We start from the raw sequence: 144,179 nt of genomic DNA, 5'->3' as shown, positions 1-144,179 counted from the left end.
GACCTATTGACCTATTTAAAATCAATGCAGAACAATCGGGTATTTTAATTGCATTCCTGTGTATTTGAAAAACCTTTTTTAAAAATATATATATATTATCGACAAACGTGCAGTATTGGTGATGGGCAAAACCCTTGATGATCGGGTTTGGCTGCACGGTTAATTAAGAAAAAAAAAAGTTTGGTTCAGGTACCTGAACCGCATTCAGATGTATGGGGGGCCGGGGGGCACGAACATCCGTTGTTTGCCATGCTGTTATCTGCATGACAATGCAGTGTAAACTGCCTCTGATCGGTGGTAAGATCATTACCGCCAGTAGGAGAGCTGCGTTTACCACGTTGTCAGATGACCGTGTAAGCCAGCACCTGTGACCGGTGGTAGAAAAAGATTTACAACTCATCAGCCCACGCTTGCTGCTGATAACAGCGAGAGATGATGCGTATGATGGGAGTATTCATCAGCTGGCGCCTGCGCTCTAAAAAAAAAATTAAGAAAAAGACGTGACGTGGTATCTTCCTATTTTTTGATGACCAGCATGGCAAAACTGTCAGCTGCAGGCTGCAACCCTCAGCCGTCAGCTTTATTATGGCTGGTTATCAGCAATAGAGGAGTTCCCATGCCGTTTTTCTTTTAAATTAAATAAGTTTAGAAAATGACGTGGTCCCCCCTACTTTTTTTTTTTTTTTTTTTTTAACAACCATCCATGCCAAAGCAGACAGCTGGTGGCTTGTATTCTCAGGCTGGTAGATAGAGGTGAGCGCTTTGGTTCCCTGCTAATTCAGCAAGCTATAGTGCTTGCTGAATAATATATGGCTGAACCCAGTTTCCTGGATTGTGCCGGCTAAACAGCTGATCGCCGCCGCAGCTGCATGTGTTGCAGTTGAGTCACAGCAAGCACATGTATGGAGAGCCCAACACACAGGCTCTCCACGCATGTGTTGCGACTCATGCAGCTGCGTCAACGATAAGCTGGAGCTATCCAGAAAGCCGGGTTCCCACTGTAACTTATTCGGCAAGCGCTATAGCTTGCCGAATAAGCGGGGAACCGAAGACATTTGCTCATCTTTACTGGTAAGGAGCCATGCATATTTCCCCATCCCCTCAAGCCTAAAAATAGCGTCTCGCAGCTGCCCTGGAAAAGGCACATCTATTAGATGCACCAATTCTGGCGCTTTGCCTGGCTCTTCCCACTTGCCCTGTGGCGGTGGCGAGTGGGGTTCATATTTGTGGGGTTGATGTCACCTTTGTATTGTCCGGTGACATCAAGCCCAGCGGTTAACAATGCAGAGGTGTCTATAAGACACCTATCCATTACTAATCCTGTAGTTGTATTGTAAATGAAAAACACCCAGGATAAAGTCCTTAATTTGAAATAAAAATACACACCATTTTACAAGTTTATTTAAAAATAACAAAGCAGTTATACTCGCCTAATGCCCATTTCATTGCAGCCCTGGTCTCCTGTAAAAAAATAAAAAACAAACATCCCGCACCTGTCCAAGCACAGTGAGATCGCTTAGAAAAGGACCAGCACCTCTAAGATAATGTGAATAGGTGTCAACCAAAAAAAAGCATAGAAGTAAAAAACGGTAAGGTTGCACCATAATATACCAGGAATGATTACTCTAGATCATTTTCTATTTGTATCAAAGCCTTTTGGACATGTGCACTCCCACTCCCATTAGCCACAGGTGATTCTATGCTGATTAGCTGGTCCATTCCTGCCCCATAAATTGTAGGCTTTTTTTTTTTGCCCAGGACAGCTGACATATCAGGATAGGGACCCAATTATCGAGAGATACCATGATGTGCCAATTGGGCACATATATATTGGCCAATCTATGCGCTAAGGCTAGTTTCACACTACCGTTTGGAGGCGCAGGGCCGCTGCTAAGCTCCGCCCCCGGCCGCGTCTCTTCCGGTCAGCTCCTCCTATGGGCTCATGATGCTGCATGCGACCAGAGTACCCTACTGTATATTTAGCGTTGGATACGCTGGCCGTGCGCTGGTATGGTTTTGCCGGAGCATGCGCCCTTTTTGCACTGCACCGACGTGCGCCAAATGCACCATGTCGCATTTTTGTGCGCTCGGCGCAGCGCAAAAAGGGCGCATGCGCCGGCAAAACCATACCAGCGCACGGTCAGCGTACCCAACGCTAAATATAGGGTACTCTGGTCTCATGCAGCGTCATGCACCCATAGGAGGAGCTGACCGGAGGAGGCGCGGCCGGCGGAGCTTAGTGGCGGCCCTGCACTGCGCCTCCTAACGCTAGTGTGAAACTAGCCTAAGACCTTCCTTTTTCATAGCAATTTTTGCAGATGCAGATTTCATACTTACATCATATGGCGCTTTTTCCATTTTTTTTTATTTTCTATGGCAGCAATGCAGTTTCAATGTTCTAGAGTAATGATTCCTGGTATATTATGCTGCAACATTACTGTTTTTTTACAGTGAGATCACTGCTAGCACTGTGAGAGTCTCACGGTGCAGCGTTGAGCTCAGTGAATTCACTGAGAAATTTCTTAGTGAACTCTCTCTGATCTCAGCGCTGCACAATAGACTTTTTCTCACGGAGGTCAAAGCAGTTCATCGGCCCGACTCACACTGAAGTGATATGGGAATGTAGCCTTACGCTACTTTCACACTAGCGTCGTGTGACGTACGTCGCAATGCGTCGCTTTGGAGAAAAAACGCATCCTGCAAAGTTGCCGCAGGATGCGTTTTTTCTCCATACACTTGCATTAGCGACGCATTAAGACGTATGGCCACACGTCGCATCCATCGTGCGACGGATGCATCGTGTTTTGGAAGCCGCGATGCACACAAAAACGTTACATGTAACTTTTTTTGTGTGTCATGTCCGCCATTTTCGACCGTGCATGCGCGGCCGAAACTCCGCGCCCCTCCTCCCTGGACATTACAATGGGGCAGCGGATGCGTTGAAAAACTGCATCCGCTGACCCCGTTGTGCAAATATTTCACAACGTGCGTCGGTACGTCGGCCCGACGCATTGCGACGTACGTCACACGACGCTAGTGTGAAAGTATCCTTAGTGACCTGCAGTAACCTCCTATGTTGTCACCGTTAGTCACTGAGGCTGTGCTCGCAGCAGCTCATTCTCCCGTGTTTTTCAGCCTGGACGGTCTCATCTTGGCACCTTCCAAGTTGAAAACCAAATATCGCAGACATGGATTACGGCGAGGCACAGTATGTTGGACAGGTAAGGGGATAAAAAAAATTTTTTTTTATACAGGAGACCAGAGCTTAAATTGGAATGTGCATGAGATGAGTATAATAGTATTTGTTATTTTTAAATACATTTGTAAAAAGGTGTTTTTTTTTCAAATAAAGGACTTATTCTGGGTGTTTTTATTGACAATATGACTGGGCTTAGTAATGGAAAGGAGTCTAATAGATGCATCTCAATTACTAACGTCATGGTTTGATGTCACCTGACAATACAAAGGTGACATCAACCCCACAAATATGAACCCCACTTGCCACTGCAACGTGCCAGAATTGGTTCATCTAATAGATGCACGTTTTCTGTGGCGGCTGTGGGCTCCTGATTTTAGGCTGGGGACGGGAGTAATATCCATGGCCACATACCAGCCTGAGAATAGCAGCCCCCCAGGTGTCTGCTTTAGATTGACATGTAAAAAATGGGGGGGGGGATTCCACTGCATTTTTTTTAAATTAAATAATTTAAAAAAACAGCATCAGGACCCCTCTATTTTTGATAAACAGCCATGATAAAGCTAACAGCTGAAGTTTGCAGCAGCTTGCAGCAGTCAGTTTTGCCATGCTGGCTATCAAAAATAGAAAGACCCCACAGCGTTTTTATAGTGCAGGCGCCAGCTGATGAATACGCTCATTAGCCGCACCTTCTCTCGATGTTATTAGCAGCAGCAGGCATAGGCTGATGGGAGTAGTACTCATATCAGCTGACGCCTCTGTGAACGAAGGTAAATTTTTTACTGCCGGTCACAGCTGCTGGTTCTCTGATCAGTGGTAATAATCTTGTCACCAATGACAACGTGGGAAACACCCGATGTTCGGGGTGCTGAACCCGAACAGAAACACAGACTTCTTGGAGATGTCAGTGTTTGGGGTACGGACCCTGAACTTTACTGTTTGGGTTCACCCATCTCTATTCAGTATAAATACATTGTGTTATTTCTAAAGTTTCTAAAGGCTGTAGAATCTTGCCTTTGGGAGAAAGGTGTTCTCTGCTGTCATACCACCCTAGGAGTCTCTTCTATTTCTTCCTCTCATGTGTGGTGCTGTCAATGGGAAGGGAAAAAATGATAATTACTTACCGGTAATTTCATTTTCCAGAATCATGACAGCAGGGCTGCCACTATAAATTTCGGGGCCCCATACTGGCAAAATTTTCGGGGCCCCCTTTAGACTCCGCCCAGGCTCCTCCCCTGCCCCACCTCCACTCCTCAAACTGTCCACAGTCCCACTGCTCTCTTGGAAAAACTCCACTTCTCACCAATCACACATTAACAGCTCCCATCACCGGATCACAAATATAGCCGGCAGCTCTTGTTTTGGCCAAAAGATTTTTTAAGCCGCCATCACAAAACTGTAGACTCTTTTGGCCGAGCCCTACTCTACTGTAACCTATTAAATATTTGTTAAAATATGCAATACAATTTAGGTACAGTATATTTTTATTTATTTTTCAATTTTAAAAATGACCAATAATATCACATACAAGGGACAAATACCATCGCACCATGACCAGACCACATATTACCACCACATAGTGACCTATAATACCACATACAAGGAACAAATACCGCCACACCATGACCAGACCACATATTACTACCATAGTGACCGAATAATATCACATACAAGGAACAAATACCACCGCACCATGACCAGACCACATATTACTACCATAGTGACCGAATAATATCACATCCAAGGAACAAATACCACCGCACCATGACCAGACCACATATTACCACCACAAAGTGACCAAATAATAGCACATACAAGGGACAAATACCACAACACCATGTCCAGACCACATATTAAGACCACGTAGTGACTGAATACTACAATGCTGATCAGTAATAAAAAAAACACTATCATCACCATAAGTGCCATTATACACAGGAGATCTGTACTTAGTATGCAGTGTCTGTGTACAGGTAATAGTGATCAATGACATTATACACAGGAGCTCTGTATATAATGTACAGGTAATACAGTGATCACTGGTGACATTATACACAGGACCTCTGTATATAGTATACAGTATATAGTGTCAGTGTATAGGTAACACACTAACTCACCAGTGATGTATCTAGGTGAAGTCCTTCATCTTTGCTTTTCATCTTTCATCCAGCACAGACCGCCATCACGTCTTCCAGCCAGGACTCGTCTCTGCAGGAAATAACACAGTTATCTAGAGCTCCGCTTGCAGAACACATTACTTATTTTTTTCCCAACTTCTACATTACATCACATGAAGAATAAAAGGCGACATAGTGTCACTCTACACAGTAACAGGACCATCCCCCATTTAAAACAGTATGCTCAAAAAATAAGACATCACTGCAGTAATAATATCCCTTAATTAACCCCTATGGTAATAATATTCTCCATCCTGGCTCCTGTGTGTCTCATTCCTGGCTTCAGCCATATGTTCCTCTCATCCCACCCTCATGAGAATCCATTGTGCCCCATATGATTTCCCCATCTGTCTCCATCATATCCATCCTGCCTCATGATCCTGCACCCTTCCTGTGTCTTACTGCCACATTCTGCCCCAGTGCCTCACATTCTGCCACCTCCTGTGCCTCACTGACACATTCTGCCCCCATCATGTCTTGCATTCTGCCCCTATTATGTCCAGCATTCTGCCCCCATCATGTCCAGCATTCTTCCCCCATCATGTCCAGCATTCTGCCCCCATCATGTCCAGCATTCTGCCCCCATCATGTCCAGCATTCTGCCCCCATCATGTCCAGCATTCTGCCCCCATCATGTCCAGCATTCTGCCCCCATCATGTCCAGCAATCTGCCCCCATCATGTCCAGCAATCTGCCCCCATCATGTCCAGCATTCTGCCCCATCATGTCCAGCATTCTGCCCCAGTCTCCAGCATTCTGCCCCATGTCCAACATTCTGCCCCAGTCTCCAGCATTCTGCCCCAGTCTCCAGCATTCTCCCTCATGTCTAGCATTCTGCCCCCGGGCCCCCCGGGTTGTTGCTGTCAAAAAAAACAAAAAACAAGTTCTAATAATTACCTGGTCGCGCTCCAGCGAAGGGCGACGCTCGCGCACCCTCCACGCTGCAGCGTGCTCTGCCGGCAACTGACACTGACGTCAGACGAGGTGCGCGCTGCGGCTGAAGTCAGCTGCCAGTCTCCGATTGGCTGGCGGCTGCCGTGGCTGTTAACTATTGACGTGCGGGCCGCCGGGCCCACATGTCAATAGCGTTTAACTGCCGCAGCGCCGAGGGCCCGGTTTAGCTGCCGGTAGGGGCCGGTGAGCAGAGGAGACCAGGCCCAATGCGGGCCCCATACGCCAGTCAGGGCAGTAAGTCCTGATGGCGGCCCTGCATGACAGCACCGCATTGATTCCTGCCCTATCTTGGTGATGGTTGTGTGATGCACAAAATATATGTATATATGAAAAAATATATATATAATATATAAAAAAAAGGTGGAAAAGAGTGACACAAGTAAATAAACATGTGAACTAATGAGGCAGTTAAACCTTGAATACTCTGAAACAAACTGAGGAGAGAAGTGCCGCCCCCTTCTTTTATCTCTGCTACAGGTTTCCAGTTCCTGGGGGCGGATACCATCTCTCATGTGGCTGTGCTGTCATGGCTCTGGAAAATCAAATTACCGGTAAGTAATTATTATTTTTTTCAAATTATCAATTGTCTTCCTATGTTCTTGTCATGTCGAACGCTATTCACACCACAGCGTCCGGCAGGCAGCGGTAGTTCCATCTCCGTCCACTATAGCCTCAGTGGCGCCGGCTTGATTTTACTCAGGTTATCGGGGGTTAATCTAGCTGGAAATCAGGTGGGATGTTTGGTCACGCCCACGGTCTTTAAATAGTCGTGCTGGTCTATGGGCGTCGCCGATTATAGCTTGTGTTTTATGCCAAGTGGTTCCGGTCTGGAGAGGAGGTGTTGGAGAGAGAAATTTGTATCTGGTGGCGTATGATCCGTTGTTACCTTTTCGCCTTCCTATATTTGTGTTTTGTTTGGCCCTGTTCACATTACGGTATTGTCCTGTGTGTATGCGGCGTGGTGCGGTTTAAGTTCTCCCTGTCTGTCATTACTGTGTGGGCTTTGGTGGTTTGACGACTCACTGGGTGGAGGGTTCAGCTTAGGGCTGAGCAGGAGATAAGGAAAGGTTGGAGGCTCAGGCATTTGCACCATTAGCAAAAACCCTGGGTTGAGGGTCAGACAGGGTTTTTCCTAGTTGGAGGGACTCCGCAGGGGCCCCGGGTATTTCAGCCTCCTCTGACCTAAGCCCCGCGTAACATTATAATCGGCCTACAACATTTTGGTAGTCCATGGATTCCATGACTTCCATAAACTGCCAGTTGGCGGCGCTGTCCTTACAGGTCACCGAGTTGAAGGGGGCAGTTCAGCAGCAGGGCCTGGTTGTAGCTAATGTGCAAGCGGCTTCTGCAGGTGCAGGTGCAGAGCCGAAGATTCCGCTGCCTGAACGATTTTCTGGGGAACGCAGCAAATTTGTCATCTTTCGGGAGGCCTGCAAGTTATACTTTCGCATGCGCCCTGTTTCCTCAGGTAATGAGGCTCAGCGGGTGGGTCTGGTGTTATCATTACTGAGTGGGGACCCCCAAGCATGGGCGTTTTCCTTACCAGCCAACTCTGCTACGTTTCATTCGGTTGAGAATGTTTTTTCAGCACTCGGGCTCATTTATGATGATCCCGACAGATTGGCTCTGGCGGAATCTAAAATCCGCGCCCTCCGTCAGGAGGAATGTATGGCGGAAGACTATTGTTCAGAATTTCGCCGTTGGGCAGTAGACACACAGTGGAACGACCCAGCGCTGCGGAGTCAGTTTATTCATGGGGTTTCAGGAAGAGTTAAACAGGCCCTCCTGATGTATGAGACTCCTGCATCGTTAGAGTCTGCCATGAGTTTGGTTATTCGTATTGATCGCCATTTGCGTCAAGGGGCGCAGGAGACGCTGCCTCTGGGGGAAAGCAGGGGTGCAAGTGTGGTTGCTGCAGGTGAGCCCACGGAACCTATGCAAATCGCTGGGGTATCACATGTTAAGCGTCGTGTTCCTGGGTTCAGGAAGCAAGGAGCATGTTTTTACTGTGGTAAAAGAGATCATTATGTAAATGCTTGTCCTGAGCTACCTAAGAAAGTCGCACTGGTGGAAAACTGGTAAGCTCAGAGGGTATGGAGGAGGCCCAACTGAGCGTATGCATATCCTCCATGATGGTATCTCAATGTATGCTCCCTGCCAGGGTTATTATTGCGGGCAGAGAGCTACCAATATCAGTGTTTGTGGATAGCGGTTCCACCACCAATCTCATGGATGAGGAGTTTGCACGCACGGCCGGTTTTAAGATCGAAAAACTCCCTCATCCTATTCGCGTGGTTACCATTAATGCCGCTCCCCTCCCACAGGGGGAGATTACTGAGTTTGTAGCTGAGGTTAAACTCCACATTGGGGTCCTACATTCTGAGTCGGTTACATGTAGGGTACTCAATAATCTCCCAGCACAAATGGTCCTGGGTTTCCCATGGTTGTCCAAGCACAACCCGTTGATTGACTGGAGAACCCAGGACATAGTCCAGTGGAGTGGATTCTGCCAGGAAAATTGCTTGGCCACATGTGTGTCCGCCGTGAAGTCCAGCCTTCCGGAGGCATTGCTGGATTTGCGGACGTATTCCCTGAGAGGGGTTGCTCAGAACTACCGCCACATCGAACCTATGACTGTGTGATTAGGTTAAAACCCGGGGCCAAATTGCCAAAGGCGAGGATGTTTAGTATTTCTGGTCCGGAGAGACAAGCTTTTAAAGACTACATCGCGGAGAGTCTAAGTAAAGGGCACATCCGGCCTTCATCCTCACCTGTAGCAGCGGGGTTTTTCTTCATTAAGAAAAAAGATGGGGGGTTACGCCCATGTCTGGATTTCCGGGAGTTAAACCAGATTACGGTCCGTGATCCCTACCCGATGCCTCTGATCCCTGATTTGTTCAACCAGGTGGCTGGTGCGAAGTGGTTTTCCAAACTTGACCTCAGGGGGGCATATAACCTCATAAGTGTCCGTCAGGGGGATGAGTGGAAGACGGCGTTTAATACCCCTGAGGGTCATTTTGAAAGCCTAATTATGCCATTTGGGTTGACAACCGCGCCTGCTGTTTTCCAACATTTCATAAATGATGTATTCGCTCATGTGCTGGGGAAATTTGTGATTGTGTACCTGGATGATATCCTCATTTATTCGAGCGACCGGGACACTCATTTAGAGCATGTCAGGCAGGTGTTACAGTTGCTCCGTGAGAATAAGCTCTATGCTAAGCTTGAAAAATGCGTATTTTTTGTTCAGGAGTTGCCTTTTTTGGGATATATTGTGTCCGCCGCAGGGTTTAAAATGCAAAACAGAAGCCGCAGAAACACCATCACATGTTTCTCAACGCAAGCAATGACTAGCCAGGTCTTTCACCGGGAAGGAACAACCACGGGAAGGGCAGTCTCCAATGAAGGAAGCCACCTATGCCAAAACATGGTATCCATCCACAGACAGCTGTTTCGGGGTATTTGCCCCTCATCAGTGTGGAGTAGGAAACTGGCTAATAGGAGCAATGCCTAGTGGAAGACTATGAAAAATGAGGATGATTGACCTCATGGAGATCAACATCCAACACTGCGGAGGCACCATCACGTGTTTCTCAACGCAGTGATTCTAGAGCACTACCCCCATCCCTTATGGGAAATATGTAAAACATGCAAAACAGAGGACGCGGAGACACCATCACATGTTTCTCAACGCAAGCAATGACTAGCCAGGTCTTTCACCGGGAAGGAACAACCACGGGAAGGGCAGTCTCCAATGAAGGAAGCCACCTATGCCAAAACATGGTATCCATCCACAGACAGCTGTTTCGGGGTATTTGCCCCTCATCAGTGTGGAGTAGGAAACTGGCTAGTAGGAGCAATGCCTAGTGGAAGACTATGAAAAATGAGGATGATTGACCTCATGGAGATCAACATCCAACACTGCGGAGACACCATCACGTGTTTCTCAACGCAGTGATTCTAGGTTTAAAACGGACGTCGAGAAGGTGCAAGTGGTGCTGCGAAGGGAACAGCCTGATAATCTAAAAGCGCTCCAGCGGTTCCTTGGGTTTGCCAACTATTATAGGAAGTTTATTAAGAATTTTCCTACTATAGCCAAACCGTTCACGGACATGACGAAAAAAGGTACCAATCTCGCTATCTGGTCTGAGGATGCGGTGCGTGCATTTGAGCTTCTGAAAAACCATTTTGCTTCAGCCCCCATTCTGGTGCAACCGGACGTATCTAAACCTTTTACGGTGGAGGTCGATGCGTCTGAGGTGGGAGTGGGGGCAGTACTGTCACAGGGCTCGTCCTTGAGCAATATGCGTCCATGCGCCTACTTCTCCAAGAAGCTGTCGCCTGCCGAACAGAATTACGACATCGGGAACAGGGAGTTGTTGGCCATCAAATTGGCTTTTGAGGAATGGCGACACTTCTTGGAGGGGGCAACCCACCAGGTCACAGTCATCACCGACCATAAAAACCTGCTCTATCTGGAGTCGGCCAAGCGTCTGTCTCCCAGGCAGGCTCGCTGGGCATTGTTTTTTACACGTTTTAACTTTCTGGTGACTTACCGTCCTGGGACTAAAAACACCAAGGCGGATGCCTTGTCCAGGTGTTTTCCAGGGGGAGAACCTCGGGAAGATCTGGTACCCATCCTCCAGGAAGGTGTAGTGGTTTCGGCTCTCACGACTGAGGTAGAGACGGAGATTGCCGAGGCCCAGGAGGAGGTACCGCCAGGACTTCCCGCTAATAAGTCATTCGTACCCCTTCATCTTCGTCTTAAGGTGTTGGGGGAACACCACGACTCTGTCCTGGCCGGTCATCCAGGGGTTAGGGGCACCTTGGAGCTGGTATCGCGCCGCTTCTGGTGGCCAAAAATCCGGCAGGACGTGGTCTCGTACGTGGCAACTTGCATCACGTGCGCCAGGGCCAAGTCGCCCAGATCCCGTCCTGCTGGCACTCTACAGCCTCTGGGGGTACCTAATAGGCCATGGACAGAAATCTCAATGGACTTTATCACGGACTTGACTGCCTCGGCGGGGAACACGGTCATCCTGGTGGTGGTTGATCGATTTTCGAAGATGGCGCATTTTGTGTCGTTGCCTTCCTTGCCCAACGCGAAGACGTTGGCTCAGGTTTTTGTGCAGGAGGTGGTCAGACTACACGGAGTTCCGTCGGACATAGTGTCTGATAGGGGTACCCAGTTTGTGGCGAAGTTTTGGAAAGCTTTTTGCTCACGATTGGGGATCAAGTTGTCTCATTCGTCGGCGTTTCATCCGCAGTCAAATGGTCAAACTGAGTGCATGAACCAAAATCTGGAGCAGAATTTGTGATGTTTTGTGTCTGACAACCAAGAGGAGTGGTCGACATTCCTTCCCTTGGCCGAGTTCGCGTTAAATAATCACCGCCAAGAATCATCGGGAGAGTCTCCGCTCTTTTGTGGTTATGGGCACCATCCTCAATTTTGTACCTTGCGTCAGGGTTGCTCTGGGGGCGTCCCGGAGGAGGACCGGCTAGGAGTTCAACTATCATCGGTCTGGAGGAGTGTGAAACAGCGATTGCTGAGCATGAGTGCAAGGTACAAACGTGTGGCTGACGCTAGACGCGTGCCAGGTCCGGACCTGTGTGTGGGTGATTGGGTGTGGTTAGCTACTAAAAACTCAAAATTCCATCATTGAAATTGGGTCCAAGGTTTATTGGCCCTTATAAGATTGCTGCCATCATTAACCCGGTTGCTTATCGGTTGGAACTTCCTGCGGTATACAAGATACACAACGTGTTTCACAGGGCTTTATTGAAAAAGGTGGTAGGCTCTGTGGACACGACGCCGATGCCACCTCCAGTCATGGTGGATGGCGAGTTAGAGTTTGAAGTCTCCAAGGTGGTGGACTCTTGAGTACTGCGCCGTACTCTTCAGTATTTGGTACACTGGCGGGGGTATGGTCCGGAGGAGAGGTCTTGGGTACCAGCCTCGGACATACATGCGGATCGGCTGGTCAGTTCATTTCACCACCGTCATCCGGACAAGTCGGGTCCTATGAGTCTTGAGGGCCCTGGGGTCCCTCGTAGAAGACGGGGTACTGTCATGTCGGACGCTATTCACACCACAGCGTCCGGCAGGCAGCGGTAGTTCCATCTCCGTCCACTATAGACTCAGTGGTGCCGGCTTGATTTTACTCAGGTTATCGGGGGTTAATCTAGCTGGAAATAAGGTGGGATGTTTGGTCACGCCCACGGTCTTTAAATAGTCGTGCTGGCCTATGGGCGTCGCCGATTATAGCTTGTGTTTTATGCCAAGTGGTTCCGGTCTGGAGAGAAGGTGTTGGAGAGAGAAATTCGTATCTGGTGGCGTATGATCCGTTGTTACCTTTTCGCCTTCCTATATTTGTGTTTTGTTTGGCCCTGTTCACATTACGGTATTGTCCTGTGTGTATGCGGCGTGGTGCGGTTTAAGTTCTCCCTGTCTGTCATTACTGTGTGGGCTTTGGTGGTTTGACGACTCACTGGGTGGAGGGTGGAGGGTTCAGCTTAGGGCTGAGCAGGAGATAAGGAAAGGTTGGAGGCTCAGTCATTTGCACCATTAGCAAAAACCCTGGGTTGAGGGTCAGACAGGGTTTTTCCTAGTTGGAGGGACTCCGCAGGGGCCCCGGGTATTTCAGCCTCCTCTGACCTAAGCCCCGCGTAACAGTTCTAAATTCAAATTTTGGTGCATTATCTTCCTTGGTATCTTATTGAATTCTTCTGAGACCAATTTCACAAAAAATCTCTACATCAGGAAACCTACTGAGCGGTGGAAATTTTTTAGATTTCTGTTGATAACTGACCATTTTCTTACCTGTATTAGTGCCTGAGTTTTCAATATCCGCTAGTAGTTCTTTCAAAGTGTTGATGCCGTGTAGTTCCTCTTGACTCCATTTTTCGTTCTGTGTCCTCAATATTTTTAAAATTTTGAAGGTCAATTTTCTAGCGAAAAGGCGAAGGTCGTTTATCGCATTAAAAACATTGAAGGTAGATGAAAGACGAAAAGTCGACCCCATACTAAACTTCCAATTTTGGGGTAGTAAGGACAATATTAGAAAATTTAATTACCTGTAATCTATTCGTTATCTGGTCCTGTCGTAAGTTTTTCTTATTGTCACCAAAAATACCATCTTGGTATCCTCCTTTACATTTGTATCTGGTAGACTAAGTGTGTTGAACATCCATTGTTTAAGCATTGCTTGTATTAGACGAAATTGGGAACATTTATGTACGAGTATATCCCAAAAAGGTTTCTACAAATGTGGCAAAAAATACATGCAAAATTTGTCACTATGTAACAAAAAATAAAACTGTCAAAATGCCACACAAAAAGGAGCATAATATCAATAGTTTTACGAATTGTGATACTGACCAGATAGTTTATTGTATTGAATGCACCGGCTGTAATATGAAGTATATAGGATGCACGGTAAGAAAATTAATAAAACGTATCTCAGAACACGTATACAACATAGATAAAGGCAAAACGATGTGTAAAAATATATAAGAAATCTTGTACGTTATGGAATAGAGGAAGTAACTAGTCCAGAAAGAGGAGGTAATTGGCAAAAAAAAAAAAAAAAGCTTTTGGTCTGAGAAATGTATTGGTTTTTATTATTAAATAGTAAACAACCCAACGGTTAAATCTTTAGAAATGAAACAACGTATTTTTCTCCTTCCCCCATGACAGCACCATGGAGAGAGGGGATCCGCCCCACGGCGACAGGAAATCTACCGATAAAAAGGCGGTACCTCTCTCCCGCATCAGTTGGTTTCCTGTCCCCATAGGGAACCTACAGACTTACCAGATGCCGGGGCCAACCAGTCTGGAAGATGGCAGCGGGAGCCCCCTGTCCCAGCTGGAGCGGTTACGTGAGGCGCCACCGCTGGGGTCAGCGGGCCTCCAGGGTGTGCGGGGGGAGAGGCGGCAGCAGGCCTTTGAGCCTTTGCAGGAAGCACCGCTAAAATTAATATCTCTCAAGACCTCCCTCTTGGTAGCCCTCACATCGGCCCGTAGAATTAACGACATCCAGGCAAGGGAGAAGAGACCTTGCACACATTAGATGTCAGGAGATGCCTAATGCAGGCTCGGTCTGGCCTGGCGGGGTACCGGGTAAATGCCCGGTGGGCCCCAAGGGCCCATTAATTTTCCTGCCCCTTTAAATGTTGTGGGCGGCGGGCCCTTTAAGAGCGCGTGCACATACCTTTTATTTGTGCCGCGTGTGGTCGGGCGGCGCCCCTCTGGCTGGATGGCTCTGGCGGCTCCTGTCCTGAGCGTGTGATGAGAGGCATTGAGAGCGATGAGCAGGTGCCCCATAATACTGTGTGGAGGAGGATTATATGGGGCACATAATACTGTATGGCGGACTATGAGGTGCCCATAATACTGTATGGCGGACTATGTGGTTGCACATAATACTGTATGGCAGACAATGTGGGTGCTTATAATACTGTATGGAAGACTATGTGGTTCCCATAATACTGTATACTGGACTATGAGGTGCCCATAATACTGTATGGTGGACTATGAGGTGCCCATAATGTATGGCAGACTATGTGGGTGCTCATAATACTGTATGGAAGACTATATGGTTTCCCATAATACTGTATAGTGGACTATGTGGTGCCCATAATACTGTATGGCAGACAATGTGGGTGCTTATAATACTGTATAGAAGACTATGTGGTTGCCCATAATTCTGTATGGCGGACTATGTGGTTCCCATAATACTGTATACTGGACTATGAGGTGCCCATAATACTGTATGGCGGACTATGGTTGCACATAATACTATATGGCCGACAATTTGGTTGCCCATAATACTGTATGGCGGACTATGTGGTTGCCCATAATACTGTATGGCGGACTATGAGGTGCCCATAATACTGTATGGCGGACTATGAGGTGCCCATAATACTGTATGGCAGACTATGTGGGTGCTCATAATACTGTATGGAAGACTATGTGGTTTCCCATAATACTGTATGGTGGACTATGTGGTGCCCATAATATTGTATGGTGGACTATGTGGTGCTCATAATACTGTATACTGGACTATGAGGTGCCCATAATACTGTATGGCGGACTATGGTTGCACATAACACTATATGGCGGACAATGTGGTTGCCCATAATACTGTATGGCGGACTATGTGGTTGCCCATAATACTGTATGGCGGACTATGAGGTGCCCATAATACTGTATGGCGGACTATGAGGTGCCCATAATACTGTATGGCAGACTATGTGGTTTCCCATAATACTGTATGGTGGACTATGTGGTGCCCATAATACTGTATGGTGGACAATGTGGTTGCCCATAATACTGTATGGCAGACTATGTGGTGCCCATAATACTGTATTCTGGACTGAGGTGCCCATAATAATGTATGGTGGACTATGTGGGTGCCCATAATACTGTATGGCGGACTATGTGGTGCCCATAATACTGTATTCTGGACTGAGGTGCCCATAATACTGTATGGCGGACTATGTGGGTGCTCATAATACTGTATGGAAGACTATATGGTTTCCTATAATACTGTATAGTGGACTATGTGGTGCCCATAATACTGTATGGCAGACAATGTGGGTGCTTATAATACTGTATAGAAGACTATGTGGTTGCCCATAATACTGTATGGCGGACTATGAGGTGCCCATAATACTGTATGGCGGACTATGAGGTGCCCATAATACTGTATGGCAGACTATGTGGGTGCTCATAATACTGTATGGAAGACTATGTGGTTTCCCATAATACTGTATGGTGGACTATGAGGTGCCCATAATACTGTATGGTGGACAATGTGGGTGCTCATAATACTGTATGGAGGACTATGTGGTTGCCCATAATATTGTATGGTGGACTATGTGGTGCTCATAATACTGTATACTGGACTATGAGGTGCCCATAATACTGTATGGCGGACTATGGTTGCACATAATACTATATGGCAGACAATGTGGTTGCCCATAATACTGTATGGCGGACTATGTGGTTGCCCATAATACTGTATGGCGGACTATGAGGTGCCCATAATACTGTATGGCGGACTATGAGGTGCCCATAATACTGTATGGCAGACTATGTGGTTTCCCATAATACTGTATGGTGGACTATGTGGTGCCCATAATACTGTATGGTGAACAATGTGGTTGCCCATAATACTGTATGGCATTCTATGTGGTGCCCATAATACTGTATTCTGGACTGAGGTGCCCATAATACTGTATGGCGGACTATGTGGGTGCCCATAATACTGTATGGCGGACTATGTGGTGCCCATAATACTGTATTCTGGACTGAGGTGCCCATAATACTGTATGGTGGACTATGTGGGTGCGCATAATACTGTATGGCGGACTATGTGGATGCTCAAAATACTATATGGCGGACTATGTGGTTTCCCATAATACTGTATGGTGGACTATGTGGGAGCTCATAATACTGTATGGAGGACTATGTGGTGCCCATAATACTGTATTCTGGACTGAGGTGCCCATAATACTGTATGACGGACTATGTGGGTGCTCATAATACTGTATGGCGGACTATGTGGTGACCTTAATACTGTATTCTGGACTGAGGTGCCCATAATACTGTATGGAGGACTATGTGGTTGCCCATAATACTGTATGGTGGACTATGTGGTGCCCATAATACTGTATGGTGGACAATGTGGTTGCCTATAATACTGTATGGCGGACTATGTGGTGCCCGTAAAACTGTATTCTGGACTGAGGTGCCCATAATACTGTATGGAGGACTATGTGGTTGCCCATAATACTGTATGGTGGACTATGTGGTGTCCATAATACTGTATTCTGGACTAAGGTGCCCATAATACTGTATGGCAGACTATGTGGGTGCGCATAATACTGTATGGCAGACTATGTGGATGCTCAAAATACTATTTGGTGAACTATGTGGTTTCCCATAATACTGTATGATGGACTATGTGGGTGCTCATAATACTGTATGGAGGACTATGTGGTTGCCCATAATACTGTATGGTGGACAATGTGGTTTCCCATAACACTGTATGGCGAACTATGTGGTGCCCTTAATACTCTATGGCGGACTATGTGGTGACCATAATACTGTATGGCGGACTATGTGGTGCCCATAATACTGTATAGCAGACTATGCGGTTGCCCATAATATTGTATGGTGGACTATGTGGTTGCCTATAATATTGTATGGCGGACTATGTGGTTGCCCATAATACTGTATGGCGGACTATGTGGTTGCCCATAATACTGCATGGCGGACTATGTGGTTGCCCATAATATTGTATGGCGGACCATGTGGTGCCCATAATATTGTATGGCGGACCATGTGGTGCCCATAATACTGTATGGCGGACTATGAAGTGCCCATAATACTGTATGGCGGACTATGTGGTGCCCATAATACTGTATTCTGGACTAAGGTGCCCATAATACTGTATGGCGGACTATGTGGGTGCGCATAATACTGTATGGCGGACTATGTGGATGCTCAAAATACTATTTGGCGGACTATGTGGTTTCCTATAATACTGTATGGTGGACTATGTGGGTGCTCATAATACTGTATGGAGGACTATGTGGTTGCCTATAATACTGTATGGTGGACAATGTGGTTTCCCATAACACTGTATGGCGGACTATGTGGTTGCCCATAATACTGTATGGCGAACTATGTGGTGCCCTTAATACTGTATGGCGGACTATGTGGTGACCATAATACTGTATGGCGGACTATGTGGTGCCCATAATACTGCATGGCAGACTATGCGGTTGCCCATAATATTGTATGGTGGACTATGTGGTTGCCCATAATACTGTATGGCGGACTATGTGGTTGCCCATAATACTGTATGGCGGACTATGTGGTTGCCCATAATATTGTATGGCGGACTATGTGGTTGCCCATAATACTGTATGGCGGACTATGTGGTTGCCCATAATATTGTATGGCGGACTATGTGGTGCCCATAATACTGTATGGCGGACTATGAAGTGCCCATAATACTGTATGGCGGACTATGTGGTTGCCCATAATATTGTATGGCGGACTATGTGGACTCAATCGGCTGAATGTGGAGCTTTTATCCCCATTAGACTGGAGTGGCATGTCTGACTTGATCACTGATCCATTCATTCCCTCAGTGGATGAACTTGTTTTTTTATAGAAAAAAGAATGAATGGGAGCTTCGGTCAGATATCCCACCTGCCACTCCATTTTAAAATGGGGATAAGTGTCCTATCAGGGATAAAACTTCCTCATTCTTCCAATCGGTGCAGTTTCTAATGGTCGGACCTAAGCGATCACCTATCCTGTGGAGCCCATGGATTGGTGATAACTTGTTTTAACCAAAGAACCCCATTAATGTAAGCCACTGTAATTATACATCCCAGGGGCTCACAGTAGATGTGCAGGAGCCGCCTGTGTTTTACAGCCGATGCTCCACTATAATGGGGATAACGACTGACAGATATTTGCATATAACTGTAGGGTGGGCCTCTAGAGTCCATTGCCCTGGTGGGCCCCAGACACCCCAGTCCGACACTGGCCTAATGGAATACTTAGCGGCAACCAGGGAGTGTAGGAAGGATAGGTCTCTTTTTGTCTGCTTCCAAGAGCCAAAGAAAGGGCGAAAGGCATCAAAGAGCACGCTGGCGAGGTGGATAAGGGACACCATCACCTTGTCGTACTCGTCAGAAGGCGCGGACATCCCAGGCAGAATAACGTCCCATTCCACAAAAGCGGTGTCAACTTCCTAAGCAGAGAGAGCAGGCGTCTCGATTGAGCAGATATGTAGAGCCGCTACTTGGTCCTCTCCTTCAACTTTCTTCAACCACTATCGGCTGGACCTAGCCACCTCCTCAGATCTAACCTTTGGTAGAAGGGTGCTGGAGGCAGTGGTCCCCCCCTAATAGTCTCTGCAATTCTCTCCGTGGTGCTGTCATTGGGGAAAGAGAAAATCGTAGTTACTTACCGTTAACGGTATTTCTCTGATCCCATGACGGCACCCATATATTTCCACCCTACACGCGTGGGGTGTCCACTTATTGTAAATACAGTTTAGTCAAAAAGTCACGTGGTGTCTCCTCTACGCAGTTTAATGATTATAGAAATTCCTTTTTCTTAAAGTGTTGTGTTAGTATTAGGTTGAAGTTCCGTTAATGCTCTGTAAAGCAACTGATGCGGGAGAGAGGTACCGCCTTTTTATCGGTAGGTTTCCTGTCCCCGTGGGGCGGATCCCCTCTCTCCGTGGTGCCGTCATGGGATCAGAGAAATACCGTTAACGGTAAGTAACTACGATTATGTATTTTATAATGAATATCTGTCCATATGTTGTTCATACAATTAAAAATGTTTTTCAAATACACACAGGAATACAATTAAAACAATACACATGATTGTTCCGCATTTATTTTATATAGGTGACAAATTAGTGGCAGAACATCTCTATGATAAATGGTGTGGAGCAATGCTGGAAACGCGTTGGAGGTCTTAAGGGCACAATGCAGGGCATTGGGGTTGTAGTAAAGAAAACTAAGTTTTATTTTATTATGGAAATCCCAAGTTTCAGTATCCCGTTTTTCTTGAAATACTGATGGCCACCTGCTTGTACGAGCCTTGGAGAGACTGAACTATATGTGATGAGTCCAGGAAAAAAAAAACTCTTATTCCACTAAAATAATGACTCCTGACTCACGGATCAGCTGGTAAGCTCCGTGCAGGGTATGTGACATGTTAAAGTACCAGCAAAGCTCCTCTCTGCGTGTACAATCTCTGCTCATCCATTGCCCATAGTGTGCTTTCGAGACTCCACAAATTTACAATAGCCATCCTAGGGCCACGTTCACATGTTCAGTATTTGGTCAGTATTTTACATTAGTAATGCGCCAAAATCAAAAGTGTAAGAAAATGTCATACCTCTTCACTGGATCATTTCTCTAACACCCCGTAAGTAACAAATACTATTCAGTTTTTTAGGATCTGTCCAATAAATGTCATATGTAACCCTTTGGGAAACGTTCACGTGAACATTTCTTTTGCTGTTTTTGTGCACATTGGTGCAAAACAAAAAAAGAGCCTCAGAATCGGGGGAGCGCAGGGATTTTTATAAGGCTTTTGACTCAAGTTTTTTAAGCACGAGACCACTCCTGTTTAGGCTATGCTCATATGTGCAAATTTTGCAACTTGAAAAATCTGTCCCATACATGTGAATGGGTTATTTCTGCAGTGGGTGTGGGTGACTGCTCCAAACGTCACGCAGATGTATAGTACAAACTTTTCCAGTGGCCGAAATGTTGACTGTGAACACACCCCGAGCCTGATCGTGACCACATTTAGACATCACCCATATGTGAGATTTTCACTGTCCTTTTAATCCACTATTTTAATAGGCAGTGAAAGTGAACGTTAGATGGAAATGACTAGTTGCTGTGGGCGAGGGCAGGCCGCGCTCCGTATAATTACCTAATCAGTAATATGTTATGGATGCAAACCTGGATCCTCCCAGATCCTAAAATACCCAGCTTACCTTCACTCACGTGTTGACTATAAATAGCAGGTTAGCACACCACAACCCGGATATCTGCGTGACCGCATCTCCGAGAAGAGTATACCAAATAACGTGGAGATGTAACACACCTCAGGGTCAACCAGATCTGAAATTGGAGCATCCTATATAAGAATATAGTTCCTATTATTGTTAGTATTTTATTGACTAGAACACTACAGAAAACCACGAAAAAAAAACACTGATTTATAGAGGCGATATAAAGTGGTGGAGTACAATAAGAAAAACGAAGTTGGGTGAGGGTTTGGCAGACGAAGGCCTCATTCAGACGTCTGTTTTTGACAGATAGAAATCATACCCAGTATAGTGTATGATGCTGTTCACATGTCTGGGTTTTATTTTGTGTGGACTGTATGATGATCAAAATCGCCTAAAGACGGCTATGGGTCCAAGAAAATCAAGGAAAGCACATGGAGCTGTGTGTATTGAATAGGAGAAGCTTTGATTTTATTTTTTTTCCATGCAAGAAAATCACTAATGAAACAATGATAGTAAAAAATGGACAATGACCAAACACTGATGAAAATCTTCTCCAAAACACTGATTAAAAATCTGTCAGTTTTTTTTCACATGCTTGAAGAACGTGGACACCTGAATATGGCCTAAGGCTGTGTGCCCACGTTGCGTTTTTTAAGCGTTTCCGCAGCGCTTTTAGACGTATGTTTCTGCTGCGGAAACGCTTAAGAAAAGCATCCAATGTAATCGTAATGGAATCCGCTCATGTGCTAATGGTGCGTTTTTTTCCGCTGCGGAAACGCTAAGCATAAAAAAAAGCGGCATGTTCATTCAATTGTATTGCAAAAACGCATAGGAAAACGCATGCGAAAGTGCTTAACAAAAGCGTCAAAAGCGCATGTGTTTTCCCGGGAAGAGGGCGTGCATTTCCTCTCAGGAATATTCTGCATGAAAAACGCTATGTGGGGACATAACCTGAGGCTGTTTTCACACATCCAACACTTGTGCTCCAAGTATGGACCATCTTTATATAGCGCTAACATATTCCGCACCGCAGCGCTTTACAGTGTGCACATATTATCATCACTGTCCCCGATGGGGCTCACAATCTAAATTCCCTAGCAGTATGTCTTTAGAATGTGGGAGGAAACCGGAGTACCCGGAGAAAACCCACGCAAACACGGGGAGAACATACAAACTCCTTGCAGATGTTGTCCTTGGTGGGATTTGAACCCAGGACCTCAGCGCTGCAAGGCTTCAGCGCTAACCATTGAGCCACCGTGCTGCCATGATTGTGGATGGCCGTGGGTCCTCCTGACCTGAACTCAACTCAGTCAACTGCCTCATATATGCTTATTGAGATTGGGTTAGGACACCTGGGGCCAGGCCGGACTCAGACCGTGAATTTCAGAAGCAAAACCCACCCAACACCACAATATTCCATGTTTTTGTGATGTTATGTGTTTCATTGAGGTATTTTGGTGCTTCACACACATGGAATCGGTAGCTTTGAGCCTAAATAACCACAGGCTGAATATCAGGGTTTCTCAGATATGAGAGGGACTCGGGTTGAATTTTGTGCCCCGGTTTAAGGACTAACTAGGGTAACGATGAAGGTTGGTCAGGGTGGACCAGTGGTTTCTTTGGAGGGGTCAGTGGGGTTGACCACACTGATGGCATTTGGTTGATGGGATGGTCACCTGATCCATCATATGAGGCACCACAATCAGTTGGGTTCTTTTAACTGAGCCAAAGGTTGCAAATAGAAGAGGGTCTAGTGGCCACAATTTCTGACAACAATAATGTTTTGCCTTCCATTCCTGTTTAGGATGATGATTGGCATGGGTCCTTATTTAGACCAATACTTGTCTTATTTTCCAAAAATGATTTTCCATAAATGGATTCAACACAGCCTCTGTCACGACTCAGTTGTTGTGTGTCCCTGGACCAGCGGCTCCTTACCTGTTCCTAATGCTAGGGGGTGCCCTAGTGCACCTTGTTCCCTAGGTTACTTCTGGAGGTGAAGATGCCAGGGCCACATACCTTGCCTTAGCTCCTGAATCTGCCCTCAGTCTGTACCCTTCGCCCACCCAGGAAAGAGGGGCGTAGTAGTGCACCATATATTTTCGATCCGTGTGCACAACGGACAACACACGAACCAATGTTATCCTATGTGCTGGTGCACACAGGGGATTTTCCACAGGGACCAGACTAGTGCATGGAAGTAGCAAGCATCTCCTGCACCCGTCCACTATGCAGATGAGCACACAGAGCCCCACATTGAGTCAGTCATGTCTGCGGTATGTGGGTGTGAGTGGTCTGAGAAGGTCAATGACCTTTTGAGCTTATCATTAGGACTCATTCAGTCTCTGGTGTGTACATATGTACCATTGGTGCAAGTTGGGCGTCTGCACAGGAGTATGGGGACCACTACCGCCTCTAAAGCAAGGGGAATTGTGCATTATATGAGTTACTGGACTATAAAGGGCCCATATATTGTTCTTGCACAGGGGCTCTTCTGTCTGTGTCTGACAGTGTTCAGACTAGCGTATTATATGGACATGTGTCAATATAGGATATCTTGAGGACCAATATTATTCATTAGTACTGTTCAGATGACAGTCTATTCACAAGGTCCTCATGTCCACGTGAGAAAAAATCGCAGCATACCCAACTTTGTTGGGTATTTCGGATGAGACTCGCCAATGGGTGCACAAAAAAGAAAATCGTCTACCATAGGGATCATCCATATAACTACTGATATTTACAAATACATTGTAATTATTAACACAGGAAACTGTTCTTGGTCTTGTGAATTTTATTATCTTTTGATGTATAAAAATGGATGTCACACGGATGTAATAAACAGACACACAGATGAAAATCGTGCATTTATTTCTGGATGTAAATCAGGCGATTTTTCATATGTTCCTCTTAACCCGGCATTAAATGGATTGCCCGATTACAAAATATCTTGGTCCATGGCGCAGCTGTGTCTCTGGTGTCGCTTCCAGTATTTGGCCTTGGCTGCGGAACTGACGTCACGTCTACAGCGTCAGCGAATCACTGAGCTCAGCAGCTCTGCCCCTGTAGATGTTGCGCCCCCTTACTCCCACTGAGCTCATTTAGTGGTTGTAAGGCTAGTTTCACATTAGCGTTTTTCAGCGCTGCATTTTGTGCACAATAGAAACGCATGCAAAAAACGCATCATGCATTTTGTATGTGTTTGCGTTTTTTAGGCGCATGCGTTTTAACTGCTTTCTAGCCATGTTAACTCTTAGAACGCATGCAATTTAAACGCAGGCGTGCGCATGGAGATGGATGGATGAAGGAAGTGCTGCAGCAGGCCACAGTGACCTGGGTCTGCTGGCACAGGAAAGAGACATAGAAAGGAAACCTGATTGTTCCATAGAAAGGATTAGTACGGAACGTGAGGAGTAAAGGAGAACAGAGGACGTGGGTTAGAGGAGAACCCTTCCTAGAAGTTCTAAGCAAGGCCGGGGCCCGGTCCCCGAGGTTGTATGGATACTAATGATCCTGCAGCAGACACCGGAGGAGTAGAAGTTAATAATACTTTATTCCCACATCAGACTTGGGGGCACAACAGCATCAGAGAAGTGAGCCGGGACTAGGAAGCAAGGAGTCCCCGAAGCAGGCTAAAGCTGTCTGCCGTACAAGGAAAGTTCATAAGAACATTGAACAGGAGGAACTCCAGTGTAACTCAGTACTAGGAGTACTTCATATATAGGCGCTATAAGAGGAGACGTTCAGAAAGGCACATGTTGGCGGAGTGTGGGAAAGGAGTATTCCATCTGGCCTGGAGGTTGACTGAGTCCCTGACCCGGAGGACACGGCACAGAAGCGGGCACCTGTTTGCACAACAGACTGTGAGTAAAGCTTTGGAACTACATGCTCTGGTGTCCTCCACTTATTCCTGCGCCAACACACCCGGCACTGCTACATCTTGGTGCCCGACACTGCCTCACCTACGCCTTCCCTTTGCCTCTACATCTACACTGCCCTGGGACTACAGCTCCACCTGTGGGGAGCCATAACATCTTTGCTGCGCCATACCATCAGTCCCAGAGGATCTGCATGCAGCGTCGGCTTAGCACCTCCCTTGCCGAACACCACAGGTGGCGTCACAAACTATTCATTTAATCAACTACATTCCACCATTCAATCCCCCTTTTACTTGGGCGTCCAGGGCCACGGACCGGGTCACCGCTACTGTGACATTCCCATCTGAGAGACCGGCCCGGTACCGAGTACCCCACAGCCCTGGGAGGGCGACCCATGTCCACGTGCCATCAGTGTTGCACTCAATACCGGACACTGGGAGCAGTGGTGGTGAATCAGTGCTGGACCTGGGGATGGTGAGTTAACAATTTTAGAACAAACTGTGACTGAGGACCAAGATTTTTTTTAAAGGGATTCCAAACTCAATAGCCAGGGGTGTATCAATCAGGATAGCAGAGGTTGCGACCATGGGAGGGAATGTGCGAGAGGGAGTCCCGCCAGCTTCTACTTCAGCTTGATGTGCGTCCAAGGAAGCGCATTCCGTTGAAATGTATATGGTGCAGAGACCCACCAGCTCCCTGCACCAGAATACAAGCCAACGGCCAGTCAGAGGACGGCAGCATGCCAGTCACAGGTGGCGTGTGGCAGTTCCATCATGCGTTGCCCATAGCAGCCATGCCAATGTCAGCTGCCGGAATCTGCGCCAGCTGTAGAAGAATACGCCTTGTGTCATGGGAGTGAAGGAAGGTGAGAAGAATCTTTAACAAAAAAAAATGTGGTGAAGTACAGCGGCAGAATGGGGAACATCATTACAGGATGCGCCAGGAGAGAGGACGTTATATCAGGATGGGGGACATTATTACTGGAAGGAAAACAGGAAGGGGGACATTATACCAGGAAGGGGCCAGAATGGAATACATTATACAAGGATGGGGGACATTATTAATTGAAGGGTCCCAGGATGAGGAATATCACTGGAAAGACGATAGGATGGGAGACATTATTACTGGAAGGAAAACAGGATGGGGGACATTATACCAGGAAGGGGCCAGGATGGAATACATTATACAAGGATGGGGGACATTATTAATTGAAGGGTCCCAGGATGACGAATATCACTGGAAAGAAGACAGGATGGGGGACATTATACCAGGAAGGGGCCAGGATGGGGGACATTATACTAGGAAGGGGCTAGGATGGAATACATTATACCAGGATGGGGGACATTATACCAGGAAGGGCCAGGATGGAATACATATACTAGTATAGGGGACATTATTAATTGAAGGGTCCCAGGATGAGGAATATCACTGGGAGGAGAACAGGGTGGGGGACATTATACCAGGAAGGGGCCAGGATGGATTACATTATACTAGGAAGGGGCTAGGATGGAATACATTATACCAGGATGGGGGACATTATACCAGGAAGGGCCAGGATGGAATACATATACTAGGATGGGGGACATTATTAATTGCAGGGTCTCAGGATGAGGAATATTACTGGAAAGAGAACAGGGTGTGGGATATTGTACTAGGAAGGGGCCAGGATGGAATACATATACTAGGATGGGGGACATTAATTGAAGGGTCCCAGAATGAGGAATATCACTGGAAAGAGAACAGGCTGGGGGACATTATACCAGGAAGGGGCCAGGATGGAATATATATACCAGGATGGGGCCATTATTACATTCTGGGAGGGAGTACATGCGTGTCTTTACAGAGTGCTACAAGGGCCCACACATCTGACCAACATGCAGGTGGGGGCACAGGTCCAAATTTGGCAGTAGGGCCCATCGGACTGTTGTTGCGCCATCGCCAGTACCGACAAGCGATGGACTGTGAGATAAGGAGTAAGTAGAGGACCATAATGGACGAGGGTTGAGCAGCTTTCTTGGGTGCAATTCTCATTGTTGTGACTCTGCTCCATCTCTAATGACATTGCGCCCTCGTTATTACAGACAGTGACCATTGCCAGCAATGTCCTCACTTTCTATCAACAAAAACATTTTTGAGACCAGTCAGGAGAAGTTTTCCAAGTGGCGACTAGTGGGAGACATTCTATGCACCTGTCACATGGCGGAGACACAGACCTCTCCTCCCTTCGTGTCACCAGCTGCAGTCTGTTCTTCCTGTGACTTGTACAGTGTCACAGAACCGCCGCACAACTTTCACTGAGCGGGGATAATCGCTTCCTCCAAGCGCCCGGTCTAGAATGATCCAGCACTGCACGGGTTAACAACACCCGAGCATGTGGGCGGGGCCGCTGTCACCGCCCCGTCCTGAGGCCACGCCCTCTGTGTGCACTTGCTGGATCCGGGAGCAGGTCTGGTAACAGCAGCAGGTGCAGCGCTCAGGTGAGTGCACGGGGGGCTCATTGTATTGGGGGGGCTCTGTGCAGGTGACTGGGGGAGAAGCTTCAGATCTAAATGAATTATGACTGATACCCCAGTGACTGGAGTTGGGATCTGTTGGCTTTCCTGTTATATGTGCACCAAGGGTGGGCGCATGGTTTGGGGGGCTCCTGCAAGGTGTACTGGCTGCAGAATCCACATGTTTTCTTCCTTTGCCCCATTGCGTCCTGGTTTTAAAGGAGAGTAAGAGACCCTGCAGGATCAGTGGCACTCTGGACCCCACTGACCCCGACTGACCTATAATGGGGTCTGCCATCATGCTTGTTGGGAGGAATAGTGCTACGCGCGTCGCCGTTCTTTCTGCCAAATATCAGTGTCACAGATGTTCCCTTATCTGCGGATTATGATGCAGAATTGCTGCAGCTTTCACCCAGAGCAAATACTTATCCAAAGCAGATAACCCGCGCCATTTCTTGATCCTATCCCCTGTGGGGTATGTGTGACTGCGGACCCTCCATGTAACCGTCTCTTTCGTTGTTGCCGTGTGCACTGGATTCCGACTCTGAGTGTCATAACGTATTCCAGTAAAGTGTCTGGAGATGGCGCTCACGTGTGACTCGGTGATCTGTGAGATCCCAGCGCCAGTCTTAGGGGCATTGCATGGCGCTAGTCTCATATTATTACACCCAGTGTGATTGTCATCGCCCTCTTAGGCACGCTCCACACTCGCACTGTGACCTCATCAGTTCCAATTTTAGGAACAGACAGTCCAGAATTTGTCAAAAACATATCTGATGGAAGCAGAGGGGCCCCATTGATTATTCTGGGGTCTGTCTCTTTTCCATTGTGTGTCTGTAATCGCCTTAAATCTTCACCTTAAACATGAACAAACATTTCCTCCTAAAGTAACAATAAAATAAAGTGCCAAGTTCTGGAAATCCTTCACTAGCCAAGTATTTTAAATCTTTTAGAAGTTCCTCAGTCAGATTTTATTTTTTATTTTTTTTAAGTTTTTTTAAATATAATATTCCTGCCTTTCAGATTTTAGGGGGGACAGACTGGAAAACCCAACTACTTTAGCAGAAGTGCAGGATCACTAGTGATGAGCAAACGTGCTGGTATAAGGTGTTATCTGAGCATGCTCGGGTCCTAACCGAGTGTATGTTCCAGTCCCTGCGGAAGCATGTCAGAAATTATTTAAAAGTTTTGTTACATTTGAAATAAGTTTCTTCTGAAAAATATTGGTTTTTTTTTTTTTTTTGGTTTTTTTTTGCACTTGATCATTGATCCATACAGATATTTTACATGTGCTGTACAGGTGCACTAGTCACATTTTCAACCGTTGTGAAATACGTGATATTTATTGGATATCCTTTGTAATCCAACAACATAGTTTGAAACGTGTTTAGTGGGGGTCTCGGCAGTGGCGGCCCCCTTTGATCGTTCCCTGACAACGCATCTACATGATTAATGTAAGCGATATTTACTTTTTAGTCAAAATACTGTAGATGTTATTAAATAGACAAAACTTTGTAAAAACAACTGTGAAAAATAGTGTGCGCCTCTTCAGGACTGGAGCAAGGTAAGGGCCTGGTGCAGGGAGAGGCGCACCAGTCATTACGTCTGCCTGGGTGATGTGGGGATGTAAGCTGTGGACAATTATAGGGTTAATGAGTTAAAAGGGCGCAGTCTACGGCTGTAGAAATCGGACTGCTGTGCTCGGACTGGCCGACGGCTCTACCAACCTGAGCGCGACAGCCGCATAGAAATACATGAAGCCGTCACACTTGGGTCGGGACAGCTGCCGGCCAGTCCGAGCACGGCGGTCCGATTTTTATGGCCATACGACTGCGCCCTTTTATCTGAGTCATATATTAAACAATGAGATCCATGTGTCATCCAAGTGCTTTTTTTTTTCTTTTTCTCTCTCATGGCATTTTTTTTTTTTTTTTTTTGAGAAGAAAGGAATAGTATAGTTTTCCATTCATTTGGAGCCTCCGTTGTAGATCCGTCCAAAAATGCTGCACAATTGTCTTGTAAAATGCTGGACGCTATGACTGAAACCAGACGGACCCTTAATAACGGCTTCAATTGTTTTTACATCTCTGTTTTTATCAGTCCCGGTTCACACTAGCGCATAAAAATATGGTAATCGTCAGTGTTTTATCCAGAAAATTCGGACAATTTTTTGTCTCACTCGCCCTCTGTGCAGTCCATGTATATCTTTTTTTTTTCCAACATCGTTTACAGGACCATTTACAGTTTCCTAGGTTACAGAATTGTGAAGTCTCCATAAAAGTCAGACGCTGGACTGTGGCTCCGTATGGCATCCAATTTTTTTTTTTGTTTATTGGTGCCCTCATAGACTTGAATGGGCGAGTCTCATCCGATTTATGGAAGAAACTCATGCACGCTGTGATTTATTTATTTTTTTTTTTTCTTCTTCGTACCCAGATTCATCCAGTAAAAAACCCCCCTCATCTGCACTGCCCCCATTAAATAACATTGGTCCCAGTGTTGTCAGTTAAGTTTTGCGGACAGCACTCTGGCTGAATATGCGGTCATGAGAATGAGCTTTCACGGAAAGAAATACAGAAATAACAGTGCAGATGGGAACGAAGCCTATTATAAAACAAAGACCTAAAGGACGCCTATTGCTTTATTCTTTTATATATTACCTAGTCCCATCCCAATAAGAGCAGTGGATCACTGAGGGGGAGTCTGGATCCTGTGACATCCCCCCCCCCCACATCTCTCCACAGTCACCAGTTGTGCCAAGAACTGCTTTGCGACACAATGTCTGCGGCTGGAATCGATGAGCTCAGAACACAGGCAATTTGCATGCAGCCCTGTTGTTACAATGCAAGCTGCTGATTACTGCAGCCTATATCCTGCCTATGTTTCAGCAGATCCAGGGTGCTGTCTTAGATTTTAAAAAACATTGAATATTTTGGGTAAGGTACTATTATTGATCACCTCAAGCTCTGGTGACTCTTGAGTACACAGGAAAGTATTCATCATCACTCTGTATAGAGGTACAAAGACTTTCTATGGATCCGATCTGTGAGCTCCCATGCAGGAGCTCATCGCTTCTGCCTCCTGAGCGTTTTTTGGTCCTCTCTGTTATTCTATAGGTGGGTCAGAAATGCGAATTCAGCTCTACATCATGCATGCTTTACTTTTCTTTTGGGTGTTCATCAGCGCAACCGGTTCTTACATGACGTGGCACATGAGTAGATAACGTCACTTGTTAGAACATCGTGCCTCTTTGATCTTTGTTTGGTAGAGATGGTATTGACCTTAAAATCTGTGTCCTGACATGTTCTCTCACGAGTGAAGCCAAGAAACACTTATGGAGAGTAAAGGGGCACTTAAAAGAGCTGTTAGTTATAGCGATTTGTAGAGGGCTAAGTACTGATATGTCAGAAGGTAGATGTACAGACAGTTTTGCATGCAGCCTTGTTAGTAACGTTGCAAGCTGCTTATTGCGGCACCCTGAATCCTGCCTAGATTGTAGCAGGATATTACCATACATTCTGGAAAGCATTGAATAGTTTGGTAGATGTACTAATATTGATCAAACAAGCTCTGGTGACTCCTGATAAATGAAGTACAGCTGTGTTAAGATGAGCCACATTACAATAAAAAGAGAAAAAAATAGACTCAAAAATAAGTCTTTTGAAAAAGTTTTTCTCCTTTTTAAGTACTTTTTCAAGTTGTAGCTGTAATTTTATTTTTTTGTTTAATTTTTTTATGGTGCACCTCAGGTAACCTCGGCCAAAGGAGAGTTAAGCGATTACAGCATTTTGTCAACAGGCTTTAGATCTTGAATGGGTAAGTACATTGCCTGCTGACTTCTAAGACTCTATGACATGTAAAGCTGATGAATGACTCCGGCTTTAATCCCCTTGTTGTTCTCCATTACCGTTAATGTTGTCAAGAGGAGGTATTAAGATCATGTGACGGCCCCCCTGGACGCGTACGACTACTGTATGTGGTGGCGGAGAGTATATACGTGTGCGCAGGGCAGATGTAGAGATGTGTACAGGGTAAAATTATTGACGTGATTTACAGCATTTAGTCAGACTATCAAATATTCTGGACTACTAGGTGGAAAAGCCAAATGTACATGTAAAGGTGAATCTGAGTGTATCTTCGTGATCCTTAATAGTGCAAGTATGTTGCTACTCTTTGTGAAGGCCCCCATACACCTTAGCCGAAAGTCAGACGAATTTGGCAATTTCAGTAGGACTGCCCGACCATCGAATGTGAGTGGGGTTCTCCTGACGGATGATGCTGGGGAAGCCATTACCAGACGTGACTTGCAGACTGTTTCTCCTCTCTCCCCGTTGGAAACGCATGAACCCTTGGCTGAACGATCATGTGTATTGCGGAGTTGGGGAGATTGCGGTTTCTTCTGCAGCCATCTGATGAATGTGACCCGCTTTAGAAACAAATAGTTGGAATTTCCAGATTTGGCGATGGATTGGTGACCATTTATTCTGTGTGTGTGTGTGTGTGTGTGTGTGTGTGTGTATCTATTCAAGGGTCATTTCAGTTCATAAAGGAAATTTGAATTTTTTTTTTTTTTTTTTTGGGGGGTGTCCCTCCATTCACAAGTCCCCTCCGCTCACCGGGCTTTTAGTCACTTTCACAAGTTACCCACAAGATACATAAAATGAAATGGTTGTCTGGTGAAAATAACTTTTCACCGGTGTGATTGGTAGAGATCCAACCTCTGTGCGCTGCACCGATCAGTACAGTGGGGAACTTTTATCCCCATTAGGGCTCATTTAGACATCTGTGCCCATTTGTCCAAGATCAGATCACAATGCCTGGACTGGTCGCAGGTCTCCTGACTATGAGGCTGTCATGCTTAGGTTGGTCCATACATTAGCTGTCCGTGTCTGGACCGATTTACACGGACCTCTGAATGACCCCGTGGAATGGAGAGGAAAGGCATTTGCTCGGCCGTTGCTCCATTCTCCCTCACCCATGACAGCACCACGGAGAGAGGGGGTCCGCCCATCAAGGACAGGAACCTACAGACAAAAGAGCGGCACCTCTCCTCCGCCCCCAGTTGGGTTCCTATCCTTGACGGGTGAACCACGGCAGCAGGAGCTCAGCGCTTACCGGAAGGTGAAGATCCGGGACCGTCCCGTCCACGGTCAGACAGCGGGGAGGCCCCTGTCGCGGCGGGGTCGGTTGCCGAAGCCGCCACCGCTGCAGCTGAGGGGCTGTCCAGGGTGAGCGGGCGGGGAGGACCGGGCCGCCGCTCCGGGAGGAGTAGGGGCCGGGGGACGCCGGTATAGGGGCAGCACCGGGTACAGAGGTGTACCAAGATGGCGCTGCCCCGGAAGTAGAAGGAAGGGGTTCCCAGAGATAAAATCCTGGAATCCATGCCAATGATAAGAGGGTCGGCAGCCTTCCTGCCGACTCTTCGGCTGATTCGATAAGATTGTCATCTAAAACGGCAGCCTTGTCGAATGCAGCTAGAAGAGCTTTATGGTTAAAATGTTGGCCTGGGGATCTCCAGACAAAAATGAAGTTATGCGCCATTCCCTGTGAAGGAAAATTCCTCTTCGGGGAAACCTTGGATGACATCCTCGAAAAGGCAGGCGACAAAAAGAAAGGCTTCCCAAACCTAGGACCAGTGAGCGCCACAGGCTTTAAACGGTCCTTTCGGAACAAAAAGTTCTTTCAGAGGAGACCCCCGAGAGACCAAAAATGTGAAGACAGAAGAAGGGACAGGGGGTTCATCTTCGGTAACTCGTCCCGGGATAAAAAACCCGCCAAGTGACTGTGGGCCCAGGGTGGGAGGGAGACTAAGTTTTTTCCTCCCAGCTTGGGAGAAATTATACAACAATCCCTGGCTGATAAATCTTGTAAGATCAGGATTAAGGATAAACTTTTATTCTCTCCCGCCGCAAAAATATATAATTACCCCGATAAGGTCGTCAAAAAACGAACAGGACGCCCTCGAAAAGGAGGTCCTGAGTATGTTGGACAAAAAAAGTCCTACAGGAGGTTCCCCCACAGGAGAGAGGCAGGGGGTTCTACTCGCCTCTCTTCCTGGTAACCAAACCAGACGGCACCTTCCGCACCATCATAAATTTAAAAAGACTGAATTGCTATATCAAGAACGAAAAATTCAAGATGGAATCGATCAAATCGACCATCAAAATTCTCTTTCCGCAATGCTTTATGGTGGTCTTAGACCACAGCGATGCCTACTACCATGTCCCCATTCACAAAGAATCCAGGCAATACCTCAGGCTAGCAGTCTCGATAGCAGGAGAAATAAGAGAATTCCAATACAAGGCCCTGCCATTTGGGATCTCAGTGGCTCCACGGGTCTTTACGAAATTGGTGGCGAGCAACTCAGGCCAGAAATGCACAGAACAGATGGACAGAGTGATAAGCACTCTAAAAAACCTCGGGTGGCTTCTGAACCTGAAAAAGTCAAGGCTGGAACCAAGGAGAGTCCAGGAGTTCCTAGGCCTGACACTGGATTCAAACATCCAAGTGTGTTACTTGCCAGATCACAAAAAGGACAGAATTATTCATATGGTACAAAAAGCGAGGCAAAACCCTTCTATGACACTAAGACGAGCAATGTCCCTGTTAGGGTCCCTCTCTGCATGCTTGCCGGCGGTCCAGTGGGCACAAATACACATGAGGGATCTGCAGTGGGATATCCTGACCAACCAGCGGGCCTTAGGAGACCACTTGGAACATCATATTACGCTAGTTTCAAAAACTATTCATTCCCTAGCCTGGTGGGAGGACAAAAACAACTTGTCCAAAGGGATCCCCTGGGAGGCCAAGATCACACATGTAATTACCACCGACGCCAGCCCTGTGGGATGGGGAGCACACATGGGCATCCGTGTGGCTCAAGGGGGATGGAGAAGTCAAGAACTAAAAGCCTCCTCGAATCAAAAAGAACTGCTAGCAGTAAATTATGCCTTGAGTCACTTTTTGCCAGCATTAATGGGCCATCATGTCCGGATATTCTCGGACAACCGAGTAACAGTGGCCTATATAAACCACCAGGGGGGAACCAGGTCCAGAACGCTAATGGAGGCATCCTCCGAGATATTCAGGTTAGCCGAGGGAAAACTTACTGTCCCTATCGGCGCTACACATACGGGGAGTAGAGAACCAGACAGCAGACTTTCTGAGCCGTACCCAACTACATCAAGGGGAGTGGGCTCTAAATCAGTCCGTTTTTCAGAAGATTGTGGAAATGTGGGGAACCCCAGACATAGACTTATTTGCAGACCACAAAAACAAAAAAGTGGAAGCATTCTGTTCTCTAAATCCCAAGGGGAATCCTCAGACCCTGGACGCATTTATGCTCCCATGGACACGGGGACTACTGTATGCCTTCCCACCAACCATTCTCCTCCCGGCGGTGATAAGGAAAGTCAGGGAAGAGGGGGCTCGGGTAATACTTATAGCCCCTTTCTGGCCAAAAAGAACATGGTTTTCATGGCTCAGAATGTCAGTAACCGACCCCTGGGTTCTACCAGATCTCCCCGACCTTCTATCGCAGGGTCCTGTGCTACACCCCCAAGCAGTGAACCTCCATTTAACAGCATGGAATTTGAAAGGTCACTGCTGAGGGGGAAAGGATTTTCAGAAAATCTAATTTCCACGTTACAAAAAAGTAGAAAACCAATTACAATCAAAGCCTTTGGTAGAACCTGGAGGAAATTCCTATCCAGTTCGGGGGCAAAGGTTCAGGATGGAATACAAATGGATAAAATCCTGGAATTCCTCCAAAGGGGGTTAGAACAGGGACTAGCGACTAACACACTGAGGGTACAGGTAGCGGCCCTAGGCGCCCTCTATAATCAGGAGGTGGCGAGCGACCCTTGGGTATCACGGTTTATGAGGGCTGCAGCCAGGTCTAGACCAATAGCTACCCAGAAAGTACCATCATGGGATCTGAACTTAGAGTTGTCAGCCCTAACAGGACCCCCATTCGAGCCTATTCAGTCAGCTCCACTAAAGACCCTATCATTAAAAACGATACTGCTAGTGGCCCTAACATCGGCTCGCAGAGTGAGTGACATACAAGCCTTATTGGCATTACCCCCATTCATTAAAATTATGGAGGATAGAATTATATTGAAACCTGACCCTGCATATTTGCCCAAGGTAGCAACACACTTCCATAGATCACAGGAGGTAGTCCTTCCTTCCTTCTGCCCAAACCCTACGAATAGAGGAGAGGAGAAATTTCACACATTAGATGTGAAGAGGTGCTTTGTGCACTACCTAGAGGCCACCAAGGGATGTAGGAAGGAAGGATCTCTCTTTGTGTGTTTCCAGGGACCTCGTAAGGGGCTCGGGGCGTCCAAAAGTACCCTGGCAAGATGGATAAGGGATGCGATTGCCCTGGCATACTCATGCAGCGGGAATACCATCCCGGAGAGTCTAAAAGCCCACTCTACGAGAGCAATGGCGACCTCATGGGCGGAAAGATCAGAGGTATCAATAGAACAGATCTGTAAGGCGGCCACCTGGTCAACACCTTCTACCTTTTTCAAACACTATCGCCTAGATCTAGCCTCTGCGTCTGACCTGACCTTCGGGAGAAGGGTCCTTCAGGCGGTGGTCCCTCCCTAAGCTACCAATCTCTGAAATTCTCTCCGTGGTGCTGTCATGGGTGAGGGAGAATAGCTTAGTTACTCACCGATAACGGTGTTTCTCGGAACCCATGACAGCACCCGCTTAATTCCCCCCCCTTTTTTCACGTGTGCGGTGAGCACGATTTAATATGTGTAGAGTGTGTTCTTAGACACGAGACTTCTCTATAAGTAGACAAATTATAATGTTATGTATATACTTTTGTTGTTAACTAACCGGGAGACCCTCTGATGCTCTGTAACCAACTGGGGGCGGAGGAGAGGTGCCGCTCTTTTGTCTGGAGGTTCCTGTCCTTGATGGGCGGACCCCCTCTCTCCGTGGTGCTGTCATGGGTTCCGAGAAACACCGTTATCGGTGAGTAACTAAGCTATTCCTTCCCTATGGGGCTGCCGAGTGCTGCACTTTTTCGAATAACCCCATAGAGGAGGAATGGAGCAGTGTTTGGGCGTCCTACCGGCCTCTCCATTTTGTATCAGGAATAAAAGTTCACCATCAGAGAGATAAATTCCTCATTCTGCCGATCAGTGCGGATCCCAGAAGTCGGACCCCGCAATCAGTAAATAGGTGATGTCTCTACAAATACTGATCCCTCTTCATTATCCGCTCCAAGTGACAGTCACAGCATTTTATCACTGTATGACACAGTACCCAGGCTCGGACTGGCCAACTGGAGAACGGGGAATCCACCGGTAGGCCCCTATGAAGAAGTGCTAATTAGCAGTGCAGGAAAAACTCTCATTTTATTGTTCATTAATCAAGTTAACCAAATTAATATTACATAGAAGCAAAAGTAAATTTGTTTACTACGTTCAGTTATTTTTGCTTGTAGCTGAACAGTGGTCTCCAAGAATCCCTGTTACTCGGGGGCCTTTGCCTATCCGGTGTGACACTGTCAGTGCTTACTTTATCATTACAGTAATACGTGGCGGTATTTTGCAGTATTTTTTTGGTGCCCGTATCGTAGTATTTGTGTCCTCTATGGCAGTCGTGTTCTGGTATAAAACCAGCACCATAAAGTGGACTGCGGTATTATTTAGGCACTAGCTGGCATTATTATTTTAACTGTGTGTGAGGTTGAACTTAATGGGGTTTATGAAAAAAAATTGCCATGACTTTATTACATTTGGTAACCACTGCAATACAACATGACTCCCTCTGCTGACAATGGAAAATCCTTCTAACCAGTCTTGGAAAATTGGGGTCTGCACATCTGATGGGTCCCATAAGAGAGTGCTGGTGCGAGTAGTTTTATAATTTTCTAAGGCTCTATTCACATTTAAAGTTTTGCTCCTACATAGACCCCCAATGTATGTCACGGTAATGGCTACATTACCATTGTGTAAAAAGGCTATTTCTATTAGTGATGAGCGAGCGTGATGGGATAAGGTGTTATCTGAGCATGCTCGAGTGCTAACGGAGTGTCTTCGGCGTGCTGCACGAGTCGTCACGGCTGCTTGAGTTATGACTGTCAAACTAGATGTCTAATTGGATGCAGACATCACAGCCCATATACCCCATGTGATGTTTGCACCCAATCACTTTCCTGAGTGGTATATGGCAAGTGCCGCTGAGCCGATAGCGCACAAGAGATCTGCAGCCAGTCACTATTGGGGGTGTGGCATCTGCATCCAATCTCTGGCCTTCGCTGCTTTATACACCTCGTACCGCTGAGCTCAGTGATTGTTTGCAGATTTCTTCTACACTATGAAGGCTGTGATCTCTGCAGCCAATGCAAACCAAATAATTTCAGCAAGAAGCGTTGGGGACACAACGCTAGAACAGAGGGTTATATACACTATTTAATTTTTTTTTTTAAAGAGATTGTTTTTCATTTACCTTGCCCCTTAAAGGGAGTCTATTACCTGGATTTTACTACCCCATTTGAGAGCAGTATGATGTTGAGGCAGAGACCCCAATTCCATTGATGTATCACTTACTGGGCTGCTCACTGCAGTTTTGAAAAAAATAACTGTTTTTTTTCTGCTGCAGATCTAGCAATTCTCTGAATGCTGAGTACTGTATAACTCCGCCCACTTCACTGATTGGCAGCTTTTTGCCTGTGCACAGTGTACACAGAAAGCTGCCGATCAGTGGTGGGGTTATACAGAGCCCATGAATATCGAGCACTGCATGGCAGCAGGTTTACTAGTCTTCTAGTGTCAATATCATGCTGAAAAGAAAATTTGTGATTTTATCAAAACTACAGGAAGCAGCCCAATAAGTTACACATCACTGGAATCAGGGTCTCTGTCTCTACATTATGCTGCTCTCAGATTAGGTGGCAAAAACCTGGTGACAGATTCCCTTTAAAGAGTTCCCACATAAATCAATTTAAATGTGTTTTGTTTATTGATGGAGATATGATCCTGAAAAGACTGAAAAGTAGCTTTCATTCCAGGTAATGAGTCCTTATGTCATGTCCTGACCTCATTATTTAGAAGTAATAGTCATGGCTTATGTGAGCTTAACATGAACTAAAGAAAATCACCACCTCGTAATTAACCCTAAAGTAGTGCTTTTTGCATTGATGACGCGCTCTGCTGAATGCTCCAGGCCCCGTCTGTAGCGCATCCAAATTTATGAAAAGCAGTTTAAAGGTAAATCACAACGCTTCCTCCCTGTAGGTAAATCAGGATCCGAACTGCGTAAATCCAATGCAAACAAGTGAATAAATCCCATGCACCGAGGGCTGCGGTAATGTCTGCACAGGTCTGCACCATACCTACGTGTGATCCATATGGCAGCTTATCAGGGAGGTGTTACCAAACAATCAGTTAATCCAATGGTGCAGGTATTTATGACTCTCATTATAACAGATGCCCCAGTGTTTAGAGAGCAGCTGCATGTACTGGAGAGAGAGGATTACGTAACTGCTGAACAATCTCCCCTCTGCCCCGAACCATGTGATACTATGTGCAGTCGATAATTGTATGTGTGTGTACATATATATTTTTCCCCAGAATAATCAATATCATTGAAGGAGTATTCCTACCTGCATGATCCTGTCCCAATATGTAGTAGGTATAATAATAGTAGCAAATACATCTAAATAGAAATGTAGTATAGTTCTTCTGATTAGCTATCTTGCTTACCCCATGTGCAGGGCATTGCGGTAGCTTAGGTATTCATGGTTACACCAGCTAACAACTGTCACTATATGAGTGGTCGTAACCATAGATGTCTAAGCTATTGACAATTGTGCATTATGATGAGCTTTTGGACTGCAAAGGGTCCATATATTGGGTGGGGTCCTCTTCTGTAGCCAATTGTTTTACTTAACCTAATTATGATCTAAGTGCCATAAAATTATGGTGCTTTAACCGTGCTCCACTGTAAATGTTTATCACTCGGTTAAAGCTAGCAGTAGCGGGTCAGGTCACCAGCGTGGATTCTGGGGAGAAGACTGAAGTAGTTTATTACCGCTTCTGTCTCCTCCTGTTGCAGTTTAGTGAGCGCTATGCAGTAGAAGCATGGCAATGCTGATGCTTGTTTGTGACCGAGCTTGCTTATAATTGCAGAGTGTCTGTCCAGCATAGCAGAGCTACTATGTCCTAGCAGGCCCAGATCAGCTCTGCCATTCACTTGTGTCACTCCATTGGGCTGTTCTCTCTGTAACTGAGTCACATAAGTAAGCCCCAGTTACAGTGGGAAAAAATGCATAAAAAGTCCCCACCCCCCCAAAAAAAAAAATCAGATATGGATTTATATTGTACCCTTCTGCTTGCAGAATGAAGTAACTTGGATTATGAGAGTTTACAACCCTAATCTTCCTTCTTCTGAGCTCCTCTCAGCTAATTATTGGACCATAGGAAGGTTGCGTCAATTTTGTGGCCATATTATGTTGAGGAAAACTTAGAAGGAAGATAAAAGAAAAAACAAACAAACATTCAGAACTAGCTCACTGATGGATCCTCAGGTAGCTCATTCTGCAACCAGTAACACAGAAGCTATATAGAAGGTAAACAATGCAAAATTTTTAATAAAACCCAATTGCAAAAAAAATCCCCTGTACCAGTTAGTGCTTTCTGCCTTTTTAGGGGGCTGAGTGATTGAACGCCCTTTTTATATTATCACTGTCATTTTATCTAACCTCTGACACCTCCCCGATACTCTAGAGGTTGTACGTTATACCGTCGTACACAGCATCGTACTACGCAGGCATGTCCTATAGGATTGCATTGGAAAGCACAAGATTTGGCATTTAAAGCCATTCATTAAGGATTGAGTGTAGCAGGACCAGTAACGTCCTCTGGCAACCGCCCCGGGACGGGCAGTAATTTTGTATTTTTGAGTTGGCAATAAATGAGGTAATTGGGTGTCCAGCTGCAAACTGGACAATCAAGTTATATAGACGGACCTTCCCTAATTGATAATATTCATGAAATCTGTTTGACCATCAATATCCAGCTGTGGTAATCCGATGAAAAATTATACATATAAGATCTGACAGATTTTAGACGAGGGGCAATAGTTTTCAGAGTAAAAAAAAAAAATCCAAAAGTAGACATATCTAGGCAAAGTCTTCATTTAAAAAAAAAAAACCTAGCATATTGCTACTGCTGCAGAGAGTTTAATGTTTGTAAGTCCTTGATCTAGCTCCGTGTATTTGCAAAAAAAGATCTGATACAAATTCATCAGAACTTCTGCTCAGTTCTGACAGCTTTCTCTATTCTCCCACTCTTCTCTAAAGAACTGTGCACAAAGCCCTCCATAAGCAGTGAGAGGAAAGGTGACTGATTGTTCTCAGGCATCCAGTGGAGAGGGGAGAAAGCATGAACAGTCTCGGGGAGGGCAGAGAAAACAGGCTGCAGGTAAGGTGGAAAGCAGGTGAAGAGAGAATAAGTTCAGGATAGAAGTTGTGCTGATATATAGGCAATGAAGCACCATGGATACACACAGACATCATGTCTAGCCTGCATTATAAGGACAGACACTACCACAAGAGAGAAATCTGAATCTTAGGCTGCAATCTGCATATTAGGGGGTCATAAAAAAAGAATAAAAATTGGAGACTGATTCTTTGTACAGTTTTATTAAGTAGAAATAACTACTAACATGTATAGCAATATATTTTTGCTATATCAGATGATGTATAGCTGTTGAGTTTTTCTGTACTGGGCATTTTTTTAATTTTAGGGCAGATTAATCCTACAAGTAATGTTCTGCAGTTTTCTTATTGCAGTTCAGTGTCCAGACTTTCCATTGCTGTCCGTATCCCGGAGATCCTTTTCTGTGTATGTTCACACTACTGATGGAGTCAATAGTTACAGTGTGTACAGTATAAATGACAGCTTCTATATTGTACCTGCCTTGTTTGCTGTTCTCATCATATATTTTGGTGGCCAGTGACAAGGACATGTCCGGGATTGTTCTCCAAGAAAATATGAAAACCATGGCAAAAGCTGCAGTCACTGAACAAGTGACATTCAGCATAAGGTCAGACTCTGAAAGGAGTCCCGCACTCTATGAAGGGGCAGCGCACTCTGATTTTAACCTCTAGTAAATCTCAGGGGTTAAATTGTTTTTATACCACACTAACTACCAGTGACGTATATTTTTGGCTCAGATCACTAAAGGCTGTATGGAGATGGCTCAGGAGCTGAGCCTGCTACATGCAAGGCAGGTGTCGCCTGTGTTACTTAGCCGACATCTGCAGCAGCCAGAGCTAAGCTCAGATGGGTGCTGATAACCATTTAGATTGGCACAATTACTAGTGTGACCGCATTGCAGGACGACAAAGGCCTTCTGAAGCCAAAATGTATTTGTCCGAAAAAACATTTGTGCAGTAAACACAGCGGGGACTCAAATGTATTTTTCGAGGACTCCGAAGTCATTCAGTTAGCACCCGAGCATGCTCAGATAACACCTTATCCCAGCACAAAAACTGAAATACCAGAATTGCTGATTTTTGGTCACTCTACTTCCCTTAAAAGAAATTCAAAATTTTTTTTTAAAGGGAATCTGTCACCAGGCTTTTGCTACTCCATCTGAGAGCAGCATGATATTGGGGAAGAGGCCCTGGCTCCAGTGATGTTCACTTACTGGGCTGCTTTAATCGCTTTTATCTGCAGCAGCCGTAGCACTGCTCTGAATGCTGAGCTCTCTGTGTGTGTGTGTGTGTGTGTGTGTGTGTGTGTGTGTGTGTGTGTGTGTGTGTGTGTATATATATACACTCACTGGCCACTTTATTAGGTACACCATGCTAGTAAGGGGTTGGACCCCCTTTTGCCTTCAGAACTGCCTCAATTCTTCGTGGCAGAGATTCAACAAGGTGCTGGAAGCATTCCTCAGAGATTTTGGACCATATTGACATGATGGCATCACACAGTTGGCGCAGATTTGTCGGCTGCACATCCCTGATGCGAATCTCCCGTTCCACCACATCCCAAAGATGCTCTATTGGATTGAGATCTGGTGACTGAGGAGGCCATTTGAGTACAGTGAACTCATTGTCATGTTCAAGAAACCAATCTGAGATGATTCGAGCTTTATGACATGGCGCATTATCCTGCTGAAAGTAGCCATCAGATGTTGGGTACATTGTGGTCATAAAGGGATGGACATGGTCAGCAACAATACTCAGGTAGGCTGTGGCGTTGCAACGATGCTCAATTGGTACCAAGGGGCCCAAAGAGTGCCCAGAAAAAATTCCCCACACCATGACACCACCACCACCAGCCTGAACCGTTGATACAAGGCAGGATGGATCCATGCTTTCATGTTGTTTACGCCAAATTCTGACCCTACCATCCGAATGTTGCAGCAGAAATCGAGACTCATCAGACCAGGCAACGTTTTTCCAATCTTCTACTGTCCAATTTCGATGAGCTTGTGCAAATTGTAGCCTCAGTTTCCTGTTCTTAGCTGAGAGGAGTGGTACCCGGTGTGGTCTTCTGCTGCTGTAGCCCATCTGCCTCAAAGTTCGACGCACTGTGCGTTCAGAGATGCTCTTCTGCCTACCTTGGTTGTAACGGGTGGCAATTTGAGTCACTGTTGCCTTTCTATCAGCTCGAACCAGTCTGCCCATTCTCCTCTGACCTCTGGCATCAACATGGCATTTCCGGCCACAGAACTGCCGCTCACTGGATTTTTTTTCTTTTTCGGACCATTCTCTGTAAACCCTAGAGATGGTTGTGCGTGAAAATCCCAGTAGATCAGCAGTTTCTGAAATTCTCAGACCAGCCCTTCTGGCACCAACAATCCTGCCACGTTCAAAGGCACTCAAATCACCTTTCTTCCCCATACTGATGCTCGGTTTGAACTGCAGGAGATTGTCTTGACCATGTCTACATGCCTAAATGCACTGAGTTGCCGCCATGTGATTGGCTGATTAGAAATTAAGTCTTAACACACAGTTGGACAGGTGTACCTAATAAAGTGGCCAGTGAGTGTGTGTATATATATATATAATATTACATTTTATTTCAATAACGCCGACATATTCCGCAGCACTTTACATTTCAGAGGGGACTTGTACAGACAATAGACATTACAGCATAACAATAATCACATAGATCATAACAGATACCAAGAGGAATGAGGGCCCTGCTCGCAAGCTTACAATCTATGAGGAAAGAGGTAGACACGAAAGGTGGGTGGTAACAGTTGCCCTGATTGTATGGACCAGCCATAATGTTATGTGTGTAACAGTACAGACACAGAGGGCTAATGGATGCATAAAGCATGTGGGAACATGATATGGTTATGGTAAAACTTTTGACTGGGCCACCCAGGGATAGTTAGGTTAATGTGTTGGGGCGATAGGTCAGTCTGAATAAATGCGTTTTCAGGGCACGCTTAAAATTGTGACGATTGGCGAGGAATATGATCCTGGCTGCAGCATTCAAGACAGATTGCAGGGGGGAGAGTTTGGTAAGAGGGAGACCGATTAGAAGAGAGTTACAATAGTCCAGACGAGAATGAATAAGAGAAATAGTAAGTTTTTTGCGGAATCATAAGTAAGAAAAGGTCGAATTCTAGAAATGTTTTTGAGGTGCAGATGACAAGAGCGAGCCAGTGATCGGATGTGGGGGGCAAAGGAAAGCTCGGAGTCAAGTATGACCCCAAGACAACGGGCATGTTGCTGGGGAGTAATAGTGGAACCACACACGGAAATGGCAATGTCAGGTATAGGTACATTACTAGAGGGAGGAAACACCAGGAGTTCAGTCTTTGACAGGTTCAGTTTCAGATACAGTATAGTGAGGACATGATGTTAGACACAGCGTTTAGACAATCGCCGGTGTTTTCTAGAAAGGCTGGCGTGATGTCAGGAGAAGAAGCGTATAATTGTGTGTCATCAGCATAGAGATGGTACTGGAAACCAAATCTACTGATTGTTTGACCAATAGGGGCAGTGTACAAAGAGAAGAGGAGGGGGCCTAGGACTGATCCTTGAGGAACCCCAACAGTAAGGCTGGGTTCACACGTAGCGGAACTCTCGTGGAAATTACCACGAGAATTCCGGAATTCCATTCCGCGGGAAAATCGCATTTTAAATTCCCACGATTTTCCCACGGAAAAACTAGCATTTTGCAAGCGTAATTAGCTTGCACTTGCAGAATACTAGCGTTTCGCAAGCGATCTGTAGCATCGCTTGGAGAACTGATTGACAGGTTGGGTTGGTCACACTCGTCAAACATAGTGTTTGACGAGTGTGACCAACTTTTTACTATTGAGGCCGCCTATGCGGCATCAATAGTAAAAGATAGAATGTAAAAAATAATAATACAAATATATAGTTATTCTCACCTTCTGACGTCCCGCGCAGCCTTCCCACCTCTCTCCACGCTCCCGGTCCCAGTAATCCTTTGCGACAATTACCGCGATGACGTCTGTTCTCGCGGGATCGCGACGTCTCGCGGTCATTCGCGATGACGTTGCGCAAATGACCGCGAGAACGGACGTAATCGCTCGCAAAGGATTACTGGGACCGGGAGCGTGGAGAGAGGCGGGAAGGCTGCACTGGACGTCGGAAGGTGAGAATAACAATATTTTTTTATTTTAAATTCTATTTTTTACAGGGATATGGTACCCAAAGCCCGGAGGACAGTCTCCTCTCCTCTGGACAGTGGTTACCATCCGCAAATGTTCTGCTTACTTTTCGCATGGTGTGCACAGCCACATGCGGAAAGTAAGCAGATCAATGCATTCCTATGGGTGCGGGATCGCCGCGATTCCGCAAAATTAATGAGCATGCTGCGTTTTTTTACCGCGAAGCGATTCCGCCGCGGTAAAAACCGCAGCGTTAGCACAGCATTGCGGAATCCCATAGGAATGCATGGGATGCTTATTTTTCGCGGCAAAATCTGCCGTGGAAACGCGAAAAAAAGCCACGTGTGAACTCCGCTTAAGGGGAAGATGAGAGGAGGAGGAGCCAGCAAAAGATACAGTAAAGGAGCGGTCAGAGAGATAGGAGGAAAACCAGGAGAGAACGGTGTCCTTGATGCCGATGGAGCCGATCATAGTGAGGAGGAGCTGATGATCCACAGTGTCGAATGCTGCAGAGAGATCCAAGAGAATTAGCATGGAGTAATGACCATTTGATTTAGCTGTTAGTAGATCATTAGAGGCTTTAGTGAGGGCAGTTTCAGTAGAGTGTAACGAGCGGAAACCGGATTGGAGAGGGTCGAGAAGAGAGTTATCAGAGAGATAGCGGATAAGACAGGCGTTCCAGGAGTTTAGAGATGAAGGGAAGATTAGAGACAGGTCTATAGTTAGCGGAACAGTTTTTTTTTTTTTATATAATATTATTATAATTTGCTATTGCTGTAATTGTACTGACCTGGTGAATCCTATTGAAGTCAGGAAAAAACAAACACCCCCCCCTAAAAAAAAAAAAAAGTGGTGGATTTTTCACTATTTCACTCCACTTGAATTGTTTTTCAGTACATTAATAGTGTAATTCAAAACAAGTTGTCCCGCCCCCCCAAAAAAGCTGTTATGTAACTATGTCAGCAGAAAAATAAAAAGTTTTGGTTCTTAGAAGAAGGGGAGGAAAAAACAAAAACTCAAAAATGAAAAAGATCTGGAGGGTTAAAACCTTTTGGAGGGGTTATGTTCTGTTAGGATTAGGTGGTCATACACGAGTAGTTTGGGGCTTTAACAAGAATTTAATTATTAACTATTGTCTTTAAAAGAGTGCTGCACCAATCTAGTTACACACGTCAGTCCATATCTTCCGGTATAACAGTCACAATATGTGTTGTCCATAACAGAATGGATCCAAAAGTTCTTTAAAAATCAAGAAAACTTGGGCAGAAATGTTTCCCTAAATATTTATGGAACCTAGGAAAGAAACAAAATGAGCACATACCCTGCAGTAAGTAAATAGGGTCAGTACATGTAAATATCATAGGGTCCTTATTACTATTTTGATTTAAAAAAAAAAAAAAAGCATAAAAACCACTGCACCGTGATGAGGTGTGCCCAATCAGGATGGACCCTAACTCTTGTAGTTCACCTCACTATGTGTCAGCAGACCTCAAAATAGACGAGGGTAGAACTGGACTGAGGCCTGACTGTTTTGCTGATGCCCATGGATAGCTATAAAGACGAGATGCACAGATTCAAAAGGGTGAGCCTTGTTCCTGTATGTACAACGTACAAAAAAAAAAACAAAACCAAAAAAAAAAGAGCTGGAACATTTGTTGGTATAAGTACAATGGGTAGGTGCACATTCACACTGTGGTCATTCAACAGACAGAACCTAAATATATATATAGTTAACAACGAAGTCCAGTTTTTGTAGCATTGCTGATTTCACAGTTTTCTGCAGCTCCAACGCACGGACTGCTTAGCTTTCCTAGCTGACCCATGCATTGTTCTTTCAGAGAGAGACCCTGGCATATCTCTCTTCAGCTACAGCTCACATTTTGACTGGTCATTCACCAGCAACACACTCGACTCTGCTCAGCATCCAGCAGACTGACCCACCTACTGAACACAGGCCCTGGTTCTTAGTCAAAGTTAATCAGGTGTATCTAATCAATACGTACAGTGCTAGGATTTAGCCCAGTCCTACGTGGCTTTGCTTCAGGATATAAAATTGTCTAAAAATCTGCAACAAATTTTGCTAATTAAATCTGCATACTTAACATGCACATTTTGTTTGTGGATTTAGCCTTACTTAAACCCATTCACTGACCTTGTACTGTGCCGCGTTATAAACTTTTGGTGTTGAAACTGTAATTGAAAGTGTAATAAATACGTGATCTGTACCCAAATGACACTGATTTATACTCAGAAGCAGAAATTAAGGGCATGAAATGGTCGCCTCCTCTGTGGATAAGCACCACTTTGTATTGGAACTACTCTGTGGTGATCACTAAGGGCAATGTCCATGCTGAGTGTTGGATCCGATTACGGTTCTTTACCTAATCGTTCCACTGTAGCGCTGCCTTGTGTACAATCTTAAATTGTTTTCCCTGACATCTAACACTTAAAATTGTAGCCAAAGTACATGAAAGATTGACATTGGCACAGCATTCCAGACACTGGCATGGCATGCCACTCCGGATACTGGCACAGGCACACCACTCCTGACTACACACAAAACATCTTCTAGCTACAACAACATACTGTGCACACAAAACAATACAACAAATAAATCATGGGTGTGTGTGGTGCCGGTACACTGCACAATAGGGCAATCAAATAAATAGGAATTAAGTCACTAATTGACTATTAGAGATGAGCGAATATGTTCGGAAACGGTCACCAAATCCGAATTTTGCCATATTGCCACCAGACTACTACCACTAATATCCCACATCATCCCGTCAGCCAGAGCCACCGGACTACTACCCCTAATATCCCCCATCATCCCATCAGCCAGAGCCACCGGACTACTACCCCTAATATCCCACATCATCCCATCAGCCAGAGCCACCGGACTACTACCCCTAATATCCCACATCATCCCATCAGCCAGAGCCACCGGACTACTACCCCTAATATCCCACATCATCCCATCAGCCAGAGCCACCGGACTACTACCCCTAATATCCCACATCATCCCATCAGCCAGAGCCACCGGACTACTACCCCTAATATCCCACATCATCCCATCAGCCAGAGCCACCGGACTACTACCCCTAATATCCCACATCATCCCATCAGCCTGAGCCACCGGACTACTACCCCTAATATCCCACATCATCCCATCAGCCTGAGCCACCAGACTACTACCCCTAATATCCCACATCATCCCATCAGCCTGGGGTCAGAACCAGAGCGCTGAGTGGAACCGTCCTAACTTCCATACCGGGAATTCCTTTAAGAGAGGCCTGGGGTCAGAACCAGAGCGCTGAGTAGATTTGCCCTGACTTCTATACCAATGATCCCTTTAATAGAAGCCTGGGGTGAGAATCAGAGCGCAGAGTGGATTTGCCCTCACTTCCATATCAGAGATCCCTTTAAGAGACCCTGGGGTCAGAACCACAGTGCTGAGTGGAACGGTCCTAACTTCCATACCGGGGATCCCTTTAAGAGAGGCCTGGGGGCAAAACCAAAGCGCTGGATGGCTTTGCCCTGGCTTCCATACCAATGACCCCTTTAATAGAAGCCTGGGGTCAGAATCGGAGCGCTGAGGGATTTGCCCTAACTTCCATACCGGAGATCCCTTTTAAGAGGGAAGATGTGCCTATGGAATGGAGGATGTGTGATGGGTATATGGGCAGGGAGGGGGTGATTCATTTCTATCATGTGCGCTCTGCTCCTTTCTGGGGGGCAGACAATGGCTAGGTGTTCCCGGGGAAGGCTAGATTTCTCCCACCCGGTCAGTGTCTGCTGAGGTGTTGTCGAGTGGGAAAACTGTTGCTCATAGCAACCAATCACAGCTCAGCTTCCTTAAAACAGCTCTGGTGAAATGAAAGATGATTCGTGATTGGTTGGTGATACATATATATATATATATATATATATATATATATATATATATATATATATATATATATATATATATATATATATATATATATATATATATATATATATATATATGCAAATTCCATGTCTGGCCTTGATCGCCATGTGTTTCACTGTGAAACAACATATGTTCAGACTGTCCCTGCTCCGTGCACAATGTATTCACTAAACCTCTTGCACAAAATATGTCAATCAAGTTTATACTTAGCGATGCACCAGCAATCCTGACCAGCGATATGACGCGTTCAGGATCGCTGGTACATCGCTAAGTGGTCGCTAGTGAGCTGCCACACAGGCAGATCTCACCAGCGACATCACAGGGGACGGGGATCGCTACTTACCTGTCACACCAGGCGATCCTGCGTCCTCCCGCCCGCATCCACACGTCGCTCGTCGTCACAGCAGGAAGCACCCGACAAGAAACAGTCCAGCCTGTTCTCGCGCGATCAGCGATAAGCATCGGGGGGTGCGGGTTGTAGATAAGTATCACACATAGCGATATCGCTAGCAATATCGCTATAACGTCACAAGTTATAGCGATATTGCTAGCGATATCTCTTAGTGTGACAGGCCCTATAGGATAGGTCATCAATGTCTGATCGGCCAGGGTCTGATACCCCCGCTGCTCTATTGTTCTCTGTGTAGGCTGGAGCAGACACCGGCAGGAGCTGCTCAATTGCGGAGCTGCTCCATCTTCTGATAGTGGCCACGGAAGGGTACTGCACATCCTCACCCCTATTGATTTGCCTTGGCCACTATCAGAAGATGGAGCAGCACCACCATTGATTGGTTGCAGCCGCCGACACCAAGAACAGCTGATAGCGAGGGTGTCGGACTGATCAGACATTGATGACTTATCCTAAAATCTGTGAGGTGGAGATGAGGACGTTCCAGCGTCAATGCAGTAGACATCTGCTGATGAACACCGGCTACTGTGGTGGTCCATGGTCTTCTATTGTGTCGAAGATCAAAAAAAGCTCCAGAGGGAGCAAATTGGGGCTGAAGATTGTGTGGGCTACGTTAAAATTTGAGCCATCGTAAATCATGGGGAGGTGAGAAAACTTTTGCTCCCCTGTTTTTTGTTGTGTTTTGCAGATTATTGCTGGCCTGTACTTGGAGCTCAGAGATCACATTTCTGCTTTGTTTAGAGTCCTTGCCGTATCCTCTAGAGATACAATGTATTCTGACCTCTGCTGTATTCTGACTCCATAACTAGGCTGCAAATGTAGGGTTCTTGAGACACCGTTTCTGTGGATGTCTGTATGTACCAGTACTCACACCGAGAACTTCATCAGATAGCTTGACTCGACTGCAGAGGCATGTATGAAGATGCCAGAAGAAGATTATTCTCAGGTTGAATTCTTGTATTATGTACATTAGTAACAACTGCAAGTAGGTATAAAGACAATTCTGAACCAAGATTTACAGAGACAAGCCTAGAAAGATGGCCGACAAACACTAACTCGAGTAGAAGGGAGGGATTGCTTACATCAGAGCTGGGCTACAGGTAGAGAGACAGGACAAACTTCTAAAAGGCAAACCTGATTCCATAGCAGTGTAAGAGCAACAAAATAATAATACAATACTATATAATTTCCTAGTCGTGGGACATGACCGAATTAATCCTCGATTGCCCCTGAACAGTTTGCAAATGAGTCAATAATATCGCCCACCTGAGATCTCTGCAGCCAGAGGATATTATAGTAATGCTGATTTCACATTTGTACTTCTGCAGATGTATGACGTATATGTAGGGTGTAAAAAAAAAATAAATAAATAAATAAAAAAGCCACGCGTCAAACTACCTTAGGCTGAATTTCCACTTATACAGTATGTGCAACCAAAGTAGATTTTTGTTGTTGTTTTTTTTTTTATTTCACCTAGCTTTTAATGGCATAGACATAAATTGTATAAATGTCAGCTGTATTGACATGTGCTGCAATAAATCTCCCATTGAGAACAGCAGTTGGAAAATAAAACGGACACTTTTTTTTTTTTTTTTTTTAACGGGAGTAAAGAAACCAGAGGCGACTACCGTACGTTTTTGTACGTCCAAAAAAGAAAAAGCTGTCAATTTTTTTTTTTTTCAATAATACAACATCTTGCCCTCTTTAGGCTATGGGTAGTCATATAGGGCCAAATGCAGTTTTTTACAGTTTATATATTCATATACATACAGGCAATGACGTGCACAGTGTGAACACAGCCTTATTATCATTTTGTGAACACAGCTCTATAGTTGGAGGCAGGGCTGTGCAGTTGGTAAGCCAAACCTGTGACTCCGACTCCTCAATTTTCCTTACTCCGACTCCACGACTCCAACTCCCACATATATTGCTTATATTTAAGTGAACAACTTATTGTAGTACAATGTGAACATTAGACATTTAATCATTTTTATGTTGCAATAATCAAGATATTTAGATAGAACATTTATTTATTGGAATACAACTTTAGAACACAAAAAACTGCAATAAATTGTAAATATGTAATACCCTATGTAATATCGATTACATATATACAGTACAGACCAAAAGTTTGGACACACCTTCTCATTCAAAGAGTTTTTTTTATTTTCATGACTATGAAAATTGTAGATGCACTCTGAAGGCATCAAAACTATGAATTAACACATGTGGAATTATATAATTAACAAAAAAGTGTGAAACAACTGAAAATATGTCTTATATTCTAGGTTCTTCAAAGTAGCCACCTTTTGCTTTGATTACTGCTTTGCACACTCTTGGCATTCTCTTGATGAGCTTCAAGAGGTAGTTACCAGAAGTGGTCTTCCAACAGTCTTGAAGGAGTTTCCAGAGATGCTTAGCACTTGTTGGCCCTTTTGCCTTCACTCTGCGGTCCAGCTCACCCCAAACCATCTCGATTGGGTTCAGGTCTGGTGACTGTGGAGGCCAGGTCATCTGGCGTAGCACCCCATCACTCTCCTTCTTGGTCAAATAGCCCTTACACAGCCTGGAGGTGTGTTTGGGGTCATTGTCCTGTTGAAAAATAAATGATGGTCCAACTAAACGCAAACCGGATGGAATAGCATGCCGCTGCAAGATGCTGTGGTAGCCATGTTGGTTCAGTATGCCTTCAATTTTGAATAAATCCCCAATAGTGCCACCAGCAAAGCACCCCCACACCATCACACCTCCTCCATGCTTCACGGTGGGAACCAGGCATGTAGAGTCCATCCGTTCACCTTTTCTGGTTGGAACCAAAGATCTCAAATTTGGACTCATCAGACCAAAGCACAGATTTCCACTGGTCTAATGTCCATTCCTTGTGTTCTTTAGCCCAAACAAGTCTCTTCTGCTTGTTGCCAGTCCTTAGCAGTGGTTTCCTAGCAGCTATTTTACCATGAAGGCCTGCTGCACAAAGTCTCCTCTTAACAGTTGTTGTAGAGATGGTAGAGATGTCTGCTGCTAGAACTCTGTGTGGCATTGACCTGGTCTCTAATCTGAGCTGCTGTTAACCTGCGATTTCTGAGGCTGGTGACTCGGATGAACTTATCCTCCGCAGCAGAGGTGACTCTTGGTCTTCCTTTCCTGGGGCGGTCCTCATGTGAGCCAGTTTATTTGTAGTGCTTGATGGTTACAAATTCTAACAGTCTATTCAGTAGGACTATCAGCTGTGTATCCACCAGACTTCTGCACAACACAACTGATGGTCCAAACCCCATTTATAAGGCAAGAAATCCCACTTATTAAACCTGACAGGGCACACCTGTGAAGTGAAAACCATTTTCGGTGACTACCTCTTGAAGCTCATCAAGAGAATGCCAAGAGTGTGCAAAGCAGTAATCAAAGCAAAAGGTGGCTACTTTGAAGAACCTAGAATACAAGACATACAGTATTTTCAGTTGTGTCACACTTTTTTGCTAATCATATAATTCCACATGTGTTAATTCATAGTTTTGATGCCTTCAGAGTGAATCTACAATTTTCATAGTCATGAAAATAAAGAAAACTCTTTGAATGAGAAGGTGTGTCCAAACTTTTGGTCTGTATTGTGTGTGTCTATAGATAAGTCATAGTGTGTGTGTGTGTGTGTGTGTGTGTGTGTGTATATATATATATATATATATATATATATATATATATATATATATATATATATATATATATATATATATATATATATATTTATCCCAGCTAAGACAAACCCTAGATCCTCAGGCTACATTCACATCATGGGTGTAGCCAGGATCAAACCTGGGGGGGCAGAATCTCAATCTGCACACCTCAGCTGCTGCAGAACCTCATACTGCACACCCCTACACTTGAAAATAAAGCCTGCACCTTAAGAAGATGTGGTGATGGATGCAGTCTATTTATTCCAACTATCAATTGATGTTGATGTGTTACTGAAGACGAGCAATGCCTGTCCTGGGCGTCCTTTTGGGCAGCTATGAAGTGTACCTGACTGATGCTAAAAAAGAAAAAAAAAAAAAAAGGGAGTGCTAGTCTGTGTGCTATCCGGCTTTCATTCTTTTTGGTACAGATAAGATATGGATAGACAGGTATGGATAAATGAATAGAGCCGATTTCTAATCTGCTTTTGCTATTGAAAACATTATCTATGAGCTCAAAAACCTTTCAGATGATGCGGTTTTTTAAAAAGCTGATCTGCTTTTGCAGCTAAAAAAACGCAGGAAAAACACTGTGTGTGAAGATAGCCTTAGATCAGGAATATAACAGCCATTTGTAGGACATGTCATAACTTTCCCAAATTCCTATGAAAAAATATTCAGCACATTCTGCATTGAATTACTGTACCCAATTTATTATATATTTTAGTAGTCGGTTCATTTTATACCGACTCCAACTACACGACTCTGACTCCACAGCCCTGGTTGGAGGAGCTCAGCTCTAATACATCACCAAGCGTTCCTGATATTTATCATAGAATCGTAGAGTTGGAAGGGACCTCCTGGGCCATCTAGTCCAACCCCCTGCTGAAAGCAGGATTCGCTAAATCATCCCAGTCAGATGTCTGTCCAGCCTCTGTTTGAAGACTTCCATTGAAGGAGAACTCACCACTTCTCGTGGCAGCCTGTTCCACTCATTGATCACTCTAAATGTCAAAAAGTTTTTTCTAATATCTAATCTGTGTCTCCTCCCATTCAGTTTCATCCCATTGCTTCTAGTCTTTCCTTGTGCAAATGAGAATAAAGTTGATCCTTCTACAATGTGACAGCCCTTTAGATATTTGTAGACAGCTATTAAGTCTCCTCTCAGTCTTCTCTTTTGCAAACTAAACATTCCCAAATCCTGCAACCTTTCCTCATAAGACAGGGTTTGCAGACCGTTCACCATTCTGGTCGCTCTTTTCTGAACTTGCTCCAGTTTGTTGATGTCTTTTTTAAAATGTGGTGCCCAAAACTGGACACAATATTCCAGATGAGGTCTGACCAAAGAGGAGTAGAGGGAAATAATGACTTCACGTGATCTAGTCTGTATGCTTCTGTTAATACATCTTAGAATTGCATTTGCCTTTTTTGCTGCTGCATCACACTGTTGACTCATATTCAGTCTGTGATCTATTAGTATACCCAAGTCTTTTTCACATGTGCTGTCACTTAGCCCTATTCCTCCCATTCTATATATGCTTTTTTCATTTTTATTGCCCAGATGTAGTACTTTGCATTTCTCCCTGTTAAAAACCATTCTGTTAGTTGCTGCCCACTTCTCCAGTTTATTTATATCTTTTTGAATCCTCTCTCTCTCTTCTCTAGTATTAGCTATCCCTCCTAGCTTTGTGTCATCAGCAAATTTAATCAGTTTACCCTCAATTCCTTCATCTAAATCGTTGATAAAGATGTTGAACAATACAGGGCCCAGGACAGAGCCCTGTGGTACCCCACTTGAGACATTCTTCCAACTGGATGTGCAGCCATTTACGACCACTCTTTGGGTCCGATCACTAAGCCAGTTATGAATCCACTATATCAATATCAGTAGTAAGTTTGATTAGTATACTGCAATTATAGCAGAAAATGCTTCTCCATTATTTATGCCCTGTGTCCAAAAGCTTAACTTTCTATATATATAAAAGTTCAAATCGCCTCCCTTTCGCCCCATTCAAAATAAAGCAAACAAAAAAAGTCAAAGATCCCGAAAAATGGAGACACTACGGGTATTGGAAAATGGCAACTTTTTTTTCTTTTCTTAACAAACTTTGGATTTTTTCTTCATCACTTAGATAAAATAGAACCTAGGCATGTTTGGTGTCTATGAACTCGCAATATTTTTTTTTTTTTTTTAACATTTTTAAAAACTTTCTTTTTACTTTTTTCTTTCAATGTTCTTTTTATTGAACAGAGTCAAATGACACAAACAATGAAGTGAGATATGACTGATAGCAATAACAGTATCTATTAACAAATATTACCAGTCAAGATATACTTAAGTCTTGTATGCGAAACTCAATCACTTCAACTATAGAAAATATAGAAAAATTCAATATTCATTATAACGAGGGAGAGAAATGAACAATCAAAATGGAAAAGTGGAAGGAAGGAGGGGAGGGAGAGAAGGGAGTGAAGCTGGAGAATGAGGGGGGGTAACACCTTGGGATATGCGTATAGATTAAAACTATGGCGTAATTGTTGAGTAGAAGGATGATTGAGTCCTAAAGTGGATCCAGTGTTTCCAAAAGTCTTGAAAGTTAATAGTATTGTGATTTACCTTTGCTGCTAATTCTTCTATGTAGAAAATTTGGTCTATTTTAGTATAGAGTTGCTGAGTAGAGGGTAGAGTTGAAGAATTCCAATTAATAGGGATCAGGGATTTCCTAGCTGCAAGGATCTATTGTGCTAGTTTTGTATCCTCTTTATTGTTCTGCCATAGTGGAAGGTTTAGTAATATATTTTATGGTTTTAAGTTAACGCGTTTGCCCAACACCTGTTTTATAACTGTGGATATTTTCTCCCAAAAAGGTTGAAGGATCTGACAGGACCACCAAATGTGAATATAATTGACCTCGTTTTTTCCACACCTCCAACAAATATTCGTTGAAGCGTGGTGCCACCTATGGATCTCGTTGGGAGTAACTTACCATCTAGTGATAATTTTGAATGAATTCTCATGAATTTGTACGCAAAGTGAGGGGCCATGAGTGCTTCTATAGATTTGTTTAACTTGTTTTTCAGACTGGAGACTATAAGCTGTGATCATCCGATCGCCTCTGCTACATAGAGCAGGGCTGCAGTCCTGCTCTGTGTAGCAGATATGCTCACTTGCTATGAGCGTCGACCACCAGGCGGCGCTCACAGCAATCCAGCGATGACAACCACAAGGGTCTTCTCCTGACCCCGGGTTGTCATGCCAACCCGTCAGCGACCTACGGTCATGTGACACGGGCGCCGATGGGAGGAGGTAACGACACACTTCCTGCGCGTGCATGTTAAATGCTGTCAAAGTTTGACAGCAGCATTTAACATGTTAACAGTCGCAGGTGAATCGCGATTTCACTCGCGGCTGTTCCAGGCACATGTTAGCTGATCAGATCAGCTGTCGTGTCCCTGAAAAGATGCGGGCTCATCGCCAGAGCCCGTACCAAACAGAGGGAGGCGTCCAATGACAGACTATGTCCGTCACTGGATGTTAAGGGGTTAAAAGGGAATCTGTCATCAGGTTTTTGCTATGTAATCTGATAGCATGATTTCGGGGCAAAGACCCTGATTCCAATGATGTCACTTGCTGCTCTGCATACTGTCATTCTGATACAACCATTGTTTTCTTGGCTGTAGGTCTAACTGAGCTCTGTATAACCCCGCCCACACCACTGATTGGCAGCTTTCTGTGTACACTGTGCATAGGCAGAGAAGCTGCCAATCAGTGGTGGGGGCTGGGTTAGGCAACAGTTGACCAGGAGGCACAAGACACCTAGTCCTTTAGTGATAATTTCCTGCTGATAAAACACTGATTTTATTGAAAACAGCAATACACAGCCTAGAAAGTGATACATCGCTGGAATCAGGGTCTCTATCCCTACATTATGCTGTTCTCAGATGCGGTGAGAAACCTTGCTCACAGGAACAGGTCAGAAATACCCTGTTGTATCACCATCCTGATGTAAGTTTGAAACTCTTGTTTTTCCTACTGTGACTATTTGTAATTGCTATTTTTGTGTTTTACTTCCATGTGTGTCTGAAGCTGGTAGATCTGTATACACTACCGTTTAAAAGTTTGGGGTCACCCAGACAATTTTGTGTTTTCCATGAAAAATCATACTTTTATTAATCAAATGAGTTGCTAAATGAATTTAAAATCCAGTCCAGACATTGACAATGTTCGAAAAGAAGATTTTTATTTGAAATAATTTTCTCCTTTAAACTTTACTTTCGTCAAAGAATGCTCCCTCTACAGCAACTACAGCATTGGAGACCTTTGGCATTCTAGCAGTTAATTTGCTGAAGTAATCTGGAGAAATTTCACCCCATGCTTCCAGAAGCCCCTCTCACAAGGTTTGGCTTGTTGGGCACTTTTTGCACCCCATACGGTCAAGCTGCTCCCACAACAGCTCAATGGGGTTGAGATCTGGTGACTGCACTGGCCACTCCATTACAGATAGAATGCCAGCTGCCTGCTTCTTCCCTAAATAATTCTTGCATAATTTGGAGGTGTGCTTTGGGTCATTGTCCTGTTGGAGGATGAAATTGGCTCCAGTCAAGCGCTGTCCACAGGGTATGGCATGGCATTGCAAAATGGAGTGATAGCCTTCCTTATTCAAAATTTCTTTTACCTTGTACAAATCTCCCTCTTTACCAGCACCAAAGCAACCCCAGATCATCACATTACCTCCACCATGCTTGACAGATGGCGTCAGGCACTCTTCCAGCATATTTTCAGTTGTTCTGCGTCTCACAAATGTTTTTCTGTGATCCAAATACCTCAAACTTGGATTTGTCTGTCCATAACACTTTTTTCCAGTCTTCCTCTGTCCAATGTCTGTGTTCTTTTGCCCATATTAATCTTTTCCTTCTATTAGCCAGTCTCAGATATGGCTTTTTCTTTGCCACTCTGCCCTGAAGGCCAGCATCCCGGAGTCGCCTCTTCACTGCAGACGTTGACACTGGCATTTTGCGTGTACTATTTAATGAAGCTGCCAGTTGAGGACCTATGAGGCGTCGATTTCTCGAACTACAGACTCTAATGTACCTGTCTTGTTGCTCAGTTGTGCAGCGGGGCCTCCCACTTCTCTTTCTACTCTAGTTAGAGCCTGTTTGTGCTCTCCTCTGAAGGGAGTAGTACACACCGTTGTAGGAAATCTTCAGTTTCTTGGCAATTTCTCACATGGAATAGCCTTCATTTCTAAGAACAAGAATTTGACTGTCGAGTTTCACATGAAAGTTCTTTTTTTTTTCTGGCCATTTTGAGAGTTTAATGGAACCAACAAATGTAATGCTCCAGATTCTCAACTAGCTCAAAGGAAGGTCAGGTTTATAGCTTCTCTAATCAGCCAAACTGTTTTCAGCTGTGCTAACATACTTGCACAAGGGTTTTCAAGGGTATTGTAACCATCCATTAGCCTTCTTACACAGTTAGCAAACACAAAGTGCCATAAGAACAATGGAGTGATGGTTGTTGGAAATGGGCCTCTATACACCTATGAAAATATTGCATTACAAACCAGACGTTTGCAGCTAGAATAGTCATTTACCTAATTAACAATGTATAGAGTGTATTTCTGAATCATTTAATGTTAGCTTCATTGGAAAAAACTCCTGCTTTTCTTTCATAAATAAGGAAATTTCTAGGTAACCCTAAGCTTTTGAACGGTAGTGTACTTTCCATGAATATTCTCCCCTAGATATCATTCTTAGTATGGAAACAACACATAGAAAGCTGTGTTCCTGCCATAATTGAGGTATAAATAATGATTTGGGTTTTAATGGCAAGCCACCTGCTCTATTAAATATACTGCCAATTTACTACGGGTGCAATTGTATACACACACCCTTGTTAATCCCATGTAAAAGTGTAAAGGACATGCACTTTGCCGCACCACCTAACATACAGCTCTGGCAAAAATTAAGAGATCACTGCACAGTTTTATAAAAATCAGCTTCTCTCCATGTCTGACAGCCTTTCCATTCCAGTGCCAGTTGAATTCCAACCAGAGTACACCTCATTCTACTTAATGTGCTTCTGATTAGGTGATCACCTGAACCAAATCTTATTTAACGAAGGAAAGTATAAAAAAAACCTGGTGTGATGTTCACAATCTTCTTGCAATAGGACAAGCTGGATGGCAAAACAAGTGCTAGAAATATCCCAAAAGTAATAGGAATGAAAAAATAACCATGTCAAAGGAGTTGAAAAGATAAGTCTTGAGTGAGGAAAAGTAGGGCTCTATTCTGGCTTTACTACCAGAGGGATACAGTGAGCGTCATGTTACCTCCATCCTTAAAATTTCTAAGACTGCAGTCCATGACAACAAAGCTACAGACCTGCAGAGGACGAAAACGACTCTCCGCTGACCGGGGTGGCCGTCATCTTATTTGAATGTCACTCAGCAACCGCAGGATGACATCAAGTGACCTATAAAAGGATGGCAGTTGGGGTGAAGTGCATGGCAAGAAGAGTTCCTAACAGGCCCCTAGAGTCAGGGCTCAAGTCATGTAAAGGTAGAAAAAAGCCTTTCATCAATGAGAAGCAAAGGAGAGCCAAAGACCATAAGGATTGGACCATAGAGGACTGGAGTAAGGTAATCTTCTCTGATGAGTCTAATTTTCAGCTTTGCCCAACACCTGGTCATCTAATGGATAGACGGAGACCTGGAGAGGTGTACAAGCCACAGTGTCTTGCACACACTGTGAAATTTGGTGATGATCTGGGGATACTTCAGCAAGGCTGGAATAGGTTAATCTTTGCGAAGGACGTATGAATCAAGCCGCATACAAGGTTATCCTGGAAAAACAGTTGGTTCCTTCTGCTCAGGCAATGATCCCCAACTCTGAGGATTGTTTTTTTCCAGCAGGACAATGCCCCATGCCACACAGCTAGGTCAATCAATGTGTGGATGAAGGACCACCACATCAAATCCCTGCCATGGCCAGCCCAATCTCCAGACCTGAACCCCATTGAAAACCTCTGGAATGTAATCAACAGGAAAATGGACAGTAACAAGCCATCAAACAGAGAACTGCTTAAATTTTGTACCAGGAGTGGCATAAGGTCCCAAAAGCAGTGTGGAAGACTGGTGGAAAGCGTGACAAGATGCAAGAAAGCTGTGATTAAAAATCATGGTTATTCCACAAAATATTGATTTCTGAACTCTTCCTTAGTTAAAACATTAGTATTGTTGTTTCTAAATAATGATGAACTTGTTTTCTTAGCATTATTTGAGGTCTGCAAGCCCTGCATTTTTTTGAACATTTCTCATTTTCTGAAAATAAATACAAAATTTAGTGCTTGGAATTGAAATTTGAAGACATGTTGTCAGTAGTTTATAGAATAAAAGAGCAATTTAGAATTTAACTCAAAAATATACCTATAAAGAGAAAATCAGACAAACTGAAAATTTTGCCGTGGTCTCTTAATTTTTGCCGTAGCTGTATGTATGTATATGTGTGTGTGTGTGTATGTGTATGTGTATATATATATATATATATATGTATGTATGTATGTATGTATGTATATATGTGTGTGTGTATATATATATATATATATATATATATATATATATATATTCTCTGAAATTAACCTTTAACTTCCTATTTAATGTAAAAGGGGAAATCTGCCTTCTTGACACTGACAGCCATACTATTTCGAAAGATCTATTTGCTTATCTCTTCTTTAAATACACCTAGTTGGAGCACATGGCTTCAAGGGCACCACAGATATGAGATATGGGCCCTTCACAGCCATTAACCCGTTTCCTGCCACGTTTCTAAATTCTATGCTGTGAAAATTCCTGTAGCTACTATGAACTACCCAGAAATTTATGGACAACTTGTTAAAATACTTGACACTAGATGACCGGTAATAAAATGAAAGGAGTTGTCTGAATAAAAAAATGTTTAGAACAAATGGATTATAAAAACGTAATAAAAGAATGTACACTCAAACCCAGTGGCTACATTGGGACCGGAAGCAATGACCTCTTATTCGATCACCTACCCGTAGAGGTCTGTGACTGTGCAGCGGTCAGGTGACTGGAAAGTCAACAGAGACACTTCCCATGATGTCCTATTTCAGACACCTGACCACTGCAGCCAGTCACAGGCCTTAGTGGTTGGGCGACTGAACAACGGGACTCATAGATTCCCTTCCCACTGGTGGCTGGTTTTACGTTTACATTATTTTATTATCTCTTCTGCACATGTTTTTTTTAAATCTAGTTGTGGGTATAAACAGGTCACTTCTCTGTGTGGCCGATTGATCTCAAATGCGAGCAGAAAAGCATAACTGTTCACTTTCTCAGTGAGTGCACCCGCTCGATGGTCACACACTGGATGGTGGGATAGATCTTGATAGTTACACATTATTAATGATACAGATTGTGGTGTTTACACTTCAACACTGAGGCGGGCCCGGAGCGTGGCGCTGCACAACACTGAGGCGGGCCCGGAGCGTGGCGCTGCACAACACTGAGGCGGGCCCGGAGCGTGGCGCTGCACAACACTGAGGCGGGCCCGGAGCGTGGCGCTGCACAACACTGAGGCGGGCCCGGAGCGTGGCGCTGCACAACACTGAGGTGGCCCACAACAGTACCGTGTTCCTGTTATAATATAACTCTGTGCAGTAAACTATAATCGATTAATACCATGGCTGATGCTGCCTTCAACAAACAGAGTCCTACAGTTTTGTACATTGCACAAGGTACAACGTCCATTACATCTCGCGCTGAACAGTCCATGGTTTCTTGTATAGGAATGGTCTAAGGTTACGCCCAGGTGCAGAACACAACAAAATTTCTAATCTTGCTCCCAACCAATCTCCTGGTGCAGGTCGCAGTCTTACTCGCTCTCTCAGGCCACAGCAGATTACTGGAGCAGATGATACTGTAGAAGGGAAGACCGGGCTGCCAGAGATGCTGAAGCGCTGGGTCCGGAACTGCTGGGGCCGAACCTCCTGCTCCTGGGGGGAACGAGATTGCAGCTGGAGTGAGCCAGTAACCAGGGTGAAAGGGGCGTGGCCAGTCAGTGTGAGGTAAAATAGGTTGCGTGGTAACGGAAGCGGTCTTGCCGCCAGAACGCTGATTAGGTCCAGACCGCAAGCGCTGAGAAGGGAACGACAGGTCGCGGCATGAAGAGAAAGGGCGGCATAATGAGTGACTCACCGAAACTGGCGGGTGCACAGTGGAGCGTGCGACCGATGGAGCGTCGCAGCTCTGACATCCAGAGAGGCGTACGTTGGGCAGAGCATTGCAGTGCAGCCCTTCAGGTGACGGCGACTGCTCAAAGAGATGCGCCGAGAGGAATCCCGCGGAGAGCTCTATTCTTTTTCTCCGCAGATATATGGACTAGGCGCTCAGCAGGCAAAACCGGAGACCGTCCGCTCCCGCCAGAAGTAGGACCGTGTGCTGGGCGATGGCGCCAGCAAACACCACACCGACCGCCGCCAACATCCTGCTACCCACGGGATCTTCAGTGAGTGATAGGCCTCGGAGCCATGATAAGTGAACTGTTAACCAGAGACTATTAGTTAACCCCTTCACAAATTTTGGACGTACTATACCGTCCACATGCCCTGGGCCTTAATGCCCATGGACGGTATATTATGTCACGAGTTCATCCCTTTAGTGAACACCATTTAAAAAAAAAAGGCAAAAAACAACGCTTTATCATACCGTCGAACAAAAAGTGGAATAACACGCAATCAAAAAGACTGATATAAATAGACGTGGTACCCCTGAAAACGTCATCTTGTCCCGCAAAAAACAAGCCGCCATATAGCTCCATCACCGGAAAACTAAAAAAGTTATAGCTCTCAGAATAAAGGGATGCAAAAATAACTATTTTTTCTATAAAATAGTTTATATTGTATAAAAGCGCCAAAACATAAAATATAAATGAGGTATCGCTGTAAACGTTCTGACCCGAAGAATAAAACCGCTTTATCAATTTTACCACATGTGGAACGGTGTAAACGCCTACAACCCCCCCCCCCAAAAAAAAAGAAATTCATGAATTGCTGGTTTTTGTTCATTCTGCCTCCCAAAAATTGGAGTAAAAATCAATCAAAAAATGTCATGTGCCCGAAAATGGTACCAATAAAAACGTCAACTTGTCCTGCAAAAAACAAGACCTCACGTGACTCTGGGGGCCAAAATATGGAAACATTAGGGTACGTGCACATGCTGCGGAATGCTCTGTGGATTTGACTGCTCGGATTTTGTAAAATCCGCAGGTAAATCTGCAGGTCAAAAGACCTGCGGTTTTACCTGCGGATTAGCCTGCAGTTTTGCCCTGCGGTTTATCATCTCTACAATGGAGGAGATGGCAAACCGCAGCGGAATCCACAGAAAGAATTGACATGTCAATTCTTTCTGCGGTTTAGAAACCGCAGCAAATCTGCACGGAAAAATCCGCACCGTCTGCACAGCGGTTTTTGATATCCATAGGATATTATGTTACTGTACACCGCAGCTAAAACTGCTGCGGATCCGCAGTGGCCAAATCCGCTGCGGATCCGCCGCAGAATCCGCAGCGTGTGCACACACCCTTAGGCTGTGTGCACACACTGCGGATTCCGCTGCGTTTCCGCAGCGGTTTTGGCCGCTGCGGACACGCAGCAGTTTTAGCTGCGGTGTACAGTACCATTCATTTGAATGGGAAAAAAAAAACGCTGTGCCGACGCTGCGGAAAAAACCGCGCGGATTTGCTGCGGTTTTGAATCCGCAGAAAGAATTGACATGTCAATTCTATCTCCACCATTGTGGAGATAGTGAATCCGCAGGACCAAACCGCAGGCAAAACCGCAGATAATCCGCAGGTCTTTGGACCTGCGGATTATCTGCGGTTTTTGCAAAATCCGTGCGGATTAATCCGCAGCGGATTCCGCAGCGTGTGCACGTACCCTTATAGCTCTCAAAATGTTGTGATGCAAAAACTATTTTTTGCAATAAAAAGCATCTTTTAGCGTGCGACAGCTGCCAAACATAAAAACCTGCTATAAATAGTAAATCAAACCCCCCTTTATCACCCCCTTAGTTAGGGGAAAAATAATAAAATAAAAAAAAAGTATTTATTTCCATTTACCCATTAGGGTTGGGGGTAAAGTTAGGATTACAGTTGGGATTAGGGTTAGGGGTGTGTTGGGGTTAGGGTTGGAGTTAGAATTGGGGGGTTTCCACTGTTTAGGTACATCAGGGGCTCTCCAAACGTGACATGGTGTCTGATCTCAATTCCAGCCAATTTTGCATTGAAAAGTCAAACGGCGCTCCTTCCAAGCTCTGCCATGCGCCCAAAACAGTGGTTTACCCCTACATATAGGGTATCGGCATACTCTGGACAAATTGTACAACAACTTTTGGGGTCCAATTTCTCTTGTTACCCTTGGTAAACTAAAACAAATTGGATCTGAAGTAATTTTGTGTGGAAAAAAGTTAAATGTTAAATTTTTTTTAAACATTCCAAAAATTCCTGTGAAGCATGTGAAGGGTTAATAAGCTTCCTAAATGTGTTTTCAAGCACTTTGAGGTGTGCAGTTTTTAGAATGGTGTCACTTTTGGGTATTTTCTAGCATATAGACCCTTCAAAGTGACTTCAAATGTGATGTGGTCCCTAAAAATAAAAAAAATTTTGTTGTAAAAATGAGAAATTGCTGGTCAAATTTTAACCCTTATAACCTCCTAATGAAAGAAAAAAAAGTTTTGGTTCCAAAATTGTGACATATCTCTGATTTTAAGGGCATGAAAATTCAAAGTTGAAAAATTGTGACAATGTTCAAAATTTTTGTCAAATTTGCATTTTTTTCACAAACGCAAGTCATATCAAAAAATCTTTAACCACTATCATGAAGTACAATATGTCACGAGAAAACAATGTCAGAATCACCGGGATCCATGGAAGCGTTCCAGAGTTATTACCTCATAATGGGACAGTGGTCAGAATTGTAAAAATTAACCTGGTCATTAAGATGCAAACCACCCTCGGGGGTAAAGGGGTTAAACAACCGTTTAGACATGTTGTTTTTTTTTTTTTGTTTTTTTTTTCAGTCGTTTGCAGAGCATAATGATAAACCTGGCCTTAGGCAAATACATTTTATTTTTTTAGCCAACCATGTGATACCTGGATCTTGTAAAATCGCCTACAGGAAGCCGTTGTTAGCTCCTGTCATAAGAGCTGCTGAAGTTGTTGGGTGACGTTACAATCTTCTTGTAAGACCTGTAGACCGAGAGAGGGAAATGGCTTTTACTGTATAGTAAAACATTGGCTTCTGCTCTTATCTGGAACAAGTCAGAAAACAAATAAAGATTAATTTCTAAGGGAGTCCGTGAAGCTGCCAAGGAATACCGCGCTCTGCAATGTCCGTGCTAAGTGCAAAACAATTGACGTTTAATGCATAACCTCTCGATCACATTGTAGCTTTGTTCCCCAGACGTCTCCTTTAGAGCAGGAGATTGCTGAAACTTTAGCTTGTTTGTTTATGAGCTCAATGAAGATCCGCGGTATACTTTTATTCTTTCATCGTACTTTTCACATATATAATAAAGATAATGTGTCAATGTTCTTAGGAGTCTGGGACATTTTAGGCACTACAGGTCCCCGGATTGCTATATGGGCAGCTCAGTGGTTAGCACTGGTGCTTTGCAACGTTGGGGGCCTGGGTTCAAATCCCACCAAAGACGACAATTGCAAGGAGTCTGTATGTTCTCCCCATGTGATCGTGACTTTCCTCCAGTTTCTTCCCACATTCTGAAAACTGATGGGGAATCTAGATTATGAGCCCCAATGGGGACAGTGATGATGAGGTCTGTAAAGTGCTGCAGAATATGATGGCGCTATATAAATAAGCATAATAAAAATAATAGCATAAGAAACCAGTAGTAGTTGGGTTCTCCACTTTATTTATCATAGGAGGTATGACTTGGTGGTGCAAAAATTGTAGCTAATAGTTTTGGCCGACTTTGGGTAGGACTATCAAATATGGAGTAATGGGCAGGTCAAGCTTTATCCTGCTGCAGTGGTCAGCAATCTAGTTTTTACTTATTTACTTTCATGCTTTTTCCTTTCATTCTAAAGCTGTCCTTGATGCACCTGGAAATTAAAGAGGTTTTCCGACTGAAAATAGTTATCGGCTATCCCCTGGTCCGTTGGCACACCCACCATTTTGGGGATCAGGGATCTTTCATCCTTGTTGGGCTGGAGCGGCAGTGCTCATGTGCGGGCAGACCTCCATATATTCCTTTGAGGCTGCCCAGTGATGTATTTTGCTTTTTACGGCAATCCCACATGGAATAAATGGTGTCAGTCGGGTGTCTGACCTTCTCTTCTGCCTAGTCTTGTATTGTGGATATAAGTTCCAAGATCTGCCGATTTGATTCACTATTACCGTACTTGTTTTGTGTTCCAATTTCAGAATTATCTGTTAGTCGCTCCTAACCCCTCCAATCCACTATTCTAGTGGGCTTTGATAATTGAGTCTATGGTTTGGGGCTGCAGGTCTCTCACGATCTGCTGCTTTCTCCAACTCTGGGCTAGGGCAACCACAGTCCTCACTAACCCAGTAATGGCTCCCTAAGTGTCCATCTTTCTTTACTTCACCAGTGGAAATATTCTGTCCTGATTGTGCAGCTTCCCTTAGGCACTATGGACCTGTCCTACCTGCAGTCTCGTGTCCACATTGGGACTTTGCTGCACAGCTCGTCTTAGACTTTCCATCACTTTGCTTCTGCCTGAAGACCATTTTTGTACATCAGTGGACATTCTCAGACCTAACTCATACTGATCAGGTCCTTATGCCCCTATACGTGGCAACCTGCCACCAAATTTCCTGTGTTTAACACTCCTTTTTCCCCACTCCTCCGGGCGTCCTGGTGCAACCCTTTACACAACCTACACATTAGTATCCGCTCCTTCTACAGCTATGTTTCCTAGTACTCCCCGATACTGGCAGGGGTGGCAGTGCCATCATGTAAGGCCACCCACAAGTTCTTTCCAACACCAATGTCTGAACACAAACAAGTGTGGGGCAACATGAGGAGACAATAACTGTTTTATTTTTTAGGAGAAACACACCATGTACTTGTAATAAGAGAGATATATGAGGTCCGTCATACTACTTGCTATATATTCATTATTTCTTGGTTACGGATATTTGGTAGTCTGGGATTCATGGATGTATGATTGCAGAAGCACACTAGCATAAAAGAGGTAGGAGTAATTTATTTGCCACATGAAGTAACACTACAAAAATATAGGAAAAGATGGACGCACCCTTCACATCCTTTACACCAAAAGTTGTAAATCCCTTGGTCTGCTCCTGCCTTGCTGCCCATGGCTTTTTCTCTACCAACTAGCTAATTACTGTTTGCTGATATTGCACAGAGTTAAGTTCTGCGGTTTACCATTGTTTTGCTGTAAACTGGCTGTGAACTAAAATCTTATTACCCAAGTCACCGTTCAGGATGTCCTTGTTACTTGGCCATGCCTGCTGGTTTCCACACCACTGTAGATGTTGATCGCGTGAGTCTTGAACAATGCTGTCTATTTTTCCATTTTAGTGTTTAGAAAGTGACTGCGAATATTATTTCTGTGCACAGCGTTCTGTGCTTAACTAAACAATTATACTATAGCTTTATGTGCATTACATTACAAACAGTCCTCCTCACGGAGGATATGTCAGGTACAGCAAATATGTAACGCTTGACTACAGATTACATGCAAATCTGGAAGATTTCACCATGGTCATGCTCCATTTTATTTGTCCAACATATACTTTCCAACAGTTTGTTTTAAAGGGAATCTGTCAGCAAGATCTCACACCCCAAACCTCTTTAACAAACAAGTCCAATCTAGTCAGACTGGAGGAAGCAGTGCTGAGCAGGGAATAGAGCTGGAGTGACAGAGGCTTCAGATCTCCCATAGCTTTTCAGCCTCATTTGCATATTAATTAAAACTCTGATTTCTCAGTAACTGAGGCACAGACTAGTCATGTAACAGTATAGCTGGACTTCTCTTTGAAAGAGTTACATGTACATACAACTAGTTTGGAGTGTGAAATCCTGCCGACACATTCTCTTTAAGAAGTCCTATGACAAAAAATACTGTGATAATATTTTGGTCTCAGTCAAACGGCCGTATAAATTGAATCAATATCCGAACACAGTTCTCAGACTGGCCGGTGGGTTTCTTGAACCAAGTGTGGCAGCTTCATATATTTCATTGAAGCTGTCATGCTTCGGTCAGGATAGCCGCCAGCCAGTCCGAGCATTGCGTTCCGATCTCTGTCTAATTTATTGGCCGCCTTACTGCGCCTTTAAGGTTAAAAATTTAAGTAAATTTTTTTATAATAAAAGAACCACTTGACATTCCTGACATGACATTTCAGTTTGAGTATTCTCTCTCCAGAAACTACCACTCCTGTAGCACTTCGGCTTTCAATTTTGGATTGTGTAGTTCCATTCAGGCAGTACTGATCTTGTAAAAAGTCTGGTGGTTTGAAGACTTTGTTGGAGGGGCCAAAGACGGTCTGTGCCTCCCTTCGGACAATCCGCCCATGAAATCCGAATAAGCTGTAGTTACATTAGTATGGATCCATTATATGGACCGTAGCCTGGATGACTATAGTACGTACATTACACTTGATGAGAGTCAGATAATATCTTTGTCTGAATTGAAACCAATCCTTCTAGATGCAAAACAGAAATAAGTCATTACTGAGGAGGAACTTTTCACGCTTTACTAAAGATTCACAAAGAACCTTGCCTTGCCCCTGGCCGCTCTATTGTTCTGGGTAATGACATCTTGACCTCGCTGATTCACAGTTAACTAACTTGGTATGTACAGTGATATAAAAATTAATACATTTAAGTAAAAAAAAAAATTGCTCCCACTGGTGTCCACATCCTTTAAAAGGGCACTGGAAAGAGATCATTATAAAATTAATTAGCCTTAGAACTCCAATTCCCCACCACTCCTTTACTTCTGCTCCAGAGGTCTCTGCCACGACCAGATGTGATGACATCCGGTCCATCCGTCACATGACGGCCACTGATTGGTTGCAGCAGTCCGACGGACAGAGTGTCATCCACTGAAAATGATGACGGTTCGTGTAATCGATAATATCACCATGTAACTTTTGTGTTGTCGTGTGGGACAATGTGCCACCTAAGTGACATTTTCTTCTGTACTTTGCAGCTCCCCATTGGAAATAACTGGTGGCCAAACCTTGCCACCTCCAGACATGGAACAAAGGGGTACTTCCCCAAGGTGCTCTCCATGTCTTAGGGGAAGGAAAGGGTTAAAAGCTCCCAGACTGTCTACGCCATCCCTCCTGTCAAGAGATTCAAAGGAAATGATGGGAAAAGCTGAGGAACTCTTCCAACTTTGCGATAAGGAGGAAAAAGGGCTAATAACCAAACGTGATCTTCAGGTGAGTGAACCTTCAAAGTAGTAAGGTGTGTTTACACTAGTCAATAACTGGGAATGAGCGCTCCTCAGAACAAATGTTGCCCTAAGAACTTGCTTACAAATCGTCGTTCTCGACAGCACATCATCCTGCATAAACTGTTCTCGGCAGCACAAGATCGATGATATGCTGTGCTCACAAAATGATAGTATTACTATCGCTCTGTGCGGTCCTCTTGTGCTAATCATTTTACATGTTCAGCAGTCCTTTAATGGCCAGTGTAAACGCAGTTCATGCTTCTTCAAGGTCTAAATGTTTGTTTTTTGGTGTTTTTTTTTTCTAATTCCAAGAATCTTTATGACTTGGCTCTGATTTTGTTGTATGTCTTCATTGAGAATGACCTACATCTAAAATTCCAAGCATTTACTCAAAAAACTAACAAACCATAATTGGTCTTTATATACAGTCACAAGTAATTTTTTTCTAGTAATTAGGCCACCCTTGTGCAATATGTATTAGAATAAATAAGGCCACACATTCGTGAAGCACAGATTGTGTTTGGATCGCAATACCCGGTCTGACCACCAAGTCTCCAGACCTGAGCTAACTGCCTTGTATATGTGGTACAAGTACTGAGGGATGGACGTGTGGTTTGGAGAGGGTGTTTCGGCAAATATTTTTGTAGGCAATTTTTATTATTTCCTAAGTATTTGTGGCGCCCCTGAGGCTCAGTCGCCACAGAGGTACTGCACCTTCTCCTAAGGTGTAGTGCCCCACCAACTAGGTAAGTTGGGAGCTCCTTTCCACACTCCAACACCTGCACCCACACACAGGATAGTTCAGCAATGGACCAGATTGCGGCTCCACGCTTAGAGGATAGCAGAGCACCTTTCGTGGGTCCTTGCTTCGTAACACGAGATGTGCTGGGAGGTGGATGGAGTTGAGATATATAAAAGGTTGGGAAAGTTTAGAATGTCAGTTCAGTCTGACGGGAGTTCAGTCTGGAGGGGAGGCTGAGAGCAGGCTGACAGGAGGTCAGCCTGAGGGGAGCTCAAGGCGGAGGAAGACAGTCAGGAGAGGCTGAGGACTGGACTTAGTGGAACGAGCTCCCTAGGAGAAGAAGAGAAGGAAGGAGTGCTTCAGCTGCCTCAGTGACCTGAGCCAGCTGGCACGGGAAAGGAACAGAAGGAGAAAGACGTAGAACTGCAACCAAAGCTTCCATAAGAGAGAGAAGGAACAGCGCGGAACGAAGGAGTAGGAGAACAGAGAGGAGTTGTGGGTTGGAAGAGGAACCCTGCCTATAGGTTCTCAGCGCAAGGCTGGGGCCCGGTCACCGAGGTTGTATGGACACTTATGGTTCTGCAGCAGACACCGGTGGAGTAGTTGGCTGCATTACTCCCATCCAAGACTTGGGACACAGCAGCAACACAGAGAGCCGGGATCCAGGAGGTCCCTGAACAGGCTACAGCTGTCTGTCATACAAGTAGAGTTGTTAGGAACATCTGACAGGAGGAACTTCAGAGTAACCACTGTACTGGAGCTCTTCACACTAATAGGCGCAATAGCAGAGTTGTTCAGGACGGATACATGTTGGCGGAGTGTTGGAGAGGAGAAACCTGACTTTCCTGGGAGGTTGATTGAGTCTCTGCCCCGGAGGACACGGCACGGAGGCAGGCACCAGTGTGTACCACGAACTGAGAGTAAAGCTTTGGAACTACAAGCCCTGGTGTCTTCCAGTCATTGTGCGCCAACACCGTCAGCACCGCTACATCTGGGTATCATCCTTTACACTACCTGCGCCTACACACTGCCCTGGGGTTACAGCTTCACCTGTAGGGAGCTATATCATCTATGCTGCAACACACCATCAGCCCCAGAGGACCTGCACGCAGCGTTGGCTTAACATCTTGCTTGCCAAACACCACAGGTGGCGTCACGAACTATTCCATTACACCATTACCTTTCCCCATTACTTGGGTGCCCAGGGCCACGGACCGGGTCACTGCTGCTGTGACACATCCCACTGACACCGGCCCGGTACCGAGTACCCCACAGTCCTGGGAGGGCGACCCATATTCAACCCACAGAAAATAGAAAAAATTTTTTATTACTATTCTTGCATTTTTCGACTCTGTGATTGGCTGCAGCGGTTACATAGAACTCGATCAGAACATCATTGAATTTTTCTCGCTAATCCAGTCACCTGTCAGGCATCGGCGGTCTTACACCAACCGAGCATCACAGAGACCTTTACTGTATCCTTATAGGTGACTGGAGGTAACTATGTCTGTTTATTATTTTATAACAACCCAGGTCCCCCCCCCCAAAAAAAAAGAACACTAGATAACCATTTAAAGTGCTGCCTAAGGTAATTGATGCCAGCTTATCCCGCGTGTTAAGCATGCATGGTCGTTGCCTATGCAAGAGTGCGCTGCCGCCAGGTGGCAGAGACAGATGGGAAAGCTTCATGCCTGTTGCCGCAGTAAAATGATATCACAGCACTGACTTGTAACAGTTTTTTTTTGTTTTTTTTTTAGCGTCTACAGAATGAGCTTCCTCTTACACCCGAACAATTAGAAGCTGTATTTGACAGCTTGGACCAAAGCAACAATGGCTATCTCACTCCTGTGGAGTTCAGTATGGGCCTCGGTAACCACCTGTTCAGTTTTGTCATTCTATTGTGTGGCCTAAAATGTTGGTTCATGTTTGCTTCAGAACAAAAAAGGGGTTGATTAAATGTAGTCTGTCAGCACAAAATGACTGTTCAAACCAAGCACACACTGCTGCTGATCCCTTGGTGCAACTTCCCACCTACTTGTTTGATGTCTATTTCCATTACTCTTACCGTACTTGATTGATCGCTCTGGCTTCACCGGAACAAAGCTGGACAGGAGCAAAAGCTATTTGGCAATGGCAAGGGTTCAACGAGAGTTTGTGCTTGGTTTGAACAGTCGTGTGTTTTTTTTTTTTTTTTTTTTTTTTAATGCCGTACTCACTAAAGTGATAAAATGAGATGCTGACCCAAACTAATGACATTACATGTAAACATAATAAACCTAATCGTGCACTAATGCCCATGGGCTACAATATACAGTATATCACAGTACTGTAGATATATAGACTAATCAATATGTGACAGCGCTGGGTTCGGACCCACTGTGCCACTGGCAGGGCTTACACTGGATGGGTGTAACTGAGTGGCTACCTGGTCTTCACTAGAGCCTCTGATAGTGAGGATAGGCTTGGGCCGCTTGGGTAGCCACCAGGTACCACTCCAAGGCAGTACCAGGACCTGCAGCAGCTGACCGAAGGGTCAGAGGCACAGCTGCAAAGCACAGAGGGAGTAAACGAAAGAATGTGGTCTGGAAACCCAAGGTCAGGGCGGGCAGTGCAGATTCATAATATGAAGCCGGGGTCAGACAAGATGACTACATAAGCCGGGGCAGTAACGGGAGAGTGAAAACAGGAATGCACCAAGACAGGTAACTAGAAGCGGTCTGTAACAGGCACCTAAGTTCAGGCCAGGTGTGGAGGGCTGAGCTGCCTAATACATCCTCTGCTGGCAGGGGATAGGCCAAGGAGGCAAAACTTTGCAGAATACAGCATGGTTAAATTCCTGCAGAATCTGGCCTCACCTCCCAATAGCCAGGTGGAGACAGCAGAGGAATTAACAGTGCTGGGAGTACTGCAGGAGGCATCTCAGCGACACGGCCTGACATGGGGATGAACTGAGCGGCGAACACAGTGAGTGGGATGGTGCTGAGAATGACTGCGAGTTACCGGCGTGACACAATACAAGCAGACCTGACAAATGTATCCTAAATTCTTAGTACGTATGGGTCTTATTTGTGATCAGGTGGACAGCCCAACTGTACCGATTGTATTAATGTCATTTAGATTGAATATCATTTATATTTACTATTCCTTCTTCGACTTCTTCTTGGCACGGTTTTTTGTGAGGCTTTAAAGCCTGTGGCACCACAAACCGATATTTACTGGGTGCTGTTTGCGCCCAATAAATGAGATAATTAAGGGCAAGTCTCCTATGATGGTATAACACATGCTGCATTATTGATCACTTGCACCTTGCTGGTGTGAAAGCATTAAAAGAAGAGCGTTTTGCAGGCTTATTGCAAAGTTTTGCCTCGTTTGTCAATTTCTCTTTTTCAATTCATCTGGACAATACAGATTGTGATATTTTTGGCAAAGTGTTAATCAGCACATTATATAAAAGGTAATAAATGAGATGAGTACGTACAGTGGGGAAAATACGTATTTGATACACTGCCGATTTTGCAAGTTTTTTCCAAATACAAAGAATGGAGGTCTGTAATTTTTATCGCTGGCACGCTTCAACAAAAAATCCAAAAGAACACATTGTATGATTTTTTACATAATTAATTAGCATTTTATTGCATTAAATACGGTAAGTATTTGATTACCAACCAACTAGCAAGAATTCTGGCTCTTGCAGACCTGTTAGTTTTTCTTTAAGAAGCCATCCTACTCTGCAGTCATTACCTGTATTAATTGCACCTGTATTAAGTCGTTACCTGTATAAAAGACACCTGTCCACTCACTCAGTAAATCACACTGCAACCTCACCACCATGGCCAAGACTAAATAACTGTCTAAGGACACCAGGGACACAATTGTAGACCTGCACAAGGTTGGGATGGGCTACAGGATAATAGTCAAGCAGCCTGGTGAGAAAGCAACAATTGTTGGCACAATTATTAGAAAATAGAAGAAACACGAGATGACTGTCAATCCTTCTCGGTCTGGGGCTCCATGCAAGATCTCACCTCGTGGTGTAAGGATGATTCTGAGAAGGGTCAGGAATTAGTCCAGAGCTACACAGGAGGACCTGGTCAATGACCTGAAGAGAGCTGGAACCAAAACCTCAATCATTATAGTTAGTAACGCACTACGCTGTCATGGATTAAAATCCTGCAGAGTTCGCAAGGTCTCCGTGCTCATGCCACCACATGTCCTGGCCCATTTGAAGTTTGCCAAAGATTATCTGGATGACCCAGAGGAGACATGGGAGAATGTCATGTGGTCATATAGACAAAAATAGAACTTTCCAGGTCACCACCTGACAGCACACTGGAGGACGTCCTTCTTATCCGCAGTGGGACAGGAAACCACGAGAGCTTAAAAGGATCCTCCCCTTACCACCCTTCAGTGTTTTTCCTGTCCCACTGGCGATAGGAACGGCGAGAGAAGATCCGACCGTTCCACGCAGATGGTTAGGATCGGAGGGCCCAGCCTTTTCCCTTCCTACCTCAAGAATTCTGCAGCTGACACCCGGCAGAGGGTCCCTCAGCCCGTCCAGTGTAGCGCTGCTCCTGGAGATGGGGTCGCTTCCTCCTGACGGGGGCTCTCGACCCCGGATGCCACCGCCGATGTCCCGAAGCCCGGGCCGCCTCTATGGAGTCCACTCACCCCCACAAGAGGACCCCGGCAGTGGATCACCGCATCCGTGGGACACGGCACGTCAGGGAAAGCATGGCCGCGTCGTGCCCGAGGACCGGGGCGCGTCACTTCCGGCCGCGTCAGGAGGGCCGGGTGGCGTCATTTCCGGTCGCGTCGTCACTGCGCGACTTCCGGGTCACGACCGCCCGGCGTCACAGGCCGCAGCTGGTATAGGCTCACCGGAGAAGGGGGGCAGGCGTCTTTCTCCAGTGGAGCGGATCGGCAGCGCGAACAGCACAGCGCGGTCAGCAGCAGCCACAGCAGTCCTCTCTACCCAGGAATGGTGGACCAGGCAAAGACGGAGATGGGACCGGAGAGCCAGGGTCACGTGAGTAACCTCAAAAGAGAGGTCACTGCAGGGCCCCAGTAAGGTACACCCCCCACAGAACACGTATTTTATATGTTCCAGGGGGGAACCTCCACCTCAGAGAAAAAGGAGCCCAGGAGGAAAGATAAGAAGTGTCCCGTTTGCTCTAAGAAGCTAAAGGACACGTGGCAAAAGATCCTCTGCGATGCATGTACAAAACGCATAGTGGGGGGGAAGAACAGGCTACACTTATGTCTAACATGAGAGCAATGATTAGGGAAGAAGTGCAGGCTTCGGTATCTGGCCTGGCCACTTCCCAGACCCCGCAGGTGACCCCCCCCAGGCATCCAGAAAGATGCAGAGGGAGTCGGACACCTCTTCCGAGGACATCATGTCAGAATCAGATGCAGAGGAGGAGGAGATCAGAGAGCACCCAGAAAGAGGAAGGAATTATCTTTTTTCGTCTGGGGATACGGACAAACTATTGGGGGCAGTGCGGCAGACTATGCAGATCGAGGAACCCCCGGCTACCCTCTCAATACAGGATGAGATGTTCAGGGGGTTGCGCTCCCAGACTTCGATGTTCTTCCCAGTAAACACCCATATAAGGGCAATGATATTAGATGAATGGGAGGAAGCAAAGATTAAGGGTACCGTTACACTTAGCTATGCACCAGCGATCCCGACAACGATATGGATCGCTGGTGCATCGCTAAATGGTCGCTAGTGAGCTGCCACACAGGCAGATCTCACCAGCAACATCGCTGGGGTCGGGGGTCGCTACTTACCTGTCAGACGCGGCAATCCTGACGTCCTCCCGCACGCGTCGCTCGTCGGCGCCAGAGGAAGCGCCCGACGAGAAATGATCCAGGACCTTCTCGCGCGACCAACGGGGGAGCCGGTTGGAGGTAAGTATCACATGTAGCGATATCGCTAGCAATATCGCTGCTACGTCACAAAATCGGTGACTTTACAGCGATATTGCTAGCGATATCGCAGTGTGTAACGGGGGCTTAACTGTCCCCAGAGACTTCAGACTTCGCCTGCCGTTTGACCCAGAGGAGGTCAAGGTCTGGGAGGAGATCCCTAAGATAGATGGCGATTCCGTTCGAGGACTTCTCAAACTTAAAGGAGCCCCTAGATCGGAAGGCAGACTGGCTCTTAAAGAGGGCCTGGGAGAGTTCAGCAGCGGTCATAAAAACAAATATAGCCGCGACATCAGTGGCACACTCCATGCATCTATGGATAGATGATTTGGAGGAGCCCTGTCGGATAGAACTCCGAGAGAAACCATCCTGAAATCCCTCCCTTTACTAAAGTTAGCTAGGGGGTTTTTGGCTGACGCCTCGGCAGAGTCCGTTAGATTCACGGCCAGAAATAAATCCTTGTCCAACGCAGCCAGGAGAGTTATCTGGCTTAAAAGTTGGTTGGGTGACATACAGTCAAAAAATAAGCTGTGCTCAATTCCCTTCTCGGGGGGTAGAGTCTTCGGGCCTGTGCTCGATGATATCTTAGAGAAGGCGTCAGGCGAAAAAAAGGGGTTCCCTGAAGAGAAACGTAAGAGGTATCAGCCCTTTCGTAGACCTCATTACAACCAGAGAATGAACTACAGAGGGAAGGGGAAGTCTGGTCGTTGGAGCTACCCCAAAGGGGGCGAGGGGAGAAGTAGGAATAGAGACACAATCTTCTCCGGCCCAGGGTCTAGCTCCCGAAGAAAATGACGCCACCAGAGTAGGGGGGCGATTACTCAAGTTCAGGAGAGAATGGCAAGAGGTTACCACCAGCCCATGGGTACTACAGGTCATTTCTCAGGGGTACAGGATAGAATTCTGCTCCCTACCCCCAAACAGATTTTTAGTGACCAGCTCTCAACTCAGTCCGGCTTCCCCCATGTGGTTGGACATCCAGGATCTCCTGGAGATAGTTGATTGTGCCAGTACCCGCCCAAGAGGAGGGGAGAGGACATTTCTCGACCCTCTTCGTGATAAAAAAAACCATCGGGGGAGACCAGAATCATAATAAATCTCAAGCCCCTAAACAAGTGGGTAGCATACAAACGCTTAAAAATGGAATCAATAAGATCCACGATTCCTCTTCTGGGAAAAGCGGTGGTAATGTGCACTCTGAATCTGAAAAGCGCTTATTACTACGTCCCCATCCACCCAGACCACCAAAAGTATCTCAGGTTCGCGGTCGAAAAGGACGGCAGGATACACCATTATCAGTTTCGCTGCCTCCCCTTCGGCATAGCATCAGCCCCAAGAGTCTTCACAAAATTAATGGTAGAAGTAGTGACCTTCCTAAGAGCTCGAAACATCACGATGGTCCCTTACTTAGATGACTTCTTAATCATAGCAGATTCAGCAGCCCAGCTCAGGGTCGACTGTCAGTCTTCAATTTCCACGCTGCAAAGGTTGGGTTGGATCATAAATTGGTCAAAGTCAGATCTCATATCCAAGCCCAGAATAAAATTTTTGGGGGTCATGCTAGACTCGGAAAGAAGAATGTCCTATCTACCAGAGGAAAAGCAAGCCAGCATGCCAAGGAAGATTTGTCAGTTTTCAAAAAACCGGGTATCAATCAGAGACGCAATGAGGATCCTGGGGCTGATGACTTCGTGCATTTCCTGCATCAGGTGGAGTCAATTCCACTTCCACGACCTACAACGGGCAGTCCTAGCGTCCTGGGACAGGAGACAGAATTCACTAGACAAGAAAATACAGTTAACCCCCCGGGTCAGAAGGTCGCTGCTGTGGTGGACCGCTCCGAGAAACCTAAAAACTGGTGTCTCATGGATTCAGTCTCCGGAAGTCGCAGTGACAACGGACGCGAGTCTGTATGGCTGGGGTGGATACGTCGGAGGAAAGTACTACCAGGGACGATGGAGTCCGGAGGACAGCAACAGGTCCTCCAACTTCAGAGAACTACATGCGGTCTGGAAGGTACTACTCGTCGCCTGGTCACTGGTAAAGAACAAGCAAGTCAAAATACTGTCAGACAATACCACGACAGTAGCCTTTCTCCGGCACCAGGGTGAACCAAGACACCCAGCGCTGCAAGGCTTAGCAGAGCAGATCTTCAGATGGGCGGAAAGAGAGGTCCTCTCAATCTCAGCAGTGCATCAAGAGGGCACCAGGAACCAAATCGCGGACTTCCTCAGCAGAAGAAGAATAACCGCAACAGATTGGGAACTCCACGTCGAAGTGTTCAGCAGCCTGTGCGACCGTTGGGTACAACCAGAAATAGACCTTTTCGCGGACAAGCAGAACGCAAAAGTCAAAGCCTTCTACTCCCTGAGCCCTCTGGGAAACCCGACAGGGATAGCCGCCCTATCACAGTCCTGGAGCAGAGGCCTGTTGTACGCCATCCCGCCTCTAGCTCTCATTCCACGAGTTCTCAGGAAGGTCTACGAGGACAGAGCCAGGGTCATATTGGTGGTCCCCTATTGGCCAAGAAGAAGTTGGTTTCCCCTACTCAGGAAGATATCACGGGAGGAACCCATTCTCCTGCCAAAAAGAGAACACCTTCTCCACCAGGGTCCGGTCTTACACCAAAAGCCGAAGGCGCTCCAGTTATCAGCCTGGATCCTGAGCGACAGGTCCTAAGAGCAAGGGGTCTATCGGACGAAGTCATATCTACCCTGCAAGCAAGTTGAAAACCCATGACCGCAGCAATATACAACAAGATCTGGAAAAAAATCTGCAGCTTTCGTGGAGAGGCGACAGTCAAGACTGACCAACCCAACATCCCGAAGATCCTTGACTTCTTGCAGGCAGGGTTCAAAAAGGGCCTTAGACCCAGCACTCTGAGAGTGCAGATTGCAGCCTTAAGCGTGTTCTATGACACAACCCTATCAACACACCCGTGGATAGCCCGGTTCCCGAGGGCAGTACAGAGGCTTAAACCCTTAATAAGGAAGACCGTCCCTCCTTGGGACCTTAAAGTAGTCCTCAATGCGCTATGTAAACAGCCATACCTGCTAGGGACAGAAATAAATATCGGTAACCTCTCACTCAAAACAGCTTTCCTAGTAGCAGTTACCTCAGCCAAAAGACTAGGAGAACTTCAGGCCCTATCAATCCAAGATCCTTACTTACAAGTATTTAATGACCGGTTAGTCCTAAGACTTGACCCGGCCTTTCTGTCCAAGGTTATCTCAGACTCAAACATGAATCAGGAGGTAGTGCTTCCTTCTTTTTTTCAGTTCCCCAAAAATAACAGGGAAAAAGCTTACCATAACCTAGATGTCAGGGAAACTGTACTCAGGTACCTGGACGCAACCAGGCCTTGGAGACAGGATAATAACCTCTTTGTCCAATACAGAGGCCCTAACAAAGGGGAAAAAGGCATCGAAATCCACAATAGCAAGGTGCATTAGATTCACTATTGGCACAATCAATAGGGCACGGGGCCAGAATCCCCTGGCAGTCTTAGAGCCCACTCAACTAGGGCCATGGCCGCATCATGGGCAGAGAGGGGGGGAGCCTCGGCAGAACAGATCTGCAGAGCAGCATCTTGGGCCAGTCTTAGTACTTTCTCCAAGCACTATAAACTAGATGTGACATCCACACAATTAGCATTTGGGAGAAAAGTACTCCACGCAGTAGTCCCGCCCTAGAGCCAGTATCCTTTGGTACTACTCCAGTATGCTGTCAGGTGGTGACCTGGAAAGCGGTAATTAGACCTACCGGTAATTGTGTTTCCGGGAATCCATCCTGACAGCACTATTAGTTCCCTCCCGATGACACTTTCCATACAACTGTGATGTAACGTGTATGAAGAATGTTGGTTTAAATAAAATCTATGTTTGCATCCATCCAGATGTGTTACTTTGTGAAATCACTGAAGGGTGGTAAGGGGAGGATCCTTTTAAGCTCTCGTAGTTTCCTGTCCCACTTGAGATAAGAAGTGTGCTGTCAGGATGGATTCCTGGAAACACAATTACTGGTAGGTCTAATTGCCGTTTTTTGATATCGACTCCACTCGCTTTGTTTGAAGGAAGAAGGATGAGTACAACCCCAAGAGCACCATCCCAACTGTGAAGAATGGTGGGGGAATCATCATACTTTTGGGGGTGCTTTTCTACAAAGGAGACCGGACGACTGCACCATATTGAAGGAAGGATGGATAGGGTCATATATCACAAAATTTTGGCCAACAACCTCCTTCCCTCAGTAAGAGAGGTCGTGGCTGGGTCTTCCACAATGACAATTACCCTAGACACACAGCCAGCACAACTAAGGAGTTGTTCCATAAGAAGCATTACAAGGTCCTGGAGTTGCCTAGCCAGTCTCTAGACCTGAATCCAATAGCAGGGAGCTGAAACTCAGTGTTGTCCAGCAACAGCCTCAGAACTTGAAAGATCTGGAGATCTATATAGAGGAATGGGTCAAAATCCCTGCTGGAGTGTGTGCAACCTTGGTCAAGAACTAGAGAAAACGTCTGACCTTTGTAATTGCAAACAAAGGTTTTTGGACCAAATATTAAGTTCTATTTTCTATTGTATCAAATACTTATTTTCCCCACTGTAAGACCGCAAGCCAGAGCAGCAATATTCTAACTGAGAATGTACGTATAATCAGTGTTTCATACAAGTACAAGGAGTTTGTTGACTAAAAGCACGTAAGCTTTATTTAGAAACATGTATGCATAAAACTTGAAAACCTATAAGACAGATCAGATGACGAATACCAGTACACCGGCAAGCAAACGGCACATAGAAAAAGGTGTAGTGGGTACAAATGGACACAATGGTCAGATAAAACTGCACATCTGCACTTGGACCAATATAGTATACTAGCGGTATTTCGCGCAAAGCAGTACTGGGAACGGAAGATGCCGGCAGCGTGGAGAGGAGGGACAGATTCCGGGGGCCGTCGGAAGGTGAGTAGATCACTATTTTTTATTTTAATTCTATTTTTTACACCTTTGTGGTACCGAGGGTCCGAAGGAGTCTCTTCTCCTCTGGACCCTGGGTACCGGCTAGCGCCAGGCATCTCCGGATGCGTCGCCGCTGATGCCCGTGCGCCCTTAGATGACCCACGGCAACCGTCGGGAGATCAGCGGCTAGCGGCGGCGTGCGGACTGCGCCTGTTGCTGACTGGTCACGGCCGCCAGGCCCCAACCAATCAGTGCATCGGGATTTCGGTTACAGACAGACATAGGGCGTTTATGTGTGTGTGTGTATGTATATATATATATATATATATATATATATATATATATATATATATATATATATATATTATAATATCTCTCAAGATTTGCTTTTGTCTAGAACATACTGCACATTGTTACAGCCAAGTTACAAATAAATAATGCTATTATAGACAAGGAAGAGGCTAAATATAGGGGAAATAATACTATTGTCAATAGAGGACACAATGGTGAAGAGACAAGTCATTCCCCTTTAAATGCCTACACAAATATGTTATGGCCAAAAATTACTCTTGCCCATGATGTACGGCACCAGATGTGGACATCAAAAACATATGGTACCCAGCGCACGTTTCTCCTATAAAAATGTTGGTTCCTCGGGGAAGGGGAAGCATACCATGAAAAACAGATTTACATAGTAATACATTTTCTGATGACGGATTAACATTATTTCTTCCAAGCAAAACCTACTGCTGACTTGCTTTGCAATTTTGTGTTTTCATGATATAAATCGTTAAATGCACTTTAAACAAGCTTATGTTTTTTTTTCTTTTCTAGGTAAGTTATTAGGAGTTAATATTGCAAATGGCGAGGAAGATGGTGAAAGGCAGATGATGGAGGAAACCTTTGAATCCGGATGGTCAGATGAAGATGATGATACAGAGGAGATGCTGTTCTGCGCCACCATGGAACAGTTGGGGGCTACCCGCATCGTTGAAGAGTAGGTCACGTTGCATTTGTCGTTTCTAAAGTATTGGTAGCTCCAGGACAGAGAGATTGCTGTACATTCCTTCATACTATCAGTCTACAGCTCATTTAGCCAACCAGGGGCAAAAATACTGTGAAGAGCCTTTCTGCAGATAGGACTTTATTCCTTTTGTTTTCAATCATCTGGAAGAAAGCGGGTTTGGCTTTTTTTCTCGTAGGGAGCATTGCCTGGAAATAAGTTTATTTTGACCCATTGGTGGTCATATCATTGTTGCAAACTGTGCAACCATCCTGGGCCCAGGACGTAAGTGCCCGCTACCACTTCCTAACCAGGCAGCCGCTGTTGTCATAAACATTTAAAATGGTACTGTGTTATGAGCTGTTGAATTGCAGCAGACACGTATACTCTTTTTTTTTTTTTTTTTTGCACAGAGGACGTCTTCTGTCTGGGTCCTCACCTGCTTACACCACTGTCTGCTCCGTACCCTGCTGCTGTTGAAGCACTTAATCTCCGCAACCAGTACCCTCTACCGATGGGAGCAAGAACACTGAAACTAATGCCTGCAAATGTCTCTTACGGTTGAAACCCTGAAAAACAAGATTTGGCATTGCCGCTGACTGGGCCATTGACTGTAATAATGCATGCAGCCATTTTGAGCCATGTTGGCTATCATTTTCTGAATTATCAGCGTATTCGAGGTCTTCTGTCCCAAACTTACAGCCTGATAGTCACACAGGAGGCTGCAAGTTTGGGTCGACACACCTGCCATCAGACCGGGCATTGTGGACTTTATACTGACTATGAAATATGCGCACATGAACCCTGGCCTAACTTGAAGATTCAGCCCCAAGGGATCATCAGTATCTTATTGTTTCTTCAATACACCAAAAAAGCTTCACCTGTGCAGCTGACACAATAAAAACACCTCATATGTGAAACGAAAAAAGCTTAAGCCAAAAGCCATCAATAGCGATGTACTGCGGTATCAAGGTATTAAAGCACAAGGTGTTCATTCTGCTTAAAAGAAATCAGATCTAAATGTGCATATTGCATAACTTTTCCAGCCTCGAGTTTAACTATTGCCAGCTTCTTTTAGAGCACCCCAGAAGAAGTTAGCAAAGGTGAAACTCGAGTCAAGCTGGAGACATTGTGATATGCTTGAACGTTTTCCATTTCACATAGGAAATGCCTTTTTATTGTATCAGTTTCACGGGTGACGCCATTTTGATGTATGAAGTGACCGCTGTGCTTGTTGAAACACAGACCAATCCTTCTGAGCTGTATCTTAAAGCAAAGCCCATTTCCTAGGCTTAGCGATTTTTCTTTAAACCTCTAGCTATATATTAAACCCCCTACAGAAGTGATACCATTTTGAAAACTGCGCCTCTCAACGTTGTCAAAACTGCAAAACTGCTGTTACGTGGTTTAGTATTCTACTATTCCCTTTGGGTGCTTTTTAGGAATTAGCGTAAAGTGGAATGACAGGAAGAACCTTTTTTTATTTTTACCACTATAATGTTGCTAGCATCGTAATAGCTGCAAACCCAGAGACCATGAGTTTACGTTAATTTTCATGGCGACCATCAGGACCACACAGTCACTATTGCTGGGTGCCGATGGGGTTAAAGTGGGAGATCCCACACTCTGTTAACCATCTAGAGGCCACTGTCCCTATTGATAGTAGCATCAAGGGCGTTAAACGGCCATGGGCGGTGCCAGCATCGGTCGTGACTGATGCAGCAGGGGGTCAGCTATAGTGTACAGCCGACAGCTGATGCATGGCAGCTATTCACATAAGGTCTTGTTCAGTATGTGTTGTAGGTGTAACTTTTGAATTACTATAGTTCTGTTTACCTGGACTTAAAGCAAATATTAGCAAATACCCTTTAATTAGAAATGTAGTATAGTTCTTCTGATAAATTGTCACTTACGGTTACCCCATGTGCAGGACATTGAAATATCTTAGATATCCATGGTTATGACCACTCATATAGACTTAGTTCTTGTAACCATGGATGTTTAAGCTACTGCAATGATCTGGAAATGGGTAAGCAGCATAGTTTATCAGAAGGACTATACTATATTTCTAATTGGAGGCGTTTGCTTATATCATTATTATTAGTATTATTACACCTACTACATATTGGAGTAGGATGTTGGAGTCGAGAACACCCATTTAACTCATCACCAAACCTTTAGTGCACTAAGTTTGGATCAGCAGAAACGTATGAACACTGGCGCAGACACAGAGAAGGGCCCCTGTGTAAGGACAATATATGGGCCCTTTGCAGTCCAATAGCTCATGATAATGCTCAATTAGACCTGCTGTGGAGGCAGTAGCGGGCTGTCTTATCTCTTGGGCCTATGTGCTGCTGCACAGGTTGCACCATTGATATGTCTGTCCCCGCCCACGAGGATCCAAGTGTTATATCGGGAATACATGCTATATATGTAGTCTTATATTGTTCTCTCTTTCTTTTTGTGTTCTCTCTTTTTGTGTTATATATCTTTATATACTTACATTTATGGATATACTATGATCTGAAAAATGCAGTGTCCCCAGTACACTGCCAGCCTGCAAGGCGGCTCCACGCAAAGTGTTGAGTCAAGGAGCAGACGGCTGAAGTGAACAGAAGCGGAATAGTTATGACAATTTGTACACGTGCCAAGTGTTTTTGGCAAGATGTGTCGGTCGTCCTCCCAAGTTTCCTTAGGCTAGTAGCACCCATCCTATGTATGTCATATTTATACATTACTTCCCTTATCTGACTTATTGAGTTGTGCATTGTTTCCCTAAGACACAGGCAGAGCCGGTATCTGTGGAATCGTCTACGCAAGGAGTGTCCCGATTTGCTTACAAACTTTGAAGATCTTCTCTTCGGCTTTTCCTCTGACATCCGGGATGTGCACCGTGAAAAAGAGACTCTGGAACAGGCTTTAAAAAGGTGTGTATTTCCCCAAATCTACTCCCCCTTAACTGTTAAATGACTGTGCACCAACAGGTCTTCCCTTCGGATTTCTAGAGGTCTACACCAGCTGATTTTTGTGGATGGCTATTAAGCCTTTCTTTATAATTAGTCCACCGCATTGGATAATTAATTGTAAAATATGCAGGTGACATGACGAGCTGCTTTCTGACTTTTGGATGCGGCGTTATTTTGCAGCTCTTATTTCGAGAACAGACCTGTATTGGATAATTATCTTTTTTGGGGTTATGTTTCTTCTTTTGAAATAATTAAAGGGATCCCCTAATCTACAAATTCGATTTTGTTTTTTAACTGTTTGTTATCCCACAAGACTGTCTGCAGTTTTGTTAAAATGTTTTGGGGTTAAAAACAAAAAAATCTTTCTATCTCCTCCTCTGATTTCCTCCAGGAAGGCATTGCACAGCTTGTCTCGTCTCAATGGACGGTTTCCATTACCACAAGATGTCACTTATCTTGCTCCACTCATTTTTCGCAAGTGTATTCTTGAATATGGAGCTGAAGGGGTGTGGGGTGGGAGCTATTATAATTTAAAGGGAATCTGTCAATAGATTTCTACTACCGCATGTGAGAGCCCCATGATAAAAGGACAGACACTGATTTTAACGATGTGTCACTTACTGGGCTGCTTGCTGTAGTTTTGATAAAATCACTGTTTTCTCTGCTGCACATCTAGCTGTTCTCTAAATGCTGATTTCTGGATAACCCCGCCTATACCACACTGATTGACTGCTTTCTGTGTACACAGGTAGAAAGCTGCCAATCAGTGGTGGGGGTGTGGTTGGACTATCCTCTAGTGATCATCTCCTGCTGTTAAAACAGTGACTTTATCAAAACTATATCAAGCAGCCCAGTAAGTGACACATTTCTGGAATCGGGGTCTCTTCCCCTACCTAAAGCTGTTCTCAGATTACGTGGCAAAAACTCGGTGACAGATTTCCTTTAATGACACCTGTTTTGGAATTTGTGCATTTGAGACTGAAGAGTGAATATGAGGATGTCCTAATAAATGCTTATCCCATTAATTTACACTCTTTGTAGTTTTATTGTGGAGGAAGCCAATTAATTCACAAAGGTAGACGGGTGTATAATAATGTCATTGTTCTACAAAGCAGGACTGCTCCCAGTTTATATAGTGCCGCTGTGTGTACTGTAATAATAAGTGCCTACGCTGAATGCAGGTACTTGCCAGTGACTCAGCAGGGAAGGCCGGTCAGCGATATCTTCCTTATGTGGATACCATATCTTTTTATTATATCTGTAGTGTCTTCGTCTAATAAATATCGAACCATCGTGCTTGTAACTCTGTCTATTAAGGATAAAGGTTACACATACATAAGATAAAGTAGTGTAGAGCTGGAGCGGTGGCAGAGCCTGCTGGAAATGGGCAAGTTAGTATAGATCCTGCAGTGTTATAGAACCTGGGGATACCCTAAAATCCAATGGAACATCAAAGTTGTGAGGTCAAAAAAGCTTCGCAAAATTCTAAAATAGATATTTTTCTGTCCATAGGTATAGCGTCGTAAGTGTCTGTCCAGGTTTAAAAAAAAAATATTTTTAATAAAAACTTTGATATGCAATACCAGGCACAGCCTGTGGACAAAAGTGGAGCTGTTTCTAGGCAAAAACAAAGCAGATTTTTTTCTAACGGATAATTGAGCAGGTATCAGGACTGGACTTAACTTTCGTTGCTTGGCTCACCAGCCAATATTTGTGGTGCTTTTGGGTGCGGTGGAGTTTGATGGAGTTATGTTCAGAGAAATAGTGAATGGGCTATAAATAAAAGGACTCCGATTAGGGAACTTGCCCTCAACAGATGTGTTTTTAGGGAGCGTCTGAAACTGTGTAAGTTGTGATTAGTTCTAAATTTTTGAGGTAGAGCATTCCAGAGGATTGGTGCAACTTGTGAGAAGTCTAGGACTCGGGAGTTGGAGGTACAGATTATTGTGGATGTTAGTGGAAAGTCGCTTGCGGATCATAAAGAATGGGTAGACCACTAAACAGAAATTATAAAAAGTGATAAAACATATCATGTAAAAAGTGCATGCCTGGATGGGTGATAAACTTTTGTTAAAGTAATGAGAAGTTATTCCATTTAGCAAAGTGAATGAAAAGCAAGAAATTCATTATTGTAACTTCATTAAAATAGTTTCATGGGCATAGAAAAATATCGGATTTGTTTCTAGTCTAGCTCATAAAGTTTATCTATGATTGAGTCAGCCAGACTGGAAACGCATTGGATATTTTTCTATGTCCATTCTCTTTTTTAATAGTCATCATATAGAATATTTTGCTTTTCGCTGCGCTAGATCGAAAAGTCTTCCTCGTCATCACTTTGAACAAAGCTGGTAGATGACTTGACAAGCCTCATCCGTGCACAGTGGAGTGGATTGCCCAGGAAACCAGAATGAACCATACGTATATTGGATGGTGGGAGCTGTTTCCACAAATTTTTTTTTTTTATTTAATTCGTTTATTAAACCATAAACAGATGTATAGTACACAATCTGGTATATAATGTTAAGCATAATACAAAATATACATGTGCTTCATACGACATTAAAATGTAACGCAAAATGTACATACCAGTTGTATACAAATAAAGCAAAACATAATGCCAATTAAATCACAATGGTCTTGCGTTATTATTCCAGTGATGAAATCTACCTAACTTCTAAACCGTACCTACATCTACAAGAACAGAAACTATCCCGCAGCCTACTTCCACATTATTAGCTGTTTATTATGTGACATCTCCACTCTGCAAAGTGAGGCGAGAGGAATTCCACCTCTCCCAAATCTTTTCGAATTTACCTGGGCACCCTCTGTTTTGATATAACGTGCGTTCATGTGGGATAATTGAATTCACTAAATTGATCCAGGACCCGAGAGAGGGAGATGAACCTCCCATCCACCGCAATGCCAATACCTTTCGTGCCATAAACAGTGTCTCCCGTAGGAAAATCCCAACATATTGACCCCATGTCTCCTCATCCCATACTCCAAATAGTGTTTCCACAAATTTTTTGATCCGTGAGTTTCCCCCCACGCCCATGAGGAGTTGAATGGTGCGGCTGGTCATACAGGTGCCCCTGCTTCTCCTCCATCAAGTCTGCGACATTGAAGACACCTGATGATAGCCAAGCACTGCTCTGTACTTTCCTCTGAGTAGTAGAGGAAATTCCGCACCATACAACTGAATGGCCGTCTGAAGTCCTTTGTTCTAACAATCAGTGGGACCCTTACCAATCTGATAACTATCACCTACTCAATGGTGAGGTGATAACTGGTTTAGGCTGGAATACCCCTTTAAGGTTATGCAACAGTCTCCCCAAAAAGACTAGCTCTATCAAGAGTCTTGTAAGTTCCGGCAAGTCTCCTACATAGTTGATAAGTCTTCCCTCTGTTTGTCACTGGGAAACGCCTAAGATTATAAAAATGTGTTTAAGGTAAGAGTCAGACGACCATATAACTTGGAGGAGGATCGTAGAGCAATGCTCGGACTGGCCATCTGCTCTCCCGACCTGAGCGTGGCAGCATGTACTTTTATGCAGCTGTCATGCTTCAGTCAGGAGAGCCGCCGGCCATTCCGAGCGTTGCGCTACGATCCTCGTCCAAGTTATACGGCCATCTGACTCTTCACTAACCCTAGAGGATTAGAAGTATGACACTCTCCATTATTATGTGTATTATGTTCATGATAAGCTCATGATAAAAGATGAAGCATAGCTTTGTTGTTGTATTAAGCTCATGATGTCCATGTGATTTTGTGCACTGCAGGAAAGAGATAGATCACGGACGAGAGGTGCGGAGTCTGTATGATGAGATGGAGCAACAAATTAAAATAGAGAAAGAACGGCATCTCCGAAAGGTAGGATCCGATAACGGCATGACATTGATAAGTCATCTGGAAATAATAAGGATGGGTTCACACAATGTGGCCCTGTTGCATTTTTTATTTTTTTTTCAACGGCTTTCTGAAATCTCTTCAAAACTGCACAGTTTTTGATACAGTCTTGAAAGATTGTGGCAAAAAAACATGCAATTTTGCAGCTTTGCAGGAAAACTGCATTGGAAGTAAACCTTTAAAACACTTGAATGTGTTTCTTCCATGACTCACAAAAGCCACCAAAGTACTACATTGATGGTAAGTGTACAGTATAATGTGTCACAAAACAAAATGATTGCTATGGATAACAAAGACAATCACTTATTATTATTGGTTGCTGATGATTGCTGTAGAGTTTTGATCATTGAGCTCCAGTTGCAGAGATCTGGGTTCCTCTAATGCTGGAAAGCAAAGTGATGGCTAAAAAAAGTGCACTGTAAAGATATGGACATTGCAGGAGGAGGATAAAGAGAAGATGTCACCAGGATAGACACCCCCCCCCCCCGTGTCCACTGATCGATTCCTTATATACAGTGTACAGACGTTTCTACCTATAAGGGTCTGTCCTGGTGACAAATTACCTTTAGTTGTCCTAAAACATTCGTTATCTAAAAAAGTCCTCTATCTGCTCCACACTCTGCAAATAACTATTTTTCCTGAGCTTCCTCCCCCCGGGTTGGGTGACTATGTACTTCCTACTGTTTGTGTCCTGGCTTGAGTGACTAGATATTTCCTACTCCTACTCTGTGTCCCGGGTTGGGTGACTAGGTACTTCCTACTCTTTGTGTCTCAGGTTGGGTGTCTAGCTACTTCCTACTCTGTGCCCTGGGTTGGGTGACTACTTACTTTCTACTCTGTGTCCCGGGTTGGGTGACTTGGTATTTCCTACTCTTTGTGTCTCGGGTTGGGTGACTAGGTACTTCCTGCTCTGTGTCCTAGGTTGGGTGTCTAGCTACTTCCTACTCTGTCCTGGGTTGGGTGACTACTTACTTTCTACTCTGTGTCCCGGGTTGGGTGACTTGGTATTTCCTACTCTTTGTGTCTCGGGTTGGGTGACTAGGTACTTCCTGCTCTGTGTCCTAGGTTGGGTGTCTAGCTACTTCCTACTCTGTCCTGGGTTGGGTGACTACTTACTTTCTACTCTGTGTCCCGGGTTGGGTGACTTGGTATTTCCTACTCTTTGTGTCTCGGGTTGGGTGACTAGGTACTTCCTGCTCTGTGTCCTAGGTTGGGTGTCTAGCTACTTCCTACTCTGTCCTGGGTTGGGTGACTACTTACTTTCTACTCTGTGTCCCGGGTTGGGTGACTTGGTACTTCCTACTCTTTGTGTCCCGGGTTGGGTGACTAGGTACTTCCTGCTCTTTGTGTCCCGGGTTGGGTGACTAGGTACTTCCTGCTCTTTGTGGCAAATGAGACCCCCCCCCCAGGCAGTCTCTGTCTGGAGCGACAAAGTGAAGAACCACCATAGACCCACAAGAGGCAGCAAGCCGTATTAATGCAAGCTCAGTCCCCCCACCGATCTCTGTACAACCAGCCTCCAGCGTCTGCACATGTGACTGCTGCAGCCTATGATCGGTTCCATTGGACATATGTGATGAGTGTAGAGTGGCTGATGGGGGATTTTGGAGGAGTATTGCCAGAATAGGTGGTAAGGTAGAGGGGTTTTTTTTTCGCTGGACTTGGAGATTTTGTCATATGGAGATCTGCAGATTTATTTCAGAGTCTGACTTAATAGAGAAAGTCTCCAATCAACCAGTTCAACTCTCAATCTGCAACATAAATTGCCATGCGGTTGAGATTTTTAGGCTTCGTTCACACCTTGCAGCTGTACTGCGTTTCATTTTTTGCTAGCACAAAATTGCATAAAAAAATATTACAGCTCCATTGTGACTGGAGCAAAAAAAAAGCATGCAGTGCAGCCACAAAGGATAAAAGTAGCCTTAAACTATGTTCTCATGATGAGTTTTTGGTAAGTTTCTTTATGCTGCATATTTTTGAAAAATGCAAAAACCTATTTTACTTAATGGGTGGAGAAAATCTGCAACATCAAAAGCTCATCGTGGGAACATAGCCTTAAACCTTTAGCATGTCAAATGTTTGCTGCAAATGGGTAAAATATCTTCGAATATCATGCACTTTGCTGCCAACGCATTCTGTTGCGGATTTGCCTTGTGAAAATCCAATCAGAAAATCCACCAGAATTTTGTTACATGTGAACACAACCCTAAAGCTGCCGTGCAGTGTTGTACGCAGCAGAGGTTCCGGATTTCGTGGGGTGTGGCAGGGTAAACACATGCCTGAGATCTTTACTTTGATTCAAGGAATGATTGTGCTGTTTGACCTTTTCTTCTGTGACGCAGAATATTCTTTTGTGGCAGCACACAAAGTCCTGTAATCATGTGTTAAATAAATTACAATACAGTTTTGCATTGCAGCTCCGCATTCACTGCTAAATATTCATATTTTGTAGCTAATTTACATTTTGTGACACACGATTTAAGGCCAGATTCAGAGGATCTCGTGAAAAATCACTTTTTTTTTTTGTTTTTCTTCTTTAAAAAAGTATCTGTTTTTATACACTGCTCAAAAAAATAAAGGGAACACTTAAACAACAGAGTCTAACTCCAAGTAAATCAAACTTCGGTGAAATCCAACTGTCCACTTAGGAAGCAACACTGATTGACAATCAATTTCACATGCTGTTGCGCATTTCTTTGGAGGGCCGCACGGTGTTGGGCTGTGAGCACAACCCCCATCTGTGGACATCGGGCCCTCAGACCATCCTCATGGAGTTGGTTTCTAACCGTTTGTGCAGACACATGCACATTTGTTGCCTGCTGGAGGTCATTTTGCAGGGCTCTGGCAGTGCTCCTCCTGTTCCTCCTTGCACAAAGGCGGAGATAGCGGTCCTGCTGCTGGGTTGTTGCCCTCCTACGGCCCCCTCCACGTCTCCTGGTGTACTGGCCTGTCTCCTGGTAGTGCCTCTGGACACTACACTGACAGACACAGCAAACCTTCTTGCCACAGCTCGCACTGATGTGCCATCCTGGATGAGCTGCACTATCTGAGCCACTTGTGTGGGTTGTAGAGTCCATCTCATGCTACCACGAGTGTGAAAGCACAACCAACATTCAAAAGTGACCAAAACATCAGCCAGAAAGCATTGGTACTGAGATGTGGTCTGTGGTCCCCACCTGCAGAACCACTCCTTTATTGAGGGTGTCTTGATAATTGCTAATAATTTCCATCTGTTGTCTATTCCATTTGCACAACAGCATGTGAAATTGATTGTCAAGCAGTGTTGCTTCCTAAGTGGACAGTTTGATTTCACAGAAGTTTGATTTACTTGGAGTTAGATTCTGTTGTTTAAGTGTTCCCTTTATTTTTTTGAGCAGTGTACATCAACACTTAAACCCTTACCGAAGTGATCGCAGGTCATCAGTCGGTTGTTGAAGACTCCCATGCTTGTCATTACAGAGCTCCCTTGAAACCCTGCCTGTGGCTGAGCTTCAAAGGAGATTTTTACTATATGCAGCAATATTGCTGCATATAGTTCAAGTGATCCGATGAAGTCTCTTACGGGGATTAATTAATAAATACAGTTCAGAGTGGGAAAAAAAATGTAAATATGAAAGAAAAAAATAAAAAGTCAAATTAACCCCTCCCCTCATTAAAAATGAAAAGCATAAAAAATACACGTGTGGTATCAAAATATAAAAATAATTGAGCTGATTGTTAAACACCATAAACAGCAAAAAAATTTTTTTGGGGGGGTCATTGGTAAACCACAAAAAATGTTGTAACAAGTGATTAAAATGTTATCTGTCCCGAAATGGAATCGATAAAATGTTTGTCTCACCCTGCAAAAAATAAGCCCTCACATAGCTCAATCAGGTGTAGAATGAAAACGATATGATTCAAAATTTTTCTTTTTTTGAAGTGCTCATTTCTTTTTATCACCACTAAAATATTACCCCATACAATGAGTAGATACATTTTTTTTCTTAGTTTTCACAATTGACATTGGTAGTTTTGTGACAATATTATTATGGAATTTTTTTTTAGTAAAGTAAACCACTGTGCTTAAATTGTATTCGTTATCTTTGAGGCTGATTTTATTTGCCAAGTTAGGTCTCCCATGGAGGGAATTTCCTACATGTGAACCAATAAAACCCGGAGGCCACAGTGTAGCGTAGAGGAATGTTCTGCAGCGATACAATCGTGTGCTTGTTTGCACAACTGCATCACCTTTGCTACATTTCCTTGCGTCCGGCCGTCTGATGCCGCCTGTTGGCATACCCATAGATGAAAATAATGCAGGAAAATAGTGATGCCATTCCAGAGTGTATATTAAATAAAGTGGCTTATTTGTTAAAGATGATCTTTGACCAGATAAAAAGTGGCCAATGTTTGCTCTCATTTAATTTCTGCTGCTCCCCTGTGTAAGCCATATAGTATATGTGTGCGTGTGTGTACATACAGTACTTATATATATTGTACATGTGCGAGATCAGATGTATATTACTAGCTATGAACCCATTCTATAACCGGGTGGAGAGCATTTTTCTTGGTGTATGGTCTCCTCACCCCCCAATCCTGGTATGTATGGTCCCCTCACCCCCCAATTCTGGTATGTATGGTCCCCTCACCCCCCTATCCTGATATGTATGGTCCTCTCACCCCCCCTATCCTGGTATGCATGGTACCTTTCATCTCCCAATCCTGGTATGCATGGTCCCCCTCACCCCCCCTATCCTGGTATGCATGGTCCCCCTCACCCCACCTATCCTGGTATGCATGGTCCCCCTCACCCCACCTATCCTGGTATGCATGGTCCACCTCACCCCCCCCATCCTGGTATGCATGGTCCCCCTCGCCCCCTTTTCCTGGTATGCATGGTCCCTTCACCCTCCTTTCCTGGTATGCATGGTCCCTTCACCCCCCATTTCTGGTATGCATGGTCCCCTCACCCCCCTCTTCTGGTGTGCATAGTCCTCTAGTCCTCTCACCCCGCCATCCTGGTTTGCATGGTCCCTTCACCCCCCCCCATTTCTGGTATGCATGGTCCCCCTCACCCCCCCCATCCTGGTATGCATGGTCCCCTCACCCCCCAATCCTGGTATGCATGCTCCCCCTCACCCCCCCCTAACCTGATATGCATGGTCCCCTCGCCCCCCCCCTATCCTGGTATGCATGGTCCTCTCACCCCCCTTTCCTGGTATGCATGGTCCCCTCACCCCCCAAATCCTGGTATGAATTGTCCTCTCATCCCCCTTTCGTGGTATGCCTGGTCCCCTCACCCCCCCTTCCTGGTATGCATGGTCCCCTCACCCCTATTAAATAGCACACATACAAAAAAAATATACTCCCCTTTCTTCCCTGTGTTCCAGCGCTGTCACATTCTGCTGGAGGCCGGGGTAGGAGTTCGGCGCCGGAGTACGCGCATGCCCATACCGCGCGGTCCGGCGCCATATTGCTGAAGACACATTGCAAATGTGTCTTCAGTAAAATGGCTCTTGATAGCGCGCATGCGCGATTCTCACACGCATTCCGGCCCCGTTCTCCGGCCGAAGAGAAGCGCCGCGGCAACGCTCCTCCCGATCAGGTAAGTATGCAAGTATGGCCCCGGAAATCGCGGTATGCAGTGTGTACGGTACCGCCATCTCCGGCGCCATACACACTCCTGACCACTGGATGCCTCATTCTGTCTGGAGCTTGCGCAGTCTATAAAGGCTTCAGACAGAGTGACGCTCCCACAGTTATATTATAGATACAAACTCTGCCATACGGTTCCAGAGAAGTAGGCATTTTTTTTATAGCTAATTTATATGGTGTGTGGCGAGGGAACGTCGCTCACAGGATCCTATGGGGTGTGCCTTTAGGCTGCTCTGCATAATTACCCTGTGAGCACCACCCCCTTGCAAAGACCTTAAAAATTAACACTACTGTATATAAAAAGGGCCATATCTCTGGAACTGTATGACGATTTAAAAAAAAATAACAGCAGTAGGGAATAAAATAAGTGCAATAAGTGGCAAGATTTTAACTCGGGGGGGGGGGAAATTATGGCCACTTGTAAGGACAAATGTTAAAATTTGATCCTGTGAGGCCTTCTAGAAAACGTCCCTGAGAAACCCTTTTGTGTACTTAGAAAATGAATAGGAGCTGATCTGCAGTACCCTGTAGCGGCCACTACATACGGTGATGAAGCAATGATTTTGTGCTCTGTACGTGGTTTATATCCAACCACTGACGGAGCTGGTAATGGCTGATTGCTTGTGATGCTGCGTGGGCCCTCCCCTCCGTCTGATATTGATGACCTATTGTAAGGATAGTCCATCAATATCAGAGTAGTGAAAAACCCTTTTAAAATCACCATCTACACCAATATCTACTATCCATGGATAGTTGGGGATTTAGAGTCACCTGATCCATGATGATATCGACTTGGCATTTAACAAAAAAATCACGTTTTTGATGTGCACACAAAGTTTTCCATTTTTACTATGATTAAATGCCATTGAGAATTTCCAGTTGACACGTCTTGTCCCATTGTGCAGGACTCCATGAAACAACAGGACAGACACACAAATCTTCAGAGAGAACTGCTGATAAAAGAACAAGAGCTCGAGGGCATCGCTCTCCACCAGAGACAGGTACAGTGCCCGTAACACAAGATTATTATACCCTTTAATGGATGATAAATCATTTATGTTTAAATGACTAAACACTTGAGATTATTTTTCAGATACCTATAAAATATTTTGGGACTAGTTTTCACCAGTCCAACCTGAATTTTTCCTTAAAAGGGTTATCCAGGACTATATTAGTACTTAGACCCACAGTAAATAATTAACAGGCAGGTAGTTGCTAACTACCTGCCTGTTCTGCCCAGCGCAGATCTCTGCCAGCAAAGGGCGGTCACGTATCGTTACTGCGATTCTGAGGCTTCATGTCGATAGAGCAGTGGCTTCTTATACTCTTTGGTCTGTTGACGAGGTGTAAGATGGCCAAAAGTCATGCTGATCGACAGCCTGCTCCCTTCTGCCTTACTGTGGGTAGCCAGCTGTCAACAAGCATGATGTTGTCAGCCACATCCCAGCACAGTAGCGCGGAAGAAGAACTGCTCTGTTGACATGGAGCAGCTGAATTGTACCCTGAGTCAGCGGCATCTACCTTATTTTTTTCACTAGGAGCCAAAAAAACAAATATAGTCCTAGATAACCCCTTTAGAGTAACTACACTTTTTTCCCCTCCATTTTTATGTATTTTATGAAGTTTTCAGGTTCTCCCGGCCACTATAATGTTTTTGTTTTTTTTTCCTTTTAGAGTGCGTGCTCTCTGTCTCTCTTAAGAGAGCGTTTCACACTAGGCTGAAACATCACCACTATGGGATAATAAAAGTTGGCATTTTCTCTAAGTTTTCAACTGGTGTGCTGCCTCCATTTTTTTCCTATATATTTGGAGGATTGGACTAGGAGTGACGGTACCCTTAATTTTTTATTTTTTTTTTTGCCTGGCCATATATTTTTATGTATGTTTGCATATATTGTAAGACAGCGCTTACTGCTTGTGTTGGGGGACACTAGCTTGGCCACAGGATTCAGTCACACAGGAAAGATTTCTCCATTAACCAGTCCATGCGGTTTATTATCCACTCATAAACCACTGTAACATATAGTACATAGTACACGGCTTCCTTTCATTAGACAGACACTACACTTGCCAGTCCTCCTCTGACTAGTTCCCTGGGTGTCCGTGCGCCATATCAATGTCTCTACTCGCACAGCATACATGACATTAGTTCGCAGTCTCTAATCACGCTGGACGTCACTTCATCTTGTTACTGTGGTGACCACACCCCTTTTATCTGGAGTTACCTTCCTGGAGCTTCTGCTCCACACACTGACTTCTCGTCAGTCCTCACTCCTGGGAAGATGCCTTACGGGGATCACTGTCCTTGCGACCAGGGCACTCCCGACAGTGGACTTCCATGTGCTCTTCAGGAAGACCACTCCTAGGACCTTCCAACACACAGGCCTTCCTGTCTCACAGGACCTTAGAACACAGACCATTCAAGTCCATACACTCTGACCATGTGACCCAAACCATAGTCACATTATGTAGCTGTAACCACCCCCACAGGTGGGCAGTGTATGTGTGGTTAGTCCCGCCCAGCTCTCCAACTAACCCTGTAAGCCTCCCTTATAAGTAAACGAACAAAAATAAAGCTCATAGGCCTACAGGTCCCAGAGCAACATTACTGGCTTTCCTCCATCCTCAGTGTTTTTCTTGTCCTTAGGAATGAAGATTCTTTTGCATGGAATGCTGTGGCCGGCGAGCAGTCACTCTGTTCTCTTACCTGTCTAAGCCGGGCAGCCTGGGATCGATTGTCCCACTCCTTCCTTCCCTATATTGCTCCCGATCTGTAGAGTGGGACCGCACCATCCTTCTACGTCCTGGGCAATGCTGGATGGTGAGGAGTTGAGGGCCTCCCATAGATCCCCAGCCCAGCACAACATAGGCTCCTCTTCCCAACTGTCTCCGGCATGCTAGAGCGCGCATAGGAAGTGATGTGCGCGACGTCCGTTTCGGGTTGCGTTCCATGGTTTGGCAGGAAATTTTAATTTGGTGTGCTAAATGGCGCCCAAATACACAGGACCTGATGTCGGAAGAGGGGAGATCTGATCCCATTGGATGAGAGTAGTGATTTGTCATGGTATCCAGGACAAAAGGACTTTAATTGAAGAGATAAGCTATGTCTTCCCTTAGAGCTGCGTCTGCAGTATGCAGCGCGAACCCTGGCCCAACGAGTTTATCTGGTATGGGTAGGTCCCTTTTTCATGCCGCATCCATCCCTTATGGCATTCCCATTTTTATTTTAGGGAGACAATGATCCTGCGCCAAAGAGAAAGCTACAAGTTGCAAATGTGATGTTTGTAATAAAAAGCTCCCGTCTACCCACAAAAAAGTTTTATGCCAGCCGTGCATGGAGAAAATTTTCAGAAATGAACAACCCTCTTTGATGGAAAAGGTTAGAAGAATGATGTGTCAGGAGATAAAATTATCCTTTGCCACAGATGCTGGAAGTAACATCTCTTCTGTCAGTGAAGTTAAAAAAGATCTAGTGTCAGAATTCCAGGATATGCCAACGTCAGCAGTCATCTCCCCTGTTCTAGAAGTGGCACATGACAGGGGCCGTTATTCCCGATTGTTCCTTGTAAGAAAAAGAAATGAGGCCTACCAATCTCTATATATAAAAATGAATGTATGTATGTGTGTATCACCAACTAATCACGGAGCATCTTTCATTTCACCAGAGCTGTTCAAAAGAAGCTCAGCTGTGATTGGTTGCTATGATCAACCGTTTTCCTTGCAACCAATCACTAAGCATCTCTCATTTCACCAAAGTTGGTTAAAAGTAACTGAGCTGTGATTGGTTGCTATGAGCAAGTTTTTCCCCTTGACAACACCTCAGCAGACACTGACATGGTGGGAGAAATCTAGCATCCCCAGGAACATAAGCTCCCAGCCATTGTCTGCCCCCCAGACAGGAGCACAGAGCACATGACAGAAATGAATCACCCCCTCCCATGGTTCAATGGTATGCAAGTTAGGGCAAATCCACTCAGCGTTTTGGTACTGACCCCAGGCCTTTCTTAAAGGGATCTCCGGTGTGGAAGGCAGGGCAAATCCATCCAGTGCTTTGGTTCTGACCCCGTGCCTCTCTTAAAGGGATCCCCGGTATGGAAGTCAGGGCAATTGCCTTCAAATGCTCTGGTACTGACCCCAGGCTCTCCTAAAGGGATCTCCTGTACGGAAGTTAGGGCAAATCCCTCAGTGCTCTGATTCTGACCCCATGGTTCTATTAAAGGGATCATTGGTATGGAAGTCAGGGCAAATCCACTCAGCGCTCTGGTTCTGATCCCAGGCTTTTTTAAAGGGATCTATGGTATGGAAGTCAGGGCAATTGCCTTCAAATGCTCTGTTACTGACCCCAGGCTCTCTTAAAGGGATCTCCTGTACGGAAGGTAGGGCAGATCCCTCAACACTGTGGTTCTGAGTCCAGGGTCTCTTAAAGGGATCATTGGTATGGAAGTTAGGGCAATTCCACTAAGCGCTCTGGCTCTGATCACAGGCCACTCTTAAAGGGATCCCCGGTATGGAAGTTAGGAAATCCCTCAGCGCTCTGATTCTGACCCCAGGCTTCTATAATATATATATTTATTATAATTTGTTATAACTAACAGTAGTTAGTTACTATGCCTGGGCAGCGCCGGGTTCTTCATCTAGTTCATTATAAACCTGAAACAACTGAATCAGTACAGACGGTTCAAAATGGAGTTTGATAATTAATGGTACTGTGAATTTTACAAAGACTTTGCCATGGGTACTATAGATCTTTGAGGTGCTTAATACCAAATACCTATTCATCAAGATTATCAGAGATATCTAAGATTTGCGGTCACCTTAGATCAAAAAGTATGCCACTTTCAGTTCAGGTAGAAACAGAATAAGAGAGAGGAGGGGGCGCTCCTGGTGTGATACCTGGTGGTAAAATAGAGGAGGTTAGAAACAAAGTACGCTAACCTGCCGTGGTTATGCTGCAGGCTGTGCTTATCATGCACCGTTTGTCATCCTGGATTCCCAGGTTCAGAGGTTAGCTGGTCTCATGGAACGTCACGTGATTCTGATGTCACCACAGGTCCTCCGTCTTGCAGGATGGTTGGAAGTCTGCTGGGTCCGTGCTGCACCAAGCTGCTCACCCAGAAGGGTGTAAAATGCAAGGAAAGAGAAGTACGGCTGATTAGGGTGCTCAGACCAAGACAGACACTTGTTTTGGATGGAAAAGAAACTTCTTTACTTTGTCATTCTGTCCTCACAAAGCTTTTCGTTGATGAAGGCGGATTCACCGCCGAAGGGGGACAGAATGACCAAGTAAAGAAGTTTCTTTTCCAGCCAAAACAAGTGTCTGTCTTGGTCTGAGCGCTCTAATCAGCCGTACTTCTCTTTCCTTACGTTCAGTTCAGGGTCCTTCACTTAGGGATTTCCTCAGCTCCCTGAACATTCACCTTCATTCATGGAAGAGGAGATAGTGTTTATCAGGAAGGAAAATATTTGCATCATTCCTTATATGGACGATTTCCTCATTATGGCTTCCTGTCTCAAAGATCAGCTCCAGTTAGTTCTCCACACTCTTTAACAACCTTAGGTTGGATCATAAATCAGGAGAAATCGGATCTGACACCTTCATCAAAGAAGGTCTTGTTAGGGATCCTCTTAAATTCTCAGGACCAGATATCTCTCTTCCAGTAACCAAGCGGATACATGTAAGACCCAAAATTCGTATGATAAGGAACCAAAAGAGGGTATCTATAACATTCGCATTGTCGGTCCTGGGGTTGATGACATGCATTCAATCGTTTCCCTGGGCCCAGGCTCATACAAGGGTTTTCCTGAATTCATTCATTTTCTCTGGGACAAAGATCCAGGCTCACTTAGCAGAAGAATTTCCCTACCTCACCACATAAAAATATCTCTCGACTGATGGCTCTACCAAGAAAATCTGGTGAAGGGAATAAACTTGAATTCAACATCCTCTCTCTTTGGTGACAACAGATGCCAGCAAAAGAGGTTGAGGAGCGGTTACACCTCAGGACGTCTTCCAAGGGGTCTGGCCAAAAGGAATGGATGGCCAGTCCTCAATTCAGGGAATTAACAGCCGTAGAGGAAGCCCTCAGAGCAGCGTAATGTGTACTAGAGGGAACTCATGTCAGAATTTATTCAGATATGACCACAGTGGTCCACTTACGTCATCAGGGCAGCACAAAAAGTACGGGAACCTGCGAGAAGTCTCGCAAAAATTTTCTGTTTTCGTCTCCTGTCCTTGTCAGATCTCTTTAGGTGAAGGGCCAACAATATCCAAGCAGACTTCCTAAGTAGAACGGATATAAATCTAGGGGAATGGAGCCTCAATACAAGAATGTTTCAATTAATAACCAAGAAATGGGGTCATTCAGACATAGACCTGTTTGCGAGTTGACAGAACACAAAGGTGGATCTTTACTTCTCCATAGATCCAGACAAGACTTACGGTAATCAAATATAGATGCATTTTCTCACCCGTGAAACTTCAGGTTGGCCTATGCATTCCCTCTGATTCCCTTGCTACCAAGGACAATGCCAGAGATCAGAATGGAGTGAGTCATAACCATTCTGATCGCTACTCTATGGCCAAACAGTAGCTCATGTGGGGCATTTAACTTTCTGAAATCGGAGGAGCCTCTTATCCTTCCTCCAGACCATGTCCTGCTATATCAAGGTCCAATTTTTAATCCAGCTGCCTAGAGCTTATGCTTGGCAGCCTGGATTCTGATGCCTCAATCCTGAGAACCAGAGGTAGATAATGTCATCAATACACTATAAAAAAAAAAAAAAAGCAGAAAACGGGTCACTGATGCCATCTACTCTCATATGGAAGACCTTATCTGTGTGGTATGGATCTACACTATTGATCCATTTAATCCTGATATTGGGATTCTTACAGGACAACTTATCAAAAGGGTTAAGACCTAGTACCCAGAAAGTCCAGATGTCAGCCTTCAGTTCTTTCTTTGACCAGAATTTAGCAAACCACCGATGGATAAAGAGGTTTGACAGCAGCCTCTAGAATACATCCAATGAGATCGAAGGTAATTCCATCCTGAGACCTGAATATAGTGCTAAAAGGACAAACTATCCTGCCTTTTGAACCCTTCAGCAAACTGCGGGCTTTCTTGTGCACCATCTTTGGAAGAGGCTTCCTTCTGGGACGTATGGTTTTGGCCACTGTGCTGCAGCTCAATTTCAGAGTGTTGGCAATCTTCTTATAGCCTCGGCCATATTTATGAAGCGCAACCATTCTTTGCTTCAGGTACTCAGAAAGTTTTTTACCATGAGGTTCTATGTTGAACTTCCAGTTACCAGTATGAGAGAATGTGAGAGCGATAACACACAATTTAGGATAATGGCGAGTTTGTGGTCTGTTTCCGCACTGCCGGCTGATGAAAAATTTTGAACGCCAGGAATAATGTAAAATTTTGTTATTTGTTTATTTTCTACATATTTTGAAGTGTAGCCCACTTTATTCTTCAGGTAATAAAACCATATACATCAGACATACAAAGGAGTTTCTATAGAGGCAAAATTTGAAAATAACGTGCAAAAAGAGACACATCACATACTGTCATGTCTCTCTTTGGGCGTGTTATTTTTAAATGTTGCCTTATTTGGCCATTTTTACTGGAGAAGTTATCTTTTTGATGCGGATTAATGGTTGAGGAACGTGTAGTCTAAAAAAAAAAATCAAGATTTTAACTTTTTTTTTTTTTTACCCCTCCTTTATTTTGCCCCTTCTTTTTTTTTACTCCTCCTTTTCTTACCCCTTTTTACAAAAAACTGTCAGGCAGCTATTGAATATGTATGTCCAGTATTCTTGTTGTACTCTTTCCATTAAATCCTTGCCATGGCTTATACAGTATGTGCAGGTCTGGACTTTGCTGTATACAGTGCTGATAGTTTACACAATCATCATGTAATATGGATCCTATGGACTCTTATAATCGCACTTGTTTGACAGCCTGCAGAATGGCAAATATAGGCACAGAGGGCAAGCAAACGGGCAGCTGGCATATATCCACATAAAATAAGAGACTGTCAACACAACTCAATCGATGGTGTCTACGCCACCTCATTACATCACCCTTTATCAGTCATGATGTAATGTTTGTATTAGTCAGAGGAGATGATACCCAGAGGATATGAAGAACGCCTTGCCATCAGTGAGACTATAAGTCTAATTATAAAATGAAATAACTCGTGTGTCCGTGTATTCAGGCTCCACACGCCCATCCTGAGTGACAGCTGCAGCTTGTACTGAGCAGTTGGAGATGTGAGTAGCTGCAGGGAGGAGGGACACTGAGGACCTGGCAGTCAGGCTAGGTGGGCAGAGATTAAATTAAACATCTATAAAGGAGTATTCAGCCATTCTAACACTATCAAAATAAGTACACCAGCCTTATCTGGTCTAAGAGAGCAACTTAGAAATGTTTGCAGTTTGTATCGTGAAATCTGCTCACAGATCTACTTTACAAGGATCCTTAAAATCTGATCTAAATTTGTAACACAGAAAAATATTTTGGGGTGAATCAACTATAATTGGAGAAAAAACTTTCGGAATGTATTTGATTTTTGAAATACTTTCATTAGAAGTTCTTGGACACAACTTCCAATAAAGTAAAATGACATCACAGTGGGAAATACCCTGAAAGTTTGATCTTATTTGCACGTAGTAGGTGAACAGCTGGGATACATATTGCTGATAAGAGCGCACCTTCATGGGATATACCAGTGGCCTCATGAGTTCCCGCCCATATCCCTACATGAACTTGCCAAGTACCTTTCATATCTGTGTTTACTATGGCGCCATTAACATTGTGACACTACGTGTGTCTGACATTAATTTACTTCAACGGGGCATGCATAGGAATAAGATGCCAGAAGGAATCTGGCCTATGCAAGTGGCACGTAGGGTGGAAAGTGTTACTTTGGGACACAAGACTTGCCTTTTTTGCTGTTGAACCCAGGCTAAGTAAACTGCATCCAATCCAGGGTGACGAACTCCAAAGGACAAAGTTTACTCCACCATCACAATACAACGTTGAGACCTGTGATGGGTCTTCATCAAGTATACACGATGCGCTGGCTTATGTAGTATGGAAAGCTCGCCTACACCAGTCACAACAGAGGCCAAACCCATTCATTGAATACATAATATGCAAAAACCTCCTCAAAGGGCACATACTCCCTAATTGTGATTTACATAAACACATTGTAAGTTAAAAAGATGGAAAACAATGCCCCTATTGGGTAGTACATCCATTGTTTCCACAAAATTCTCAGGATGATCAACCAATCTCATAATGGCATCCCCATAGTCATGGTTACCAAGATCCCATCCAGAGGGAATTATGAATATGCAATCAGCACCATCTGGTGAGCCAATAGCAGATCGCTAACCTAAGTGCACATAATGAAGAGGCGTCACCAAGGTGTATCCACTCTCATCCAATGATGAAACGGCATCACGTTGTCAGGGAAACAGCAGTCCTATCCTATCGCATGCGCGGACGGCTCACATTGCAACATCTTAGGCCTTCACCAAAGCCGTGGTGGTGTCCACGGCACAGGGAACGCCCACATGATGTAAGGGGATCAACCCATCCAGGTCATGTGATCACTATCGTCCCTGACTGCATACATCATAGTAACCTATAGCAACCCATAATATATAATACAGAACATAAAAGGAGGCACAGAAAAGGTAACGGGAGGAATCAAGGTACAAACATAGTCAATCATGGTAAATTGTATTATATCAAAACCACTATACATTATATCCATAACATTTATATATATATATATATATATATATATATATATATATATATATATATATATAATCTCTCTATGGTCAGCAAAGTCCATCGAACTCAGTTCCCACACCGCAATTTCCGTCCAACTTGGTTCTGCAAAGGGGAACAATCTGAAACGTTGAAAAAAAACAACAAAATTATAAAAACATACTGATGACAGTAAGAGCAAAAAAGGGGAAGGCATTTATGGAGCTGTAGGTTTTGGTCAGGATAGTCACAATCAGTCCATGGCCCTCATATCACCTGTAAAATACCTCCATCTAAACCCGGCCTAAATGTGCCATGTAAGGCTGGAAACCTGGGCAGGTAGATGGCAGATATTGATACATCTAGGTTATGGACCTAAGCTGCGTTATTGCTGGGTTTATGTTAAATTAAATGGAATAAAATGGGATGTTGATCCATGAAATTGGTCTGATTGGTGGATGTGGAGTCGGGAAGGATTTTTTCCTCTACTATGGGGCAATTAGCATCTGCCTCGTGTAGTTTTTGCCTTCCTCTGGATCAACTTGTTAGGCCTCAATATACTTATGTCTACCTTCCACCTTAAAAACCATAAAAACTGGAAATAACGGGACAGGAGTAGGATTTTGGGTAATGCATCGGTGTCAAGCTGCAGCTGCTAAAGAAAATATTATTCTTAAAGGAAACAGGAATATTAAGCTGGTTTAGCTTAAAAGGTTTTATTTTTTTGTACTTTTGTTTTTACACCTCACATGGTTTTCTGGTGTTTTGATTTTTTTTTTCTTACGCTGTGTACTTTATAGTAGCGTGTTATATACATATATATATATACCCCTCACTGAAAATGGTCATTTTTCCCTACAACAGCTCGAGCAGAAGCTGCATTCCCTAAGTAGTGATCAACTTGAGACCCGTGTTCAAAACGATGTCTTGAAACAGCTAAATGAAGATCTCCTTGGACAACTAGAAAAGACCAAGACAGATTTGGATAAAGCTCAAGCCCATCTGCTAAACCTCCGCAGACAAGAAAAGGAGGAGCTCGAGCGTAAGAAGAGGCAAGTTCTACCCACTAGGTTGGAACATACTAATGACGTCACTTTATTCCTAATTTCAAACTCCCTGGATTCTGCAAAACTTTAGAGGTTGTGCAGAATTGGAGAAACATGGCTACTTTTTTTCCAGAAACTGCACTGTATATATACACTGCACAGCACCACTCCTTCTGTATTTATACACTGCACAGTACCACTTCTCCTGCCTTGTATATATACACTGCACAGTACCATTCCTCATGTCCTGTGTATATACACTACAGAGTACTTCTCCTGTCTTGTGTATATATACACTGCACAGTACAACTCCACCTGTCCTGTCTATAAATACACTGCACAGTACCTCTCCTCCTGTCCTGTATATATACACTGCTCAGCATCACTCCTCCTGTCCTGTATATGTAAGAAGATGAGCCGAGACAGTCAGCGGTTTCCGGTGTCCTTTGGGGCCGGAACTATCGCGTCTGTCACCACTGTTGCCAGGGGAAGGTTCTTCTGGGAGAGGAGTACCTTTACGCTGGACAGCATGGGGCGTGGGGAATATAAAAAGGTCTGATCTCGGGAACGGGGGAGACTTGGCGGGAACACTACAGGAGAACAAGGAGCAGGTTGACTTCCTCCCCACTTCTCCGACTGCTAACTCCACATCTTTCATCCCCCAGCGTTCTGCCTCTACCATTGACTGTGTCACTACCGAGCTGTCTTCTGACCCTTCCTTTCTGGACGGCTCCTTCCTGCCTGCAGTTGCAGATAAGCGGACTTGCTCCTTTTTTAGAGACTACTCCAGAGGACCGCCCACTGCCGCGGTCTGCGAGCATGCCCACCGATCGTGTTCAGCACCGTTCCAGAGGAATCGATGGAACTTCCCTAGCCTTTTAACATCTATTCAAGCAGACTGTGATAGGTGGTCCAAGATATCCTTCACCTGGTTTGGCAGATGCCAAATTTTTAAGATGACCATATTACCGAGGGTCCTGTATATTCTACAGGCTCTCCCCATCAATATCCCTGCTAACTTTTTAGAAAATTAGGGTCCATTCAAGTCTCGTTTATATGGGGAAAAAAATCTGCTAGACTAAAGAGGGAGGTAATCTCCAGACCCAAGAGGTTGGGGGGAGTGGGGCTTCCGGACCTAAAAATGTATCACTTGGCAGGCCACCTAGCTAGAATGATAGACTGGTGGAGAAATAGTCACCATAAGGCATGGGTTCAAATAGAACAAAGTTTTTGCCCGACCCCATTGAAGACCCTCCCATGGGTTTTACTTTCAGCCCCAGTGCAATCAAATCCTGTCCGACTATTGGATCCACTTTAAAATACTGCAATACAGCACTAGTCCGTTTACATTTACTCCCAGAGGCTTCTCCTCTCACTCCGGTGTTGAGTCATCCTAAATTTGTCCCTAGCCGCTCGGAGTTCATTTTTTGTCTGTGGATAGATTCAGGGATGGATAGAGTAGAAAACTGGGGAGAGGGAGCCTCCTGGCCTTCTCTGAGTGACCTTACCGCCAAAACAGATCCAATACCGCTGGGCAGTTGGAGGAGTTTGCAACTTATCCACTTTTTCAGCAGCCTTCCCCCTAAAAGTTCATTTAGACATCCCAAAACCCAATTTGAGCTTTTATGTAATAGCCCGGGCCCAATCAGACACACCTTAGCTAAAACCTACTCTATGTTGATGGACCCCCGGAGTCGGTCGCCCCCTTCTTTCCTTGCACAGTGGGAGATAGATTTAAATATTTCTTTTACGGAAGATCAGAGAACTCAAATTTTTACCCTTGTACACTGTGCCTCGATTAGCTCTAGGTTCCAGGAGGCTGGCTATAAGATTTTTGTCCAGATGGTACAGAGTGCCCTCGAGGTTGCACGCCATATTTCCAGAAATTAACCCCAACTGCTGGAGGTGTGGAAGGGCAGAGGGCACGATTTTTCATATTTTCTGGCAATGTGACGTATTGCAATAATTTTGGACGGCGGTGTGGGAAATTATTTGTCGGGTTATGGGCTGTTCTAAAAAGTTGACTCCCGCTCTGATACTACTCCAACATAATGAAATCCCTCTCCAGATCTATAAATCCTCTTTGTTGAAATTTTTGATCATGGCTGCGAGGGCTTGCATCCGAGAGATATGGAAGAGTCCCGCTCCTCCAACCATAACTTAGTGGATCGCAAAAGTCAATGAAATTATGTATATGGAGGACCTCACCTCATCCATACATGAATCATACCCAAAGTTTTGGGCTACTTGGCTTGGATGGATGGATTTTCAAAGCTCTAGTGAGTAGTGTGATCTAATGCTGGAGGCAAACCCCACTGAGGTTAACTGAAAACATCAGGCTGCGTGGTGGACTTGGTCGGGTGGATACTCCTTCCCTTGCCCCCTCGTTTTTTCCTTCCCTCCCCCCTTTTTTTTTTTTTTGCCTCCGTTCCGAGTCGGGTCATTGACCTCTACTACCGGGTCCCCGGATGTTGAGGACTCGTGGACGATTGTCTTGGTCTGAAGTTAAGTTGTATTGCTTGTATTCGTCTACTTGTTTGGCTTCAATTATTATGTTAACCTGGATTTCGTTGAGTCTTTAAATAAAGAGTTATAAAAAAAGAAAAAGTGGTTGTGCCAGCTTCCACTCAACTCGCCCTTCCACCAGGACAGACTGTACTCATCCTGCCTGTCCGAGCACATGCCCCGCTGGTGGGGGTGGAAGTACAATTGGAACCCTTGGTAGTGGAGCAACTGCTTGCAGGACTCTTAGTGGCCCGAACACTGGCCGTGGTACGAGAAGGGACTGTGCTTGTACGCTGCGTGAATTTGACAGATCAGGAGATTGTCGATCAACACAGGAGTGAAGTGGCGCGGGTGGTGGGCATGCCCGAAGAAGTCATACCACCCCGGGTCATACAGTTGGCGGTGAATCCAGAAGACCCGTGGTCGGTAAAAGTCACTGCTTCTCCGACAGCCGAACCTCAATACATCCAAGAGGGTCGGCATATACTGGAACAGATGCGCACTGAACTGTCTGATATCGCCCCAGTAACGCTTCCACTTGTTGCACCTGGGTGGGTGTGAGTTCAATCAGTTTTTGCGTATCATGAGAACGACTTTGGCTGCACGTTAGCTGGACAACCCCCCCAATCGTTACAACCAGGATCAGTTTATTTGGCAGCAAACTGCTAAGACAGACGAGCAGCGAACTAATGTTTTCCCATGGTACATGACGGCACCACGAGAGAGGGGATCCGCCCTACGAGGACAGGAAACCTTCAAGATAAAAGGGGGCGGCTCCTCTCTCCGCATCAGTTGGTTTCCTGTCCTCGACGGGGAACCCTCAAGATGAAAGCCTCTTTGAAGATTCCGAAGAGGATGCCTGGGCCTGGGTCGGGTGATTAGTGACAGGCATGGGTCTGCTACACCCGACGCCAGGTACTGGTAGTCGCCTCGGGGGCCATATATGCCTATGTCCCCCCTGAGCGAAGGCATGGCCACAGCTGGGCAGATGCCCAGGCGAAGCGGGGTAACTTGGCGGATGGACCCTCCAAGATGTCAGCAAAGAGGTCCAGGGAGGCCACTGGTAGTGTTCCCTCCCTGTTGACGTGCAGGTGGCCATGCAGCCCAGGAGACACATCGGTGCCCGGGCAGAAGAGCTCCTCGGAGGCCACGGACAGTGACCCTCCCTGTCGAAGCCCAGACACCGGACCCCGCAGTGTACCTGCAGTCAGAAGGTGCTCTGCAGCATGGGAGTCCAGGCCCACCATGGATGACATCAGCGGAGTGCGGCAGGTGTAGCTGATCCGTGGTCCAGGTCCATCGGGGGTAAGGGGTGTCTAGGGGCCCCGAAATAGGCAGGGCCCAAGCGCTCACCCGGCCCGCACAGCAGGTCGTCTGGCCGCACCGGGGGCGGCGCGCACTCGGAGCGCGCATGATGGCCGCCGAACCGGAAGCGGTTGCGTGCGACCCGGAAGTGGAGGGGGCGCACAGCACCGCGGGGCCTGGGAGAGACAGGAAGAGTGCGCGGTCCCGGGGGGGAGCACGGGCGCGCACGGGGGCGCGCGCGCATCCACACACAGGTGCGAGACCAGCTGGTCCGGGAAAAAAAAAAATACTATTTAAATCGCCAGGAAAGGCGAGCGGGCGTCACAGCACCAATTCTGAGTGGGGTGACTGCTTGCAGCCATATGCAGCATAATGGAGAGCCCTTCGCCAGAGCATATACAACCGCGCCAGGAAGCGAAGGAGAGGCGGTCGTGCTCAGACGAAAAAGCAAAAGCACGCCGCAGCAGTAGTGTGAGCCACTCGGGCAGCGCACGGGCGGATCGTCACCGCAAAAAAGAGGGGTCCGTAGTCTCGTTGGGAGACAGTGAGAGGACCAGCCAACCTCCAGATCCGGTACCCGTTCTATGAAGCGTCCGAGTGGTGAGTGAACCTCGAGAAAGTCCAGTAATCTAATGTCTGTTCTCTTTTTTGCCTCTCTTTTTCCTCTCCTCCTCCTCTTATATATATATATGGACGGGGTGGAGTATAGGAGGTCCCTAAGAAATATAGAGGAAAGTCAAAAAATAAAGAATGTGCTTTATGTAAAAGTCCCGTAGAAACAGCCTGGAACAAAAAATTATGCCAGGAGTGCATTAACAAGACCATAGCGGAGGAGACACCCTCATTTTCGGATAGTTTGAGGGCCATAATTCAGACAGAAGTTTCCAAGTCAGTAAGAGCATTACAAACGGTAGATACAGAAAGAAAAGCTAGGAGATCAAGCCCCTCAGGGGTCTCTCAACAGGACTCTACAGGGTCAGAGGACGGCTCAAATAAGTCGCAGTATTCAGGGAGTAGCTCGGACGGGGAAGATACATTTCCAGTAGAAGCTACGGATGAACTCATTAAAGCAGCTAGATCTACCATGGGGCTAGTAGAAGAGCGGACAAAAAAGACAGCCCAAGATCTCATGTTTAGTGGACTGCAAAAGAGAAAACGTAGAACCTTCCCTGTTAATGAGCAACTGAAAGCACTCATAAATCGCGAGTGGGAAAAACCAGAAAGGAAGTACCAGAATACAAATTCCCTGAAGAGGAGATACCCATTTGAGGAAGAGGCATCCTCATCCTGGGATAGGGCCCCCAAAATTGATGTGGCGATATCAAAGGTCGCCAGAAAATCCTCCCTACCCTTTGAGGACCTGGGGTTTCTAAAAGAGCCGCTGGACCGAAAGGCGGATAGTTGCCTTAAGGCAGCCTGGGAAACCTCGGCTGGGGCATTAAGACCCGCCATCGCAGCCACTTGTGTGGCTAGGTCCTTAAAGATATGGACAGACAACTTGGAGGATCAATTGGAACAAGGGGTTCCCAGAGAGACGATTCTGGAATCATTGCCGGCTATTAGGGCAGCGGCGAACTTTCTCGCAGAGGCATCAGCAGATTCGGCCAGACTAGCCTCAAAATCAGCAGCCTTAACCAATGTAGGACGGCGGGCGGTATGGCTCAAATGCTGGCCGGGGGACACCCAGGCGAAAATGAAACTTTGCTCTCTACCATGTGAAGGAAATTTCTTGTTCGGCCCGGCATTGGATGAAGTGCTGGAGAAAGCGAGTGATACCAAAAAGAATTTTCCGAAACAACCATTTCAGGCCTTTCGGCGCTCCTTTCAGAGGGGCCGAAAGTTCAGGAGACAACAATTTAAAGATCGTGACAGGAGCAATTCCGACAGACGATACAGAGGAGGGAGAGGCTTCTATTTCAATAAGCCCCCGAGAGAAGCCAAAAAACCCACCCAGTGACGGTCCTTCTCAGGTGGGGGGAAGGCTCTCTCACTTTCTCCCAGCCTGGGAAAGGATCTCATCCAGCACCTGGATCCGACAGATAGTAGGGTCAGGTCTGGAGTTAAAATTCCACCATTGGCCACCACAAAAATTCATTCAAACTCCGGTACAATCATCTCAGGAAAGACAAAAGAGTTTGGAAGAGGAGGTATTATCGCTTGTACAAAAACTCGTACTGGAAGAAGTTCCAGAAAAAGAAAAGAAGAAAGGCTTTTACTCCCCCCTGTTTCTGATAAAGAAACCAGACGATTCCTGGAGGACGATTGTAAACCTGAAAGGCCTCAACAAGTATCTAGTAGTCCCATCATTCAAGATGGAGACAATAAGATCTACAGTAAAACTCCTCTTCCCTCGGTGTTACATGGCGGTCCTGGATCTCAAGGACGCTTACTATCATGTCCCGATTCGGCAGCAAGACCGCAAATATCTCAGGGTGGCAGTCCAGATAAACTCTCAGTGGCATCATTTTCAATACAAGGCTCTGCCCTTTGGGGTAGCAACAGCCCCCCGCGTCTTTACGAAGTTAATTGCGGAAGTCACGGCACATCTCAGAGAAAAAGATGCTCTAGTAATACCATATCTGGACGACTTCTTGATAGTGGGGAAAGATTTCGCTCACTGTCAGGAACAAGTCAAGACAGTGATAGAGACTCTTCAGACTCTGGGTTGGCAACTGAACTTCAAAAAATCCAGGTTGGAGCCAACGATGGTCCAGAATTTTTTGGGCCTAACAATAGACTCGGTAATACAGGAGTGTCGCCTCCCAGAGGAAAAAGAAGAGAAAATCAAAAACCTAATCAGAACAACATTAGGAAAGCCAACAATGACTCTGTGGAAAGCCATGTCAGTGCTGGGGTCCCTAACCTCCTGCATACCAGCGATAAAATGGGCACAATTTCACGCAAGGGAACTTCAGTGGTGTGTGTTACAAAGCGATCTGACGCTTCAGGGGCAGTTAGAACAGAAGCTCACCATCCCGGATCCTGTACTCCAGTCGCTAAAATGGTGGTTACAGATAGAGGCTGCTCCGAGGGGAGTACCCTGGACATATGCAGCCTCCAGAGTAGTCACGACAGATGCCAGTCCCTGGGGCTGGGGAGCCCATCTAGACACCCTATGGCTCCAAGATACTTGGGCTCAGGGGGAAAAAGATCTATCCTCAAATGAGTGGGAACTGCTAGCCATCGAAAGAGCGCTGGAGGGATTACTGACACACCTGAGAGGACATCATGTGAAAGTCCTATCAGACAATCGTACAGCGGTTGCATACGTGAACCATCAAGGGGGCACTCGTTCTCGGTCATTGATGGAAATAGCAAAAAGAATCCTGACTCTGGCGGAACATCAGTTCCTTTCATTATCGGCCCTGCATATCCGAGGCGCGGACAACCTGAGGGCGGACTTTCTGAGCAGGAACCACTTAAAGCAAGGAGAATGGTGCCTAAAAGAGTCCATTTTTCAGCAAATTGTGCAGAGGTGGGGAAAACCCATAATAGATCTCTTCGCCTCAAAAACCAACAGAAAAGTTCAAAAATTCTGCTCCCTAAGACCAGCAGACATGCCACTGGCGGTAGACGCCTTCAGAATAAAATGGACATCAGGTCTCCTGTACGCATTCCCTCCGATATGCCTCATTCCATTAGTCCTGAAAAAGATCAGGGAGGACCAAGCCAGAGTAATTATGATAGCTCCCTTTTGGCCAAAAAGGCCATGGTTCTATTGGCTGAGAGTAATGTCAGTGACAGACCCATGGGTGCTCCCAGAGGATCACGACCTCCTAACACAGGGTCCCTTCAATCATCCTCCGAATTCCAGGCTGCATTTGACAGCCTGGAATTTGAAAGGTCACTATTAGAAAAGAAAGGGTTTTCAGCGAGATTGATTTCCACCTTAATCAGCAGCAGAAAACCAGTGACTACAAAAATATATGGGAGGATATGGAGGAAGTTCTTATCCACCTCAGGCCCAATACAGGAAGGGGAAGTACCGGTAAGGGCAGTGCTAGAGTTTCTGCAAAGGGGCTTAGACTTGGGCTTAGCGGTCAGCACCCTGAAAGTACACGTTTCAGCCCTGGCAGCATTATTCAACTATGACCTGGCAAGCGATAGATGGGTCGCCAGATTTATCCGGGCCTGTACTAGAGCTGACTCTGTCCCATCGCCTAAACCTCCTCCCTGGGATCTAAATTTAGTCCTATCATCCCTAACGGAAAGTCCATTTGAACCAATAGACGCAATATCAGACAAAGTGTTAACCTTAAAAACAGCCTTATTAGTGGCACTCACATCGGCACGTAGGGTTGGGGACTTGCACGCACTATCAGCAGACCCACCATACACTCAGGTTATGGATGATAGAGTCGTGCTAAGATTAGACCCAGCATACCTCCCTAAGGTAGTGTCGAAATTCCACAGAGCTCAGGAAATAATCTTGCCATCCTTCTGTCCTAACCCTGGTAACAAAAAGGAAGAGAGGTTACATTGTCTAGACGTTAGGAGATGTATCCTACAGTATTTAGAGGTGACAAAACCATGGCGGAAACAGAGGGCCTTGTTTATCTCATACCAGGGGGCAAGGAAAGGCCTTAAAGCCTCTAAGCAAACTATAGCTAGATGGGTGAGAGAGGCCATCATACTAGCATATAGTAGTGCAGGCAGGGCTGTTCCAGAGGGCCTAAAAGCCCACTCCACGAGAGCCATGGCAACATCCTGGGCGGAGAGAGCGGACGCCTCCATCGACCAAATATGTAAGGCGGCCACTTGGTCCTCTCCATCTACCTTTTTCAGACATTACAGATTAGACCTATCTGCTACCTCTGATCTCACATTTGGGAGAAGAGTGTTACAGGCAGTGATCCCCCCCCTAAAGAGAATACAAATCTCTGTAACTCTCTCGTGGTGCCGTCATGTACCATGGGAAAACACGGGTATTACATACCTGGTATTGTGTTTTTCCAGGGGACATGACGGCACCCTTATATTCCCGCCCTATTTGATCACGTCATTAGTTGGGTGTTTTTTGTTAGTATTATACACTCCCTTGGTGTGGGAAATTTAGCAGTGTAAAATAGGTATTATTTATGTGTGCACTAACTGGCGGAGTTCCTCTTGTGCTCTGTAAAACAACTGATGCGGAGAGAGGAGCCGCCCCCTTTTATCTTGAAGGTTTCCTGTCCTCGTAGGGCGGATCCCCTCTCTCGTGGTGCTGTCATGTCCCCTGGAAAAACACATTACCAGGTATGTAATACCCGTGTTTCTAAAGATGCCTGGCACGTGGGATGGCGAGTGAAAAGAGAGGGGGGTGTGTAAGAAGATGAGCCGAGACAGTGTCAGCAGTTTCCGGTGTCCTTTGAAGCCGGAACTATCGGGGCTGTCACCACTGTTGCTGGGAGAAGGTTCTTCTGGGAGGGGAGTACCTTCACGCTGGACAGCAGGGGGCGATATAAAAAGGACTGAGAACGGGAACAGGGGAGACTTGGCGGGAACGCGACAGGAGAACAAGGAGAAGGTTGACTCTCTCCCCACTGCTCCGACTGCTAACTCCACGTCTTTCATCTCCCAGCGTTCTGACTCTACCATTGACTGTGTCACTACCGAGTTGTCTTCTGACCCTTCCTTTCTGGACAGCTCCTTCCCACCCACAGTTGTGGATAAGCTGACTTGCTCCGTTCTTAGAGACTACTCCAGAGGACCGCCCACTGCCGCCGTCTGAGAGCGTGCCCACGGTTCATGTTCGGCGCCATTCCAGAGGAATCCACACAAAGGATTGTTTCTACTTTCCAGCACACTCAAATCAAGCGAGACCGGATACATCGGCACCGTCGGGAGACGGTGCTTTTCGTTCCTCCGTAAGAGAGCCAAAGACATTGTCCACGATTTGCGATGCCATCGGGAGATATTCCAGCCTTTCCCCTACAAGAACTGCATGCGATAAGTTACCTATTTTGGTATACCTTTTTCTCAAGCATTGTGTGTTTGTGTGCAATTCCCGTCATTGCCGTTACTGATCTTGTCTCCCTGCGTGGAGTATTTCTTGTCTAAACCTGTTCAGTAAACTGTTAACTCCTTCTCTGCCTCCGGCTCTTCGCTGCATCCAACGAATCTCTCCCTTTTATATACACAGCACAGTACCACTCCTCCTGTCCTGTATACACTACACAGTACCACTTTTCCTGTCCTGTGTATATACACTGCACAGCATCAATCCTCCTGTCCTGTATATACAGCTCTGGCAAAAATTAAGAGACCACCACATTAAAACCCTGTCATGGGCAGCCCATTCTCCAGACCTGAACCCCATTGAAAACCTCTGGACTGTAATCAAGAGGATGATGGATAGTCACAAGCCATCAAACAAAGAAGAACTGCTTAAATGTTTGCGCCAGAAGCAGTGTGAAAGACTGGTGGCAAGCATGCCAAGTCGCATGCAAGCTGTTTTTAGAAATCATGGGTATTCCACAACTCTTTCTGAGTTACAACATTAGTATTGTTGTTTCTAAATGATTATGAACTTGTTTTCTTAGCATTATTTGAGGTCTGAAAGTACTGTTTTGTTTTGGGTTTTTTTAAATTTTGACCATTTTTCTTTGTAAAAAACGAAAAATACAAAATTTATTGCTTGGCAATTTGATGACATGTTGTCAGAAGTTTATAGACTAAAAGAACAATTTACATTTTAGTCAAAAATATACCTATAAAGAGAAAAATCAGACAAACTGAACATTTGAAAGTGGTCTCTTAATTTTTCCAGGAGCTGTATACACTGCACAGTGCCACTCCTCCTGTCCTGTATATGTACACTGCACATCACCACTTCTCCTGTCCTGTATATATACACTGCACATCACCACTTCTCTTGTCCTGTATACTGTATATACATACTGCACAGCATCACTCCTCCTGTAATGTATATGCACTGCACATCACCACTTCTCCTGTCCTGTATATATACACTGCACATCACCACTTCTCTTGTCCTGTATACTGTATATACATACTGCACAGCATCACTCCTCCTGTAATGTATATGCACTGCACATCACCACTTCTCCTGTCCTGTATATATACACTGCACATCACCACTTCTCTTGTCCTGTATACTGTATATACATACTACACAGTACCACTCCTCCTGTTCTGTGTATATACACTACACAGCATCACTCCTACTGTAATGTATATACACTGCACAGTGCCACATCTCCTGTCCTGTACATATACATTGCACAGTTTATTCTCCTTTCCGTTCACTGTGGATATGACCTTTTGGGACCACCACGATCCCAAGAAATGTAGTTTACAAAGCCACCATGTAAATTCAGCTGTTGATCAGTGCCTTTTATATGTGGCTTTACAAATAAATCCTTTAAGAGAGTGATGAGGGGGGTTGCTAAGTATTAGCCAAATTTAGTGATCGGGTGTGGGTAGTGTTATAGGATGTGAGGTTTGTGTTCCAGGGCAGCATTTTGGTCCCAGCACTTAAAAATCATAAATTATTACTTGAAATATTAATAATTGTCATAATCTTATCTTCAACTTGCTGTTTTCTCTGCAGGGATGTGTTCAAAGTGTCCCGAAATATGCAGAAAGAGAAGCAGAGTCTTCTCCGACAACTGGAGCTTCTCAGGTAGAGCTGATGACTATATTCAGATTGTTAAAGTTCCGGGTGTGCATCTCTTTTAGCAAAAAAAAAAATAAAAAAATTAGGCATTTAAATGCAACTATCTTCTTGTTTCTTGTCGTCTTTTTTCTCTTCCCTTTCTCCTCCCTTCCTCCTCCCTTCCTACTTTTTCATCTCCCCCGTTCTTCCTCTCCTTTTCTTCTTCCTCTCCTTTCCTTCTTCTTCCTCTCCCTTCCTCCTTCTTCCTCTCCCTTCCTCCTTCTTCCTCTCCCTTCCTCCTTCTTCCTCTCCCTTCCTCCTTCTTCCTCTCCCTTCCTCCTTCTTCCTCTCCCTTCCTCCTTCTTCCTCTCCCTTCCTCCTTCTTCCTCTCCCTTCCTCCTTCTTCCTCTCCCTTCCTCCTTCTTCCTCTCCCTTCCTCCTTCTTCCTCTCCCTTCCTTCTTCTTCCTCTCCCTTCCTCCTTCTTCCTCTCCCTTCCTTCTTCTTCCTCTCCCTTCCTCCTTCTTCCTCTCCCTTCCTCCTTCTTCCTCTCCCTTCCTCCTTCTTCCTCTCCCTTCCTCCTTCTTCCTCTCCCTTCCTCCTTCTTCCTCTCCCTTCCTCCTTCTTCCTCTCCCTTCCTCCTTCTTCCTCTCCCTTCCTCCTTCTTCCTCTCCCTTCCTCCTTCTTCCTCTCCCTTCCTCCTTCTTCCTCTCCCTTCCTCTCCCTTCCTCCTTTGTTTTTTACTCTTTTTCCGCTCTTCTTGCCTTTTTCTGCTCTTCCTGCCTTTTTCCGCTCTTCTTTCTTTGCTCTTTTTTCTGCTCTCTTTTCTGCTCTTCCTTCCTTACTCTTTTCCGCTCTTAGAGAATTTAGATTGTGAGCCCCATCGGGGACAGCGATGATAATGTGTGCAAACTGTAAAGCGCTGCGGAATATGTTAGCGCTATATAAAAATAAAGATTATTATTATTATTATTGCCTTTTTCCGCTTTTTCTTGCTTACTTTTTCCACTCTTCCTCGCTCCCTTCTTCTCATCATCATCATTATTCATTTAGTTGAACTAGCAATTAAAAGCAATACAGTAAATACATTCAAATTCTGTGCTGCAGAATGTTAAGGATGGACAATATAGCACATGACTCTGCTGGTGCCACCTATAGCACATCACTAGTGTCACCAAAAGATGATAATCTCACTTAATGACATTCACTTGAATGCATTTTTCCCATTTCGTAGAAGACCATTATTGCCGTTTTCTTACAAAAAAATTAATGTAGCTGTGAAATTTTCATTTTTTTTTAGGGAAATGAACAAAAAGCTTCGAGATGAGAAGGATGTGTTTGAAGCAAGAAAACTAGATAACCTAAGGAAGGAACTGGCAGACCCTGTCCTGACGCCCAGAAGCTGTTGCTGCTGTTGCTGCCACTCAAGCTGTGCCAGCAGTGCCCACTGTGATCCTGCGTTATGACAGGGAAGGGGTGGTGATGGTGGTAATGGGACTAGCAATCTGACTGTATAAAGTTTGTAGTATATTTTAGTTATATATTTGTGTATATGTAAATACTTTGACATAAGTTTTATCCAGACCCCCTCTTTCATGTGTATATTGAAGGGGTGACAGAAATATGTCTATAATGTATATAATTAGGTCAAAGCTTTAGGCGAGACACCAGCAGAGGGGCACGCTAGAGGGGACAGAACAATCTTCTTAAAGGGTTTGTGTTTACAGTGGGGGGAAAAGCTTGGATACAATGCACAGTTCCCTGTACCATTTTATCTCTGATTCTTACCGAAAGTGCTTCCATTACAACTAAAGATTTTGAGATTCTTTTTATTAAAAAAAGAAAAAGTTGCCTTTCTTGTTTGCTTTTCATTTAACATCTTTAGGATAGGATTAAAAATTTTCCCAGAAGGACACCTAAGGACTATCCACAATGCTTGCTTGTTCTTCCCGGCGTGCTCTTAGCAGTCACTGACTGCTCTTGATGGCAATTCGACTTCTCCACATCAACAGAGCAGCTTTCCTTTTCTGAGCTGCTGTCATCGGGACGTGGCTGCTGATATCATGCTGATTGACAGCCAGCTTCAGTTAGGCAGCGTGGAGCCAGCTGTCAATCAGCTTGACATCTGCAGAGAGTCATGGCCTGTCTACAGAGCAGAGTGGGAGAGAAGCCGCTGAATTGGGGTGGTCAGTGCTGGCAGAGATCGGTGTCGGACACAACATGCAGGTAGTTAGCAACTACCTGCTTGTTTGTTTTTATGCCCATAGTAAAAATGTAAATAGTCCAGGATAAACCATTTTAATATGGGAAATACCTCTTTATTACCTCCTGCCTAAAATCTTGCATACACAATTTATTTTTATCCAAAGCAAGCAGTGGCACTCTCAAAGGATTTCAAGACCTCTTTACAAATACATGGCTCCAATTCTCCGGCATGTAAATAGAGTTTTAATATACACTACTTCCCTCTTGGATTCCTCAACACTGCTCTGCAGTGATGGCACCCTATCAGTCAGTCATTTGACCACTGCAGCCAATCAGTGGAGATGTTTTCAGGTATGGCAGTGAACACAGAGGCAAGTGAGTGGCTATAGCAGTTGGCTGACTGATGAAAGGGAACACATCACTTCCGAACCATTGGAGATCAACAGAAAATGGATTCAAATTGTAAATAATATGTACGGTAACTATTTTTTTTTTTAATTAAATTCCTTACTTGAGGATTTTAGTTTTTGCAAAATCTTGATAAAAATTTTTTAAATTCTAACAATCCTGCTGAGTGTCGGACTGGGATGCCAAGGCCCCCAGGTAACCAACTTTAGGGCCCCACTTTTCAGCTACATGTAAATGTGACATTTTCCTCAATCACAAATTTATATAACAATGACCGGGGTAGATTGTTACATGAATAGGATGCTGCCTTTGTAAATAGTTGATTCAAGTATATTGTGCCAAGTACTGTTCATAGAAGGGGGTGGTGGCCCACTGGAGGATTCTCGTATTCTCCTGTGGGCCAGTCCAAACCTGATCCTGCTTTCTGCAGCCACCACTATAGGGAGCTTAGAATACAGGTTTATTATTGAGAATAAATGGGATGCAGCACCGTATATACTCGTGTATAAGTCGACCCCCCCCCTAATTTTGCCACAAAAAATTTATTGACTCGCGTATAAGCCTAGGGTGGAAAATGCAGCAGCTACTGGTAAATTTCAAAAATAAAAATAGATACCAGTAAAAGTAAAATTGAGACATCAGTAGGTTAAATGTTTTTGAATATCCATATTCAATCAGGAGCCCCATATAATGCTCCATACAAAATACACGCCATATTATGCTGCACAAAGGTTAATAATGGCCCCATATGCTGCTCCATAAAGGTTATGGCCCCATAAGATGTTCCCTAGATTATGCCCCATATGCTGCCCCTTAAAATGCTCCATAGATTATGCCCCCCCATAAGATGCCCCATATGATGCCCCATAGATTTTGCCCCATATGCTGCCCCATAAGATGCTCCATAGATTATGCCCCCATAAGATGCTCCATAAAATGCTCCATAGATTATGCCCCACAAAATGATCCATAGATTATGCCCCCATAAAATGCCCCATAGATTATGCCCCCATATACTGCCCCATAAAATCATCCATAGCTTATACCACCATAAGATGCTCCATAGATTATGCCCCCATATGCTGCCCAATAAGATGTTCCATAGATTATGCCCCCATTAGATGCTCCATACATTATGCCCCCATAAGATGCTCCATACATTATGCCCCCATAAAATGCTCCCAATAATAGGCCCCATGTGCTGCCGCTGCTGCAAATAAAAAAAAAAAAAATTACTCGCCTCTCGTCGCTGGGGGCCAGGTGCCGGTGTCCTGAACAGGCAGGGACACCGGTGCGCTTTGGGGGACAGGTGCCGATGTCTCCGCTGGCTCAGGGCCCTGGCACCTCAGATATTCACCAGTCCCTGGTCCACCGCTGCCGCTCTGTCTTCCTGGTCCTCTGTCAGTGACGTTCAGGCAGTAGAGGGCACGCACTAACTACGTCCCGCGCCCTCTGACCTGAACATCACAGCCAGAGGATGTGGAGGACAGTGCGGCGCGCAGCGGTGGACCGGGGACAGGTGAATATTTCATATTCTTACCCCCCCTGGCGCAGTCACTGCAGCCCCGCTTCTACCACGGTCTCCGGCAGCTATTCCTTCCTTCAGCGGCCACGTGGTGCCGCTCATTAAAGTCATGAATATGCACATATTCATGATTTTAATGAGCGGTACCACGTGACCGCTGAAGGAAGGAGCCTGAGAACGTGGGGGGGGGGCGCTGCAGAGACTCGCCGGGGGGGTAAGTATGATCTGACATCCCCCGCCGACCCCCTGGCGTATTTGACTCGTGTATAAGCTGAGAGGGGGACTTTCAGCCCCAAAAAATGGGCTGAAAATCTTGGCTTATACGCGAGTATATACGGTAGGTTCCTAAACGCTCAGTAGTGGCGGCAGCATGCAACCATAATGTCTGCACAGCGAACGTGGCTCTTTTCACTATAAAACTGACTTTTGACTTCTCTAAACATGTATAGTATATTGGGAAATGATTTGTCACTGAATTTTCGTTTTATTTGAAATTTATGAAAAAGTGTATAAAAGTGGCCATTCACTTTAGGGCTAAGGCAACCATGTGCCATGTGTTGTACCACATTGTTTTGTTTTTTGATGCAAAATTGCAGTTCTATAGTTGTGTAACTATATTTTTATTCACACGACACAAATTCTTAAGATGGCCATAGATATTAGATTTATATCAGCCGAACCATCCAATATCAATGGGTTCGGGTGACGGTCTAATGTGTTGGGAGAGCTGTCTATTAGGCTATGTGCACACGGTGCGGCTTCTGCTGCGGATCCGCAGCAAATTTGGCCCTGCGGATTCGCAGCAGAACTGCATGTGATGTATAGTAGCATTATAGCCTATGTAAAACAAAATCCGCAGATTTGCTGCGGATTGAAAAATGCAGCATGTCACTTCTTTTGTGTGGTTTTGCTGCAGTTTTCCACCTGCTCCATTCTAGAAATCTGAAGGTGGAAAACCGAAGGGGAAAACCGCACAAAACATGCAGTAAAACCACACAAAAAATGCACTAAATCCGCAGGAAAAATGCAGGTCATTTGACCTGCGGATTTAGTAAAATCGCGTGCACATAGCCTTAGACATGTCCAATTTCAGACTGCTGATTGCTTTATTGTCCCTGAAGAACACAGAGCACTCGTGTATTTGGAGTCAACCGACAGCCTTCTAATATGTATGACTGGCTTTAGACAAGTCATACAACCAAAAACATTTGTGTAACTTGTCTGGAAGTCACAGTTGCAGGACTGCTTTAGAGCTATACATGTCACTGTGTTTCCCCAGCCTAAAAGGTTTTTTTTTTCCACCTTATTATAATAATAATAATAAATTTAATTTCTATAGCGCTGACATATTCCGCAGCACTTTACATTTCAGAGGGGACTTGTACAGACAATAGACATTACAGCATAACAATAATCACATAGATCCTAACAGATACCAAGAGGAATGAGGGCCCTGCTTGCAAGCTTACAGTCTATGAGGAAAGAGGTAGACACGAAAGGTGGGTGGTAACAGTTGCCCTGATTGTACGGACCAGCCATAATGTTGAGTATGTAACAGTACAGACACAGAGGGCTGATAGATGCATAAAGCATGTGGGAACATGATGTGGGGAACCTGGTTATGGTAAAAACTTTTGGCTGTGCCACACAGGGATAGATTAGGTTAATGTGCTGAGGCGGTAGACCAGTCTGAATAAATGCGTTTTCAGGGCACGCTTAAAATTGTGGGCATTGGGGACTAATCGTATTGACCTGGGAAGTGCATTCCAAAGAATTGGTGCAGCACGTGTATAGTCTTGGAGACGGGAGAGGGAGGTTCTGATTGTTGAGGATGCTAACCTCAGGTCATCAGCAGAACGGAGGGCACGGGTAGGGTGGTATACTGAAACAAGGGAGGAGATGTAAGGTGGTACTGAGCCATGAAGAGCTTTGTGGGTGAGGGTAATAAGTTTGTACTGGATTCTGAAGTGGATGGGTAGCCAGTGTAATGACTGGCACAAGGTAGAGGCATCGGTGTAACGATTAGCGAGGAATATGATCTTGGCAGCAGCATTCAAGACAGATTGCAGGGGGAGAGTTTGGTAAGAGGGAGACCGATTATTAGAGAGTTACAATAGTCGAGACGAGAATGAATAAGAGAAACAGAGTTTTTGCAGAGTCAAAAGTAAGAAAAGGTCGAATTCTAGAAATTTTTTTGAGGTGCAGATAACAAGAGCGAGCCAGTGATCGGAAATGGCAATGTCGGATATAGGTACATTAGTAGCGGGAGGAAACACAAGGAGTTCAGTCTTTTGACAGGTTCAGTTTCAGATATAGTGAGGACATGATGTTAGACACAGCGTTTAGACAATCGCTGGTGTTTCATAGAAAGGCTGGCGTGATGTCAGGAGAAGAAACGTATAATTGGGTGTCATCAGCATAGAGATGGTACTGGAAACCAAATCTACTGATAGTTTACCAATAGGGGCAGTGTACAAAGAGAATAGGAGGGGGCCTAGGACTGATCCTTATAGAGTAGTGGTGTAACCCTAGATTATGCCATCAGTTTAGATCAGTAGGAGTCTTATTTCTGAAACAAATCCTGAAAATTTAGGGGACACACTGCTGGTGTAGTGATATATCCCCATTGGTGTTTTTCTCCTGCACTGTGGTTCTGCTACCCACTATGCATGGCTCTGCAGCGCTAATAGTTAAAAAAATAATTAAATTAAATTAAAATGCAAGTAAGTGAACGGCATAAATGAATCCATTATAGTAGCTAAATTATGTAATGAGAAAAAAAATATTTTCAATTTACTTAACCACTGAAAAAAAAATGAATAGGACCGGCTGCAGTTCCCTGCACACCCAGTTGGCTGCAGGCACTACGTCCAGGGAAAAAACCTTATTCTCAGAATCAGTGGGGTCCCAGGTGTCAAACTCTGTCAATTATAAAACTCGTGTTATATATATATATATATAAAGTGCTCTTTCGTTTTTGCTTTTTCTTCTCAATAGTATGCGACATTTGAAGATAAGCTAAGAAACCATTCAGCAGTACATTTATATCGGTGTGTGACAGTCCGTGGCCTATACAGTGGGGAAAATAATTATTTGATGCACTGCCGATTTTTGCAAGTTTTCCTACCTAACAAAGAATGGAGAGGTCTGTAATTTTTATCGTAGGTACCCTTCAACTGTAAGAGACAGAATCTAAAAATAAAAACCAGAAAATCACATTGTAGGATTACATAATTAATTTGCATTTTATTGCATGAAATAAGTATTTGATACAATAGAAAAACAGAACTTAATATTTTGTACAGAAAACTTTGCAATTTGTTTGCAATTACTGAGGTTAGACATTTCCTGTAGTTCTTGACCAAGTTTGCACACACTGCAGTAAGGATTTTGGCCCACTCCTCCATACAGATCTTCTCCAGATCTTTCAGGTTTTAGGGCTGTCGCTGGCAACATTGAGTTTCAGCTCCCTCCAAAGATTTTCTATTGGGTTCAGGTCTGGAGACTTGCTAGGCCACTCCAAGACCTTGAAATGCTTCTTACGGAGCCACTCGTTGGTTGCCCAGGCAATATCTTTTGGGGTTGTCATGATGGACCCAGCCATGACCCATCTTCAATGCTCTTACTGAGGGCAGGAGGTTGTTGGCCAAAATCTTGCGATACATTACCCTATCCATCCTCCCTTCAATACGGTGCAATCATTCTGTCCCCTTTGTAGAAAAGTACCTCTCCCACCCTTACAAAATGCTCTGCAAAAAAACGAAGCGACATGTCACTTCTTTGAGACACATTCTTCATATAATCCTCTCCAAACTTTACACTGTCAAGTCAAAAGGTTGCAAATCCACTGAAGGAAATGTTTACAAAGTCCCTAAAAAAAAAGAAAAGTATTTCCTAAAGAGGATTCCTCGTGAAATTTTTTTATTGGAATACAGTGAAATTGTGACAGGTGAGGACCGAGTGCCGAGGGACGTAGGCCTCCATGAGACTGCGGAAACCCAAAGTGTTGAAGATTTCCATGCAAGCAGTCTGTAAATGTGCCTGTTTAGTGTTTGGGCCTGTGGCTAGATGGGTGGCTGGTATTTGATGTGCATTCCAAGGCCTGGAGTAGGGACAGCTCAACGCCATGCTGGGACAAGGAAGTGGGCATGGTTGCTGATGGTGCACTTAAGAATGTGCATCAATAGTTGCAGAGCTGCACACATCCGCGAGATGCTGCTCACAAAATCTTGTAAAGTACAGATCTAAAGCGGACTTCAGAAGATTTTTGCTAAGTAAACTACAGACACTGTCAGCTTGGCAGTGTTAAACTGGTTAAAATAATACCTGGGATGAAAAAATCTGTCTTGTGGTTCTTGTGTAATCAGTGTTAGAAGTTTTAAGTTAATGGTTTGACCATGCTCTGGGACAAGACTGTAGGCAGAGTCTTATCTTCCTGCTCTAAACCAGAGAAACCATGAAGAGACCTGCCCACAGGCCGCCCCAAATATAAATCTGGTATCGCTGTAATCGAACCAACTCAAAGAATAAAGTCGCCTAATCACTTATACCACATGCGGAACGGCGTTAAAAATTAAAAGCAATTCTTTACATGCTGTTAATTTTTTTTCACTCCTCCTCCCAAAGATCACAGTAAGGCTCGGCGCACACTTATCCTGCGCTCTGCATTGAGTGCTTACACCGGTGTTTCCATGTAAATCTCTGAAATATGTGATTCAGATGGAACGTCTGGCGGAAGATTCCCTATAGTGTTGCAGGTGGAGGCTCTGTGAATGCCATAGGACCTGTGATCTGTCTTTAAGGCTGAGTTCACACGTGGCGTTTTTTTCGCATTTCCAACTGCGCGATTTTGCTGCGAAAACGCGAAAAATAAGCATCCCATGCATTCCTATGGGATTCCGCAATGCTGTGCTAATGCTGCTGTTTTTACCGTGGCGGAATCGCTTCACGGTAAAAAACGCAGCATGCTCATTAATTTTGCGGAATCGCGGCGATCCCGCACACATAGGAATGCATTGTTCTGCTTACTTTCCGCATGTGGCTGTGCACACCATGCGAAAAGTAAGCAGAACATTTGCGGATGGTACCCACTATCCGGAGGAGAGGAGACTGTCCTCCGGGCTTTGGGTACCATATCTGTTGTGAGTTCATTTTCCCCTTCACCATTGAGATCTGATGAACTCCCTCTTCTGGTGAAGGAAGGTAGTGAGGCTGATTACCAAGCACCTGGGCAGGATGATGATGACTGGGTGACGGGAATTACTGACTGGATATAAGGCAGCTGACGCCCTTCTGCCTTGCTGGTGATCTCTCTGAGGGATTCTAGGAGACCAGTCTGATTCCTGCTCCTCAAAAGCTAAGTTTTCTACTCTACTTTTTGCATTTGTGTTTTGGTTTTGTTTTGCATTGTTTTCCTTGATTTCTGCCATTCCCTGCTGGGGTGAGCTGAATTCCTTTTTGCTCTGTCTTCAGAAAATACCTGAGTACTGATAGCCTTTGTGAAGCCTAGCGTCTTCAGGGCTTTTTTCCCTATTAGCTGTTGGCTCTTGTTTTGATAGGGTTTTGGCGGATTACAGACAGCAGCTTTTCTATCCTGTCCTATCTAGTTAGCTTGGGCCCCATCATTTGCTCAGCCTATCTTTCTATCTGTGTGTGTGTTTTTTCATCTTGCTTCACCGTCATTATATGTTGGGGGCTGCCTATTGCTTTGGGGTCTGCTCTGGGGCAGTTTAGATTTCCCTTTCTGTCTTTAGGCTATGTAGTTCTCCGGCTGTGATTCGAGGGGTCTAGGGCACCGTAGGAACCCCCTACGGCTACTGTCAGTTGTTGTTGATAGGTTCAGGGGTCTGCAATCCGATAGCTGCCAACTTCTCTGGTTTTCTGGACTTAGCTTGTATTTCTGTTTTTGCCTCCTACGGTGACTCATTCATAACACATATCCCTGTAAAAAATAGAATTTAAAATAAAAAATATTGTTATTCTCACCTTCCGACGTCCCGCGCAGCCTTCCCGCCTCTCTCCACACTCCCGGTCCCAGTAATCCTTTGCGAGCGATGACGTCCGTTCTCGCGGGATCGCGAAGTCTCGCGGTCATCGCGAATGACCGCGAGACGTTTCGATACCGCGAGAACGGACGTCATCGTGGTAATTCGCGCAAAGGACTACTGGGACCAGGTGCGTGGAGAGAGGCGGGAAGGCAGCGCGGGACGATGGAAGGTGAGAATAACAATATTATTTTTAATTTTTTATTATTTTTTGCATCCTATCTTTTACTATTGAGGCCGCACAGGCGGCCTCAATAGTAAAAGTTGGTCACACTCATCAAACACTATGTTTGACTGGTGTGACCAACCTGTCTATCAGTTTTCCAAGCGATGCTACAGATCGCTTGGAAAACGCTAGCAATTCTGCAAGCTAATTATGCTTGCAAAATTCTAGTTTTTCCGCTGGAAAATCGCGAGAATTTAAAATGCGATTGTCCCGCTGAATGGAATAAGGAATTCTCGCTGTAATTTCTGCGAGAGTTCCGCTACGTGTGAACCCAGCCTTAGGGTTATATAAAAGTGCCATCAGTCACAGTTTTGTGCACTACTGAAAAGGACACCGCTGAACAGAGGCCAGATGGAGTCCAGAGTAACTCTGCTGCTTCATAGTGAATGCATCCATCGGGGGTTTCATCTGTCACGTCTGAGAATTAGATGTAAACCCCGATGTAAGTGCTCAGTGTAGAGCGCTGGATAAATGTGATCATGCATGTTATGTAAAATGTTCCCAATAAAAGCTTCAACTCAATCAACAAGAAAAGCAAGTCCACACTCAGGTCTGCTATCTGTGAACAGAAATATAGGGGCTTCCATGTTACTGATAGCACAAAGGCTCTGGCAAAGCAAAATGGCTCTTTGCCGCCTGTTACGTGTTACGGAACCACTCAGCACCCAGAATATGTTGTGCAGTTATATGTATGTAATAGGTTCCATGGGAGATGCATGTCCCTAATGCATCAGCCCACAGGCTGCACCCCTGGGCAGAGGGGACATGATATTCCCCTTTTCTCCTGTAGAAGGGGTATCATATCCTGCTGGCTGCCACCAGTGTAACGGGGTCTTCGAATCTCGGGTACCTCTTTCAGTACCACCCCGTGTTTCCGGAGGTCCACTTGGCTTTAGCTGGAGTCTGAATGAAGGACGCTGGCTGGAATTTCTTGGTTACATGGGCGCATATAAAAGATCACTGCTTCTCCACGTATTTCCAGTCTGACAACACTTTACTCACAGGACACAGAATATATCACACAGATACAGAGGGCAGGCCAATAGAAAAGCGGCAGGCCAGACATACATTACAATAGCCGCAGGTGGCCGGAGCCTGCCGATATTTACTGTGGGAATTAGAAAGGTGGGGGAGGGGGTGGACAAAAGGGGAATATCATCCCCTCTGCCCAGGGGTGCAGCCTGTGGGCTGATGCATTAGGGACATGCATCTCCTATGGAACCTATTATACATACATATAACTGCACAACATATTCTGGGTGCTGAGTGGTTCCGTAACACGTAACACCGCCCAAAAGAAATTCAGCAAATTCTTTGCTCCCAAATCCAAATACCCCCCTCCCTTCTGAACCCCAATGTGCCTATACCACATTTAGCGACCTCATTTGGCATTTCTGTAGTGATGATAGCCCACCTAATGTACAGGTGTATGTCTCCAGAAGCATGAGTTGGGCATAATGTACTGGTCACTGCAGCGGCAGTTTGCAGTTTTCACTCAGCAACGTCCACTGCTGCTTGTTTGTGGAAAACACTCATGGAGTCAAAATCGTCACTACACCTGTAGATAAATTCCCAAAGGGTTATAATTTCCAAAATGGGGTCACTTGAGGGAAGATCCTGCTTTTCTAGCACTGTATATGGAGTCCACAAACTATTCTAGGAAATTCTATGCTTCAGGAGGCAAATAGTGCTCCGTCTCTCCCAAGTCTCTCCGTATGGCTAAGCAGTACTTTACAGCCACATATGGAATATTTCTACATTCAGCAGAAATTGTGGGACAAATTTTGGTGCCATTTTTACAGTTTTCCCAGTATGAAAATATAAAATTTGAGGCTAGCACAGTTTTAGTGGTAAAAATGTAAATTATTTTTTCTCAACCGTCCCTTGGTATAAAATTCTGTGACACACCTATGGTGTCAATATAATCACTGCACCCCTAGATGAATTCATTGAGAAGTTTAGTTTGTAAAATGGGGTCACTTATGGGGGATTCTGCAGTTATAGCACTTCAGGGGCTTTGACAATGCACCCTCAAACCAGTGCAGCAAAATCTGCAGAGTAATATCGCGCTACTTCCCTTCTGAGCTTTGCACTGTGCCTCAAAAGTAGTTTTCAACCACACATGGGGTATTGCAAATAATTTCTGGGGTCCATTTTCTCCTGTTACCCTTGTTTAAAGAAAAAATTTGGAGCTAAAAAAGTTTTTTTGCGGGAAACTTGATTTTTTTTATTTTCACGGCTTAACGTTATAAACTTCTGTGAAGCACCTAGTGGTTCAAGGTGTTCATTACACATCTAGATAAGCTCCCTAAGGGGTCTAGTTTCCAAAACGGTGTCAATTGTGTGGGTTTTCCATTGTTTAGGCACATCAGGGGCTCTCCAAATGCGACATGGCATCCGCTAATTATTTCACTAAATTTTACATTCAAAAAGTGAAATGGCGCTCCTTCCCTTCCAAGCCCTGCCATACACCCAAACAGTTGTTTTCCTCCACATAATGGGTATCTGCGCACTCAGGAAAAATTACACAACAAATTGTATGGAGATCTTCCTTTACCTTTATGAAAATGCTAAATTCGAAGCTATAAAAGATTTATCTGATAAAAATGCGGTTGTGTTTTGTTTTGTTTTTTTTAATTTTCACAGCTCTACATTATAAACTTTTGTGAAGCACTTGTGGGCTAAAGGTGTTCATTGTACAACTAGGTAAGTTCCCTAAGGGGTCTAGTTTCCAAAATGGTGTCACTTGTGTGGGGTTTCCACTGTTTAGGCACATCAGGGGCTCTCCAAACATGACATGGTGTCTGCTAATTTTGCCTGCAAATTTTACATTCCAAAAGAGAAATGGCGCTTCTTCCCTTCCGAGTTCTGCCGTGTGCCCAAACAGTAGTTTTCCCCCACATATGGGGTATCGACATGCTCACAACAGATGTTATGGCCCATTTTCTCTTGTTACCCTTGCAAAACTAAAAAAAAATAGGTCTAAAGGAAATTTTTTGTTAAATCAGAGTAAATTTTCCTTTCACGTTCCAAAAATTCTTGTGAAGCACCTGAAGGGTTAATAAACTTCTTGAATGTGGTTTTGAGTACCTTGAGGGGTGCAGTTTTCAGAAGGGCATTACTTTTGTGTATTTTCTGTCATATATGCAAGTCACTTCAAATGTGAAGTGGTCCCTTAAAAAAAATTTCTCAAATTTTGTTGCAAAAATGATAAATTGCCGGTCAAATTATCACCCTTATAACTTCCTAACAAAAAAAATTATGTTTCAAAAATTGTGCTGATGTAAATCAGACATGTGGAAAATGTTATTTATTAACTACTTTGTGTGATACGACTCTGATTTAAGGGCATAAGAAATAAAACTTGAAAATTGCAACATTTGCAAAATTTTTGCCAAATTTCCTTTTTTTTCACAAGTAAAGACAAGTCATATCAAAGAAATTTTGCCACTATCATGAAATACAATATGTCATGAGAAAACATTCTCCGAATCAGTGGGATCCATTGAGGCATTTCAGAGTTATGACCTTCCTAAATTGACACTGGTCAGAATTGTAAAAATTTGCCTGGTCAGGAAAGTGAAAACAGGCTTCAGGGCATTGTTAGGTCTGCTCTCTCTCCTCTTCCTCTTGACAATACCCCATAGATTCTCTCTGGGGTTAAGGTCAGGCACGCTTGCTGTCCAATTGAGCACAGTGATACTGTTGTTTGTAAACCAGGTATTGGTACTTTTGGCAGTGTGGACAGGTGCCAAGTCCTGCTGGAGATTGAAATTTCCATCTCCAATAAGCTTGTTGGCAGAGGGAAGCATGAAGTACTCTAAGATTTCCTGGTAGACATCTGTGCTGACTTTCGTCTTGATAACACACAGTGGACCTACACCAGCAGAAGACATGGCTCCCCAAACCATCACTGATTGTGGAAACTCTACACTAGACATCAAGCAGCTTGGATTGTGGCCTCTCCACTCTTCCTCCAGACTCTGGGACCTTGATTTCCAAACAAAATGCAAAATTTACTTTCATCTGAAAACAACACCTTGGACCAATGAGCAACAGTCCAGTTCTTTTTAACTTTGGCCCAGGTAAGACACTTCTGGCATTGTCTATTGGTCATGAGTGGCTTGACATAAGGAATGCGACACGTGTAACCCATGTCCTGGATTCACCTGTGTGTGGAGGCTCTTGAAGCAATGACTCCAGCAGCAGTCCATTTCTTGTGAATCTCCCCCAAATTTTTGAATGGACTTTTCGTAACAATCCTTTCAAGGCTGCGTTTATCCTGGTTGCTTGTGTACCCTTTTCTACCACACTTTTTCCTTCCACTCATCTTTCCATTAGTATGTTTGGATACAGCATTCCGTGAACAGCCAACTTCTTTAGCAATGACCTTTTGTGGCTTACCCTCCTTGTGGAGTGTGTCAATGACTGCCATCTGGACATCTATCAAGTCAGCAGTCTTCCCCATGATTGTGGAGCCTACTGAAACAGACTAAGGGATCTTTTTAAACGCTTAGGAAGCCTTTGCAGGTGTTTTTTTGTTAATTATTCTAATTTACTGAGATAATGACTTATGGGTTTTCATTGGCTATAAGCCATAATCATCAACATTATCAGAAAAAAACACTTGAAATAGATCACTCTTGCCGCGCGAGTACGAGGTGTACGTACGGAGAGGTGCCTCGCGTGTACGAGGTGTACGGAGTGGAGCCGCGTGTGTATGGGGTATACGGAGTGGAGCCGTGTGTGTACGGAGTGAAGCCATATGTGTACGGGATGTACGAAGTGGAGCCAAGTGTGTACGAAGCATACAAAGCGGGCTTTTCCCACGGACACAGGAGTACACGGCTGAGCCCCGAGGAGCATTTTAAAACACACACATGACGTTCCACCTGAAGTGATGTGCTGGAAGCTGACCGGAAATGAGGTAATTTCATGAGGAGATTGTGACGGAACCAGGAATGCTTCATATCCATCCCCATGTCCACTTCCGACAGCGCAGACAGCAGGATCGCCTTGGAATCGGGGTTGCCGGCCATGTGAGCGGATCATGATATGTCCTGCACCGGGAGGCTCAGGTGGGCACTACAATGGGAGCCGGGTTGCTATAGTATCTTTATAGAATTTTTCTTTATTTCTTTCTCTCTTTTTCTTTCTTTCTCTGTTCTTTCTTTCTCATTCTCTGTTCTGTCTTTCCCTCTGTTCTTTCTTTCTTTTCTTTTCTTTACTTCTTTCTCTCTCTGTTCTTTCTTTGTCTCTCTCTGTTCTTTCTTTCTTTCCCCTCTTTCTTTCTCTCTCTGTTCTTTCTTTCTCTCTTTTTTCTTTTTTTTCTCTCTCTCTGTTTTCTCTCTTCCTTAGTGCCAGTCCGTGTGTCCATAATGCCAGCCACTGTGCCCTCAGTACCAGTCAGTGTGATCAGCGGTGCTAAATGGGTGCGATTAGGCGTGGACATGGGTGTGACTAGTTGCAGAATTGGTGTGGCCGGGCGTAGCCTAAAATTTGCAGCGGCGCGCGCCGCAGTCTTTGTCCATCTTTCCCTTCTTCAAAAGTTGGGAGGTATGATAGGGGCAGCTATGACCAGGGGGTCTGGTTGCCCAATGGATAGCAGTTCTGCCAGGAGTTCTGTCACCGTACGTACAAAAGGGGACAGAGCTTTGGGAAGAGTACTGTACCTAAAAGCAATAAATAGGACTGAGCTGAAATACTGGGCACAGCTCTGACTACATGTTATATAGTCGTGTTAATCTCCTCTCACTTCTTGCAACCTACAAGTGTACAAAGATATTATATAGTCACCATGTGACTAGTGGGCCTGTGTAACTTCAAATGCCAGGGCAGAATTTTAGTCCCAGTCCGGCCCTGATTCAGGATGACATATGCATTTAGTGACATGAAGAGCAATTAGTTACTTACAATTAGTTGTGAGTTCAAGATGAAAAGGAATCAGAGCAACTGTAATGGCTTTTAGTTATTTTTTTTATTAATAATAGGATAGAAGGTTAAGGGATGAACAAAACCAGGAACATTATCAATAGTCAAAATCATAGTCAGGAAGAAAGCCGGGGTCAGATACCAAGAGATCAGTAAAAGCCAAGTCAGGCGGGTAGTATGAATACCATGGAACCTGGCGACAGAGGCAAAACTTGTCCGGGTAAAGATGTAACAATCAGAAGGTCACAGTTAGATGGTGGAGGTCCTTCCAGCAGTGATGATGTATCTGCTGTACTTCAGGGCGCTAGATGTGGAGGTTTCCAGTCTTTTAGATGGTGCTGGGGTGACAGGAACAACTCGCAAATGCGCAAGCAACCCTAGATAATCCACGCCGGCAGGATGATAAGATCCAGCGGAGGCGGGAACCTATGAGAAGAGATGTAAATATAATGTAAGTGATGGGACTCCATATTACATGATACTACTGTGCAGTCACTGCGGCCGAACGGCAGAGGAATCTTATCATACAGAGGTCAGGGATCAATCATTGTCAGCCATCATACATGTGACAATCCCATCACTGACAGATGTCATCTTCACATGAACTATTCTCACTGTCTGACATTACACAACATGGAGCTGATTCTCACACGTCTGTTTCCCTTCTTGTCTTCATTTTTTTTTAGTTTTGTTGGTCTATACTCAGATTTTTTTCAGATCTTCTTTCATCCTGAGCTGAAAATTCTGACCAGAAAGTAAATAAAAACTCAATAACAATAAATTCTTATAGGATCTGCTTTGTATCTATAATGTAGGTAAAGCAACATCTTACTACATGATACTATTGTGCAGTTAGTGCAGCCGAACGGCATAGGAATCTTATACAGAGGTCAGGGATCATTGTCAGCCGTCATACTTTTAACAATCCCATCACTGACAGATAACAACTGCTCCACAGTAATTTTTCTAATTGATTGATATCACACAACATAGAGCTTATTCTCACATTTATCTTGCCTCATTTCTTCCTTTTCTTAATTTTTAGAGTTTTGTTGCTCTAAACTCAAATATATTGAAGATTTAATTTCCTCAGGCGCTGGAATTTCTGATCAGAAATTTAAAAAAATCTATTATTAACAATGTATTCTTATAGCATCTGCTTTGTATCTATAATGTAAGTAAAGCAATGACTTATTACATGATACTATTGTGCAGTCACTGCAGCCGAACAGCAGTGGAATCTTATTCATACACAGAGGTCAGGGATCAATCATTGTCAGCCATCATACATGTGACAATACCATCACTGACAGATATCATCTGCTCCACATGAATTATTCTCACTGACTGACCTCACACAACATGGAGCTGATTCTCACATTTGCATATCTCCCAACTTTTGAAGAAGGAATAGAGAAAGAGGGACAAAGGCTGCGGCTCACTGCAAATTTTAGGCCACGCCCCGACCACACCCATTTCACAACTAGTCACACCCATGTCCACATCCCAACTGCACCCATTTAGCACTGCTGATCACACTGACTGGTACTGATGGCACAGTGGCTGGCATTATGGGTACAGTGGCTGATACTGTTGGCACATTGACTGGTACTGAGGAAAAGAAAGAACACAGAGAGAGAGAAAGAAAGAACAAAGAGGGAAAGAAAGAGGGGAAAAAAAGAACAGAGTGAGAAAGAATGAGGTGTAAGAAAGAGAAAACAGAAAGAGGGGAAGGAAAGAAAGAACAGAGAGAAATAAATAAACAGAGAGAAAGAAAGAAAGTACAGAGAGATAAAGAAAGAGGGGACAGAAAGAAAGAGAGAAAGAAAGAACAGAGAAAGAAAGAGGGGAAAGAAAGAGAACAGAGAGAAAGGAAGAACAGAGAAAGAGAAAGAAAGAACAGCAAAAGAAAGAACAAAAATAAAAAGAGAAAGAAAGAGGGGAAAGAAAAAACAGAGATAGAAAGAGAGAAAGAAAGAGGGGACAGAAAAAAATAACAGAGAGAGAGAAAAAAGAAAGAGGAAAGAAAGAACAGAGAGGCAGAGAGAAAGAAAGAGGGGAAAGAAAGAATAGAGAGAGAGAAAGAAAGAACAGAGAGAAAGAAAGAGGAGACAGAAAAAAGAACAGAGAGAGAAAAAAAAGAAAGAGGGGAAAGAAAGAACAAAGAGGGTGAGAGAAAGAGAAAGAACAGAGAGAGAAAGAAATAGGGGAAAGAAAGAACAGAGAGAGAAAGAAAGATGGGAAAGAAAGAACAGAGAGAGAGAAAGAACAGAGTGAGGGGAAAGAAAGAAAACAGAGAGAGAGCAGAGAGAGAAAGAAAGAAAGAACAGAGAGAAAAAGAAAGGGGAATGAAAGAAGAAAGAGAGAAAAATAAATAAATTAAGATGGGAAAGAAAGAAAGAAACAGAAAGAGAGAGAAAGAACAGAGAGAAAGAAAGAGGACAGAAAAAAGAACAGAGAGAGAAAACAAGAAAGAAAGAAAAGAGGGAGAAAGAACAGAGAGAGAAAGAAAGAGAACACACAGAGAGAAAGAAAGAACAGAAAGAAGGAGAAAGAAAGAGGGGAAAGAAAGAACAGAGAGAGAGAAATAAAGAAAGAAAACAGAGAGAAAGAGGGGACTGCAGAAAAAAAGAATAGAGAGAAAGAAAGAGGCTGGAAAGAAAACAGAGAGGGAGAACGAAAGAAAGAAGAAAGAAAAAGAACACAAAGAAAGAGTGGACAGAAAGAAAGAGCAGAGAGAGAGAAAAAAGAAAGAGGGGAAAGAAAGAACAGAGAGGGAGAGAAAGAAAGAAGGGACAGAAGGGAAAGAAAGAACAGGGAAAGAAAAAAAGAACAGAGAGAAAGAGAGAAGAAAGAAAGAACAGAGAGAGAGAGAAATAAAGAACAGAGAGAGCACAGAATGAAAGAACAGAGAGAGAGAAATAAAGAACAGAGAGAGCACAGAATGAAAGAACAGAGAGAAAGAGAGGAAAGAAAGAACGGAGAGAGAGAAAGAAAGAGGGGAAAGAAAGAGAACAGAGAGAGAAAGGAAGAACAGAGAGCGAGAAAGAACAGAGAGAGTGAAAGAAAAGATTAGAGAGAGAAAGAAAGAAAGATTCTATAAAGATACTATAGCAGCCCGGCTCCCATTGTAGTGCCCACCTGAGCCTCCTGGTGCAGGACATATCATGATCCACTCACATGGCCAACATCCCCAATCCCAAGGCACGGTAATTGATCTGAAGCATTCCCTGAAGTGCCTCCATGGTTCCGTCACAATCTCCTCCTGAAATTACCTCATTTTCGGTCAGCTTCCAGCACGTCACTTCCGGTGAAACGTACAATAGAGAAGGTGTGGAGAGCACCACCCACAATAAATAAGGGGATACACCAGTGGTCAGTACAAAATAGATAATCCACTAAACAGAGAAAATGCTACTGGCCAAAAAGAACTGGGATCACCACAATAAATATACACAAAATAATTTTATTGAATATCAAACAGACCAAGACATTAGAGTTGAGCGACTTTTGTTTTTTTAGGGTCGCGTTTCGTTTCGTGAAACCCGACTTTTCCAAAAGTCGGGTCGAGCAAGATCGTCCGATTATAGGGAAAAGTCGGGGTCGTCCCGAAACACGAAACCCAATGTAAGTCAATGGGGAATAAAAGTCGGCAGTGAGAGGAGGACAGGAAACACACCAACAGTGCCCATTTGAATGCCAAAAGCATCAATTCTTCTTACTTAAGCTTGTCAACCTTAATTAACTTCATAATACAAGTTACGCACTGAAAAATGAGGGTTATTTGGCTACAGACTGTGGGGGGGGAGGGCTGGCTCCAGGTTTTCATGTGCCCTGGGCGAAAGAGCGCCCCTTTAACACATACCACAACTCATCATGCTCCGATACGGCAGAGAAATAGCGGTATAGTACAATGAAAAATACCTCACTTTTTACATCTCATGACGAGGCCCATCTATTTCTCCATACAGAATCATTGGTCCCATATAATGTTTGAAACAGTATATGATGAGCTCCACATAATGCTACAGTATATGTTGGTCCCCATGGATGAAGCTCTACTGTCTTATGGGCCCAAATAATGCTCCAAACATAATGGGCCCCATTTCTAATGCTCTAGTGTATAATGGGCCCTGTAAATGCTGCTCCAGTGTCTGATGTCCACCTTTGGAATGTTCCAGTGTATGGTGGGCCCCATCTATCCTTCTCAGACGGTGTTAGGCCCAGTATGGATTGCACGTGATTGCACAAAGGTTAGAAAGGGTACCGTATCCCCAGATAACATGTATGGATAGCGTACACATTCAAAATATATGTCTCAGGAGGCAGGCTCAGACGGTGTTAGGCCCAGTATGGATTGCACGTGATTGCACAAAGGTTAGAAAGGGTACCGTATCCCCGGATAACATGTATGGATAGCGTACACATTCAAAATATATGTCTCAGGAGGCAGGCTCAGACGGTGTTAGGCCCAGTATGGATTGCACGTGATTGCACAAAGGTTAGAAAGGGTACCGTATCCCCAGATAACATGTATGGATAGCGTACACATTCAAAATATATGTCTCAGGAGGCAGGCTCAGACGGTGTTAGGCCCAGTATGGATTGCACATGATTGCACAAAGGTTAGAAAGGGTACCGTATCCCCGGATAACATGTATGGATAGCATACACATTCAAAATATATGTCTCAGGAGGCAGGCTCAGACGGTGCTAGGCCCAGTATGGATTGCACGTGATTGCACAAAGGTTAGAAAGGGTACCGTATCCCCGGATAACATGTATGGATAGCGTACACATTCAAAATATATGTCTCAGGAGGCAGGCTCAGACGGTGTTAGGCCCAGTATGGATTGCACGTGATTGCACAAAGGTTAGAAAGGGTACCGTATCCCCGGATAACATGTATGGATAGCGTACACATTCAAAATATATGTCTCAGGAGGCAGGCTCAGACGGTGTTAGGCCCAGTATGGATTGTACGTGATTGCACAAAGGTTAGAAAGGGTACCGTATCCCCAGATAACATGTATGGATAGCGTACACATTCAAAATATATGTCTCAGGAGGCAGGCTCAGACGGTGTTAGGCCCAGTATGGATTGCACGTGATTGCACAAAGGTTAGAAAGGGTACCGTATCCCCGGATAACATGTATGGATAGCGTACACATTCAAAATATACTGTATGTCTCAGGAGGCAGGCTCAGACGGTGTTAGGCCCAGTATGGATTGCACGTGATTGCACAAAGGTTAGAAAGGGTACCGTATCCCCAGATAACATGTATGGATAGCGTACACATTCAAAATATATGTCTCAGGAGGCAGGCTCAGACGGTGTTAGGCCCAGTATGGATTGCACGTGATTGCACAAAGGTTAGAAAGGGTACCGTATCCCCGGATAACATGTATGGATAGCGTACACATTCAAAATATATGTCTCAGGAGGCAGGCTCAGACGGTGTTAGGCCCAGTATGGATTGCACGTGATTGCACAAAGGTTAGAAAGGGTACCGTATCCCCGGATAACATGTATGGATAGCGTACACATTCAAAATATACTGTATGTCTCAGGAGGCAGGCTCAGACGGTGTTAGGCCCAGTATGGATTGCACGTGATTGCACAAAGGTTAGAAAGGGTACCGTATCCCCGGATAACATGTATGGATAGCGTACACATTCAAAATATATGTCTCAGGAGGCAGGCTCAGACGGTGTTAGGCCCAGTATGGATTGCACGTGATTGCACAAAGGTTAGAAAGGGTACCGTATCCCCAGATAACATGTATGGATAGCGTACACATTCAAAATATATGTCTCAGGAGGCAGGCTCAGACAGTGTTAGGCCCAGTATGGATTGCACGTGATTGCACAAAGGTTAGAAAGGGTACCGTATCCCCGGATAACATGTATGGATAGCGTACACATTCAAAATATATGTCTCAGGAGGCAGGCTCAGACGGTGTTAGGCCCAGTATGGATTGCACGTGATTGCACAAAGGTTAGAAAGGGTACCGTATCCCCGGATAACATGTATGGATAGCGTACGCATTCAAAATATATGTCTATACATCAGGAGGCAGGCTCAGACGGTGTTAGGCCCAGTATGGATTGCACGTGATTGCACAAAGGTTAGAAAGGGTACCGTATCCCCAGATAACATGTATGGATAGCGTACACATTCAAAATATATGTCTCAGGAGGCAGGCTCAGACGGTGTTAGGCCCAGTATGGATTGCACGTGATTGCACAAAGGTTAGAAAGGGTACCGTATCCCCGGATAACATGTATGGATAGCGTACACATTCAAAATATATGTCTCAGGAGGCAGGCTCAGACGGTGTTAGGCCCAGTATGGATTGCACGTGATTGCACAAAGGTTAGAAAGGGTACCGTATCCCCGGATAACATGTATGGATAGCGTACACATTCAAAATATATGTCTCAGGAGGCAGGCTCAGACGGTGTTAGGCCCAGTATGGATTGCACGTGATTGCACAAAGGTTAGAAAGGGTACCGTATCCCCGGATAACATGTATGGATAGCGTACACATTCAAAATATATGTCTCAGGAGGCAGGCTCAGACGGTGTTAGGCCCAGTATGGATTGCACGTGATTGCACAAAGGTTAGAAAGGATACCGTATCCCCGGATAACATGTATGGATAGCGTACACAATCAAAATATATGTCTCAGGAGGCAGGCTCAGACGGTGTTAGGCCCAGTATGGATTGCACGTGATTGCACAAAGGTTAGAAAGGGTACCGTATTCCCGGATAACATGTATGGATAGCGTACGCATTCAAAATATATGTCTATACATCAGGAGGCAGGCTCAGACGGTGTCGGGCACAGTATGGATTTGACGGCCCAGATTACACAGCGGAGGAGCAGGGAGAGGTAAAGATTGCAAATGCTGGGGCCCTGCCCAAGCAAGGGGGGCCCACTCGTGGGCGTCGGTACTGGCACTGGGCCCCTCATAGTACAGCGGTGTGTCTGACGGCGGGTGTGCACCACCACCGTCAGAGACATTTGATTGCACTATGAGGGACCCTGTGCCAGTGCCCGCGCCCAAGAGTCGGCCTACCCACCTGTCCAGGGCAACGGCACTCGCACGGTGTCGTGCGCTAGGTGGTGACCCCGGCCATGGGGGGGAGGCAGCACAGTTAGGGAGTTTTAGAAAGTGGCATATGTTGATGTTGGACATTCAGCTGATGCAAAAGGCGAAATAGGTGAAGTACCAGGAAGAGGTGGACCAAAGCAAGCCATTTTTCTGTCACCCTATGTGTCATCAGGGGAAGGTGGGACAAAATCCTTGGAAACCCATGCGTGGTTCATTTTAATGAAGGTTAGATCATCCACATTTTGGGTTGACAGACGGGTCCTTTTTTCTGTCAGGATTGATCCAGCTGCACTGAAGACTCTTTCAGATAGCACACTTGCAGCTGGGCAAGCGAGCTCCTGTTGTTACGGTTCTAAGTAGGAACCAGAGAGTGGACCCTCTGGGTCGTGGCTCCAGAGCCCCCGAGGGCGAGCGGCCCAGGTGATGACCACCCCCTATACAGGGAGTGTTAGGGGCAGGCCCAAGGGGGGTGAGACCACGACAGCCGGAACCAAAGGGACGACCCAGGGAGTGTACAGAGGGAAAGGCCAAAGGATACTGACTAGAGTAGACCCGGAGCAGGAGGGAACAGAACGTAGGGAACCAGGACCGATCAGGATGGAGCCAGAGCAGGAACGCTGGAAGAAAGAAGGAAGGAAGGTTAGGGGGGACTGACCTAGGGGTACAGACGGAACCCTAGCTAAGGGGCTACCGATGACAGCAGCAGGGAAGGACCAGGCGAGGGTCAGGCACGGAGGCAGCAGAGGGAACTGAGCGGGGGTCCAGACGGGGCTATGGAGCGGAGAGCAGAGCGCAGACTAGGAGAGAGGGGGGACCTGAGAGTCGGGGCGACGCTGCGCAGGAAACGCTAAGCGCCACAGAGAAAGACAAACAGGCGTCTTACCATTCAAGACGCCAGACAGAAATACCCGGTGGGCGCTGCCATGTTGGGGCGGAGCCACCGGGTCACGTGCTCCCAGGATGCCCCGCGGTCAGAAACGAGCGAGTGCGCATGTGCGTGCCTCTGACGCGCCGTGACCCTGCAAAGCCAGACAGGGCACGGCGCGAGGATGAAGGAGGGATGCACCGGGAGGAGGGGGACCCCAGGTGAGCATCGGGGCGCGTAATAGTACCCCCTCTCTTACTCCCCTCCTTCTTCAGGCGGGATAGAAACCTTCTCATGATATGAGGAGCATTGATGTTCTCCCGGGGCTCCCATGACCTTTCCTCAGGACCGAATCCTTCCCAATCTACCAGAAAGAAGGTTCTACCTCGGACGGTCCTCTTTGCCAGGATGTCCCTGACATCAAAGACGTCCCCAGCGGAGCTAGGTTGCGGAGCGTGGGACGAGGCTGGCTGAAAGCGATTAAACACTGTGGGTTTGAGAAGCGAGACATGGAAAGTGTTGGGGATCCGCAGGGAGGCAGGCAATTTTAGTTTATAGGTTACATCATTGATGCGAGTCAAAACCTCAAAGGGGCCAACGTAACGTGGACCTAACTTATAAGAGGGGATTTTAAGTCGGAGGAAGCGCGAGGACAGCCAGACCTTATCGCCTGGATGATAAGGAGGGGTGTCCAGGCGCCTCTTGTCGGCGTATCTTTTCATCCGATCGCTAGCTCTCTCAAGGGACCTTTTAGTCTCCTCCCAAATTTTAGAGAATTCTGAGGACAAGGAGTCCGCCGCCTGCACGCCCGAGGTGGGGGACACGGGAAGGGGAATGCCCGGATGCTGCCCAAAAACTACAAAAAAGGGAGATTTGGAAGAGGACTCGTTGGGGTGATTGTTGTGAGCAAATTCCGCCCAGGGAAGCAGTGAGACCCAGTTACTTTGGTGTGCATTAGAAAAATGTCGAAGATAAGTGGTTAACACCTGATTGATCCGCTCCACTTGGCCGTTGGATTGTGGATGATAGGAGGAGGAGAAATCCAGGACTACCCCCATTGAGCTAGAGAGAGCTCTCCAGAAACGAGAGGTGAATTGAACACCACGGTCAGACACGATGTGCTGGGGAAAACCATGAAGTCGGAAAACATGATGCACGAAGATCTTCGCCAACTCGGGCGCAGAAGGCAGACCAGGTAGCGGGATGAAATGAGCCATTTTGGAAAAACGGTCTACCACCACCAAAATGACAGAGCAGCCGGAAGATGGAGGTAGATCCGTGACGAAATCCATGGCGATGTGGCTCCAGGGAACTGATGGAACCGGCAAAGGATGTAAGAGACCAGAGGGTAGCTGTCGTGGAATCTTATTCCGGGCGCAGGATGAGCAAGAAGCGGTAAATTCCAGGACGTCCTGGCGGAGTGAAGGCCACCAATAATGGCGGGAGATGAGGGATAGAGTCCTCTTGGCTCCGACATGCCCGGCGACCTTAGAAGAGTGTCCCCAGTGCAGAACCCTTACTCTGTCATGGTCCAATACCAAGGTCTTGCCTGGTGGTGGGTTGACCAAACTTAGAGGGGCTAGGGTGACGATCTTTGCTGGATCGATGATGTGAGCGGGGCTCTCCTCTTCATCGGTCGGGAGAAATGATCTTGATAGGGCATCAGCTCTGATGTTCTTATTACCCGGACGAAAGCGGAGCTCGAAATCAAAGCGTCCAAAAAATAGGGACCATCAGGCTTGCCGTGGATTGAGCCTTTGGGCAGACTGAACATAGGCCAAATTCTTGTGGTCGGTAAATATCGTAAAGGGATGGACAGCTCCTTCGAGAAGGTAACGCCATTCCTCTAAAGCCAGTTTGATTGCCAGTAGTTCCTTGTCCCCAATTGAGTAATTGCGTTCGGGGGGAGAAAAGGCTTTAGAAAAGAACCCACAGGTGACAGTCCGGCCAGAGGAGGTTCTTTGCAGGAGAACCGCCCCCGCTCCCACGGAGGATGCGTCGACCTCGAGAATGAAGGGTCTCTCGGCATCAGGACGGTGGAGAACGGGCGCTGTAGTGAATTCTCTCTTCAGAGTTTGAAAGGCGTCTTCTGCCTCGGGAGGCCAGAGGCGGGGATTGGCTCCTTTGCGCACGAAAGCAGAGATGGGCTTGGTTATGGTGGAAAAATGAGGAACGAATTGCCTATAATAGTTAGCAAAGCCGAGAAAGCGTTGAATGGCTTTGAGACCAAGGGGACGGGGCCAGGCCAGGATCGTGGACACTTTCTCGGGATCCATCCTCAATCCAGATTTCCAAACGATATACCCAAGGAACGGCAGAGACGGTTGTTCGAAGGCGCATTTCTCCAACTTGGCAAATAGGTGGTTCTCCCTTAGACGCTGCAACACTTGCCGTACATCTCGTCGATGGGTGGAGAGATCTGGAGAGAAGACAAGAATGTCGTCAAGATAAACCACGACACAGGAGTAAAGGAGATCCCGAAAAATATCGTTAACGAGCTCCTGGAATACCGCTGGTGCGTTACAGAGGCCAAACGGCATCACCAGGTATTCATAGTGACCGTCACGGGTGTTGAATGCGGTCTTCCACTCATCCCCAGCGCGAATTCGGACCAAGTTATAGGCTCCTCGAAGATCAAGTTTGGTAAATATTTGCGCCCCTCTCAGGCGATCAAAGAGTTCGGGGATGAGGGGTAACGGGTACTTGTTCTTAATCGTGATGCTGTTCAGACCTCTGTAATCAATGCACGGGCGGAGCGACCCGTCCTTCTTCTTGACAAAAAAGAAGCCTGCGCCCGCAGGAGAGGAAGACTTCCGTATGAAACCCTTGGCTAAGTTCTCTTGAACGTATTCCGACATGGCTTGCGTCTCTGCCGGCGAGAGCGGATAAATCCTACCCCGCGGAGGGGTGGCTCCAGGGACGAGCTCGATGGGGCAATCATAGGGTCGGTGAGGCGGAAGGTTCTCGGCCTCCCTCTTGTCAAAAACATCCGAAAAAGAGCTGTAAGCAATGGGCAACCCGGAGGGTAAGGAGGGGGAAGGAGAACCACCCACGGGACGCAACGGCAGCAGACACCCAGACCTA

The 144,179-nt window shown here is 45.1% G+C and overlaps 1 protein-coding gene across 4 annotated transcripts; it reads left to right on the top strand.

Annotated features, from left to right (window-relative positions):
* Positions 1–27,097: 27,097 nt before the first annotated feature.
* Positions 27,098–118,620, top strand: CRACR2B (calcium release activated channel regulator 2B). Of its 4 annotated transcripts, XM_073554372.1 has the most exons (11): positions 27,208–27,246; positions 31,011–31,077; positions 69,146–69,380; positions 71,894–72,005; positions 81,856–82,018; positions 84,805–84,951; positions 88,771–88,861; positions 95,440–95,535; positions 105,184–105,389; positions 116,728–116,799; positions 118,071–118,620. In XM_073554372.1, the coding sequence occupies exons 3-11, from the start codon at positions 69,192–69,194 to the stop codon at positions 118,234–118,236; spliced, it is 1,242 nt and encodes a 413-aa protein (XP_073410473.1). In that variant the 5' UTR covers positions 27,208–27,246; positions 31,011–31,077; positions 69,146–69,191; the 3' UTR covers positions 118,237–118,620. The 4 variants fall into 4 exon arrangements, with proteins under 4 accessions (XP_073410474.1, XP_073410473.1, XP_073410472.1 ...); XM_073554373.1 differs by lacking the exon at positions 31,011–31,077 and having other exon boundaries at positions 27,098–27,246; XM_073554371.1 differs by lacking the exons at positions 27,208–27,246; positions 31,011–31,077 and adding an exon at positions 38,703–38,767 and having other exon boundaries at positions 105,184–105,371.
* The last annotated feature ends 25,559 nt before the right edge of the window (positions 118,621–144,179 follow it).

This window comes from Dendrobates tinctorius, unplaced genomic scaffold (assembly GCF_039654945.1).
Source record: "Dendrobates tinctorius isolate UK_male_01 unplaced genomic scaffold, ASM3965494v1 ptg000211l, whole genome shotgun sequence".
In the NCBI taxonomy this organism is placed as follows: domain Eukaryota; kingdom Metazoa; phylum Chordata; class Amphibia; order Anura; family Dendrobatidae; genus Dendrobates; species Dendrobates tinctorius.
Note: the sequence above shows the minus strand (reverse complement) of the source record. Positions and strands in the feature narration are given on the sequence as shown.

Excerpts from the sequence above, each read along its gene's own strand:
- CRACR2B (XM_073554370.1), top strand. The coding sequence starts at position 38,718 with ATGCCCCAGTGTTTAGAGAGCAGCTGCATGTACTGGAGAGAGAGGATT. Across the intron at positions 38,768-69,145 it reads TACTGGAGAGAGAGGATTAC|CTCCCCATTGGAAATAACTG; the intron begins GTAACTGCTGAA and ends TGTACTTTGCAG. Across the intron at positions 116,800-118,070 it reads CGACAACTGGAGCTTCTCAG|GGAAATGAACAAAAAGCTTC; the intron begins GTAGAGCTGATG and ends ATTTTTTTTTAG.